General features: G+C 35.3%; 6 protein-coding genes and 1 long non-coding RNA gene across 8 annotated transcripts; 3 read left to right on the top strand and 4 right to left on the bottom strand.

The window, feature by feature from the left end:
• Positions 1-11,592: 11,592 nt before the first annotated feature.
• dsh (Segment polarity protein dishevelled) lies at positions 11,593-23,693 on the bottom strand. The gene is made up of 9 exons (XM_068769791.1): positions 22,723-23,693; positions 19,383-19,554; positions 18,077-18,235; positions 16,564-16,709; positions 15,674-15,825; positions 15,270-15,371; positions 14,353-14,435; positions 13,444-13,597; positions 11,593-12,482 (listed from the first exon to the last, which is right to left on the bottom strand). The coding sequence occupies exons 1-8, from the start codon at positions 23,605-23,607 to the stop codon at positions 13,446-13,448; spliced, it is 1,851 nt and encodes a 616-aa protein (XP_068625892.1). The 5' UTR covers positions 23,608-23,693; the 3' UTR covers positions 11,593-12,482; positions 13,444-13,445.
• A 718-nt stretch (positions 23,694-24,411) lies between these two features.
• Nuf2 lies at positions 24,412-29,718 on the top strand. The gene is made up of 5 exons (XM_068769947.1): positions 24,412-24,544; positions 24,748-24,836; positions 25,570-25,691; positions 26,390-26,466; positions 29,512-29,718. The coding sequence occupies exons 1-5, from the start codon at positions 24,463-24,465 to the stop codon at positions 29,649-29,651; spliced, it is 510 nt and encodes a 169-aa protein (XP_068626048.1). The 5' UTR covers positions 24,412-24,462; the 3' UTR covers positions 29,652-29,718.
• A 992-nt stretch (positions 29,719-30,710) lies between these two features.
• Positions 30,711-38,177, top strand: LOC137926295 (WD repeat-containing protein 74-like). Its single transcript, XM_068769894.1, has 8 exons — positions 30,711-30,837; positions 32,603-32,757; positions 33,997-34,222; positions 34,912-35,092; positions 35,657-35,752; positions 35,997-36,195; positions 36,808-36,968; positions 37,914-38,177. Exons 1-8 carry the CDS (start codon positions 30,780-30,782, stop codon positions 38,158-38,160), a joined length of 1,323 nt encoding a protein of 440 aa, XP_068625995.1. The 5' UTR covers positions 30,711-30,779; the 3' UTR covers positions 38,161-38,177.
• A 1,321-nt stretch (positions 38,178-39,498) lies between these two features.
• LOC137926391 (dynein axonemal intermediate chain 1-like) lies at positions 39,499-42,516 on the top strand. Its single transcript, XM_068769994.1, has 3 exons — positions 39,499-40,701; positions 41,583-41,767; positions 42,420-42,516. Exons 1-3 carry the CDS (start codon positions 39,499-39,501, stop codon positions 42,514-42,516), a joined length of 1,485 nt encoding a protein of 494 aa, XP_068626095.1.
• Positions 42,517-52,021: 9,505 nt separating this feature from the next.
• Positions 52,022-94,543, bottom strand: LOC137926352 (transcription elongation regulator 1). Of its 2 annotated transcripts, XM_068769955.1 has the most exons (22): positions 94,248-94,543; positions 85,561-85,894; positions 84,558-84,708; positions 84,017-84,220; positions 83,203-83,295; positions 82,431-82,565; positions 81,769-81,869; positions 80,937-81,072; positions 80,380-80,463; positions 79,261-79,498; positions 78,699-78,837; positions 77,354-77,492; positions 75,675-75,910; positions 74,915-75,033; positions 73,570-73,720; positions 66,911-67,109; positions 65,587-65,699; positions 56,256-56,483; positions 54,742-54,864; positions 53,863-54,027; positions 53,088-53,257; positions 52,022-52,193 (listed from the first exon to the last, which is right to left on the bottom strand). In XM_068769955.1, exons 1-22 carry the CDS (start codon positions 94,424-94,426, stop codon positions 52,067-52,069), a joined length of 3,564 nt encoding a protein of 1,187 aa, XP_068626056.1. In that variant the 5' UTR covers positions 94,427-94,543; the 3' UTR covers positions 52,022-52,066. The 2 variants fall into 2 exon arrangements, with proteins under 2 accessions (XP_068626056.1, XP_068626057.1); XM_068769956.1 differs by lacking the exons at positions 52,022-52,193; positions 53,088-53,257; positions 53,863-54,027; positions 54,742-54,864; positions 56,256-56,483 and adding an exon at positions 60,678-63,198.
• A 952-nt stretch (positions 94,544-95,495) lies between these two features.
• On the bottom strand, positions 95,496-104,060 carry LOC137926324 (serine hydrolase-like protein). The gene is made up of 6 exons (XM_068769926.1): positions 103,887-104,060; positions 102,660-102,821; positions 100,155-100,262; positions 97,811-97,955; positions 96,540-96,674; positions 95,496-96,085 (listed from the first exon to the last, which is right to left on the bottom strand). Exons 1-6 carry the CDS (start codon positions 103,936-103,938, stop codon positions 95,779-95,781), a joined length of 909 nt encoding a protein of 302 aa, XP_068626027.1. The 5' UTR covers positions 103,939-104,060; the 3' UTR covers positions 95,496-95,778.
• A 2,969-nt stretch (positions 104,061-107,029) lies between these two features.
• On the bottom strand, positions 107,030-124,085 carry LOC137926351 (uncharacterized). The gene is made up of 3 exons (XR_011107704.1): positions 123,957-124,085; positions 111,127-111,223; positions 107,030-107,313 (listed from the first exon to the last, which is right to left on the bottom strand). It is a non-coding gene; the product is annotated as an uncharacterized lncRNA (long non-coding RNA).
• Between the last annotated feature and the right edge of the window lie 1,321 nt (positions 124,086-125,406).

Below are 125,406 nucleotides of genomic sequence, written 5' to 3'. Positions count from 1 at the left end.
TAAGGAGTCATCCACTTTGGTTCACCAAGTGGCCACTTCGAGCTCGCCTGGGACACCAAGGATCTACTGGGATTCGCTTGATTGCGGAAACCAGTCTGTTCAGACAAAACATAGAGCAAAATGTAAAAACACGTTCATCGTGACCACGTGGTAGCTTAGCGCAAAAGATCCCAAATGAGCAGTACTAGGCCTTTGTTTCGACCTTTACCATTCCATCTAAGAGCTTCCATGTTTTCTTAAAACCGAAACGTATTACACGCTTTATTTATATTACACGAAGGCGAATATCAACAACTAGATTTTATTGCAGCTTCCATATTTACATTGCATGTTGCAGATAAGATCACACGCACAAATATGAATCTAGACACTATATTTTCGCATTGAAAAAATTCCGTCTTTAGGTAGGCTTGAATTATAATGAATCTATTCTATAATAAAGTTTTAACTAGACTTAGATACTCACCATCGTTTCAGCAGTAAGACATCCACTGCTATTATAATGAATCTATTCTATGATACAGTTTTAACTAGACTTAGATACTTATCATCAGTAGTAAGACATCTACTGCTAGATATTGGCCTCTTCTAGAAATTTCCAATAGGACCGATCCTAACAATGTTGTCAGTTCATCTTGTGGGTCAACGCATTACACTTCATTTGCTGGTCTGTAGTCTTGCGTGTTATCTAATAACTACTTATTTCAATCGCTAAACAATATTCATTCATGTTAAAACTTTTTAGTAAGTTTACCTTTTAATTCTTATGTGTCCCCCTATTTGCTATTTGATGTTGAGCTGCCAGCTGGTCTAGGCTTTGTACAGCTTCATCGAAATAGAGCCCGTGGAAACAGAGGTCCACGGACTAATAATTTTACGCTGGGGATCGTATCTCAGTTACGACGAAGACGTCTACACGTGGAAAACTCTAATCGTGTAGGTGTATAGTGTAATGAGTGGGGTGATTTGTCTCCTCTTTCGTTTTCCTCTGCATGTATGGGGAAAAGACGTTACGACTCGGGTAAAGTATTTTTTTTCGTTCTGTTCTTTAATTTTACTTTCTCCTTCTGTTCTCCACAATCTCTATCTTTGTTCACATTCAAACAGTCTCCTGTGTGTCATCTTCCATCCTTCATTTTCGTTCCTAGACCATAATTTGCTACATTATCGCAGTTGAATTCACCATTACAATTTTAACTATTTTTTTTTATTTTATTTACATTTTACAATTTGTTGTATTTTTATACAATTATAGCCATTTTATTATCATTTTTTAATTACTAAACCTATATTTCTTTTATCAAGACTAGCTTGGTATCTTGCTCGACCCTTTTTGACCTATTTCTGAGTCTTATTCTTTTCTTTTATATATTGTACTAATTTTTTGGACAATTTTAAGAATACAGGGCCTCATTCGTCGGCGCCCATAAGGGAGGCGATGCTACCTTCTTCATTCCTCTTCCCCATCTCGACCTGGGGATCAGAGCGGAGTTCTCCAAGAATAGTAAGTTTACGTCGTATAATTTATTTAACTTAGTTTTTATCTGAAAAAGGATCAAACTGAACGAGTGTTTCATTTTTAAGTTGTCATCAAAAGCAACGATGCTGCAGATGAACTGGCCAGGAGAAGCTCCGGCATGGTCGTTTATGGCCAATCGGTAAGGCAAGGTGTCTTTTCTGGAGCGTATTGGGAGTAACATTGAACAATGGACAGACCGTAATGAACGCCGACAAGCTAAATAGGCAATATCTACCATAAGCTGCCAGCTCGCCGGTACCTTGTTCTGGCTGACGCAAAGCCCACTGCATCTGATGGCAGGGATCTTAAGTAAGAAAAGGACTAATATATAGCTACTTCCACTATGTAGCAGTAGTCGTGCAATAAAGTGCACCGCCCGCCAGCCCGCTGATAAATGCGCATGCGGCAAACATTGCGAACAGATTAGTGCCAAACACCGAGTCATAATCTAATCGGTGTAACATTACTCCTGAGTATGCCCCGTAAAGGGGTGAAACACGTATTGAGTGAATTAACGATGGTAGTTGTGTAATTCGTACTGCTGGCCGCATGCGCATTTATCAGCGGGTTGGCGGGTGGTGCACTTTATTGCACAACTACTGTTACATAACAGAAGTAGCTATATATTAGTCCTTTTCTTACTTAGGGTGGACTTTCGCAAAATAACGCCTGAATCTATAAGTTAGCAGGAATCTTAGCTGGTCATAATTTTTTTTATAACAAACATCTTCAGGTATGACAGACAGTCCTCTGTGCAGGGCATGCTTGTAAAGGGACGAAACTGTTGTTCACGCTCTACCAGTGTACGAAGGTGGTACAAGGTCACCAATTTTAAATCGCCGAAGGTCTACTCCGAGCTCAGCGGAGACTTCAAGAGTCTGTTGAGATTTTTCGAGGAGATAAGTGGACCAGATTTAATTCAACTCCAACACAAAACGATCGCAGTGTCGCTTGGTTGGAAATCCAGCCGGTTTAGATAAGACAAAAATCCAAATGAAAAATACATTATAGATTAAAAGTAAAGTACATTATAAGTAATAAAGATCTTTATTTCATTAAACCATATTAACGATTACTTATTTTCCAACTTGGTAACCTGTCGACGAACGTGTTACGTATTTAATTATATACAAAATGTTTAACGTAACGAAATTATGTTTACATAATATAAACATTATTCATATAATATTATGTTTATTATTGTATCCAATGTGCGATCACCGTTTGTACATTTTTGTCATCATTATTCCAGCCGTAAGACATCGGCTGCTAGACATAGGTCACCTGCCTAGATTTCCAATAGGACTGATTGAAAATTGCCTGCACCCGGCATATTTCAATGATCCTAACTAGATCTTTTATCAATCTTCTATGTCTTACTTGCGCTTGCGAATGCGTGATCTACACTCTAGCATCTTAACATCCCAGCGGACATCTATTTTAAGCGCCATGTGGCTTGCCCAATACATCTTGAACTTGTTTATGTGGTTTAAATGTTTGGACTCTGTCTTTGGCACTAATCGGTGTAACATGGCTCCTGAAGATGCCCCGTGGAGGGGTGAAACACGTGTTGAGTGGTTTGGCGGTGGCGGTTGTGTGATTCGCATTGTTTGACGCATACGCATTTATCAGCGGGCTGGCGGGCGGTGCATTTTATTGCACGTCTGCCGCTGCATGTGAGGAAGTGGCTAAATATTGGTCCTTTTCTTACTTAGGATGGACTTCCGCGAGGTAACGCCTGATTCCATTAAATGTTTAAATGTTTGTTTTAGTAGTAAATCGTCAACGGCTGGGCATAGGAAACGGTCTGCACCCAACCTTTTCCTACGGAAATATCACTTTGTTTGACGGGAGTAGATTTTACGTTATAAAATTTTAAGCTAATATATTCCTATTTGTTACCTGAACGCGCCTTTTCCAAAAAAAAAGAAACAAATGTCATTAGCCAAACGTCATTGGCCAATGACAACATATATTTTTTTTAACTAAACAAAGGCACGTGGATTGTAATCAATCAGTTTATCAAAATTTGCTTGTAAATTTTATCATGCATTAGAAAACGTTTTATATAAATTAGATTGTTTTATTATTGTTCTTGTCAAAAATGTTCAATTTATTTTACACGATAAATTAATTTCTTTCTCTTGTCGAATTTATATTTACAAGGTTCAAAATTCTTTCACCGTAAAATACGCTATTACGTCAATTGTGTTTATTACGCTGTACTTGAAATAAAAAATATTCGCTATCTAATCTGAAATAAAATACTGTCGTGTACAATTAACTCAAGCATCAACGACGAATTTCTTCCCGGACTCCGTATCAGCCGCTCCGGAAAGTCCAGCTGGACGTGTCTGGTCCAAATGTACAAGGGGCAAGGGGGATTCTCTGAGTACCTGTATAGGTTCAAGCTCAAGGAGACTCCCTTGTGCATGTGTGACTGCACCAGACCGTGGTGTACACCATCGCTCTGATTGCGAAGTCGAGATTCGAAGAAGATTTAAGAAGGTAGCATAGCCTTCCTTATGAGCGATGACAAATATCGCGCTATATTCCTAGAATTCTCACGAAGTAGTACAACATACAGTAGAAAAGAATAAGACTTAGAAGTAAATGCAAAAAGGACAAGCAAGACTTCAAGCTAGTCATGAATAAAGCAATATAGGTTTGGCAGATAATAAAATAGCCCTAATTGTATAAAAATAAAGCTAGATATAAAACTTACATCAAACAGTAAAATTTAAGTAAAATCGATTTATTAATCCAAAACTAGGATAATGCAGCAAACTGTGTGTCTAGGAATGAAGGTGAAGTAAAAAAGGTGATGCACGGATGACGATTTAAATATGAAGAGAGATTGTGAAAGATGAAAGTAAAAGAAAAGAATAAACTAAAGAAATTATTTACCGTAGTCACGTCCCTGCTCCACACAGTAAGGGGTGAAAGGACCCCGAAAAAAATATTTACATGATAATTCAGAAACATTACACAGAAGTGTATTGTAGTACCGTATACAGATGCGCACAAAAGTGTTAACAACATTATTAAGCTTAGAGAAAGATATAACAAGCTTATCTTTCTTTCTAGAGCAGTGATTCCCAAAGTGGTTTATATTGATCCCTAGAGATTATGACAACCTGCAAGGGGTCTATATTAGCGAAAAAAAATTTGGGGGTCCATGAAATGAAAATAGGGGTCCACAGACTGGACATATTTGCCGAGGAGATTTAAGATTAACCCTTACAAAATTGACGCCAAATGTTGATAATTTATTATTAAAGCATCAGGTTCATCCTTCTCACTAAAAATATTGACTTATTGTTTATGTTATTTTATTTATAGTTTATTTTATGTTTATTTAATGTTACGTATATTTTACATAACAGATACAAAATTTTATTTTGAGTAGTTTTAATTTAAAATCAATTAATAAATGTATAAATTAACACGTGTTTTTACTTTAAGTTTTTAACACTAAACTTCACACTTTTTAACACTTCTTTTACAGGAAATCAATATCAGGTAAGTAGGGGGTCTACCCAACACGGAAAAACATGGCAAGGGGTCTACGACACAAAAAGGTTTGGGGAACTCTGTTCTAGAGCTAACCTTACTTACATCGATATTTTTGTTATTGCATTCGTATATACCATTGTCATGAATTCATGTCACGTACCGTCATATTTTCTTAACTATACCTTTTAAGAGAATAACTGTGTCGTAGTTAAAGAGATCTCCGACAATAAGCGTTAGAGACATTCGGTTGAGGAAGTTGAATTATCATTTCAGCCGTATAACGTCCACAGCTGGACATGCCTCTGCCATAGATTTTTTTTACATATTCGTTCCTCTTGCTTTGTTTGGGACAGAGACGTTACAACGCAGGTGTAAAAAAATATTTTTTTCATATTTATTTTATTACTTGCTCCTGTTCCAAGCAGTCTGCTACACCAATTCTCTTGAGAACCTTAGAAATGATGGACGAAATTTATCATCGCCCACAAAGGAGGCGACAATTACCAAATCCACTTTCCAACCTCGGAATCAAGGCGGAATTCTCTAAACACAGCCGGCGATGGTGTGTACCACGGTCTGGTCGTCTCCCATAGATTTTCAATAGCACAGCTTGGAAGTAACCTTCATCCAGAGGTTAAAAGTCTGTACATATTATTTGGGTTCCTTCCTTAGATTGCCGAGTCCACGTTACCCTTCAATCCTCACTTCACAACAGCAACACAGACTCGATCAGGAAAGTCGTCTCAAGTGCCTCATCATCCATCAGTGTCTAATGTAGGTTCGGAAACCCGAATGCTTTAGTATAGTTCACGGACTTTTTAGTAAACGCCTATGGCTAACAGCAAAAACATCTCAGTAACAGGGTGTTCTGCGCTGGGCTTACCTGTCTCCACTCCTACTAATGTTGGCTTCAAACTGGCAGAGATTTCGTCTTTCTTAGCGGCACAGTCGTTTGACAAGCGTGTAGCCTGAACTGAAAGTGATTTGTGTAGGTACCTTGTTCGAGGCTTGGTAAATTCTAATTTCAAATTCTCAGAGAACCATTAACACCAGGCGTGAAGGGTACTCGAGTAATGGAAACGATTTTTTACATCGATAATATTATCTAACAGGTCTTTTTTGAACAAGGGCAGTGCCTCCAAAGAACTTTAAAAATATCAAAAAATTAACAAAAAAACATCTTGAGAAAAAATTTAGAATAGTTTTTTAATGTCAATATTAATTCATTCAATTCTATTTCCAATGATAGTATTTCTAAACAATGTAAAAGTAATTTACTTCGATTTTTTTCGTAAAACAACTACTAATCTACTACTTACTAGAATTAATATGCACCCATAAAAGAAGTCACAAAAAAGGCTTAATTTCTTTATATCGTTGTAAGGTAAAATGAAATGACACAATTACAAAATGCTATTCATTTATTAAAAATTACACATTATAATTGCCATCGGGGCAGTTCGTCGGTTTTCAAAATAAATACCATTGTACAAACTTGATACCGAAGGTAGTCTTCATCGAAATTCAACTAGCAGTCGCCGGATATTTGGCGCCAAAGTCTGACAGGTGTTGGAAAAATGCGGCGTAAATGGCGCCAAATTACTTTTTAAAAATGGCAGCAATTTGACAGACGTCAGAATACGGCTGCAGGAAAATCAGTCGAAATCTGACAGGTGTCCGAAAAACGCGCCAAAAATTGACAGTTGTAAAAAAAATGGCGGCCAAGGGTAAAAAATAAATGCGAAAAGAATGTTTAATGAGTATTGTACGTTTAAAACGATCCCATTCTGTTTACAGGCACAAATATCCACTGTCTCCCTAAAATAATTAACATATTACCAAAAAATAGCTGCACGAAAAGTCATTAATATATCAAATCCGATAGTTTTACTCTACTTGTCAGTCTCTAATACAGATATAAGAAATAAATTAAAAAAAATAACAAATACTTTCGTTGATTTGACATCGATTTACAATAAAGCTAGCTTAAGGGGATTATCATAAAATACGTTAAAATATTTCAAAGTGCCTTTTCAAACGCCGCGAATGGCCATGAAATATAATTATACGAGACTAGAACGAATTCTCTATGGGGTAGATAACATTGGGGTATTACATCAACATACACCACATCTAGACCAGAGACCAAATATTATACAGGATGGTTAATTATAGATGTAAGTTTTAAATATGTGAATGTATAGCTTATTTACTGTTCATTTTATAATACACCCTATACAAAACCATGTAATGATAGTAAAAAGTATTTTCAAAATTCGGTTCAATACATATTAAATATTATCTGTTTCCACAGACTTTGTGCTGCCAAACGTTACAGGCCTGTTGCATTCTAATATAATAAAAAAAAATTATAACCTATTTCACAGTGATCACTTTATACAAGGTGATTGAGAATTAAACCGTAGTAATTAAAATAGTTTTTGCATTTCTATATACTCTGTCAAATTATTAACCTTTTGTGTATTACAATAGAGAAAAAAAAAATTGAAACACTTTTTACACGGTGATTTGAAATACATGCAAAAACTTTTTGCTAACAAATAAGCTAGACATTCAACCATTTGAAACTTTTCTTTATTCCTCTATACAGAATATTCAATCTCTGACTATGACATTTGCAATAAACATACTATCAATGCCTTTGATATAATTTCCATTAATTCTGATATGTCCTGTGTAGAATATTGATAAACCAAACCATGTTGTTCACAAACCATTATTTGGTACCTTTAAAGTATATTGACGTTGATTTATGGGACACCGTATTTATACATTTGCCAGTGTATGCCCAAATTTAAAATTACACCTTCATGTTTTTTTTTTTGACCTAAAAACATTAAGATTTCGAAATATATATATATATATAAATCCACTAATATTCATTATACATCCACGACGAATCCCTAGAAACTTTACGAACGACATTTAAACATGTTTCATATTAAAATTTCACATTACCCTCATAAGGTTATCTTTTTTTAAATTTCGAAAACTTTTCTACGTATACATTCATTCATTCGTGTATCCCTTACATGTCTTACAAAAATCTGAAATTATCGACGCAAATTAATTACAAAATTTAAAACAAAATCTGACATGAAATCTGTGAACATGTAGATGCTATATGCAGGCCGCTTTCAACTGGTGCTATTAAAATTTATGGGGAAGGCCAACATGCGAAGTCCATGGACAGAGCACGGGGCTAACAAATCCATTCTTGAAGAACTGGAGATTGATAAAAAACGGAGGTTCTCAAAAATTGGCCTGACCTCCAAAAACTCATTCATGGTAAGAGTGCTCTCTTTGTGGGCGTATTCCTATGGTCAAAATAAATGTTTCTGAGGTCGTACATGAACCGGAACAGATGATGGAACATCGCAAGGATTAACACCAATGTCCGGAACTAGAACTGCTACTGTCGAATTGATGATCATGTACAAAATTCTGTAATTGACAACATTTATACGCCGAGTTTACTACAAGGAGAGATCGAATGTTCAGATAAACATTTACCCAAAATTTAAGTGTTGGCTTAATATGGAAAACGATTTTGTATTAACCGAATTCCGGGATACGATTGTTTGTAATAAATATTTCTGATAATGCATAGGTTGAAATTCCAAAATTAGTCGCTTCGGTTAATTTATTTATTACTAACAAATGAGTTGATAATTAAATAAATGAAATTCCAATTTCCAGAAAGATCTCATCCAGTGTCCATCAGTTCCTTAAGACCAAAGTCGAACCAATGTTTGTTACCAGTGATGACTTTCGGCACAGAAACCTGGTCCCTCACTTCAAGCCTCATTTGCAATCTCAGACTCAACGAGCCATTGAGAGAGCAATGTTCGTGATTTATTTATATAAGAGATCAAAGTAGAAATGAGGAGATTCGTACACGAAAGTATCATAGCCCCGCGCAGCTGCAGGTTGAAATGGCAGTGCGCATAGCGGTTAGAACAGATTGCCGGTAGGGTCTTAAGGGTTCTGGAGTGAAGACCACAGACCGGCAAGCGCAGCGTTGGGCTTCCACCCTCAAAGTCAACAGATGACTTCGTTAGTCTTCCGGAGACACAGAATACATGCCGCATCTTGCCGGTCCTATTGGAGATATACGGGAGTGACCAATGTCCCATATGAAAATAAAGCGGAAGCCGTCTCCATAATATCTTAGCTCATAACTTTTGGTAATTATTCATCCGAATCTCTCCAAATATCTCTGATTAAATATAACTATAATATAGTTTAAAATAATTCTTTATTTCTACACATCACCTATCATTGTCCATCTGTCACTGAAAAACAAGTGACAGGTCAGAAGAGCAGATTTTGTAGTAAACTCCACAAAACAATCAAAACAATAATTTCGTATACGCCTCAAAACATTTATGCCTTCTAATCACATAAGGTTAGAACAATAGCGGCCATAATATGAAGCCTTGGAGTACTCCCTGAAGAAAACGTCTAAAAATATATCAAATTTTCTTTCCCAATTAACTCATTCACCCTGGACAAAACAATTGTACCATAAATAAATAAGCAATACAAAGCAATAATAAAAACAAATAATTTTAAAAATAAATCATACCGATGTTGTGAAACACCAAAGTCAAATCACAATTAAAAAATCTTAAAAAGGAAACTGTCCTTAACGGAAGACGCTCTGTTTTCAAATCAAAAAAATATTGGAAAGAAAGAACAATATTCTTCCAATTTTTTTCTTTACTCCTCATACATTAGCTATGCTCTATACTGGGTTATCATATAAAATAGACTCAGTGATATGAAATACATATATATCTCTTTAATATGTTTAATTTTCATAGTATAATAAAACAAATCGATGTTTTGATATAGACCAATGAGGGAAGAATCAAGAATGTTCTGGAACTTATATTATTAATAGAACCACCATCTATTCGCCTGACCGAGTTATCAGAAAATGAATGACCATCTAATTGCTTAGTGATAAAGAGGTAAAGATGAGTTTACACGAGGACAAAATTTCATTCCACTTCGATCGTTTGCTCGATGCGGACGTGTTCTTATTTTTTACTGATTCTTGTTTATAACTTGATGTGGTATTAGACTTATTTCTATTTAACCTGATATTTGTAATTTTCCTGTAAATATTTCAATTTAATCTGTGACTTATGTCGTTTTAAAAATTAAGTTAATAGGGTCATAATAAAATAAATATCTTATTAAGGTAGTTTGGCAAAAAATGCCATTGACACTTAATGCGGATGCGAATCAAATAATTACAAAATTTTGTTTTATACTTCAACGTAATAAAGTAGCTTAAATATGAAAACATACGCTATAAAAAATTGCCGTGTGTAAACACATCTTTACATTAAAGTTTATCGATGGCAATCTTCTGTCCCTTTCACTTAAGAGCGGTTATAGTGCTGTCTCTGTCCAGCGAATATGGTTGTAGTTTCTTCTCCCGTTCACTAGTTTTAAAATCCAAAATTCCTCGGCAACGTTCGTGTGCATTAGATTATTATATTTCACACCACTGGGCCCGTGTAAACTAAACGAATACACAATAACTTACAGCACCTATAACATACACCTAAAATAAACCTAAAATGTTTATATCTTTCAAGTTATATTTACATCTACATTACAGACTCGCATGTTATATGGCGTCACTAAAGTTACCAGCTGGGGTCTCGTCGAGCGTGCGCTCGGGGATGGTGGACGGTCGGTGGTGACCGTCAGGTGATAATGGCAATTACGAGGCGGTCAGAACTTCTCATACGCTACTAAAATCTAAGTGAAACATACACATATTCCATATATATCAACCATCGCAAATTCCATGCCCAAAAATTAAGTGTAGCGTTAGCAAAAAAAAATTAAGGCGGATTAAATAAAAAAATATATATTATTTTATTAATAATAGTTATTAATAAAAAATATAAAAATTAAATTGATTATTGATTATTTCTCACGGTTGCATTTAACAACTGTGATATTTCAATTTTAAAATAGGCCGATATTATTATAATATAAAATAACAATTTTTTTTGCTAACGGTACATATTAAGATTTAAAAGTGTTATATCATTATCAAGATGGTCTTTAACATATAAAATACTGTTCATTTACATCAACCATTTTCTTCATAAACCATTTTGATCTCATCACACAAGTATCACCACCACACTTGTCTTAGAGGGAAAAACCTTCATTTCTAATCTCACTTCAACTACCAGACCTGATTTTCTTGTAAGCCCAATATTTCAATCCCCCCTACCTTGAACGGAGAATCCCATTTTAATATCAATAACTACTTGTCTCAATCCACCTAACTTCAAATCGCCAGTCCTGACCTTGGCTCTCATAAACGATCGGATCCAACTCCTCTGCAAAATGTATTTTTAAACCCTTGCCCTACCATATCCCATTCTCGCGAAATAACTGTCCCAATCAAAGAGGGATTCGCGTGGACCTTGTACCATTTTCCACCAACCACCAGGTTCTCATATCTCACTCACATATGTCCTGTTTGATATCCCCCCCCCCCCACCAAGAGTCACCTGTCCTATTACCCCCAAGCCACGCCCTCGAGTCCGCCAACTCTTGCCTACACCTAGAGCTACTCTAGACCCTATTTACACGACCTGTAGTATTTCCAAATTACATATCTACTCCAATGCGGGTAAATACAGTCGGAAGAGATCGATACACCTTCCATACCAACTGCAAAATTTTTAATTTCTATACAGGATGTTCCATCTTCACGCTCACCATTATAAATAATTATAGAATCATTTAAACAAATAAATATAAATGCAAATATGGCACCGACGATTTTCGAATGGAAATTGTTTTGTATATAACCAGCACAGGAATTTTTATCTTTTTAAAAACGACAAGTGTGGCGACTTATCTACAAAAACTTGATCCAGAATTTTGAAATACAAAATCGACTGCAAACCATTGTGTTCCTCTTTAAGGAAGACACAAAAGTCATAAGCAATGTAAATTGAATATAAAACACCCTGTATAGTACAAAATAAATACAGTCCACAGATAATAATTTAAATATAAAAATTATACAAAAACTAAATACTATGACATCCAATCGATCACCGAATTAGCTAATGTCACTGGAGGAGGAAATGATAAAAAGTTAGGAGGGGTTTGGGGACCCCGCGGGAAGGTTTGGGTTACTTTGGCATGAAACCCCCTTTTTGGTTTTAAAATATGAATCAGACCTTCCTGATCCGCCGGAGCGTAATTCTTACAAGTTTTCACCGATTTCTGCTGCAGCTAGATCAGGTCTACTCCTCGATGATTCTTCTTCCCCCTTCTTCCTCTCCATTTATCTCTTCCTCCGTAGTAAAGAGTACACTAGCAGGCTAGATGCCTCTACAAGTATTTGGCAGTATCAGACGATAGATGTAGCTCGGTCCTGGAGAAGAAAATGAATAGTCACGGCGAATGAAGCTTGAATTACCTAAGGATACTTATGAATATTATATATTAATATCATAGTGTGGTGTCTCACTATGGGCTTGATTGTCAAGATCACAGTCACTGTTGAACCATTGAGAAGGCTTTACTTGATATTTCTCTACAAGATTGAATCAGGATATACATAGACCCACATAGCTTACTGGATTGGCAAAATAAAGTGGCAGTGATCAGACCACTTAGAGGACATATGGTAGTTGAGAGGCCTTAAGACTCTGGTTGTATAAGACGTGGACCAGCAAGCTTAACAAAGGACATCCCACCACAAGGTGGTCTCCGGAAAACGCTGGTTACAGGCTGCTTACAACCGGTTCTATTGGAAATCTATGGGGAAGGCCTTTGCCCAGCAGTTGACTTCCGATGGCTGAAATGATGATGAATATGACAGCGTTTTTGGTCTTAAGGGCTATCCATTTCTTTAATATATCTTTCACAATTTGTGAACGGAGGCAATGCCATTTCAAACTTGAACCTTTGACCAATTTTAAAACTCAATTCTTTAACATAGCCTACCTTCTTCATTACTACTACTATAGTATATTCACTTAACTAAAATAATAACTCCTATTTTTATGGCTCCCATTTTTGGGGACGTTTTGTTCAGCTCTACATGTGGATTAGGAATATGGTTTAAACAGATATAATAATATTTCAGGTTTAGTTTTTCAATGTTATTCATTTTCAGCTTGGGAAATATAAGAAGGCATAAACCTGGCTGGCTATTGGACATCAATGGAGACAGAGTTCTTACTACACTAGACATAAGTCCAGAGGTGATCATCGCACTATTGCTGGAATAATAATGAACTATATCAAAACCGAAGAACCTGTATCAAAATGAATATACAGCATACATTATAAACTGGTTGTCACAAGTGACCATTTGGACAGTAACTCACCGTTATAGGAACAGCACAGGGCGGTCGGCAGCGCGATCGCTACCGCTAGAGTGCGAGCGCCTGGTGCCTCCGCCTCCACCACCGCCGCCGCCGCCGTCTGCCGCCACGGAAGCTCCCGACCCGCTCGACGTGGACTTCACCTCACCCTCGCGACCTACACCAACAATCAAAAAATTACTAACTATTATGTGGGAAACTAGACGGTATAACAACAGTCACATAATATGTCTGAATAGTCAATAAATAAATATAAATCATGACCTATGACATATCCAATATAAGAACAAGTTAATCTTTCTATGTGTAATATGTTCACTCTTACCGCAGGCTCCCAGATAATATACAGAAACCTTTCATTGCCAGATTTAAAAAAAGACAGTGCTTATATACTACGGTCATATTTTTGACACATTGCGTAATGGCAGACTTAATACGTTATAGACATTCCAGTCAACTCGAGGTTGTGCACAGATTATTAGCAGGCAAGTAAATATTATAGAAAAAAAAAATGATTACATGATATGTTACATATACATTATACGTACATATATAGTATAGTATAGGAAGATATATTTATTATACACATTATAAGCACACAAACATATATATAAATATATATACATAGGCCTCAAGCCTTCTTTTTAAACATGTAAAGGTTTGCTGACGCTTTAATTCAGAAGGGAAGTTTTTTTCAAAGAAGACTGCATAGAACAGGAAAAGAAGAATGAATTTAGACAGACTTGTGAAAAGAACATAGCCGTGAAAGGAATTGCAAGTATATTATAAATAGAATGTAATGGATTACATTGCCTATGTCCCCCCCTGTCAATAAGTTAACTATAAAATCTCCAAAACGCTTCTGTTAGCTTATGCCCAGCGGTGGGACACGTGAAAGCTGTATCAAGTCACCTGTATGCTCCTTGGCGGTGAGGTGGTCGGAGCCCGCGCTGGAGCCACCGCTGCCTGACAGCACGCTTTCTTCGCGATTATATCTGTGGAAGAAAGATATTGAGTATGTCTTTTAGCATACTACTATGGGATAATGCTGGTGCAATATTTAAGGTGGAGATTGCTGTCTTTAAGAAAAAAAATTGAAATTAAAATATTGTCTACAGAAATTAAAATTTTGTATATCTTCGTTCATACGAGTTAGCAAATTTTCGTGAGGGCAATGTATACACACTTATACAATAGGATCCTAGATAATGTTACGGAAGCTTCCATTGTCAAGTCAAAAAAAAGCGAATCCTAAGGTAATCTCCCTGAATATATACATACGAAACGCTCTGTAAAGGAAAAATGGCGAGAGAGTGTAGGAATGGATTTGCAATAATCATAATACACGACCATAATTGTTCTGCTAAGAGCTAAGATCCAATATAACTGGAGTTTAGCATTTCAACTATAGAACACCTCCTCTGCTGGATACAGATCTTTCATAGATTTTCAAAAAGGCCTATAGAAAGCGACCTGCATTCAACATCTTCCTACCTCAACAATGTTGTTTCTCCACTTTCTGAATGGACTTTCTATGCTATGCTTGCCACGATCTCTATCCCAGAACCGTAAAGCTTCAGAGGACATCTGCTACTTCAATTTTCCCATCCATTGGGCTATGTCATAACTTTCATTCGTCTACGGATTCCAACCTTATAGAGAAATTCCGAGCATAGTCCTCTGTACAGCTCGTTGAGCGGAAGTGAAAGACATTGTCTTCATCATCCGATAGACACCCACTGCAAGGCATAGGCCACCCCCAAAAATCACCTTGTGACCTGGACTAAGTCAGCTCATCGGGCGTGCTGTGGGAAGAATGATGCACTCACCCATAGATGGTGTGTTCACTTGTAACGCACGAAGTGTACTTGAATGGTATGGGCTGGTATCCATACGAGCCCGCATAGGGCATGTAGCCTGGACCCATCATGCTGAAAAATCAAATAAATTAATGTAAACCAACATTTTCAGATTTTTCATTTCTTTATTAATTCTATATAATTTTTAAAGCGAGAAGAGAGAACGGAGAAGAAAGAATCGAGTAGACGATGAGAAGAGAGGGATGAATAAAGGCAATTGAATGTGGTGATTGATCGAAATGAGGGAAGGTGGATGCTGAGATGGCTTTCTGACGTAGAAGGAAGGGAGACTCGGATAAGGTGGTAAGGAATCAAAGGGAAAGAATAATTTTCAGTTGTGGTCGAGGGTAGGAGGAGAGAGGGACGTAACTAACTTGGGGTTGGGTAGCGGCGCGAGCGTGTCCCCGGCAACGCTGTCGCCGTCGCGCAGGCGCAGGGCGGCCATGTCGGCGCACAGCTCGCCCGCCACGTAGTAGCACTGCTCCGAGAACGTGATCTTGTTCACCGTGTGCCGGATGAAGCCAGCCTGTGTCACAATTAAAAAATTCTAATTGCAAATAATATTACATTTACACAAGACAAAAACATCACTAATAACAAATACACATTGTAAAAAAAGAGGAATAAATGTAAACATTCCTCAGCAGTCTCCTGTCCTGTGTGTTCCTCAGTAGTTCGTGTCTGTTTCGTGTGTGTGTGTGTGTACCATGTCAGCGTAGAACCACGGACGAGCCGCGGTGCGCTGTTCTTCCGTAAGTCCGATGTATCGAGTGCTCAGCTTACAGGGACTTGTGAAATATACGTGTATATATATACGTATGGGTATAAAGTTTTATTTTCACTTTGTAATTTTAGAGTTTGGTTTCATTACATAGTGTGTTGTTTTTTTTTAAAGAGAATAATATTTTAAACAATTTTTACATGTATCTGGTAACAAAAAAGATGAATATGTTAGTTTTGTAAACTTTTACTTTGTTATATTTTTTATTTTAAAAAGTTACATTTTTGTACTTATTGTCCAGACAATGAAAGAAATTCACACTTATCAAATTTTTAATTACTTGTTTGTATATTATATATTATTGTTATTGTATATTTGTATATTAATTATTATTGTATATTATTTTTATTGTATATGATTATTATTTGTATATTATATATTTGTACATTAATTGATTTTTAATTACTAGCAATAAAATCTACAGATAACATTAAAAACAGCCTATTCAAAAGAATAAATGTTTTTTTCATAGTATCAATGTACCTTCAGCATGTGGGAGGCATACTTCCTGGCATCCCGGCGGTCGACAATCCCTGCTACATGCTGCAGTATCCAGTCCACCACGTCCGCTCCAATGAAGGCGTTGGGGATTGTGATTTTCAACCACATCCTGTCTCTTATCTCCAGACCTTGAAATAAATTTTTCAAAGGATCAAAATATATATTGTTATTTATTCAATAAACTGACAAGACATGTAACATTAAAGACAAGTTTTCAAATATTTATCTAATGTCAACAATAATAAATTGCTTAAAAGTGATTACAAATATGTTCACCATAACAGTTGTCCCACAATAACTAATTTGCAATAATAAAGTGATTTTACAATACAGTCACACAGTTTTCTCTTTAAATTACTATATAATATACAGTGTAATCAAATAGTAAAGTGATTTTGTTAGTGCAATGCAAAATCTTTATTTATTCATCTGAATCAATTTCATCCCCTTCAAAGTAATCCTCGTCTGATAAAACACACTGTCAATCCTTTTTCCAGTCCTTAAAACAGTCATAATAGTCTTTTTCTGGTATACTCTACAAGACCTTAGGTTCTGTTTTTATCTTCTCATGTCAAAAAGGCCGTTCCTGGATTAGTCTTTTGAGTTTGCTGAATAGCCAGAAGCCAAGTCATGCGAATACAGTGGTGGCTGAATAATATGAGTCGAATTGTGGACGCTTTTATTTTCAAAATTTGAGCAACTTTGGTACCAATCGAGACTTGACATGTTTGAAACACAAAATATCTTTCATAGTTTAGGCTGAACCAAATGGTATTCCAAATTTAGACAAACAGGCGCTTAGCAAATGTTATAGACAGTCCTACCAACAAAGGAAAAAATATTGCCTTCCTATTGCCTAGAAGTTTTATGTGACAATTTTATCAAGTAGTATACAGGGTGTTTGGCTATAGGTGTAATAGATTTAAAGAGGTGAACGTTTAGTTAATTTGTATTCAATGAATGTATGACACATTATCCAAAAATCAATGTTGTCAGAAGTAATAATAACATAGTAAGAAAAAGCTTTTTCGAAATTCCAATTACTACATATCAAATTGAATTAGTTTAAATTACAAAGTTTGAGTCCACCGACGCATGGAGACCTAGAGACAACATAATACAGGAAAACCCTTAAGACGGTTGTCTGACTTGACCTGAGACAGGGGCATATGGAAGCAATTGGAGTAGGCCTACTATGAATATGGCCTAATATGAAACTCGACAATGTAAAAGTCATGTGCAGCAAAATAAGTAAAATAAATAAAAAATCTGATCTAGCAGACTTTGTATTGCTAAAGTAACCGACCTGTTGCATTCCATTACTTTCAAAGTGATCATTTCATACAGAATGATTAGGAATAGGTGGAAAAACTTTTAAGTTTCTGCTGACAGATGAGATATATACATTTACCCCTATAAAGCTTTTGTATATAACCACTCACTCAATACAGGATGACAACGACATGTAAGATATGTATTTTAAGACTTGTCTTACCACTATCAGGACGTAGCATGGCTCTAACCACCAACGCCATGTCCATGCTGACTGACAACGGAGGCTCTGGTGGCATCGAGCCGGCATCGGAGCCCGGAGCTCCGTCGGGCGGCGGAGGGTACGCCTCTCGCAGTGCCGCTGTATGAGCCACCCATGCACCTGAAAACATCACACCTTCTTCTTAATTGACGATCTTTTATGAAATACCTTGCAGAAATAAAATATTTTTCATAAATTAAGTTTTTCTTCAATTTACCAGAACTCACTACTACACATGAAAAGCACCAGTTCTAGCAAGATAATACATTTAACTTTGACCAACTACAGCGATCACTTGTGGACATCAGAAGAGTCTAATCTTATAAAAACTAGAATCAAATTTACTCTCCTTATATTGACATCACACCACCATCACACACATAAATGTATGAGGATATGATTATGCATTGCACACAATAATTTTGTCCAATTTTTACTTCTGTAAACATTTTGAAGTTAGTGGAATTCATCCTGTAGCTAGAGCAATTCATTACCAAACTGTAATATTACTACACCGACCAGACTCTTCCCCTTCTTCTTTTCGAAGACGATGGCTGCAAGCCATAGGTCTCCCCCAAAGATCGCTACGATTATCGGTCCTGCACTGCCCACATTCAGCGACTTCCCACGAATTTAACTACATGGTCGGTCCACCTAGTGGGGGGCCTGCACACGCCACGTTTACCGGCTCGTGGTCGCCACACAAGAACCTTTTGGCCACAACCGCCATCAGTTGCACGAGCGACGTGTCACTGCTTGTCTGATTCGATTTCGCAGCGAAACTTCGAGCATAGCCCTCCATTGGTCTCTGGGTGACCTTGAGCATTCTTATGAGGCCCGTCGCAAGTGAACACGTCTCGGATCCGTATATCATGTCACTGGTCAAAGACCTTCATCTTCAAACATTGCGGTATTTTGGCCTGGAAGAAGTTTCAGAGCTCCTACCCCTAACTAATCAATTTTTAATTGATCCTACTGATGCTGCTTTAGAAGCTACTATCAGAAGTTAGCTGATGTTCACTCTTGACTGACCTAAATCACTCTATAACCTGCTGTTAAAGAGAGATTTCCCTACCTCTCGCTCTTACCTCCATTGTGTACAATATTGCTTCAACCTATAAAATTAGCTTGTAAGTAGATGTAAGAAAATGTCTTTTATGAATCTATCTTGTTTAAATTTTCATGACATCTCTTCCTATCAAGTGATTCTCTCTTATTTGTTTTTAAAATAACAAAAATTTCAACTCGATAATTTAATCCCACTCACCAGGGTCAATAGGCCTGACAGGTTCAGTTCTTGGTATAGTAAAGTAGCCCTTTGGATTAGGATCCCAGCACTTTGCAACAACCAATTTAATGGGACCCGGTTTCTGGACCACTTCACGGAGGACCCTTACAGCTTCATCGTTGGTCATATCTTCGAAGTTGACGTCATTTACCTGGAAAAAGAGTTTTTATTTTTCAATAGACTATTAATAACAAAGTAGAGTTAGAGATATTATTATAGGGTCGGCGGAGTACAGATCCCGATCGGACACGACGCTTTCAAAGCAGAGCCACGCCTTGTCAAGTCTTTTTGGAGGATAACGTTATCCTACTAGAAACTGTGCCTTCAGAGACGCGGTTGTTTATGGTGAGGACCCTAAACTCCTACTAGCCCCACGCTTCAATATAATCTCGAAACACTCTGATAGCATCACCAACATGTATATCCTAAATCCACAACAATGTAATAAATAGCATGAGAGATTGAGGGTTTCATAATAGAGTTTCTATTGGAGATAGCATAGTCTCTCACCCAGTGTGAGAATGACTTTTAAATTGATTTTAGAGGACAGGAATCCCACATAACTCTTATCTTTACTCTAGAAGTCAAGGTTGCTTTTGCATACTGATTAGATTCCCCTGATACCAAAAAACAAATTGAAATACATCATCAACATCTTGAACACTATGAAAGATGGAGTATTTGAATATATTCCATGTGGTTCAACAATGAGTTATTTATCACCTAACCATTCAAACCATTGGGCTCACCTGTAAGGGTATTATCGGAAATGTCTTCCACAAGACACATGGCAACTATCAAACAAAATCCACATAGAAGTGAGCCATGTGATACTGTCGTCCAACTGCATAGCATGGATTTCAAATATAATAAAAACTAATATAACTAAAACTAAATGGTAAAAAGCAATAATTTTTAATGTACGTATGAATAATCATATTTATATATGAGCCGCTCAGAAGACATTGTGAATAAGTCCACCTTTTATCAATATTTTTTTTTACATAAATTTCTGATCTTTTTCAGCTGCCTAAAGCTATAAGTCCTAAAATTTTTACACTCTCATTACTTAAAAAACACGTTTTTATTTACACACCTGTACATATCTGTTTTTTTTTTGCAGAGTTTACACCTTGAAAAAACACTTATACAATTTTCTAATTAAATTAATATACGCCAAGAATTGTAAAAACTAATGTATCAAAATACATTAATTTTTCAATTGTTGTGTCTTGGACTTATCCCCATTGGCTTATGAGCGGCTCATATTTTATAAACTTAAGAATGTAAATCTGAATTAATAAAAATAACTGATTTCCTGTCTGACTTTGCCCCCTCACCAGGTTGTAAACCATACAATAGTGAGATTGATAAGATGTCTTCATAGTTTATATATAAGCCTTATACAACAATGGTTCAAAAGCTTAAACCAATTGTGCCCTTAATACATATACATATAATAATACACATAAATATATTTTTTTTAAATAAAATCAATAATTAAGGAAACTATTATTTAAAAAAAATGTCTAATATAATGATCTTATGCCCTTTTAGAAAAAACACAAAATCATTAACTGTTTGTAAGTCTGTACAAATGTTACATGCTTGAATATATTAATTTAAACTGTTTCCTGCATGTGTTACATATTGTATTAGCTTGGCTTTATCATGTATTTATTCAAAACATTGCACCCTTCACATGCTGAGATTGTTTCTAAAATAAACCTAAACTTTAATTTTAGGTAAATAAGCATCCAATTCAGTATTTTTAACTTCTTATTTGCCAGGGGGGGGGGGGCCCTTAGCCTTCCTAAAATTTTTACACCTATGTTACAAATAAATTTTTATATTAAACTGAAAAAGTCAAAGTCATCTGGAGTCCACTTATGAATTGCCTCTAGTGACAATCAAATAGGGGGGGGAACCCTATGGGGCATGGGCCCCATGTTGTGAAATACTACTAATGTCTATCCTCTCTCAAATTAATATTTGACTCCCAGCAATGGGCTTACGTGGCTGAAAAGCTATACTTTTACAATAAATTTTATTTACAAAATGGTCATTTATAAGTTAAAAAATTCATGAAAAAAAGATAATTAAAAAATTCTGCTACAACAGTAAAATATTTTTAAATAATTATACAGTTTACAGTAAACATGTGCAGACTCCGGTAAGGACATGCCTGTACTAATATAAAATTGATGTACACCATAGTCCTGTTTTTAAATGCAGACCAACAAGGGTATAAAACTTTTAAAATGTCTCAATAGACTGCTTTACACTACAACTACTTATTTCAACCTATAGGTGTTATCAAACAGGAATTTTTTTCTCTTCTTTCCCTCTTTTAATACGCACATAGAAGTCAATATGATATTGGCAGATAAATAGCTATTCTAGCAATGTGATAAAATGGAATATCTCCAAATAATTTTTTTTTAGTAAATATTTCTTTATTGCAACATTGATATATCATGAAAATTATTAGAATAGTTATTCTTAAATAAAGTTACTTGGAAGTCATCATAAATCATCATCAAATAGTAATGATATCAAGTATTATTTTCTCGAATTTATCTATTAATTAATTAATATTATCAAATAATTTATGTCTTGCATTAAATCAAGCATTGACATAATTAGAACATGATAATAGAATATTTATTAGATACTGTAATTCTGTATTATATTAATTTTGTTCTTTACTCAAAGTTAAAATAAAAGCCCTGTCGCAGGAACAATCATCATCATCATTTTAGCCATAACACTTAATAACCTAGAGTTTCAATTTTGATACCAATCTTTTAAACCAAATGTTCACATTACTATTAGTTTTTTTTTTATAGGTTGGCTGTATGTATTTTACTGTTGTATAATAATCTTTCCAATGAAATTAAAAAAAAAAATCTATTTTTCCCTTCATCTAGACCCTCAAGCAAACATATTAATATTAAAAAAAATCACTTTCATTAATCAGACTACTAAGGGTTAAGGCATTCACAGTTGAACATAGGCCTCCCCAGCATCTAGTGCTTTCGGTTCATAAGATTTTTTTACCTTATTCACACAAACTTTCAAATTACTACATATTTAAAAGTTTTTAAAAAGAGAGAAGTCCAGTACAGTCATATCCACCCATACCCTTGTGAATAAGATGGTAAAGCTTTCTGGACATTAACATTCAAATTAGTCTGAATACTTAGATTATTTACTAAGACTAGTTGCCTAGCTAAAGCTTAAACACTAATCACTTAAAATTCATTGCCAATAAGAAAGAATCATTATATTAGATAGGTAATAATGGATGTAAACATACCTGTAAAATCATATCCCCAGGCTCTATCCTACCGTCCAATGCCACAGCACCTCCTTTCATAATGCTCCCTACGTAAATCCCACCATCACCACCTTTATTTGACTGTCCAACGATTGATATCCCAAGGAAATTAACCGTATCCATGTTCAAAGTTACTGTTATGATGTGCATAGACATTGTGGAATCAGTGATGGAGGAATACGAAGATGTTCTCGACATGACCTGAGGCCGTTTCCGCCTTCTCTGTGGTCGCTTCCGGGAGCTCACTTGGAGATGAGAGACGCTGCTGCATTCAGTAAGGGCACGATCGACGGACGCATTCGTGTGCCGGCCCGTGGTCGTAGTGATCTCCGACTGGCTGTCGAAGAGGCTCGTGGAGTCCAGGTCGGAACTGAGAACAGAAGCCGTCTCGTACTCCAGCCCATGGTTTCCGTACTTCGAGTGGCCGTTGATCCGTAACCCACGGTACTTGTATTTGTCGCATGAGGCGCGGTGGCCTGGCCGCGAGCTGATGGTGCTATCCGTGTCAGTACAGGTGTCTCGAGTTAGCGGAACAGTAGGGGCTCCGTGCGGATTCGGTTTGCCCTTGCCAGCGTTACTGTCCGTACATTGAGAAGCACCGTCTGAAGGGTTGGAGCCCTCTGCCGATACCAGCCAAGATACCACACGTCCGTTGAAGCACGGCAGATGAGCACCGTCATCGACAATCTCTTCCTTCACTACACCAAAATCATCGTCCATCGATTTAAAAAAGAACTTGTAGTTCGGTCTGTTCAATTGGTTTTTAAAGTCCAACAGAGTCACTTTCTCGGGCGATATTGGTATCTTAACTAAATACGGCGTCTCCTCATCGTCTATATAGTAAATAACTTTCGTTTCCTCCATTTTAAAACATTTATTATGGAAAACTAACAACACCCTTAAGATCTATAAATATCGGCCGCCATCACAAAAATGGCGATAAAAGTGACACCTTTATCTCTCGATACGCGGCGCTACTGTCGAGATATGTCTAGAAGTTTTCATAACAGATATTATTACAAGTTGAAAGTAAATTTTTTCTCAGTAAACTTAAGCTACTATTTTTATAACAAGGTCAATCAGCTGCAAAAGTTGAGGAAAGAGATGTTTATACCAATTTTATTTTACATCAAAATATTGGGTCTTATGTTTTTATTATTAAAATAGCTTTCATATTAACAAAATTCTTAATGCATATGGAATACTATAATATTTGTTCATTTTTAATTTTAGCCACATATTTTGTTAACAGTTTCATGTTTCAGTTCATAATGTATTTTATACAAATTTAATGCAGAAAGCAGGACGGTCCAATCCGGTCTTAATAGAAATCTATGGCAGCCTTTGGCTGAAAAGACGATAATGATAAACCTAATAGATACCTTTTTGTTACAAAAAATGTCATATAATAATAATACAACATAATTTTTTTTTAGTCTTAATTTTAAAAAATTGCCAAGGTGTATTAATTTTGTAATTTAATACATTAATTTATTGATGTTATATTTACCAGTTAAAATGCATTAAGTGTCTCTATTTGATGTAATGTTTATAATCCTTTACACAAAAATGTAATTTCTTAATTACCTATTTGAAATAATGAATAATATATGGCAACAAAATCCATACTGGTTTATCTGAGTTTGAATTATAAATTGTTCCCAAGTTTCTCATTAGTTTCGTCTGAGTTAGGTAATCCATTATAAATACGATAAAAATATGGATTTCTTGCTAAATGTAGATTCTAAATTGGATTCGTTAATAACTGAAGAAATAAAATCATTGAGTCGTAAAATTGATGGTACGGTTTTATAATATTATGTGATATAAGGCAGTAAACAATTTTTACAAGTTTTGGTATATTAATCTTAGAATAATAAATAGACTTTATAAATAATGTGTGTGAAATATGTTACAAGCCATATGAGAATGTTAATTGAGTTACTGTTCCCGATTATATTATGATAGAATAAATTACTGTGGCTACTTTATATACGTTTTCAGAGAAAATCCATAAAGAAAAACAACAAATCCAGGCTTACAAAATGAAAAATGAGCTGGAATCCAAATTAGCACTAGAGGCCAAGATAAACGTGAGTTACCTTTCATAACTAGATGTCTATTTATTTAAAATTCTGATGTAATTTTAGGACATCGTAGTTTGTTTTACTAGTTATAAACTGTGTTACAGCCGACGTTTTACTTAAATAATACATTGAAATATGTCATAATTACGAAAACATTTAAACTAGTTAAAAATTGTATTATGTGTGTATGTATGAAGTTTGTATTTAAAAGTAAAAGGGGTTGTATTTGCTATGTCATAATTTTTCTCTTAGAGCCAACTTACAATTTTTTGCAAATTGTAAATATATGACTGACATATGAAAGGTATTTGGAAAAAGAAAAAATAAAAATGTAAATAAAAGTTATGTGAAAAAGAAATAAAAATACCAGTCATCTCATGATAGTGGTGTAAAACAGACCCTTTAACAGTGCCGAAATAAAAGATTACTTCGACCAGGAGATTAGGAAAAAAAGGTTCAGCAGTTTTAAGAGCAGCTTTTTACTTTATAAATCAAAATCGGGTAATTAATTTATTAATGTAGATAAAGTACTTGACATAGTCTAGCAGATTGATAGTGGTAGTGTTGGTGCAGAAAGCTTTCCAGGGTGATGACCACAAGCCCACATTTAGGTAGACAAGGTTGCAGGATTGGACTATGGAGGACAGGCTGGTTATCAGGACAATTTTTGGGGTAGACCTAAGCCTTGCAAAAGGTATCTTTCTGCTGATATGATGATACTTGTATGTACCATCACCAGGCCGAGCTAACAAAGCAGTTGGCTGATCTTGAGCGGCATGCATCTGAACTGGAGAGGGTGTGTAATGGATTTGCAGAGCTGACCATTGCGGAAAGTGATAAAAAACGCCTGGAGATTGCCAAGTGAGTGCCCAATAAATTTAAAAATAATAGGTGTGCATAAATCAAGTCAGCCCCCTGTCTAATTTCATTACAAGCAGAACATTATTATTTATTGTGGGTGTGTTAAAGATGTAAAAACTTTAGGGGTGTAAATGTACAGCTTATTTGTTGTAAATCAATGTATAGTGCAACAACTACATAAAAATTAACATTTCCGCAAATAGTAAATAATATAATGCTAATATAGTAAGAAAAATTTATTTCAAAATTCAGATTACTACATATTAAAATTAATTGTTCCTGCTAAGTTTGTACTGCCTAAAGTTATGGGCCTGTTACATTCCTATAGAAATAATAAGTAAATGTAACATATTTCAGAGTAATAGCTTTATCTGCATAGATTGGAAAAAAATAAAAAAGACATCACAAATGAGCTATATTTTCACACTTTTAAAGCTTTTTTACACATATAACAAATTAAAAAGATTACATATATACAAACTTATCATGATATCTTTAGAACTTTATTCTTAATGGATTTATAACTGTCAATTATTGCTTATTCACCAAGTAGAGGTCACCTAAATTTGATTTTATGACATTCAACTTGCAAGAATGTTGACAGTGTTCGCAAAGCGGATGGGGTACAGCTAGTCATATATAATAAAAAAGATTGACAATATGTTATTAACCATTTACCACCATAAAAATATTTCCAGAGACATGTACCAGGTAGCGAAAGAACTGACTGGTGTGCGTCCAGACTTCTCTGCACCACCGAATGTTGCCAAGGGCTGTATCCTTTTGAAATTCCATCATATATTCAAAATATCTATTGGAGTGGGCATTTACATGTAATTTTGATTAATTATTTTAACATTATAAGTAGCAAGTGGTACAAAAGTAATGTTGAAAGAACAGCATAATGTTAAAATAATAAAAATAAAAAAAAAATAAAAAAAACGTATTCTATTGTTGAAAAAGTTTATTTAAATATATGTGTATATATATATATATATATATCTATATATATATATATATATCTATATATATATAGTATATATATATATCTATATATATATATATATGTCTATATATATATATATATATCTATATATATATAGTATATATATATATCTATATATATATATATATGTCTATATATATATATATATATAACAACGCAAAACATCTGGCACTACAGTGTCAATATATCCTTTAATGTTAGTTTTCAAAGCTTGTAAGCAGTGTGGTTTATTGCAGTAAACATGAGATCTAGTGGACCCACTTTGCACAAGGCCAAATGCTTGGTTGTTTGTTCCAAAATCTTAAAATCTTGAAAATATTGATGCATCTCGTTTATTGCTACTATGACCGAAAAAATAAAAGATCGAATTGATTTATTCAACATTAGAACTGTTAACAAATCTCTTGTTATTCCTCTTAACTTATTAATAATTTGTTTTATTTTTGACTCTGCTGCGCAAGGTGTTATAGTTGTAGAGAAGAAGCAGGAACGAACTCCACAACAACACAGATGTGTACTATCTCTGTCCCACACTACCTATGTGACATTTTGTCAGTCGTTGTATTTCGTGCGACAGAGATAACGCTCTACGAAGCCGAAATTAGCCGATTGTCTGTTTTCAAAGGCCGGTGTGCAATATTTACCGCCGGGTTACTGTATTATCGCTTGCATTTATCTCTTTATAACTACCTAAGTAAGAAAACACCATCGGCGAATGAAGAGTCACGGGTATGTAATATGTATATAACAAAAGTTTTAAAAACTAAATAGCCGATCTATCCTCCTAATTTCTTTAGTGACATCTGTTATAGCGTTTATATTCCAATTTTAACCGTTTTTTCTTTATAAACCGCTTTTAAAAAAATCGCACAAAATCCTGTTTTTTTGTATGTTTAGTATGTTGAAATTTTGGCAAAAATAAAAACCACATTTTTAAGACTATAGCTATATAGCTAAATATATAAATATACACATACATACATACACATATACATATATATATATATATGTTTCGTGTATTTCTGGACTCCCGGTGGGAACCCAGCGGGCCATTCAGACAGAGAGTCGGACGTTTTCCAGTCGTGCCCAGTTAAATTACCACTATTATTGTCATTATTATTATTAAAATTACAATTATTATACAAACAATGTAGTCTGTACTGGCAGTGCGCGTGTCATATCGCTCTCGATGGATCCTCGTGTGGCAACAACAAGCCTATAGATACATCGTCGGTAGACCACACACTGAGTAGACTAATGACATAGTTAAGATTGCGGGTAGCCCTAAACCGTCATTTACGTTCTATGGGGGTGGCCTATGCCTTCCAGTGGATGCTTATAGACTTGTGGGATTCTTCCTACCGCTGGTAGGTTGAGAAGATAATTATAGGAATTCCGAAGTAGAAGTGTGTTTATTCATTCGTTCTTCGCCCATATTTATACGGATGTAAATGAACAGTTTTATTTCTGTGGAATTCCCCATCTCGTGACGTAATATTGTTCTTACAGCCTGAAGTAGAAGAAGAACACAAAGACTGTTGTGGGCAACAGTGTACAGTATTATAATACACTCCCATGTAATATCTATAAATTACACCAATACCTCACTTTGCGTCGTGGTTACGTTCCAAAAAAACACGACGCAAATTGATACACCGCAAAGTGAATTAACATTTTCTATAACAAACCATGTAAAGATAAAAGATAGGTTCCAGGGTCACGAAAATACTACTTTTTAAAAAGAATATTGAACAAAGTAAACATTTAAAAATCAAAAATAATAAAACTCTGCCAATAAATAAATTGGAATAATATTTATCTTTTTTGTAACCAGAAACAACACGTTAAAAATTTATATAAATTTATTAATCTCTTTTAAAAAATGCACAACACACTACGTAATTGAAACTGAACTCTAAAATTAGCAAAACAAAGTGAAAATAAAACTGTATTCAAATTTCGTTGATTTTTAGTTAGAAAGGGAATCCCCGAGTTTTGATGGCATGGCGCAATTAGAAATATAAGTGTTGCCATCTTTTAGAAAATTTCAAAAAAAATTAAAGACTCGAACCCAAAACAACGCAACCTCGAAAATCTAACGACGCACAGTGAAAAATAGTACTAATTAAGCAGCGAAGCTACTTCGAAAAAAACGCAAAACGAAACGACGCAAAGCGAGGTATTGGTGTACCTTGTAATAACCACAACACTCTAACTTCTTAGAGCCGCGAACAGAGTAGGTGAACAGAGTTGGATCCGGATCCATCCTTGGCTCGCCTGTGGTCCACGCTGCCGTCCCAAGCCGCATACACAACATCAACACTACACAGCTCTACTCGGGTAGAGCGGTTTACTACGTGCGAACGTCATCGTACAACTGGAACGCGTCTGTCCAGCTTCTGTTTTATTTTTAAGTTCAGACCCTACCTCTCTGTGAACTCAGTTCTGATGAAGCTGTAAAAGCCCGGGCTAACAGCATGAACTTCAACCGAAAGCTTGTTATAAATTTAAATTCATTGCACTAAAACTTGGAAAAAATCTCATGGTAATTATTATTAAGTATTATATTTTTATTTACATTACAACAGTATATGTATATATTGTAAATGTGTTCATAAAAAAAACCCGACTAAGTTTGTTGTGGTCTCTTCTCAGGTGAGTGCGCGTTTGAAAACCTCGTTAGCTTTAAGTAGAAAGATGCTTTATAGTTCATCTGACACACACTTGATCACTATAAATCATCTTATATGTATAATATTATGACTAAAGATATGCACCAAGACCTAAGATGAGAATCTCCTTAGCGTAATACAGATGTGAAGAACGAAGCTCGTCGACTTCTTCAGTCCTTCGAACATGATGCGACGGATACCGAAGCCTTGTGGACGCTGATCAGGAGTACAGCCACTCAGGACTGGCCGATCCTGGACAAGGAAAATACGGACCCCAATTAAATATCTTCACCAACATTATTTCAGCCTGAGCACGTCCTCTGACTTCCTCCAAAGATTTCCAATAAGAAGCCCTACGTAGCTTCCTATATCCAGAATCATGCTTGAACGAGGTCATCTGATCACCTTTTTTCACATTACAATTAATGTACAGGGTGATTGTTTATAGTCGTAAAAGCTTTAAAGTAGTGAATACATAGTTCTTTTGCAGTCAATTAAAGTATGGTGCACCCTATTGAAAAATCAAGTTTTAGTAATAAATAATGTAATGATTATATACTAAGAAAAAGTTCTATACAGTATGCCCACTATTTGAAATGCTTGTTAAAATCTCTTCATAATGCAATTTTTTTTTCTTCATTTGTGTAATTTTTATCTATATTTTAGCTTAAATTATTATTCCTCTTAAGATTTAAAATAATTATATACATAGACATAACAATAATGTAATTTATGAATATTTTAGGATTAAATAATTTTTTTTACATTTTCTGCGTTTTTTTTTATGTATTGCACCATCAAGTAATTTTATCGAAGTAGTTACAACACTAGCTAGTGTTGCTATACCAATAAGGTGCAAAAATTGAGCACATTTTTATAAATTTGGTAAATATATTTAGTCTTATACAATATAGCTGTTAATTCCTAATTTTTTAATTAAATAGAATGCCCCAAGACTAGTCCGTTTTAAAATGACAACTTTAATAAAATGGAGCATTACAGCATTAACTGATATTTCTTATTAATAACAACATAAAATGAATTAAATAGTCATACGTTTCATTCATTTAATTTTATAAAGAAGGGTTACAATTTTTCGATATCACAAGAGAGCACCAATATTTTTATTTGTGCCATTAAAGTTGTCATTCAATAAAAAAAATAAACAAAATAGAATAATTTGAAACAGAATTATCAATGAGAATAGGTTAAAAAATACGGGCTTTTGTAGAGTTAAAAATTATTGCACAATAGACATTTCTGTTAAAATCAAGAATTTCAGGAAGATTCTTTAACGGTAAACACTCGATATGACATTGTCAAATTACATTTGACGTAAATATTCACGTGTTGTGATTCGAAAACTGGTTGTTTTCGTTGAAAAGAAATTTAAATGTAAACTCTATTAAGATGGTAGACGATAAACAGTTCGATATATTCGTCGCTAGCAGTATTGGATCTTTTAAACGTAAGTCGTGTCAAATATATTTTATCTTTACTTTGGCATACCGGCTTAAAAACACTAAACGGTTTAAAAATAATCGTACAAGAGTGATTATATCATTGGTTGATGAATTAATATGAATTATGCGCTTTGTTATTAACATGTACGTGTAAGAAGGTTAATGTTACTGGTGTTTTTAACCTATTGGTCGACAAACCACGATTTTGAAGCCACATGCGACTTCTTGCATGAAATGTTGTTTGCAGATGCAGAATATTGTTTACTATTTTACCTTGAAAACAGATAGTGTAATAATGTTGAAGAAAAAAAACGATGCTTTTTAAAAAAAACTTTTCTGTTAAAAAAATATCTGGTAACCTGTACAATATGTTATATGTGTACACTATAATATCTTAAAGAGTGGTCATGTATTAAAGCGCTATAATACAAAATTATCTAGTGTTGGTTCTATCAATAATCAGGCTTTTCTACATACATCAATTATACTTTCCAAATATTTCTACTAATTTTAAGTATTTTTTTGTCACTTTTTTTTTAGTGTAGCTATTAGTCTTCAGTATATTTTTTTATGTTTACATGAATATGTTGTAAAATCAAAAAGTACCACATGTTATTTAAGTCATTATTCCATGTATATAGAAAAATTGTACCATCATTTATGAGACCTTGTTTCTACTTTAAATCATAGGTCTCCGTCAAAAGTTGCAGTCTTGCGATGCCTGCATCTAATGACTTAATGTAACTATCTTGTGGGCTCCACCTTAAGGGTGGCCTCACCATTCTGCATCTACCAGAGCACTGCCACTCAAGAACTATTGGTTGTATTAATGATGATGTTCAAGAATAGACATTGAACATAATGAGGATCATAGAAATACCACATATGATATACACTCATTTTGCATCAGGGTTTGCCTTACTCAAGCCAACCCAACTCCTCTAGAAATCCCAGCAGGCTCTTGATGTCACCAATATTCTCGCAGAGGCACCTCAGTGCAATGAGATGGGCCTTGCAGGGTGCTCCCCCTGTACACATATGAAGTAGTGCTGGCACATGGGCAGCAGTATTGTCCTCTTCCAGGCATATTCTGCACAGAGTCTGTTCATAACACCTTTTGTAAACAGATGTTTGTTAAAAAGACCATGACTGGTCAAGATCTCTGGCACCAGGCACAGTAGGAGTTGAAACGAAAACACTATTCAATATGCAATAAAATAATCTTTACATAAAAAATTATTGTTTATAGGTATACAAGCTTTAAATGTATGAACGTACAGGCTGGTTCTGTATATTAAAGTACATCCTATCCAAATATCAATGGTCTCAGGAATAATAAATAATGTAATGATCATATACTAATAGAAAGTGTTTTCAAACTGTGGACTACTACATATGAATATTAATTATTGTAACCTAACTCTGCCTGCAGACTGAGCACTGCAAAAACTTATTAGCCTTTAACATTCCAATAGAAAATATAAGTCAATGTAACATATTTCCGAGTGATCACTTCATCTAAGAAGATGTCAAGTAAATATAAAAGCTATAAAGCTATCTGTTGATTAATGAGCTATATTTTCACACTTTTAATTTTTCATTTCATTCTTTATTTCCATTATTTCAGAGTTATCACTTTATTTAGGGTGATTGGAAGTAGGTACAAAACTTATAAAGCTTTTTACTGACAAATAAGCCAATTACCCTGTTTACCTTTAATAGAAATATGACCAGTAATTTTTTAATTGTAATAAAAAATATACATTTCAGATGTAAAATATCATACGGATCAAACAAAAAATAACAAGAAATGTTTGGAGAACCTTGTGGATGTGAAGTGCTTACAGAAAGATGACTCTATCACCACAATGACATGGGGCAACAAGGATCAGACAGAGATACTTTTAGCGAGGAAAAATCGACAGGTTTGAATTTAAGACTTTTATTAATTTACAAAGTATATTGTTATGTGTCATAGGGGCTAAAAGGTGTTCCAGTGATAACCACAAACTGAATCCACTGATCTGGTGACATATTTAAGGTTGCATGGCAATCTTTTGGAGGAGGCTTATGCCTTGCACAGCGTCTATTGATTAACATGATGACTGGCATAAGCTTGTGGGTTAAATAATTTTTCTATCTACCAGACATTTGCACATATGTACTTATCACTGTATGTCTGAAACCATAAGAATTATAGATTTGAAATTGTACAGGAATATTCCTTTTGCTGTGTATACATCAGCCAAGAATGGATTTTACGAAATTCTTTTTTGAAAGGAGTTAATGGTTCATAAAAAAATGAATAGTTTTAAAGTAGAACTAACTTATACACTAGGTTAACACATTCCATGTCATGTGGGGCCTATACGACCTCCGCCGCACTTTCGGTTTAAGTCATTTGCAGTTCTCATTGAAAAACAAAGGATTCTTAAACAAATTAATTGCAGTGTTGAATATAGATCACATCATGCATGCGTGTACGTAATTCATATTAAAATTTATAACTTTTTCCTGCTAATTATAGCTTTGCAGTATTGAAGAAGTGTAAAGCATACGTTTTAAGCGACTTTTCTCAATTTTTAAAGTTTGGGTATTATATGCTCCACGCGGCCTGGATGGAAAGTCTTAGAAAAATGCCGAGGCAAGGAAAGTGTTAAATATTTTTTTGATGCGTAAAAAATTATCATGAATTGTACATGTAATCCACACCAGGGTTTAGTAACATGTGGCAGTCTGTCAACTAAAATTGAATTTATTTTATTGATTTTATTCCATCAATATATTATTATAAAATTTATTATAATTAAATGGTTATACATACTAACAAAAAAACAACTTGTTTGTGTAGAGTTATTGACACAGCTACTAATTCAAACTAGCAATACAAATGGTAGGCGATTTTTTTGTATTGAATTTATATATGAAAAGTTTTCTTTTTTAGTTCAAGGTTTTTAATTCTAATTATTATTATAATACAAAGTTTAGTAGGTTTTTAAAGTGTTACTTTATTATTTGCGGCCCAATTTTAAATTTTAAATTGGCCCCTTGATTAAAAAGGTTGCGCACCCCTCGATTACACGAAGCGAGCAGCAGATATCTAGCTATACTATATTATTTTTAATAATTAGCAGAAATGATTATTTCATCTAATTTATTCCCAGATTCAATGCTATAACACACAAAGTGCAAATGTGACAAAAGTATACACAGCTGACTTTGGGGACGGAGATGTGGTGGGGCTGGGAATCCATGAGAGAAAACTCATAGCCGGAGTCAGAAGTGGAGTGGTGAAGGTTTGGAAGAAGAAGGAAGAGATCACGGTCTCGGTTGGTGGTAAAATTGATAGAATGAAAGTTTGCAGTGATGACACCACTTTATTTGGAACAGGTAAGTTTATGTTTTAATTTGTTTATGTTAAGCGTAAGTACTCACCCACTAAGTGGACTGATGACATAGTAAAAGCCATAGAAACCGCTGAATACATGCAGCACAAGACCTTTGGGAAATGCCTGTCTTACAGTCGGTGTCTATCGTTTGATATGATGATGATATTGTTTTTTTTTAACTTTGGATCATCCACAGCATAGGTTCTTAATCTTTAATAGCCTATAATTTTTTACATTTTCTTTATTTTCATTTTTTCTTTTAAATTTTTCTCTCTTTTTTATTCCCAATCATCAATACTCTCTAATGGTGTGTGCCAGTGTATAAGTATAACCTATATAAATAAAGAAAATTGGACTGTTTGTTTGTAACACTAAAATAACTACAAGCATATGAATATATATATGGTATATATACCAAAACTAATTTTTTAAATTATTCATTTGTCTGTCTGTTTGTTCCGGCTAATCTTTAAAATGGCTGGACCAAATTTTAGCGAGACTTGTAAGTAGCTGATATAACAATGAGTAATTTAAGCTACTTATATTTTAGAGAATTTTTTGAACAGAAAAAAAGGGACGAAAGACAAGCTGCGTTTGGTACAGTGTTTTTTTTTTAAGAATTGGACTCTAATGTTAAGGAAATTAAAAATTATTATTATTTCTTTTTCAAATGAGTTAATTACTGATCAGGAGGAGAGGAAAATGACTTGAAAGTTTGGCGAATTGGCGAAAGCACCCCAATATTTACCGCCAAAAACCCACCACACGACTGGTTGCAGCTGAGAAGACCAATATGGGTTTCTGACCTCACATTCCTCCCGGACCAAGGTGGTCATTTGTTGGCTGTTTGCTCCAGGTTCGGATACACCAGGTAAGATGGTTTTAATTTCCTTAAACTTTGTAAATAAGTGTTTATAAACGTGTGCCCTATCCCACAGGTGGGCAATTTGATTGTTAAAGAGGGCAATTCAAAAAAGGAGAATGCACAAAGCTCTGAAGCCATTTAAATGCAATACTATATTTCGGTACTAAAATTAGGGAAAAAAGCGAATTATTTAAGTTTTAGAATTATTAGTTGCGATAAATAATTATTAGATTAAAATCTTTATTAAAATCATTTATAACATGAATTTTTATTTATTTTATGAAATTTAACTTACTGTGATTTCTTTTTTAAACCTGTCATTTAAGTTTCTTAAGTGAATGGTTTAATTTCTTAATATTATATTTTATGTATGTTACATTGATGGCTATGAATACTTTTATTATATCCGTCTGGAACACCCTTTAGGTCTTCACAAAACTGGTTTTACTTCAGCTAGGGTAGAAAAAATTTTCAACTTTTAATCGTCGCTTGACAGCATAAAATTTTCCAATTCAAACATTAAAACGTACTAAAAATATGAATTTACTTTTGGGACATCCTGTATTTCAGATTATACGATACAAGGGCGCAGAGAAGGCCGGTTTGTACTGTAGAGTTCCCCAACGGCATGGCGGCCACTTGTATAGAATCCAGTTTTGATTCAAGGTTAGTTTTTTGTACTAAACACACCAGAACTCCAATTTATCTATATGAAACACAGCTGAAACACACCACTGTCTGATGTCACAACCTCAACGATTTACTGTGAAATTTTTGAGCAATATAGACATTATGAACACTCCAAAACACACTTGTCTGAATATTTATTATTACTGAAACCATTGATTTTTGTATAGTGTGTATTCTTAAAAGCTTTTATGCCTAACCAATCACCCTGTATACACTCCAGGCAGGTGCTCGTGGGTTTCGGCCGAGGCCAGTTGCACCAAGTGGACCTGAGGAAAGGCAAACCGGACAAAGGTTACAAGGGGTGCGTGGGCTGTGTGACCGACATCGCTGTCCACCGGCCTCTGAGGCTTGTGGTGTCCACCAGCCTCGACCGCCACCTCCGCGTCCACAGCTACGACACCAAGGAACTGCTTTATAAGGTAATCTTAAATCATTAGTATTAATTGTATATCAAAATAATATGTAGCTCATATAAATTACTTTTAGCGCCATCTAGTATTATGAATATTTCAATTTGATAAATATTTTAACTTATAATAAAAATCAGATAATAATAAACACAATTTTCAATTTAAATTATGTTCCATAAATGAATTTATTATGCATGCGCTAATATTTAAAGTAATTTTGATGTAATTTTTTTAATGTAACATGTGTGATGAAAAGTTTCAGGCATTTCTAAGAAAACATGGTTTTTTTGTCTAAATATGACGAATGAATCGTCGACGTGATTTTATTAGCATGTCAGTACCATTTTAAATATTTACTTATCTAATATCGTTTATCTTTTGCTTCAAAATAGTGAAATTCATGAAAAATTCACTTTTTTAATGCGAAAAAAGACCAGCCAGTATTTCAATTCATATTGCTTTGTTTAAATTGACATATGAGATGGTATATTGCCTTGGTAAAAAAAAAATACTTCACCACATGCGAAGGTTTCTTTACAATTTCAGTCTCCAAACTCTCCAATAACGCTGAATAAAATTCATAGTTTCTTATAACTTATGACTTTTACTATATATACATAGATATACCTAACATCGAAGCCAACAAGTGTGTTAGTGCAAACAGAGACGTCAACGCCGCTGCAGAATCCACCAGAAGTCCAGGAGAAGCAAGAGAAGGACGTGATCAAGGTCAATGAAGATGATGACATGGATGATCTATTCAATGAAATGGAACCTATTCGGTAATTCGGTTTTTTGTCATATTTTATTATACAGGTTGATTACACATTAAAATTTTATTAGAGTTTTTTGTCATATTTTATTATACAGGTTGATTACACATTTTATTTTACAGGTTGATTAGTTATATGTGTAAAAGCGTTAAAATAGTCCGTGTGTCGTGCAATTTCACTATTATTTATGATATAAGCATGGCAAAAATCGTCGGGATTTGGGTTTGTAGGGCACCGTCTTTATTGCACAGCTCTTTCTAACACCTTTCTATGTCCAAACCGTAGTTAAAAATCACATCATGTGCCAAATCATACGCCGGTGCTATAAATCAAATTATTTATTTATACACGAATATAATACAAAGTACAACTATAAATTTAACACCGAAGGTTTTTTCTGTTAGTTAATCTTATCTCCTGTGCAAAGATAAAATAACCCTCCTGCGTCGGCGAGTGCTAATTCACGCCCGAGAATAAAAACCGTTGCGGCCCGCTGGTATGAATTCACGCCGAGTGCCTATTTTCTTTTTTTTCCTTTTTTAATAATAAAATGAAGCCTATATTTCTAACTGGATAACGATTGCAAGATTCTTATAGTAAAAATTATCTAGAATCTATTTTTATCAGTATTTTAATTTTATCTATTATAAGCATGTGTCCGATGCCTACTATAGCGCGCGGCCTTTTTTTATAGGAAGACGTTAAGTGTTAATGAAGGAAGATCGAATAAGTACAAATGAAGAAAGAGTAAAAAAGTCATATACTATGATATCGTCATCATTATGATATTTTTAGAACGCCCTCAGCTGGACATAGGCCTCCCATATAGACTTCTAATAGAACAGGCAATAAGGGTCTTGCATCAAGTGTTTTCAGATCAGGTCGTCATATTGTGGGTAGTCGTTCTAGAATAAAGTATAGCTACATTTTAACATTCGTTTTTGTTATTCCCAGTGAGAAACGCAGGAAGAAGGATATCTCAGAAAAATCTGAGATAGAAGTCCCAGATTCCATAGCAACAGAAGACGTTGAAGAAGTCAAACCTTCGACCGAGGGCACCACGGACTTCGCAATAGAGGACAGCGTAGAAGACAAAGAAGCGAAGATCATGCAGTTATTGAAGAGCACGGAGAGGCAAAAACGGAGATTGGAAAAGAGAAAGAAAGAGAAGAAAGCGCGAAGCGTGTTTCATAATGCTTAATAAATATTTTAAATACACCCTGTATTCTTTCATTGCTTCCTAGTTAAAATATACTTGCGGGTCACTATTAGGGTTGTTTAAATAAACGCCAATACGTAAATAGCACAAAACCATCGACTGCCAGCGCCATCAATCGTCCTCTTGTATGAAGTTATAGATATTTTTCATATATAACACTACTAGACAGTCCTATTTCTACAGCTCAATTGTTTATAAACAGGCGTTATTCATTATCCATATAAGACCTTGAGTTTCAAGGAAACTTATTTTAAAAATTTTATTAATACATTTTTGTTAATAAAATTTTTCTTCATTTTTAGAATATAAAACAAGTTTTGATATTATTTGTACGCAGTTTTAAAAAACCACACGATAACTTGAACATTTCAGGAATTATTGATTTTAAGCCGTAAACCTTTTTTTTTTAATTTGTCAGTGAGATTTCGGAAAAATTTACATAATTAAAATTAAATATTTCAGACATGTGGAAGGGAAGGACAAGGGAATTGAAATAAGCAAATGCTAAAAATAAAATGATAGTAATGTATATTGAACTTCAATAATAAATTAATGAATGAAAAATTCATCAAACGAATTCCTTTTTGTACGTATTAAAAATTAAAAGTTATAATGAAAATGGCGCCATCTTTGATGAAAAAATACTAATGAAATATGACAGATATTTAGTAATAGTAAAAAGTAAAATTAATGTCAGAATTAATTGGTGTATATTTATAAAATTAATTAAACATGGAAACCCTTTTATTCTCTTGTTATCTGACAGAAATATTCCATTTCTTAATCTCCAACGCCATCTAGTTTTATAAAAATAAAGTTGGTATTGGTTTTAAAATTAAAAAAATTCTTAATCTCATTAAAAGTTTTTCATTTATATTAAAATGAACACAATAGCTGATGTTTCATTGTTATTAAAAAGAAAGAGATTCATTGTTACCATCTTCTATCAACTGCTCACTAACAAGTTTTCAGGGGATGGACAACGTCTCCTGTGTATCATAATATACCACACTGCGATCAGCAACCCGCGTGCCAAGCAAGACGATTAGGTATGTCCCCCAATAGATATTTTTGAGTTGAATTTATGTCTAACTATTACAAAAAAATGTAGTAATCTTGTAATTAAATGTTAAAATAATTATAATTTTACACCTACAGTTGTAAGTCTTTTATACTATTAAATAAATAGAGAGAACCGGCAAAAAGTTTGTATTATACTATTTATGAAAATATGTCGTCGCCATGGCAACTGTCAAACAGAAAACAAAAACAAAACATCGTCGCGGCCTTAACTTAGCTGAATAAGTTTGGGGAGGCATAATGTCGGCCCTCAGCGGATACGACTCCGAGGCGGTTGGTTTCGAAAGCATCGCTCCGGAACGGAAACCAGGCAGTGAAACTTCTACACAGACCTGCGAATTCGGAGAGAGCGGCGTCGGCTCACAAACTGTTCTCTCCAAGGACATCGGCTGCACCGCCGACCCAGAGGACCTTGAAGACGATATCTTCAAGGAATACCCTCCACCCGGACTCAATGACTTCCTTCGCAAAGTCGTCCCAACGATGATGGAACAGCTCGACCAGAACGACAAAGAAATGCTTTACAACTCTTCAGATTCGGAAGACGAAGAAGCCATCATAGCAAAAGTGTCCCAGGAGCTAAAGTTGGAAGGTCACGGTCTGGGCGCCGGCGACCATCGCTCATCCATCCTCAGTTGCACTTGGAGCAGTGCCGGTAATTCCTTGGCTATCTCCATCGGTGAAACTCAGCATGAGACCTGGTGCCAGAACCCAGGCCTGATAAAAGTGTACACACTAAAGCGATCTGAAGGCGACAAGTTAGTCCACACCTTGGATATTTCTGAAAAGAACTGCGTGACTGTTCTGAAATTCCACCCGGCGGTAGCAGCGTTGCTTGCATATGGTACTGTGACTGGAGAGGTGGTGCTTTATAGTCTGATGACGAACAGACCTTGCCATGATGAAGGTCTGACGTCTCCATCAGGTTGCCACGGGTCACGGCGAGTGTCAGCTCTCCTCTGGGCGGACGCACACTTGGCGAATACCTTCCTCACGATGCAGATCAATAGTAAGGGAAAGCGACGTGGTGCTTCAGACCAGATTCTTGTTTCCGCTGGCAGTGATGGCACTCTCAACGTCTGGCAAGTAAACGCCAACTTGAAGATATTTGAAAACGTAATCTGCTATACGCTCAACGCCAACCGCAAACCGGCGCCTGACATCACCTGCTTCGACTTCATTAAGAGGTACTGCTTAAGGAGCTTCGACGAGAAGGTAGCTGAGGATATCTTTGTGGTCGGAACTAAGTCGGGGAAGCTTTTCTTGTGCAAAATAAGAGGCTGCGAGGAGGGTGTCCTGGACCCGGTGCACGAAGAGCTGGAAGGCCACTCCACGTGCGTGTTGGACGTGGCGTTCTGCTTCCAGAAGCCAGGTGTATTCGTCTCCGTGTCTATGGATTCGGAGTTAAGGCTCTATAACGTGGCTCAGACCTGTCCTTTAAAGGTATGCCTGGAAGTATACTTCCATTTCAAATAATCCATATTTAAGTCTCGAATAGAGTTAGAAGGACTTTATTTTGAGTCTTTCAAGATTCTAATTTTTAGGGCGCTGAACTCTGAACTCTGTCGGTGGATACAGCGGCCACTAGGTGGACTCATGGATGCTGGCAGCGAAAGATTGGCCGTCGTGGCGATCTTTGTGGGAGATTTATGCTTTGCAATGGGTGTCTGACATAATAACGATGATATTAATGATTTCTGACAGCGTTTTAGGTGTAAAGATGTTTTCGGATTTATCTGCATAGCTGTTCCATACGGAATGCTTATATTGACAAAACAACATGGTTGTTATACACCCGCGGGTGTAGTGCCGAGAAGTGTTTTGTTAGTCGAACGGCGTATTGAGTCAGTCAATTATTTGTGTCTTTTCTCAAATTAGAGTTCTGTAGCGGCGGCATTGTTGAAGGCATTTCAAAAAGTTATTCTTCGCTTAACGTGCCGTCGCATAGAATTTGGGGGAAAATAACCTGTGATATTATGAATCACGTAGACCTCTTTACATTAACCAATCTCCCTTGGAGGCATCTGCGCTGGAAATATTGACCAACTTGTACAACCTTTCTCTAGGCTCCACCAAATTAATTATTCCTTTGTAGACAAGTGGATGTTCATGTTGAAGTAACAATAGCCAGGCCACTTCGAGGCCTTAAGGTTATGGAGTAAAGACCATAGACTACAGTGTAGGACGTTTACCCATAAATAGCTGATCTTCTTGAGGTCGTCTCAAAATTATTTAGACTTGGGTCCTATTGGAAATCTATAGAGAAGGCATATGTACAGCTGTGGATGTCTTATATTGGAAACTAAACTAAAGAATTATTCCAGGTGTTCTGTCTGGATGTGGCTGTAAGCTGCATGGCATGGCTGGGTAGCAGCGCGTGCGTGGTGTTGGGACTGGCAGCTGGTAAGGAGGCTGTGCGGGTGTACAACGCTGCAAACGGGAGAGCGGTTCCCATCGAAGGTTTCCATGGAGAGTCCAGCGTAACCTGTGTGGCTGTCACTCAAAGCGGGTTAGTATTTTACTAGAATTTTGGAGCTGGAATCCAATGGCACTGAAAGGTTCTCGAGTGGCGAACACGTGGCTTTGGTAGGGCTCCACTAAAAACCGATGACATGGTTAGGGTTGCCGGAATTTGCGGAAAGTGTTTGGAGGTGGCTTATGTCTTGCTGTAGGCGTCTATCGAGTGATATGATGATGATGAAGACTTATATGTAGACCTTGTACGCAGTGATATAAAGTTTGAAGTAAAAATAACTATACACTAATAATATGTTCCCGTCTCTAGGAATGTTTATTGTATAGATCAGAGCATACATACCATAAAATGAATCGCCTGCATCCTCTATACATAAAGGCGGGGATATTTCAATTTGTATGTAGTTTAATTGGCCATATTTTAATGATTATTTAATGTTTTGCTCTTTATTTTTATTTCGATTTTTAGTTTTTTAATTCATTGTTTACAATCCGTTCTATTTAGTGCCTAACTAAATTGAAGTAAAGTATCTTTTTTTAATTATTAGTGTCTTGTTGGTTTATCACAACGCCCTAACAATGTCCAGTTTTTAACATTACGGTTCGTACGACCACTTCTTACCCCATATTGCCATATGTCTTCAAGAGTCCCTGAACTTATTATTCATGTTTTTGTGTGTCAGCAGGAGCTACAGGGTGGTCGTGGGGCACGAGGATGGCAAGCTTCAAGTCTGGGAGATACCCGCTCGTCGCGCCCGCTTCACAGCCGACGAAGATTTCTGAACAGCCTGCATACTCCAATGTATTAAGACGCCAGTTGATTCTAGATTTACACCAGCTTAAGATGCGAAAAAATTGTCTTGGATTTCAAATAGATTTTATTTTACTTAACATCGGGGACTCCCTTGATCGCCTATTATTTTTTAAATTAACCATCCTAAAGCCAATATTCTAAGTGATATTTTTTTTACTTTTTAGATGTTTTAATGACAATAGAATTGCTACAAGTTTAAATAATTTAGAGAATGAATTCCTTTTACTAGTTCTTTGGGAGTTTGTAATCTTAGGAGTCGAGGGAGGTTCTCTATCCTGAATGAAATAAAAGACTCTTGTATGTAGTAAACCGCGCTGTTCCACACGAAACTCTTCTATGAGATGCTAGTATTACCTATTGTTTTTGTTGATAGCGCTGTTGCCTGGATTCTTACATCTTCATCTAAATTGAGTTCATGGAACGAAATGGTTGGTGAACTAATAAAAAAATTACTAAACAGACGAATACTTGTTGCACCATGACGTTAACGGGAAGGTAGCTACTCTAAACGTGTAAGTGTATAGTGTAATGTATGTGGGGCATGGGATGGCAGCGTGGACCACTCGGCAGTCTAAGGAAAGATACGGATCCTACCTCGTATTGCTTACGTTGATCGCGGCTTAAGGAGTGTGAGGCTGCCTTCGGGAACGGATCTTGCTGATTGTATTTTTCTCTATTGTCTCATGTGGAGTTTTTGCTGTTAGCCTTGCGGCTTTTAAAGCTTCATCGGAAACGAGTTCACGGAACGGAGGGGTCAGTGACTTATATAAAATTAAAGGATTCGAGTTTCCGAACCCGTATCAGCACTTGACGAGGAAGTCACACAGGTAGTGGCCGCGAGATAGTAGCGAGGCTCGCCCAGCCAGCCCTCGAGGACACAAACCCAGCGCGACCGGTCGGCCGGCAGAGCTTACGGCTAGCGCGCCTAAGTTAGTATGTCTAGTCATTGTTACTGAAAGTGTACTGAATGAGGAGTTAAGTGTGGAGGGCATCGTGGACCACTCGGTAATCTAAGGAAGGATACTGATCCTACCTCGGATCGCCCACGCTGTTCGCCGTTTACGTAACGGACGGTAGGAAGTGTGGTGAATGATTTTTGAACATCGAACGCGTTTTTCGTGCGGTAAACGGTCGCCAGTGGAGTCGTTGCTGTAGTTGGTATTTGTATTTTTAAAGATAAATTGCTATTTATATTCGCGGGCATAACATCATGAATGTTTTCCACCGCGCTGTGTATTAGCTATTATATATATAGCCGCAAAACGGTTGTCTTTTAATCTCTAGATAATTATTTTTTCCACAAATTTTATTTACATGTTATGAATCTATTTTCCTGTTATTATTCTGATACCGTTACCTTGATATGTTATAATTTTTATCCTAACTTATCAAATCTTAGCATTTATTTTGTACAGTCAACGTCTCATTATTTTCCTAGTTTTTGGTACTGACTCCCCATTCCTGGAAGGAGAGCCTAACTGTACATTATTTTCGTATTTTACAATCTTGATTCTAACTTTGAAACCAAAGCATATTATATATGTACTTTTATTCATGCTATTTATTAAAGTATATGCCGCTTAGTATTCTGTTATTTCTTTTTTTGTTGACTTCTAGTTTACTTCATATGTTTAATCTATCTTGTGCTCTTGCTAATTTTGCACCAGACCTATCGCAGCCTGCGCGGAAACCTGTATATGATAATCTATCCACTACTTTGTCCCGGGTGTAGGGAAATGCCGTTCTTGGCAATTCTTCTTGTATTATTAGTTTATGAGGGCGAGGAGATGCAGTTTAAGCACCTCCACGAAGAGGTCTTACCTACCCGACCTTATTGCTCTTCAGTCGTTCCTTGAACTCCGTCGTTTGTGCAACAAAACGACTATTCTCTTTGCCTAAAGTGTGGCATGACAAGACACTCTGGTAAGAACTTAGGCGATAAAATATGAAGATATAATGAAATACTGGTCTCGGCGTGGTGCATCATTTGCTCGGTATAATGAAACACTAGTCTCGGCATGGTTTATCGTTTGCTCGCTATAGTGAAACTATAGTCTCTGTGTGGTGTATCATTTGCTCGGTATAATGAAACTATAGTCTCGGCGTGGTGCATCATTTGCTCGGTATAATGAAACACTAGTCTCGGCGTGGTGCATCATTTGCTCGGTATAATGAAACACTAGTCTCGGCGTGGTGCATCATTTGCTCGGTATAATGAAACACTAGTCTCGGCGTGGTGCATCATTTGCTCGGTATAATGAAACACTAGTCTCGGCGTGGTGCATCATTTGCTCGGTATAATGAAACACTAGTCTCGGCGTGGTGCATCATTTGCTCGGTATAATGAAACACTAGTCTCGGCGTGGTGCATCATTTGCTCGGTATAATGAAACACTAGTCTCGGCGTGGTGCATCATTTGCTCGGTATAATGAAACACTAGTCTCGGCGTGGTGCATCATTTGCTCGGTATAATGAATCACTAGTCTCGGCGTGGTGCATCATTTGCTCGGTATAATGAAACACTAGTCTCGGCGTGGTGCATCATTTGCTCGGTATAATGAAACACTAGTCTCGGCATGGTTTATCGTTTGCTCGCTATAGTGAAACTATAGTCTCTGTGTGGTGTATCATTTGCTCGGTATAATGAAACACTAGTCTCGGCGTGGTGCATCATTTGCTCGGTATAATGAAACACTAGTCTCGGCGTGGTGCATCATTTGCTCGGTATAATAAAACCGTAGTCTCGGCGTGGTGTATCATTTGCTCGGTATAATGAAACACTAGTCTCGGCGTGGTGCATCATTTGCTCGGTATAATGAAACACTAGTCTCGGCGTGGTGCATCATTTGCTCGGTATAATGAAACACTAGTCTCGGCATGGTGTATCATTTGCTCGGTATAATGAAACACTAGTCTCGGCGTGGTGCATCATTTGCTCGGTATAATGAAACACTAGTCTCGGCGTGGTGCATCATTTGCTCGGTATAATAAAACCGTAGTCTCGGCGTGGTGTATCATTTGCTCGGTATAATGAAACACTAGTCTCGGCATGGTGTATCATTTGCTCGGTATAATGAAACACTAGTCTCGGCATGGTGTATCGTTTGCTCGGTATAATGAAACACTAGTCTCGGCATGGTGTATCATTTGCTCGGTATAATGAAACACTAGTCTCGGCGTGGTGCATCATTTGCTCGGTATAATGAAACACTAGTCTCGGCGTGGTGCATCATTTGCTCGGTATAATGAAACACTAGTCTCGGCGTGGTGCATCATTTGCTCGGTATAATGAAACACTAGTCTCGGCGTGGTGCATCATTTGCTCGGTATAATGAAACACTAGTCTCGGCGTGGTGCATCATTTGCTCGGTATAATGAAACACTAGTCTCGGCGTGGTGCATCATTTGCTCGGTATAATGAAACACTAGTCTCGGCGTGGTGCATCATTTGCTCGGTATAATGAATCACTAGTCTCGGCGTGGTGCATCATTTGCTCGGTATAATGAAACACTAGTCTCGGCGTGGTGCATCATTTGCTCGGTATAATGAAACACTAGTCTCGGCATGGTTTATCGTTTGCTCGCTATAGTGAAACTATAGTCTCTGTGTGGTGTATCATTTGCTCGGTATAATGAAACACTAGTCTCGGCGTGGTGCATCATTTGCTCGGTATAATGAAACACTAGTCTCGGCGTGGTGCATCATTTGCTCGGTATAATAAAACCGTAGTCTCGGCGTGGTGTATCATTTGCTCGGTATAATGAAACACTAGTCTCGGCGTGGTGCATCATTTGCTCGGTATAATGAAACACTAGTCTCGGCGTGGTGCATCATTTGCTCGGTATAATGAAACACTAGTCTCGGCGTGGTGCATCATTTGCTCGGTATAATAAAACCGTAGTCTCGGCGTGGTGTATCATTTGCTCGGTATAATGAAACACTAGTCTCGGCGTGGTGCATCATTTGCTCGGTATAATGAAACACTAGTCTCGGCGTGGTGCATCATTTGCTCGGTATAATAAAACCGTAGTCTCGGCGTGGTGTATCATTTGCTCGGTATAATGAAACACTAGTCTCGGCATGGTGTATCATTTGCTCGGTATAATGAAACACTAGTCTCGGCATGGTGTATCGTTTGCTCGGTATAATGAAACACTAGTCTCGGCATGGTGTATCATTTGCTCGGTATAAGGAAACACTAGTCTCGGCATGGTGTATCATTTGCTCGGTATAATGAAACACTAGTCTCGGCGTGGTGCATCATTTGCTCGGTATAATGAAACACTAGTCTCGGCGTGGTGCATCATTTGCTCGGTATAATGAAACACTAGTCTCGGCGTGGTGCATCATTTGCTCGGTATAATGAAACACTAGTCTCGGCGTGGTGCATCATTTACTCGGTATAATGAATCACTAGTCTCGGCGTGGTGCATCATTTGCTCGGTATAATGAATCACTAGTCTCGGCGTGGTGTATCATTTGCTCGGTATAATGAAACACTAGTCTCGGCGTGGTGCATCATTTGCTCGGTATAATGAAACACTAGTCTCGGCGTGGTGCATCATTTGCTCGGTATAATGAAACACTAGTCTCGGCGTGGTGCATCATTTGCTCGGTATAATGAAACACTAGTCTCGGCGTGGTGCATCATTTGCTCGGTATAATGAAACACTAGTCTCGGCGTGGTGCATCATTTGCTCGGTATAATGAAACACTAGTCTCGGCGTGGTGCATCATTTACTCGGTATAATGAATCACTAGTCTCGGCGTGGTGCATCATTTGCTCGGTATAATGAAACTTTAGTCTCGGCGTGGTGCATCATTTGCTCGGTATAATGAATCACTAGTCTCGGCGTGGTGTATCATTTGCTCGGTATAATGAAACACTAGTCTCGGCGTGGTGCATCATTTGCTCGGTATAATGAAACACTAGTCTCGGCGTGGTGCATCATTTGCTCGGTATAATGAAACACTAGTCTCGGCGTGGTGCATCATTTGCTCGGTATAATGAAACACTAGTCTCGGCGTGGTGCATCATTTGCTCGGTATAATGAAACACTAGTCTCGGCGTGGTGCATCATTTGCTCGGTATAATAAAACCGTAGTCTCGGCGTGGTGTATCATTTGCTCGGTATAATGAAACACTAGTCTCGGCATGGTGTATCGTTTGCTCGGTATAATGAAACACTAGTCTCGGCATGGTGTATCATTTGCTCGGTATAATGAAACACTAGTCTCGGCGTGGTGCATCATTTGCTCGGTATAATGAAACACTAGTCTCGGCATGGTGTATCGTTTGCTCGGTATAATGAAACACTAGTCTCGGCATGGTGTATTATTTGCTCGGTATAATGAAACACTAGTCTCGGCGTGGTGCATCATTTGCTCGGTATAATGAAACACTAGTCTCGGCGTGGTGCATCATTTGCTCGGTATAATGAAACACTAGTCTCGGCGTGGTGCATCATTTGCTCGGTATAATGAAACACTAGTCTCGGCGTGGTGCATCATTTGCTCGGTATAATGAATCACTAGTCTCGGCGTGGTGCATCATTTGCTCGGTATAATGAAACACTAGTCTCGGCGTGGTGCATCATTTGCTCGGTATAATGAATCACTAGTCTCGGCGTGGTGTATCATTTGCTCGGTATAATGAAACACTAGTCTCGGCGTGGTGCATCATTTGCTCGGTATAATAAAACCGTAGTCTCGGCGTGGTGTATCATTTGCTCGGTATAATGAAACACTAGTCTCGGCGTGGTGCATCATTTGCTCGGTATAATGAAACACTAGTCTCGGCGTGGTGCATCATTTGCTCGGTATAATAAAACACTAGTCTCGGCGTGGTGCATCATTTGCTCGGTATAATAAAACCGTAGTCTCGGCGTGGTGTATCATTTGCTCGGTATAATGAATCACTAGTCTCGGCGTGGTGCATCATTTGCTCGGTATAATGAAACACTAGTCTCGGCGTGGTGCATCATTTGCTCGGTATAATGAAACACTAGTCTCGGCGTGGTGCATCATTTGCTCGGTATAATAAAACCGTAGTCTCGGCGTGGTGCATCATTTGCTCGGTATAATGAAACACTAGTCTCGGCGTGGTGCATCATTTGCTCGGTGTAATGAAACACTAGTCTCGGCGTGGTGCATCATTTGCTCGGTATAATGAAACACTAGTCTCGGCGTGGTGCATCATTTGCTCGGTATAATGAAACACTAGTCTCGGCGTGGTGCATCATTTGCTCGGTATAATGAAACACTAGTCTCGGCGTGGTGCATCATTTGCTCGGTATAATAAAACCGTAGTCTCGGCGTGGTGTATCATTTGCTCGCTATAATGAAACACTAGTCTCGGCGTGGTGCATCGTTTGCTCGGTATAATGAAACACCAGTCTCGGCGTGGTGCATTGTTTGCTCGGTATAATGAAACACTATTCTCGGCATGGTGTATCATTTGCTCGGTATAATAAAACTCTAGTCTCGCCATAGTTGCATTATTTGCTAGATTTAATGAAACACTAGTCTTGGTCAAGTGTTACCTTGTGCTAGCTATAGTGAAGCCAGATTTAAACCTGATATACTAATTTATATTTTATAAAGAATAATTGTGATAAAACATAGCAATGTTAAGGCTGTTAGGTCGGAAGACGTATGATGAAAGCTGCTTCTAACCGGTCCTATTGAAAATCTATATCCAGCAGTGGACGTCACAATTCTTCTCCATGTCACACGGCTGGTAAACTGGACCCTGTCGTGCCAGGTTTTGTATAATTTTGACGACTAGAACCTAGTAAATACGTACTTCATTTGTTGCTTGTTAATAATATGTTTTTTTAATAAAATTTATTAAAGTTTAATTTGTTTTGTTTCAATTAACCTACTGGACACGAAACATTTGATGCTAGGATACGTTTCTTTTAATATTAAATTACTACGTATTCGTTTAATTTAACTTAGATCTGCAGAAAAAACAGTTATCGACATAGACCGAAGAAGCGGGTGAAGTCAAGGTTGTGAGAAGTCAGCGTAAGATGACAAGTGGCAATCTTTTGAGGAGACGGAGACCTATGTCTTGCAGTGGCGTCTATCGGTTCACATGATGATAGGACTGCCGAGGAAATAAATGATGATAAAACACCCTATTAATGATAAAAGCATGTCTACTGTTTCCACGAAACGTCTTAACTGTACGAGGTAAAAGTGGTACGATGAAAAACGTGCAGGTTTAGACATGGCAGTGTAAACTGTTTGGTCCACCCATTGCCACATTTTGCCATTCCCTTGGTTAATGCACAAACTGTTTGGCCTGCTCACTCCTCACATTTTGCCATTCCGTTGGTTAACATTGGTCATTTTCGTTAGCCTATGAATCTGATTCGATATCGTTAAGGAACCCCATGGCCATGGCCTGTTGTACCATTGAGCTTGCCAATGGGTTCATCGATGGTAACACACATTTTGGTAACGGACTGACTGCTACGCGAAAGGATTTTGCAAATTCTGTGGATTCAAGGGGGCAGAGTGAGAAGGCACATAGCCTAGGATCTCTTTAACCTTTTTAGTGCCGGGTGCCGATATATCAGCTCCTGTTACACTGGCGAGAAGTTCGAGAGCCGATAAATCGGGCCGCGCCTGCTAGCGCTTTACTATTCGCATTTCGGGTGAATTTTATTTCATAATAAGGGAGAATTAAAAAATTTTCATTTTAACTATGTTAAAGACGATCGAGTATGCGGGTACTGAAATCTAACATAAACAAGATGGCGGCCGTTCCAGCGACATACAAGCTGCGGCGTTATTAACTGTGACTTCGCACACTTATCGAACGTTTTCTAGATATACTTTATAATAATTAATCCGTATTAAATTATGTTAAAAAGATGACTTTCTGTATATGCAAATATGTTGTGTAAGAGAGAACTCAACTTTAACTATTTTTATGATTTATTATCTTTTTTATTTAAATAACTTTAAATGAGTATAGAAAAACTAGTTAATATTTTGTTTTCTACTTCATCTAGAGTACATTGCTTTTTGAATCATATAAATATTGCTCGCCCTTGGGTTTTTGTGCGCATTTTCCCAGACCCTAGTAAAACTGTGAAATTCGGCCGGTTATTCTCGCGTAGGCACATCTTTTTCGCCCGCCACTAAAAGGTTTAAGGCCTTGAAGCTATAGGGCTTCCACGAGGCCTCAGTTTAGGCCACTGCATACTGCAATTTCCAGATTGGTCAGCCAAGCTTACTTAGATTACTTGGGATAGTCAATGAAGTCAACTAGGCATACGGGCACCCACGAAGGCACCTAGACTTGGGCAGTCATTGTTGATAATACTAGCTTAGCACTTCGGCTCAAGGACGCCACGGAGATCAGAACCTCGACGTGGTCGGTTGCTGTTACCTGGTTAACATTACAATTAATTTGGAAAGTCTTAGCGCTAAGAGTGGGTAAAGAAACTCCAGCAATGCTTATATTTAGAATGATCCTGGGTTGGCGACTGTTCTAAAGAAACCGAACTGGACAACCTTATTATATTGTACCGTTTCTTGCTGTGGGTGGTAAGGTGAAATGAAACAGCGTACTTGGCTACAGAAGAGAAGAAAAATATATTTATATTAAATGGGTAGTGGTTAGGTCTGGTCTGATTTAATACAGCAGGTCGGTACTCTCCTGATCGTGGTGGTAAGCAGCCGCACGATGTTCCAGGACTGGTCTGGTGGCAGCAGGTAGAAACGAGGAGCGCCGATAGTAGACAGGATTTGTTCGTTGCCGGTGCGAGGTACGAATAGACTTAATCTCAATGACCGAAGGTTATTTTAATTATAAAACTTCACCCCTTTGGAGTGCGAGGCGATGTAGATTGTGGCGTGAATTTAAAGATGCTCCGAGAGTGAAGTTGAAGAACCAAAAAGAGAATTTATAAAGTAAATTCACCTAGCTTGTGAACGCAACTGACACGAAGAGAGTGCGTCGGTGCGTGAGACATCACCTAGCTAGTGAACGCGACCGAAGCCAGGGTTCTTCTCCCGGGCAAATTGATCTAAACTCCTGTGGGTGGTGCGCGGGCGCATTGAAATAACTGTTATAAAAACAAAAGCCCGCTGACCCGACAGCACGCTTCCACGATCCCTCGCCACTGGAGATGTACCGTGCCCCACCAAGTGTTTAAATATTTTTTTACTGTATTGCAATTTGTGACATATTTTTTTGTTAAAATTTTAATTTAGACATATGGAACGCTAACATACAACGTTACAAGTGATCGCTTTATATAGGTGATTGAAAAATATGTTTAAAAAACTTTAAAGTTTTTTGCTGAAAGTAGATATTAATCCGATTAAAACTTTTACACTTATACCCAATCAACCTATATATGAGTTTTCGACATATCCTGGTAGTTTGTTTTGATGATCTTTGGGGGCGGCATACTCCTTGCAGAGGTATCCATCGGCTGATATGATGGTTATGTAAATGAAACTACAGCGTGCGGTACACAGGGTTTATTTTGCGCGATCACTTGGCGCGACGTGATGGCTCGCTGGCGGTGGGCGGTGGCGGAGGTCCCTTCTTGTGGAGCTCCTCCAGGTGAGCCATGATGCTGGCCAGCCTCTCCTCCGGCGCGTGATCCAGCGCTGTGTACCTGTGGAACATATTCATTGACCACATCACCACTGAAACTACTATAGTGTTATCCAGACTTGAAGCATTATTATATATAGGATGGATATTATATACAGGCATGATTGGTTATAGGTGTAAATAAATACGTGAATGTATAACTCCTTTGATTAAATAATCAATTGTAATGATAATATAATAAGAAAAAGCATTTTTAAAATTCGGATTACTAAATATAAATTATGGTTTACTATCTGGCCCTACAGACTATACTGCCAGAAGTTTTGGGCCATCGCACTCCATTAAAATAAATTATTGTAACATTCTTCAGTTATCACTATATACCTATTTCAAATCACCTGTATCATATTTATGAGCTTATTTTCGTTAAGAAAGTATGGAGGCGGACTATTTGAAAGTCATGCAGGACACAAACTCGTAGAAGTTGTAGTTTTGTATAAATTGATATATGTGTGTATCTTAAGGATGTAGAAAGTGCTGTGACAGGAGGGATAGGTCTGGAGTCTAGAGCCTTGGTTCCCAGAGTATTCCGAGTGGTACCCCTAGTGTCTGCGGAAGACACGAGATCCACGTTGGCTTGTAAGAAAATGGGGTGTTTAAAATTCGTAATCGAATCTCCACAAAAATATTTATTTTCTTTCGATAGTGACGAACTATTTGGCTTCACTTTATATATATATATATAGCTATAGCTAAAAGCAACTTCAAGAAGATCGGTGACAATTTCCCACATATTCTATATTCACGTAACGCAATTTCCATAGGTCCATAGGATCTAGCAAAACATGAAAAATGGTCAAAAAAGACTACGAACCTCTGATCCAGGATAGAAAGTATTGTGCGTTTAGGTCTAGGTTCAGAAGACTTATCTTCTTAAACCCTTAGGTTTACCCACCTGGCGTCATGTTGCAGCGAGTCCTGTATGGCCTGTAGGGCGGCCGGGTTGTCCTTGACGGCTGCGAAGGTGCGGTGTGTGATGGTGCGTGACTCCAGGAGCAGCTGCCGGAGCGCCGTCTTCGCAGCGCTCTGCTTGTCGCGCTGGTAATCGCGGAACTCGCGTTCCATCTGTCCAACACAATCAGATGTTCATTAATTGTCATTTAAACATACAATTCTCACGGAATTAGAATAAGACATTTTAAAAGATGGTCCATAGACTTTTAAAAGAACCGGCTGATCATCATCTTCAGATGTCCAGAAATAAGGAGATCAGTAGATGAATGAAAGCAATTGTAATAGCCTACCAGTTTGGCAAATAGGCACTGGCATATTGCGCACAGAACAGATGGCTGTTGGGGCTTTTATGTTCTGGAGAGGGGGGGGGGGGCTATAAAACAGTAAGCTTCAGCACAGATACATCCTCCGCTATCGTTTTGCAGTACTCGAGGAACGTATGTCTGTCTCCATTGTATTAAGGTCGTTTTTTTAATGGCCACCGCTATGGGGACCCCTCGTACCCCTATCTACTTTGTATATTATTATTTTCGCGCTCATATTAATATTAAGGTCGTTGGAAGACTTTGGGTCAGATCCAACCGGACTTATTAGAAATCTATGATGACGTTCTTTGTCTGAACTGATGACGATGATGAGGCTAATGAGGCTTATATACCTCTTTCATACAGTACACTCTTGCGTGTGTACATGTCGACAGATGTCGCTAGTCTCACCTGGGCGGCGCTAGTGTAGACGGGAGCTGTAGGCTGCTGTTGCAGCTGTTCGCGCACGTCCCTCCAGCGCGCTGTGCACGACACGCCCAGCTCTGCAAGCAGCGCACGCAGCTTGTCGCGCCGCCGTCCGGCCAGCGCGCTCGTGTGCTGCGAGAATAGCCGCTCCTGGCAAACACCGACGATCCCATTCAATAATATTACGCTTTTATACCTATAACCAACAACTCTATATATTAATAGTACCTTTATATAGTTCTTATTACCAACAACCACTGCGCCTGCGACAATCCGCACAAGACATCGTGTAATTTGTAACAGAATAAAACGCTACTCACTACACCACAACACCAGTTTTTAGGGGGGCTGACGCTTGTTCCCTAACAGCGATAAACGTGGGCGAACCAAGGTTGGATCCGGATTCATCCTTGGCTTGCCTGTGGTTCACGCTGCTGTCGCAAACCGCATATGCACAACATCAACACTACACAGCTCTACTCGGGTAAAGTTTTTTACTGCTTTCGAACGACTTCGTACAACTGGAACGTGTCCATCAGGTCCCTTCCGCTCCGTGAATTCATTTGCGAAGACGCTGTAAAAGTACTCGGGCTAACAGCATCAACTTCAACCGAGAATAAGTAATACTTGTAGTAAGTAAATTAAGTGTATCGTGATTTTTATATATTTAGGCTTTATGTTAATAAAGCCTTAGTTACCAAGATGATGCTGGTGGAGAACAAGGAGTTCACAAATCGTAGGCAGTGGTCTACCAAAATTTATCTGCTTTCGATAGTAAGGAACTGTAATATGTCTTGACACCTACCAATATAGAAAAATAATATTAAAAACAAATCCTTATAACAACATTGAACGTATAGTCACCTTGTCATCTTTGGAGAGTAGCTCTGCGAGTTTGTACCGGTGATCCTTCTTCAGCTGTTTCTTTGCCTCCCGCCAGATGAGATCCGGGTTTCGCACCAGGTCCGCGAGAAGGGCGTTGAAGTGCTAAAAAAAGAAAATTACTTCGTATACAGTAATACCCCGCTTTACGCGACCCCGTTATACGCGGTTTCACTATAACGCGAATTGCAAATTTCGCGCTCAAATGCCTCGAATTACGCGAAAGAGTGCATATAAATATAATGTAGTCATCAACTTCTCTATGGTGTCTTGACCATCTGTCAAACAATTAAAAACAGTGTTGGGTGTTATGAACGTATTTTACAAGAACGTAAACAAAACGTTACCCAAAAGACAATAGATGTATTTTTCCGTAAAAAATAAGAGTATGTATTGCATAAAGTGTTCCTAGAATTAAAGTGATTGATCAAAATGATTTGTATTTTTTCGTAATAATTTTTGACTAAGTTAATAAACCTCGTTATACGCGAATTTCAGTTAACGCGATTTTTTTTGGAACGTATCCCTCGCGTAAAGCGGGGTATTACTGTAGTTGAAACATTTTGGAGGATTCCACGTGACGTTTCAAATACTTAAGACAAGACTTTTGATAGGGACAATGACTATCTACTGTCTTAGTGGGAGTGAGATAGTAGTATTGTGTTTTAAGTAGGTGTATGTACGGGTGCTCTGGGACGGATAGCCGAAATAAAAGAGTTTGATGATGCAATGCGAAAAGGAGATATTTCTAAATTTCGACAAATAAATTTTGAAATTAGAACTATTACAAATTCATTGTCCATTAGTAGCTGGTAATAGCTTGTTGTTGAACTAATTTCCTAGATGGCGCTAATACGCGCTTTTTTTGATACGCTACCGTTGACAGTAACAAATGTATGATTGGCTTATTGATATTTAGATAATTCTTTTTTCGTGTGAGTTCTTTTTGAAATTAGACAGATCCGCAAATACAGTTCACTTGTACCGCCAAAAAAATATTATTAATCCGCAAGCGACTAATAATAAATACAAAAAACCAAACCAACTTAAATCACACTTGCCTTATAAAGAATAAAGAAATAATGTATTGTTCGGTTATTTAGGTGGACGCTCTAAGGCACGGTTGCACAGACTTATTAAGACAAGGAGCCACTCGGGCAAATCATGAACTGATGGCGGGCCGGCCGCCAGAAGTATAGGTAATTAAATTTTTTGGTTGTTTTCTGGAATAGAATTCAATATTTTTCGAATGTACGAGAGTATTATTTTTGCTGTCGGCGGGCCACCAGTATTCGACCGGGGGGCCGCGGTCTGTGCATCCATGATCTAAGGGATGGATGCAAAGTCGGAAAAAAGACGAAATGGGATTTCGGCTTAAATTGTAACGAAAGTGATTTTACCATAAGAATTATATCGCGAATTATTTATGTGAGATTTTTAATGCGATCCCTTCGCACAAAGTTTGAGAGTGTTAGTTGAAAGTTTTCGTACTGTACCTGTACCGCTTCGTCTCTCTTATGGTACTCCCTCTCCTTGTCGCGGTCACGAAGGCTGGTGGCTAAAGCCCGTTGAACTTCTCGCTCTCGTTCCTTGATAGAAGCCTGCGCGCGAAGCTCCCTCTCTCGCGCCGCCGCCCCGGGGCTCCCGGCGCCCTCCGCCGCCTCCACGCCCTCTGCGCCATCTGTCTCCGCCTCCTCCTCCTGAACGGATGCGTCAGCTACTTGCTGGATTCAACAAAACAAGCACAAATGAGTATATAGGCCTCCGTATTCTATATGCGGCCTCCTTTGTATCTCGAATTAATATTTTCACTTGGACGAGATTTTTTCATAGTTTCGTCTATTTTGGACAAAGTATTTAAAAATATACAGGATGATTGGTTATAGGTGTGTAAAAGCTTTAAAGGTGTGAACGAATAAATCATTCGCTGTCAATGATACACCGTATATAAAAAATATGGTTTTGAAAATAATATATATCACAACATATATATAGTATATATATATATATAACATAGTATGAAAAATTATTTTCAAAATTCAAATTACAATCTGTTCCTGAAGACTTTGTGCTGGCACAAGTTATTGGCCGATCGCATTACAATTAAAAAAACAATACATATTTCAGAGTGATAACTTGGTATCATGTAGTGATTATAACTATATGTTTAACTTTAAAGTTTTTTGCTGACAAATAAACTATACATTAACTTGTTTAACACGTTGACTGCCAGGGTCATTTTTAAAAATTTCTCGTTCAGGCCAACGTCACCCACTTATTATAAAAATTCAAAAATGAAAAATAACCAATTATTTAAAAAAAAAAAGAAAATACGACGATTTGTCATAATAAACATAATTTAATTTTTTTATTTCATTATTTATGTTTTTTTGTTATTACACGTTAAATTTGAATCTTTAAAGTTTATTCTTTAATAATATAGTTTTTAGCATAAAAAAATAATATTACCTATCGACTTTCTTTAAAAATCTTTTTTCTTCCTATATATAATAAAAACATACCCATGCAAAGTGAGTGACGGTGGCCTGAACAGAAAATTTTCCGTCACCTATATACGGGTGACATGGCAGTCACCGTGTTAAAATTTTTACACCTGTAAACAATCACCCCATAGATAGACTCCGCTTTTAATCAAAGAGTCTTATTAACAGGTTAATATTTGGACTGTCATAGTTTAAGACTCAAGTTCTCAATGTGGTTCAGGTGGACATTCTAAGAGTCTATAAGAGACTCGACGAGGGTCTATGTTGGCGTGACAAAAATTTCTTGCTCGGTTTCGGTTGAAGTTCATGCTGTTAGCCCGGAGGCTTTTACAGCTTCATCGGAACTGAGTTCACGGAGCGGAGGGGTCCGTGAACTTAAAAATAAAACAGAAGCTGGACAGTCGCAATCCAGTTGTACGATGACGTTCGCACGTAGTAAACCGCTCTACCCGAGTAGAGCTGTGTAGTGTTGATGTTGTGTATGCGGCTTGGGACGGCAGCGTGGACCACAGGCGAGCCGAGGATGGATCCGGATCTAACCTCGGTTCGCCCACGCTGTTCACGGTAAGAGAGCGGGCGGCCGCCCCCTGAGAATGAGTGTTGTAATAAAAAATGGGAGTTTACAATTGATAAGCAAATGTCTTTGATAATTAATCATTCATGTAAAAAATATAGGCAAATCATACTCGAAAAGCTAGGCGTCTGTTGCTTGTAATAACTTGTTTATTCAATATTCAGTACGTGTCGATACTTGAAAAGCATCGCCCGTTCGTAAAGCTGGTTAAGAGTTGCAAAAATACGACTTGTAGTGTATATTGTATTTTTATATATATATAATATTGAAGATTTTCCATTCAGGCCGCGTGGGGCGTATACGACCCACACATTAAAAAAAAGTCGTTTAAGACATATACTTTACACTTTTTCAATACTGCAAAACTATAATTAGCGGGAAAAAGTTATAAATTAAAAATGCATTACGTACACGCATGCGTGATATGAAGTTATCTATATTCGACCCTACGAGTCATTTGTTTAGGAATCTTTTGTTTTTCAATGAGAACTGCAAATGGCCTGAACGGAAAGTGCAGCGGGGGTCGTACGCTCCACGTGAGGAATGTTCGAACTCCTCAAAAAGAATGACTATTTTGTGATTTTTAAATTATATTACGACTATTATCGTTATTAATAATGTAATCATTCACCAAGAATATAGCATGAAATAAGTGATAATTGATTGGTTTCTTGTATTTGTACTTGTTGTAGCCAACAAGATGTCAAAAAATTAAAAGAAATCAATGTTGATTGATCGATTTTAATTTTTTTTTGCATCCAATCATAGCACAATAAACTTATTAATTAACCAATCAATTCTCACAATCTTTTCGAAACTAATTCGAAATTGGAACTCGGCCGCATCGCAAATTTCCATAGATTAAATCTTTACATTTTTGTCCAGTTTTGGAAACATGGAAGAAATGTAAATACAGAAGTCCACCTGAACCAGCTAAATTTTAAAAACGGTCTAATAGAAAAAATAGTCTGGAAATCTCTTATTTAGACGATTAAATATTTTCCCGTAAATGTAAAAAATCTTTTATTATGCAGAAATAATTTTTGATGAGCCAAAGACACGAAAAACTTTTGGAAATTTATTTAGTCTGAAAGACTTCAAAGAAATTTCCTTCGCTCAAATAAAATTGCTAATCTCGTAGTTGGGAAATAATTTACTGTACATGTCATTAACATGCACATCTATAGACGATGAAAACTTTTAAAACTAATTTAAGGGTGAAATACTAAATAAAGGTTTTTCTGTACAGGGCATGCTTGGGCCTCAAGAGCCTTCCGGGATTTCTCGAGTTGGGCTGGTCAGGCTAAAGCCAACATTGACGCAAAGTCCTTTGGTTGCGGAAACTAATCCCTTGAGACAAGTTAAGACGAAAAGGCTTTTTCTAAAAACAACAAGCCTAGGTCAAAATATCCATTTGGCACCTCCCCAATATCGTTTTAGTATTTGATCAAAAACTTGTTTTAATAAAGGTTATTTTCATCATCGGAGATCGGATACTTGGGTGGACATATATAATTTTTAATGAAATCAGGCGTTATTTTGCGGAAGTCCACCCTAAGTAAGAAAAGGACCAATATATATCCACTTCCGCACATGCAGTCGTAGTTGTGCAATAAAGTGCACTGCCCGTCAGCCCGCTGATATATAATTTTACAGGACATATATAATTTTATTATGAAACACACTTTTATATCGAACAAATCCTGCGATGTGAATAGCCGATTGAAACAGCGTTTATTTATAAATGCACTAGTCAGACTTCCTAAACAATTCCTATATTATTATGAGGCATACAGTCAAAACTAGGTAAGCCCAAATTTGAGAAAGAACTCTATCGTAGAATCCTGGCTGGGCAGCATTCGAGAAATTACGAAACCATTTCCCGTCCAATACACCTCACTCCATAAGCTGCCGGCTCTAACGCTTTGTTCCGGCTGTCGCAACCCTGACTGCGCTTAATGACAGCAATTTTAACAATTCATAGTCTTTTTAACAGACATTTACATTAGTCGTTACGGACAATCTTTTGTGCAGAGCGTGTCTGGAAGAGGACAAAACTGCTCACATACTACTTGTATGTACGGGAGTAGCATCTTACAGGGCTACCCATCTCGGATCACCGAGGTGCCTTCCGCGATAACATCAGGAGTCTACTGGGATTTCTCGAGGAGTTGGGTTGGATTGATTAACATCAATCCGTCGCAAAATGAGCGCAATGCCACTTAGTTGCGGAAACCAATCCGCTGAAACAAGTCAATACACCTTGCTACATAAACACACATTAGTCGACTTGTGTGTTTCACCAGTGATGACATCTGGCACAAAAAACGTGATCTCTCATTAGCAATAGTCGAACAACCATGGAGCGGGTTATGCTCGGAGAAGAAATGAGAAGATTCGAAGAATACAATAAAGAACAGACTGGAGAATTGACAAGTTGAAGTGATAGATGGTAGACCATACAACGCGACCACCACCAAGGTGGACAAACGACTTTGAAACAAATAAATGTTAGTAGATGGTAGACCATATAACGCGACCACCACCAAGGTGGACAAACGACTTTGTAATAAATGTTAGAATACACTAGATGTAGGTCGCTTCCAACCGACGCTAATCGGAAGTTTCTAAGGAGTCCTATGTTCTGTTAACGGTTAAAATAATGTTGTAAGTGATTGTAGGGTAAATTAATGTTATTTATTAGTCTCTCATTACAGCCGCTTACATAATATTATAAACATATAACTTTAAATACGTATCTAACCGACTATTCGATCCGTTATATCACTATAAATAAAACTTCTTCTCAAAATAAAACATATTTTTATTCACATACCCTCAAATCTGTTGCGGGTAGAACACTATTTACATTTCTTTTATTATTTTAAAAAATTAAACATATATATATATATATATGGTGTACATATATCATATAACGTACTGCGCTGTACTTAAAACAAATGTCACATTAATACACAACTTATAATTAATTTTATACAGGATGTTAATATTTACTTGTCATCATTAAAAAGAAAAATAAAGCGATGACTAAGGGGAAATGTGCTACGCGGTGGCTTTGTAACGTGAGGATAGAAAAAGGTATATCCAAATCTTTATAAGATCAAAAATAACCTCTTTTGTAATAAAAAAAAAAACGCCAATTCGGTATGAATATTTAGATATCCACATGGTTCAAGTGACATGCTCTAACCAGAGCTAATTGATACTCAAAGTCGAAACGACGCTCGGGTACTAGTTCCTGAAAATATAAGTCATAAATCCAAAGCTAATGTAATATGTAAATAAAAAAATAAAACGGTGGTTTCCAAGTTTAGACAACTAAGGAATAGTATTTACGTAGTCAATTAGGTATATCTTCATTTAAATTAACACTAAAATAAACAGCGAAAAAACTACCCTCTCGTATTGCAGGTAGTAATAAAAATTAACTATTTTAGTTATAATTACTAAAATCAAATCAATGTCAAAACACGTAGAATATAGTTTGTGACAAATTTTAACATCCTGTATACAAAAGAATAACGTTAAAAACTTAAAATACGCTATTGCAAATTTTGAGAACGGACTCAACAGACACCAACTAATTGATAACAACATTTGAATCCTTTTTTACTTTAAAACGACACATTGGGTCTCTTACCGTGGGTAGTTGACGATTAACACAGATGGCGCATTTCGCACGATACGCGGGGTTTCCCCACTGTGCGAATTCTGTGAATTTTACTTAACGGATATATATTTGAGCTTATTCGTGTCCATATGTACATGTTGATGTATTTTTACACATGACGGGATGAGAGCTTCGCACAACCGGGGTCTGTAAGAAGTGATTTGACGGCCGAGAGGGAAGGGTAATCACATATAACAAAAGATAAAAAAATCTATCATCTATTTTGTTGCGTAAGTTATATACTCTTTATATTACTTCTCTGAATCAGAACATTCAACAATAATTCGACTGGTTTAAATCATTCCCTTCCCCCTGCCTAAGACACTTTTATCTACGAAAAGTTTCTCACAGGTTACACGATATTGAGACGATACACTGTACGCCGAATTCTCTTTTTTCTCTTCTTGATATATTTACACAGGTTATGATATATTTTGATGCGATGCGAAGAGTGAAATTGCATAAGAGCGACAAAATTTGAAAATACGCCCATTGAACACGAGGTTTAAGAAACAGAACATGGGGGTGACATTGACAGTTTACTTTGCATTTCAAACTACCCGCTCTAAGTTCATATATTTATTTTTCAGATTACATACTCAAAAGTTCAGAGTATATACTCTAGGTGATCCAAGAAGCGACACTAAAAAATTTCATTAAATGTCGTCCCACTTCTCAATAAGTTTTTCATTAAATCAAGCACCTTCAGTAATGACTTTTAACTAAAACCATTTCATTATATATTATATGCAATAGCACTATATTTTGGTCAAATATAATTATCTATATACCCGCCAAAAACATATAAATCGATATAAAATATAATACTAAACAAGAATAGTTTAAAACTTCACACATTTGTGTGGGTATGTAAAAAATGGAGGGTAGTCGAGTAATTAAAACCAGTTTTTTTTTTTATTAGTACGTACCGAACGTTGGCACAGAATCAAATTTTCTCACTCCAATGCGTAATTTATAAAATTAGTCATCCATCGTACAAATCATATAAAACATGTCTCACGTTTTGCTTTTTAATGCGGGTAGTTTGGTTTTTCAGTTACAGCATAGTTTCTATATGAACACAGGCGATGCACAATCCGGCTTGAAGGATGTACGAACAATATCATTTTGGCAGGCCGGTAGTGTTTTTGCAAAGCACATACCCGCATTAAAGGCGAGGGATATAAAAGTAACGTATGTTTTCCCTAATTGTCCAAAGCGCGATCGAGGCGCTTTTCAAGAGATCAGTGTTTGAAAAACACGTAAAGTAAACACTAATCTTTTTCCGACTTCTTCCGTTTTTTCTTCTCCGTCTTAGTCACCTTCTCGTTTTTCTTTGTCTTCTTGGCCGCTTCATCTGGCTCTGGGGATTTGAATTCCGTTTTCCTTTTCTTCGGTGGAGACTTTATCGGGGACTTTTTCTCCGGCGTTGGAAGCTCCTTTTTGGACGATCTCAGTTGCTTGGGGGAGAGGACCTCCTCCTTCTCTGGTGTCGTGGACTTGGATTCTATGGATTCCGCCGACGACTCGCTACGCTTATCCTTTGAGGACTTTGTTGATTTGGACTCTTTAGAGTCCTCCTCGCCCGGTATGCCTAGGATTTCCGCCCACTGGTCAGGTGGGGGCGTGGGCTGTTTTTTCTCCTCCTCCGTGGATTGGTCAGATTGTTTCTGTGGACGGAAAAACGTAATTTAACGAATGCATCATAAAGTTTTGTTAGTAATTTTTGGGGCGTTAGGCGAACCTACATCGGACGATCCTACAACGCTATTCTTAATGGTTATGTTATATGAAACTTTTAATATCAAATCTTACATACTTTTCTCTTAATGATGTAACATTAAAATATTACTCTGTTATAGCTATAAATATATATCTATTTCTATAGCTATTATTTCAACTATGTACAGTTGACACAAAGTATTTTATTTATTTATTTGATGTCTATTGTTAAATAGCTATAGGAGAGTATTTAAGAACGCCAGCAGGTTATACAATCAATACAATGGTATTACAATAGCAGTAAGAACTGAGTTGTCGCGTAAGACTTGCCAAGTATATAGCAAATTTATTCTGAATGAATCGTAAGCCATCAGGGGGCATGCACGGCGGGCGATTCGAAGAAAGTTGATGCATTTTTAAGTATTGAATAACCAGGTCCAAAAGAAACCTTATGCCAGTGTAATAAGGTCGTAACGTAACCGAACGCCCGTCCGCAAGCACCCTAAGGCCTGTCATATTCTGCGGGTAGGTCAAGCCGCGTCCGATATAGGTTCGCCGCGCCCCTAGCCAATATGTCTCACCGCGTCACCGCAGACCCGTCTCTCAGCGCCATCACTGCAACACCGCACAAGTCCCACGAAACTAACGGCACCGGAATCACTCATTTTCGAAATATTATTTTTTTTTTAATTAAAAACGCGTGGGGTAGCAACGACCCCCGCAGATTATGACAGTCGGCTTGACAATCGAATATCGTTTAAAATAAGTCAACGAATAACTGTTTGGGTGGAGTCGCCAAAACTCGCAACGTGTAGTCATTTAGGGGACGGTAGGATTTGTGGATGGGACTTAAACTTCGCTTCGCTGTGCTCCTCTTTATCTTTTGACGGTACCAATTCAAAAACCAAAATAAGACCTTCTAACCAACAGCCATTCCAACTAAGTATGTGAATTTTCATATGTATTACATTGAAGACTTCGCAAATAGATATGATACGGCTAGGTTCCCAGTCTCCCTGCCTCCCCCCCACCCCCCACGTCTGCAATCCCTCTGGTAACTCGGTGCTCATAGGTCACCAATAATAGGGAGATGCATTAAGGAACTAGGTTTAATTTGTAATATTGCAAAACACATCTTACTGTTTGGCAGCGTATTTAGGCAGCGGTGGTTAATGAATATTTTTTTTCTATGACTGAGATAAATTCCTATTTCCAGTTGTTATTAACAGTTTCAATAAGTATGAAAAGAGAGAGCGCTGAAGACGCTTACCCTAAAATGTCTGCCCCAAGGGCCTCGACTTGGACTAGTATAATACTTACAGGTGTGAAACTATTTTTGGCATGGCTTACACAGCTGCACAATTGGCATTGGCAGATTCCGAGGGTAAGGGGGGGACAGGGAACAGAGGGCGCTTATTCTTAACCCGGTAAGGTAGCGGAACCCTGAGGAGCCTTCGAGCCGCTACATAAAAGAAGTTCATCGGATGAAGTTCAAAAGTTCCAAAGCTTTTAACCTATTTTCTAAGTCATCACTCTGAAACTATTGAAATGCAACAGTTTATTAACTTCTTGCAGTACAAAATCTGCAAGTTTAGATAGTAAAAAAAAACAAATAATTTTAATATGTAGTAATCAGAATCTTGAAAACGACTTTCCTTATTATATTATTTCTAAAACGGTTGACTTTTTGATAGGATGTATTACTCATTACTTCACAAATGAACTTTGCAAAGTGGGGGGGGGGGACCTTATATCCAAGCTCTGAGTTCACTGAAGCGAATGCTTCATTAAAGTGACATGGTAAAAAGAGTCACAAAACGTCGTTGTCAAAAAAATGTTTTCCATGTCAAACAAGTTATTTTGAGCGTTGTGCATGTTCTTCATCCTACCACAGCGAAAAATTCGCGAAAACTTGGTAATAGTGCAACGGAAACCTTAGAGAAGCGCGGCGAGGGGGGCACCGAGGGAAAAATCAAAGCGACCGATACTCCCCCACCCCGTCTCGCCGCGCGCATACCTAAGGCGCGGTACAGCGGTTTCGGTATATTGTAAACAATTCGTAACAATTAACTGACAGAGAAATTATTTTAACGGCAACGATACGAACTGTTATCTTTTTTATTGATACATTCCACAGGTTGTACCAGATATATTGAAAATTGTAGGTTGTTGTATACACGAATAATTGAAAATGCAAATAAGGATTTCAGGATTAGGTGTTCACATTCGTTACGCATTAATCAGCATTTAGCCAAATCATTTGAACATGTTAATAAATAGGATTAAAGAAAGCCTTTATATAATCTAAAAGCAAAACATTCTGCATCTCTACTCACGTCCGCCTTCTCTTTCTTCTTATCCTTTTTGCCGTCCTTTTCCTTTTCTTTCTCCTTGTCCTTGTCTCTGTCTTTGTCCTTCTTCTCTTTTTTACTACTGCTTCGGTCCCGCTCTGAAGATTTAACAGTTATTTATCACATTAGCAAAGTAATAGACATGTCAACTTTTGGCTTTTGCAAAGTGTCTGATGTGAGGGTTTAAGCGTTGTTTCCCACGGCTGGGACATAAGGCTTCTGGAGATAAATATATAGTACCCTAACTGTAAAATATTATCAATTATTAAGGTTTTAATAGAGAGGCTATCTGGGCGAAGATCAGACATCTCATACAAAATTTCCATAATTAGATTTTTTTTTTAAATATTTGAACATCATTTGAAAAATTCTCGAAATAGCTACTAATTGGACACTGCTCACATATGAGAAACAGTATAGAATACCCGAGGATATGGCGGTGGCGTATTCCAGGCCAGATTTATTTCTATTACGATTAATATTTTAATGTGTAGCATTAACAAATCTTTATCTTTCTTTGTTTTTTGAATACACAGTAAATTTATATGAGGTGGCGATACAAGCGAGTGGTATAACAATGAAATTATTCTATAATCTGTTGAAGGATTTAGACCCGTCAAGGGCGAATATTAGGATATTTCTAGAATATGCTTTTAAAGCATTGGTACGGTTGTTTATAATTTGATATAGATATTCCAGTAACATTAACCACTTCGGTGCTTGTAGGCCAAAAAAGCATACACAGTCGAGTGTAGACTTTAGTCGTAAAACAAAAAATTTTAACCTATTTCTGCTACTACTGTACATTATAATTACATTGGGTGAATGTAATGCGTATCTGTATGACGGACGCTAATGTCTGTGGAATATAGATAATAATGAATAAATAATCAAAATATAGTTATATAAACAGTAGAGGGCTTATTGCAAAATAATGTGCAAAGTGGGCAAAAAGTTATATCAATTTCCTAGACTGCAAAACATTATAAACATCCAACGTCCCTTCCAAGAAACTCAAGAACGTGGGGGACATCGGATCAGACTCCGGAGGAACCGCTGTTCACCAGAGCACTAGCTCAGACTCACGGAGTCCCCAAAACGACTCTTATATAAGTTAATAGAACAAGACTATAACTTTTTAATAAATAAATCTGGTTTTATGAAACTTGGCTATATCTTATATTTCATAACTAATCGCTTGGTAAACCAGCTGTACTTATTTATTAATTGTTTATGTAGTTTCGTCTATTTACTTGTTGTATCGGTTTTAAGACATATTCATTTCACATTAGAAGGAGAAACAACTCACCCTTCTCTTTCCCGTCCTTGTCTTTCTTCCTCTCGTCCTTCACAAGTTTGCAGTACTCCCGGAAGTAATCCTCTCTTAACGTGCTGCTCTCCACGGCCTTGTACCGCGGGTCCAGGTCAACCTTCTTCTTCACTTCGGCCCACCGCGAATGTCGGCCGACGGACTTCTCTTTCAGAAGTGCTATGAATTCGTTTTTCACCTAGAAGGAGATTAGAGACAATTAGAGATAGTTCGAGATTATTGCCTCATGGGTAGGGGTAGGTTAGTGGCCGGAGGGGGGATCTGGCATACAATTGCACGTCAGGTGCACAAACATGAAGATCGCAGAGCATTTTCACACCGTCCGACCACCCAACCATCCCCAGTGGCAAATACGCTAAGGCGCTGAAAGAAAATACAACATTAATATCTGAAAACGTGATTAAAACATTAGAGGCTGTGGATAGAAAAAGGCATTAGTTGCTGAAAATAAAAAATTATTAGTTTTGCTAAGTGGAATCAAAGGTATCAGTAGCCATTTTCGCACAGCTGGGACACTATAGGCAACATTATTTTTTTGTAACTTCTATTACTTTTGATTATGGGTGTCGTATCGTATAAGCGGACTCATTTGCACGATATTATAATGCATAAATAAAGATTATTAAATTTCGGCCGGGCTGTCCTCAGATCAGCACTTCGAGCCAGTCCCTAGCTTACTATCGCACAGGCTACACTGACCTTTTTATAATAAAAATAATTAACTATTCATAACTGCGTGTAAATTTCTAGTTATACAGACATTTCGAATTTGATTCCGAAACCAAATCAAACCATTTCATTTCCCATTCCTTTCAAATATTTACTCTCAAAACAACATTTGAAATATTCACTATAAAATCATTTATTGCACATTTTAACCATTTCTTCAATGTTAAAAAAAATAAGAATAAAATGTTTTCTGTAATATTATTAATTAAAGTTATTGTCATGTGGGTGATCTTTGTGGAGTTCTTCCTTTTAACTAATAATCATGTTGACTTAATGTCAAATACTGTTCACAGTTGTAACAGAGAGGGTTTTACCCACCCGCATATCTTTTTTAAATATCGTGTAAAATGGTAATTATTTTTACAAACAGGTATATTCGAGGTGCCACCCCTCTGTTATTATTTATTAATAGAACTTTTGCGACTACCCACGTCAAACGATAGAGTGAACTAATCGACTACTAGCGCCATCTATCGGCATCCGAATTTACAGCGTTCCGATAGCCAAAACTTGGAACCATTAACTAATTGTGACTGGATAAGTACGAAAGTTAGTTCTATCAGTTGGTCAAAGTAAATGCGCTCGACATTTGACAGATATATTCATGCTACTACAATGCCAAAGGTAGGTACATGGGGCACTGCTTATGAAGATAAACATTACTCTGTGTCCTGAGGATCATGACCTTCTACAATGAGGACGAATGGGAGGAAAATACAGAAATATAAATAAACCTAATATTATTTAACTGAATTTAAATTAAAAAATGGTGGCCAAATGTCCAAGAACACCCAATGTCAGTAGGTCGTGGATTCGATTTTTTTCAGGCTTTATCTATGGCATTGTACAATATTTAAATTATCAAAAATTGTTGAATATCATTTAAAAAGAGCAACTTTAACGTTTCTGACCGGCTTTACAGTATTTCGAGGTAGCGGTAACTAACAAACTGACTACAAAGACCCATTCATAATGTCAAAATGCCCGCTTGATTAAAGATATTTTCAACTTAAACATTATATAAAGAACCTTTACTTATTAGACTATCTAACCTTTGCTTCCACTTATACTTAAATCTAAGTCTCTAACTGTTTCCAAAAATTGATATCCGGGTAAAACTAGCCTTTATGTTGTACTAAATTAGCCTAAACTTTTATTTAAATTTTTTTTAACTGAATCCGGCCCTGATTCGGCTGGATTTGTTCATTTTGACTCTAATATTGTCTACATGAAATTATTATCAATGGTAAAGTGTTATGTAATTGTCAAAAACTGATTTTTTTTTAATTTATTTCAAATATCAATCACAGACATTCCATTCTGCCGCTATGTACTATATTGAATAAGTTATTTTGAATCTTGAACTGTTTACATTTTAAATATCAAATGATTATATATATTCGGTAGTGGTACCTACTTAAAAAAGGGGGTTGGCAGGACTTATAAAGATGAAAGCCTATCCCAATAGTGTCTCAGGGTTTAAGATGAATTGTATTGAATCGTTGGAAAATAGCAAATGTTACTGAATAGACTGTGTTACCCGTTATAACATGAATTTATATTTCAATTACATTTAATACTCTGAATATTAAATCAAAATCTTTTAAAACATTTCAACACATGTTTGATTGTTTGACTCATAATTCTACAACACTGATTTCTTTCAAATGTAAATCTCAAGTTTTCAAAGTCAAAACTATATTTAAATGTAAACTTTTTAACTATGAAACGCATCAAAAATATAAAATAATAACCTGAAAGAAAAAATATTGATTAGCTATAACTAAGTTTGATTTAGATATCGGGCAACATTAATAGTAAAAAGCCCATAAGCTATGATTTGAGTTGGACTGGCTTTAAAATACATGCAATATTGCTTTGATAGTGAGGGGGGGGAACGATATATCTGTTTATACAACGGCAAACGATGTCGCCATCCAATCAACGGACGGTAAGCGGTGGCGAAAATGCCCGGTGCCGTCCTAATAAGCTAGGTTCGAATTAGGTTTCAATTTAAAAACTAAGTCTAACCTTAGAAAAGATCCGAGCGGGACGGGGTGTACCGCCGGCTCTAATATTGTTACTGGTAACACTACTCCATTTACATTAAAGAATATTAATATTATTTCTGATTGTTGCCTTTGCCCTGAAGAAAGGCAGGCTGCTTTTTAGTTGCAAAAATTACAATAATTAATATCTGTAACTTGATTATATCAACTATTGATTAATATTTACTGGTACCATCGCCTTATAATCACTTGTGTGTTCATGTATTTGTCTGTTTGTGCGTGTGTGAATGAAACAAGTAATAAGAAATGAAATTCTAAAAATTTTCAAATTTAAAATGTAGATTTCTTCAGTGCCTATATTTTATCTGCAACGGCGAGTGTTTTTTTTTTGATGGCTCATAGAGAACCACAGTTCATTCGCACGCGCTGATCTGAGTGTATATATGCATGTGTACTGTCTGTGAATACGCTATGTGTATGTATACGCGTGTGTAGTGTATTTACATACATGTGTATGTGTATTTGTATATGCTAGTAGATGAATGTGTAATGTATATATGCGTAGTAAGTGTGGGTATTTGAATATACATGTTTATAGCTGCAGTCGTAGTGTGCGTGAATATTGAAGATGCATATATATTGTTATACGCGAGTGTAGTGTGTGTATAGAATTTATATGTGTGTAAATTATGTGTTTTATAAGAATGAATTGCGTACATGCATTTGTATTGTATATACGTATGCAAGTGATTTAGTTTATAAAATTGTGTACAGTTTATAGGTATATGTGTAAGTGTATAAGGATATATATATATGTATATATAAATATATATATGCAAATGTAATGTATTTTTAAGCGTTTATAGTTTGTCAAATGAATGTGTAGTGTATATGTGTTTAAGGGAAGTGAATATATACAAGTTGTATGTATGTAAATATGTAGTGTGTGTGTCTGTCTGTGTGTCTCTCTCTCCCTATCTGTGTGTGTAAGTGTCGAGCGTACGTGCACCAGGTGCGGGTGTACCTATCGCGCGTCCACCCCGTCCCGTGCGGCGCAGGGCGTCGCCCGGCGCCTCTACGCCTGTCCCGGCGCCCGGCGCAGGCGATGGCTCTCTGGCGGCTGCGTTCCGTCGCAAGCGAGCTACATTTCACAGCGTACTTGTACATTACAAGCCGTCATAGCTCGACAGCAAACTGTTCCCGCCGGCGACCAATCAGCCATAGAACAGTTTACTTTATGACAGATTTATTAACAAAACCGATGCCATGAACAGGATACTCGCCCGAAGTTCAGTGAACATCACGTGGAAACGATTTCCTCGTTTATTTCCGGTGACAGTATACAAAATTATACAACAAAAGTAAAGGCGAATCCTTTATGTAACAAATACGGGGGTAAATTTATATCATTACACCAAACTTCAACGGGAAGCAATCAAAATTATTTCCCTTTTATGTAGCCTTAAATACAATATTTATCAATAAAAAGATACCATAGGTAAGGGAAGAATATCTTTAATAAAATTTAACATGAGGCAATAAATAATTACGGTCATCGCATTGCAATCTACAAAAATCCATATTCCGGTAAACGCAGGATTCGAACCTGCAATATGTACTATTAATTTTCATGGAAGTATGATGAGAAGTCAACAAATTACACCTGAAAATAATATGAAGACATTTCCGAACAGCCTGTATCTAAAAGAAGTTTAGAGTTAAGTATCAATAAGTAATATAAGTTATATTAACATTTCTTTTAATATACCAATATTAAAATAAATTGCAAACATCACAAACATATACACCAATACCACACTTTGCGTCGTGGTTACGTTCCAAAAAAACACGACGCAAATTGAAACGCCGCAAAGTGAATTAAGATTTTCTATAGCAAACCATGTAAAGATCGAAAGCAGGTTCCAGGGTTACGAAAATACTACTTTTTAAAAAGAAAATTGAACAAAGAAAACATTTAAAAATCAAAAATGATATAACTCTGCCAAAAAATAAATTGGAAAAATATATACCTTTTTGTAACCAGAAACAACATGTTAAAATTGATACAAATTTATTATTCTCTTTTAAAAAAAGCACAACACTACGTAATTGAAACTGAACTCCAAAATTAGCAAAACAGAGTGAAAATTAAGCTAATAAAATTGCGTTGATTTTTAGTTAGAAAGGGAATCCCCGAGTTTTGATGGCATAGTGCAATTAGAAATAAAAGTGTTGCCATCTTTTGAAAAAAAAAAAATGAAGACTCGAACCCAAAAAAACGCAACCTGGAAAATCTAACAAAGCACAGTGAAAATTAGTACTGATTAAGCAGCGCCGCAACTTCGATAAAAACGCAAAACGAAACGACGCAAAGCGAGGTATTGGTGTATATGACATTCAGATTCCGTCGATTGGTTCAATCAAAGGGGTTACATTTAATAATAAAAACATCCCCTGATTCTTTGATCACCAGATATGTGATGGTGAATAATATGCCCATGGTGGTGACATCTCTGAAGTTATATATGTCTTATTAGAAAATAGTTATCTAAAGGAAAAGGTAGAAATTTTTAGAAATTTACTTGTATTATCTATATTATTACACATTGCTATATTAAACAAAAGGTAAAAAAGTAATATTTATTACCAAAAAGTTAAAATTAATAAATCTATAGGTCTAGGTTTATGTACATAAAAAATAGTTCCGCTAGATATCTTAGACCTTGTATTTCTGAGTTTTAATTTTAAAATTAAATGTATATAATTAAATAATTCTTTTTTTAGCATTCAGGAGTTTTCAGTATACTCAATTGCAAGTATATTATAATGTGTACATAAAACTTATTGTTAAATTTAATTTATAAACAGCAATTATGTCTGATCTGTGGTAATGGTAGAATGTTAAACTGACTTTCTTGTAATGATAAAAACTATTGACGATTTGAAAGCTTATAAAAATATTTTAAATATGAAAAATGTCTTTCATTTGTGAATTCTTATAAACAGAAAATCAACAATCAACTTGCATTTTTACATAAATTTGCAGCGTTGGATTATTTTAGAAAGTGAAGTAAGAAGACAAATGTTTAAGTCCCAGGTTCATTTCTAAGATAAGCATATGATTTTAGTGTAAATTAAAAATATATAATTGCACTATTTGTGACCCGCACCATTGACATTATAATCTGCTCAACATAAATAATTTGTTTATTTACAAAAATGGTTGTTCTCTAACTTAGGAGGTAAGTCCAACAGTGGGCATAATAAAGGCAACATCGAGGCCTATCAAAATTGAAAATAAATAGTGTTTAGCAGTGCTCTGCAAATTCAATCAATAAAATTATTTTAAGAAACATATGTGCACATAACATAATACAGGAGTCTTTAGTTGCCAGAAATAAAAAAACATATATATGTATATATTTAGTTTCTTTCTACATAAACAAATGATTTTTTATTAAAATTCAAATTAAGTTGTATATGTATGTTAACTACATAGCAAAAAAAAACCGCGGCTAAACCAAATCTTATGGAATCCTTTTTTAGTAGTAATTGTCAATCCAAATGCCATGACGCTGCACTTTTTTGAAAAGAATGCCACAACAGCACAGTATGACAGAATAAGATTGACCTCCTATAAAGACATCATTTAATTTAAGGCTCCAATCTGGGAAATTTACTCTATATATAATATAATTACTACCCACACTAGTACTTAGTTAGAGCAATTCATGCCCAAGTTCCATTATCAATTAAAAACGATATAACTAATCCAGACTTTTTTTTAAATTTCCGATTAAAAAAATACTGTTACTGGCAACTATAGGCTCCGCACACAGCTATATCAGATTATAACAACTTGCTATTCGCTGTAGCAACATTCATCATCCAAGCACTCACCTGTTCCTTCTTCCTGTCCTTATCTTCCTTCTCTTTTTTCCGCACCTCCAGGATGTACTCATTGAAGAATTTCTCCCGGTCGCGGACCTTCTCAATGCCCTTGAAGCGTTCGTCGCGCCCGTGCTTCGACGAGAAGTCTGTGAATGAGGACCTGGAGAAACGTAGAAGATTTAATATGGTATTTCATTATTGGATGTAAAAATCTCTGCGGCTGTTTGGAGGGGCAGGGCTTTAAAGAGTAAAGTGGAAACAGAACTGGCAAGCATATTGTAGAATTGCCACCAACAAGGATGCTGCATGTGCGGAATTGGCTAAATATTGTTCCTTTTCTTACTTAGGATGGACTTCTGCAAAATAACGCCTGATTCCATTAAATACCAATAAGGTTGACAGATCTTTTTAAGGTCTTCGGAAAACGCTGGACACAGAGCTGTCAACGGGACCTAATGGAAATCTATGTCCAGCAGTGGAGTCTTACAACTGAAATGATGATAAACTGATTTATTCATGGTTTGATTCCATGGCGCATTAAAGTGCTAAGCGAGTTTTCAGTGGCAGATAAACCATACTCTTTAATCACTTTATACATGGTGATATGAAGGTTCTTGCGGACAAATAGCTGGTCATTCACACCTTTTAAGTTTTTGCACTGAAGCCAATCTCACTCTATACAACTGTAAGGTTGTTTCTGTTGTTTTAAAACCATAATCCAAAAATAATTAACACTTTTGTTTGTGAGTAGAATTAAAAACTTAATTTGAGTGTAGAAAAACATGTTGAACACCTTTTTTTGGTAAAAACCGGCGAGAGAAAAAAAGAGTCTTTCCTGTGCACTAATTCTTAAAAATTACGGTTTGTGCACCGAAAATAAAGAACTTGGTAGTCCCACTTTTTACCAAAATAAGCTACAATCCTACCACATCTATTTTCTTGTCCCTGGTTAGTCATTCTCCTATTTGATAGATTACCAAAATGCAGAAGGTAGCAATTCAAAGACAAAACAAATGATTTACTCATTTTGTCTTATAAAATACATATATTTCTTAGAAGAAACAATTTATTTCTCCATCTTAACAGTAACATCATCATGTCAGCTGATAGACGTCCACTTCAAGGCATAGGCCTCCCCCCCCTTGTGCTGCCGTCATCCAGTGACTTACTCAGCAACTTTTACTTATTAAGACTTACCTTTTTGCCCCAACAACCATCGATTGCTCGACCGAGGTTCCTCGCCTACGGTCACTTCAAAACAAGCAATTCTTCTAGTTAAGCCAGTAACCTTATAACGAATGCTAGTCTAAATAAGGTAGAAAATCATGTGCTACTATAACAGTGGAATACTTACTTTGAATGGAGCTTGGCTTCTTCCATGAGCGCTCTGAAGGCGTTCTTTTTCTGCTGGAGTCTGTTCTTCTTCTCTTTCCTCTCCTCCTCGGCGCGCTCGCGTACGTACTTGTCGAACACCTGTCAATGATATTAGCTCATCAGTTATAGGTAACTAGGTCCCCTCCGCTTTGTGAACTTAATTACTGAACCACCTCAATCCCCCTCTCTGGTTCAAATTTCATTAAATCTGTTTTTAGCTGACCTCGGCAAAATTTTGATGTCTTTTAGCCTCTTAGTTACAGGGCTTTTGTGACTTGATATAGAATTTCTTGTTCTTGTGCACATAAATCCACACAATTTTTTTAAATTAACCATAGTTAATAACTACAAAAATATAAAATATTCATATAGAGGTACAAGAGGAGATCATATCGTTTGAGGTGATCTCTACCAGACAACCATTGGATGGAGATAAGAGACATAAAAGAGGGGGTAGTTTAGGGTGTACAAACACACATATTCGTATCTATATATATATAAATGTGGAAATGGTATTACTTAAATAACAAATATAATGTATGTCCTATTATATATTACATTATATAATTATTAAGTATTTAAAAGCTTAATTATTGACATATACAACATGCTCAGATAGGGATTCAATTTGGTTCTACTCTCTGTAAAATTTGGCTCTTCTGATGCCGTCTTTCCTCAAGTAATTGTTTATTAAATAGAATTGGCCCCGTAACAAAAATAAAAGTATAGCATGGTAGTACCTGTTTCCTCTCCTTTGACGTGAGCAGCAGGTAGCGGCTGTCGAAGACGATCTTATGCAGCTCTTTCTCCCAGGGGCTGAAGGCGGACACCTCGCTCTCGTGCAGCATCTGCAGGAAGCTGCGCACACGTTGCTCGAAGGGCAGAAGAGCTCGCTCCCGCGCCGCTCTGATCTCCGCCTCCACGGCTGCCTCCTTGCCCGCGTCGATCACACCGCTACTCGCCGCTTTCTTCACCGCTGCAGCCATACACAAACATTGCATTATAAGGATCAACATTGCTCGACAGAGGTATCCCCTATAGGGTTACGTAAGAACTGGTTGGAAGCAGACTGTATCCAGGCCTTTCAGACAACCTCAACAAGGTTGTCTGTCCACCATTCTTAAAATTACTAGCTGATCCCGCAAACGTTGTTTTGCAAAAAAAATTAAAGTTTTTAATTAACAAATAAAAAATAAGGGTTAATCGTAGAGGGATGAAAATTTAGGGTTGTATGTATTTTGGTATGCTGTATCATAATAAAATAAAAACCAAAAAATTTGTTTAAAAAAAATTTGGGGTGGACCACCCTTATCACTTAGGAGTATGGAAAATAGATAGTAGCCGATTCTCATACCTACTGAATACGCATACAAAATTTGGTAAAAATCGGTTGAGCCGTTTCAGAGGAGTTCAAGTTCGAACACCGTGACACGAGAATTTTATATATCAGATTACTTTTTCGTTTTTGGACAATAATAAATACATAATTTTTGGTTAAAAACATACATAGCCCAATACAGCTCTAATAGTAAATGATCCACTTATTGGTCTTATGCAACTATTTATTTATTTGAAGACTTATAACCAAATTAACTTATTTATTTGAAGACTTATAACCAATCACCTTGTATGAATGAGTGACTTGTTCTTCCTTATCAGATGATGATATATCGCCTGGGATTTTTTTTTATTAACTAAGTCCATCCAAAAATTGTCGGAAAGATATTGTTTGATCCGTTTGCGATAAGACCACACTTTATAATTAATTAATTACATATATATATATAAATTAATCTTTTTTTGCCTCTTTATCACGATGTCAGTCAATCAGTTTGCAAGGCATAGGTCTTCCTCAAAGACCGCCACGATGACCGGTTTTGCGCTGCCCGCATCCAGCGACTTCCCGCAAACTCGACTATGTTGTGAGTCAACTAAGTGCGGGCCTACACATGCATCATTTACCGGCTCCTGGTCGCCAAGTAACTAAATACAGTAATACCCCGCTTTACGCGACCCCGTTATACGCGGTTTCACTATAACGCGAATTTCGCGCTCAAATGCCTCGAATTACGCGAAAGAGTGCGTATAAATATAATGTAGTCATCAACTTCTCTATGGTGTCTTGACCATCTGTCAAACAATTAAAACAGAGTTGCGTTGCGTATTTTACAAGAATGTAAACAAAACGTTACCCAAAGGACAATAGATGTATTTTTCCGTAAAAAATAAGAGTATGTATTGCATAAAGTGTTCCTAGAATTAAAGTGATTGATTAAAATGATTTGTATTTTTTTGTAATAATTTTTGACTATGTTTAATCATAAACCTCGCTATACGCGAATTTCAGTTAACGCGATTTTTTTTTGGAACGTATTCCTCGCGTAAAGCGGGGTATTACTGTATAGATTTTCATGCTCACCCTCGTCAGGTTTGGCTTTCTTGACTGGCTCGTGGTCAGAGTCGTCGCTGTCGGAGTCAGCGCTTCGCTTCAGCTCGCCGTTGCCCGCTGCGGTTGTCGCCGCTGCATTGCTAGCTGCGGCAGCTGGGTTCTCTTTACGCTGATTGGACAGTGGTAGAAAGAATAAAAGTGGAGAAAAAACATTTAACACCATTCTTAGTATTTTCATAGTTGGAAGACAAATCTCTTAGAGAGAGATTCAAACAATTTAATAATTAATATCATTTCAGCCATAAGGCGTCTTTTGCTGTACATAGGTGTTCCAATGTAGATTGACAATATGACCTGAAGTTATGCGACCGCATCCAGCCTCTTTCGACCCTAAATAGGTTGTCTGTTCATCTTCTGGGCCGAACTCCGCCATATATATTCAAGGTTAAGAAAACGTGCCGTGGTTAAGAGCTTAACACGGTAACTGCGGCACTGTTTCCACGCGAGTTTTAGCAGGTACGTTGTAAGGTCTTACAGACCCTAAGAAAACTTTTTTTCATTGTGACGTGAGGTCATATTTGGCTACAGACATTGTTGGTTTAAATTAACTGTCAGTCAATAACACATTGAAATATCATAACATATATAAACAAAGTTGAATATTGGATGTAATTATATATAACTGCATTTCTAAACTGAAGGAAAAGTATAGTTATAAAAAAATAAACAATTTGCGTGCACAATTTAACTGAGATATTGCTGCCGCAGAGAAGGTGCAAACGCTAATTTTCACTACATACAGGTGCATAGGTCAATATGACACCGTGCAGCAGTAACCGTGTTAAGATGCCAATGTCAATCTGTTTTGCGCATTATGTAGCCTGCTTCCTGGTCTGGAAACGTCGGATACTATAATTCGACTACATATCTACTCATTCCTGATAAGATATCTTAGAGGATTCCTGAGCATGGCATATACAAGAACAAGAACAAAAAAGTATAATACCAATTTATTGCCTTATTACGACACACTAGGCGGACTGAGGACATAGTCAAAGTCACTGAATGTGGGCAGTGCAAGACCAGTCAACATGATGATCTTGAGAAAGGAAGCGGCCGTTTATCGGCTGACATAATGATGATGAATAAAACGTGCCGTGGACAAGTGGTCCAAGGCACCTGCTGCTTTCTGGTCTACTATGTGGCCAGTTCACTACCACTTCGACTTTTAAATTCGCTGGAATATATCGAGATTTCTCTATGAAAAGAAAACCGTACTTTCGTCCGTCTAGGGATTCTCCAAAAGAACGAGTAATAAATTTGACAGGTACAGAATAACAGAAATGTGCCAAAAAATAAATGGTAGTGGTGTTACCTGAAGCTCGACGGGCGGTTGGCTGACGGCTTTGTCGACATCCGCGCGTCCCACGAGTTGCGGCGGTCGCTCCCACACCGACGAGTTGGCGGTGGGATTGTAGAAGAACACACGCCCATCGCCTGTCCATACCACGCACCTGTAACAAGACATAACAACAAGCTTCGTCAAAATACAACATTCAATTATGTTTTTTGTTGTTATAACTTGGAACCTGTCATATAACATTATAATGTTATGTACATTATAATGTCTATCCTGCTATAGCAGGAACGGTAAGACCATGCTTACCAAATCAATTTTATGAAAACTACTGATCCAATAGATGGCGCTCAGATTGTCTTTTGACATTTTGTTTTGGATTTGTCTTATATCTGTAGTTTATAATTTTTAAAGTTTAATTTTATACACATGTGTAATTACTATATAGATAATACATAATTATGTTCTTCTCAATGTCCTTTATTTATTAATCTGTAAGTTTTCTTAATTAAAAATAAATTAAATACAGTCGGAGTTACTATACATTGCATAGATGAGATTATTTAATTATGTTACTCACCACGGTGTACCCGATATGGGGGTGCTGGATATGGGTCGGCTGCGGTCCTGCTTTGCCTTCTCCCGTTCTGCCTTTTCCCGCTCAGCCTTCTCGCGTTCAGCCTGCTCGCGTTCGGCCTGCTCGCGCTCGGCCTGCTCCCGCTCGGCCTGCTCCCGTTCACGCTCGGCCGCGCGCCGAGAGGCCTCCGCTGCAGCAGCCGCCGCTGCCTGGGCCTCCGCATGCGCCTCCACGTCTATCACTGCCACAACAAATTATTTTGGTAAGAAAACAGGCACATATTAATGATACTTTTTCATTCAACACGTTGAACGCTATGCCAATAATTGAGTATTTCCATGTAGGCCACGCCGCTCACCGGTAAGCCATCTTTCACAACCGTTTAAACCCTTGCGTTCATAGCGTTCATTTCCCTCATATTACAACTACAAAATAAAATGCACATAGAAGTGCCGCGAGGCTTTGCTACCCAACTGAACGGAAGGATTTTCAACTGTAGTGTAAACTTTATATGGGTTTAAATGCACTACATTAATAAATACTCTTACATATTGCTGAAATTAACACAGTAAAAGTAATAAACTTATTTTATGCATTGATAATCGCATTTTGAATACATTTATAATGTAAATCTTAATAAAAATAACTGATTTTCTTATTTTGGCTTACCCCAGAAAGAGTAGGGCTCATAGGGCAGTTTTTAAACTTACAATGCCTTAAGTATAAAATTGTATAAAAGTAAATAATACGTATTTTTGCACAATTTATATAGTCATTTTGTGCAGTAATGTAGTATCTAATATCTGAAATATAAAGTAGTAATGTAATATCTGAAATATAAGTATGATCACAAAACAAAACCCATCTGAGTTGGTTGTGGTCTATTCGCTGATCAAGGCAGGTTTGGAACCTTCTTAGATTTAGTTAGGATGCCACTTTAGAAGAGTTTAATCTGATTTTAGTTTCTACCAAATTAGGCTCTTTTGACATTTTTTTCATGACATACACATGTTGTCAATATAAACGATCATATGTTAATTTTCTATATACTATCTTTGATAATGTCGGAATCAAATTGCGTTCGTATTACATTAACTATTAAAATAGAAATAAACTCTTTACCTTCTACTTTATCATCCAAGTCCACAGTTTCAATCTTTTTCTCTGGCACCTCACCCTTCTCCGCTGCAATCTTTGCTTGCAATTCTAAGAAAACAAAAACAAATATTTATTCATTTATCCTAAGGTCCTTTAACTAGTAACTATTATTGTCATTTACAATTAAATTACAATTGTAGACTTAAAAAAGGACAAAAAACAGGATAGCATATTATAACAGTATAAACGAAGTAGGAGTGTGTTCAGTATGAGTTTGATTTGTATCATTCTGTACGTCAGTCGACGAGAGAAAGAGAGAGAGAGAGACATATAGCGAAATAATGCTAGAGCCAAACCGAGAGAGACTGCAAGAAAAAGTAAGTGAAAGAAAAGGCGTGAGAGAGAGGTAGAGAAATAATGACGGAGAGAGATATAGTGAAAGAAAGAACAAGATAGAAATTTAGAAAGAAAGCGAAAACAAAAACAAAAAAACCCTATCGAGAGAGAATGACAGAGCGGTTGATAGGCTCTTTCAAAAGAGTTACATGAAATTATAGACCTTTTATAAGATATAAACTCACCCTCTAATTCCTTCATGGGAGCCGGCTTCTCCCACACGGATTCCTGCTTGCCGGCATTGTAGTAGTACGGCCTGCCGTCGGGCGCGCGGTGGCTGGTCCACTCGGCAGCCTGTGCGGCGAGCTCTGGAGGTATCACCTGTGATAAATAATTCATGTTTATTCAAAATACTATATATTTTATTGGTTATATATGTAAAAACGATAATGGGATGAAAGTGTAGCTCCTTTGCTATGCTATGAATGAAAAACATTGTCAAAATAAGGATTATTACATGTTAAAATTTATCTACCCCTGCAAACTGTACTGGTTGAAGTTAGTGGCCTAACTCAATCAAATAAAAAAAATATATTTTATCGAAGTTGATCGGTTATAAGTGTTAAAAGCCTTGAAGCTTTTTGCTACCAAATGAGCTGTACATTCACCCCTGGAAGGCTTTTCCGCCTATTTCTAATCGCTGTATATGTCCACAAACACTAGAAACCCGGGTAAACTTATTTTAATGCATCCAACAAAGTGGATTGCCTATTGGTAGATGCTCTTTGGCTCCTTAACAGGGTTGTCAGTCCACCTTGTGGGCGGACTTCTACATTTCCCAATGTACAGTCTCCACTCTAGAACCTTATGACCCGAGATGCCATCTGATTTTTAACTTTATCTTGCCAATCTACTCACATTGCATGCTAATTCAGACAAATTACACTAGTTTATTGGAAAGATGTACAAAAGAGTTTCTTTAAAGCTGTAGTCTAAGTATGTTATTTCAATGCGCCGTTGTGAATTGGACTGGACCAATAACACCCAAATGACTAACTAATGGCAACTAATACTCACCGTTTCCTCCTTCTTTGGGGCTGGTGCTGGTACAGTTTCTAACACAGGAGAATCCATCACTGTCACTGGTGCACTTATTTGTGGCAACTGGGTAGCAGCTCCTATATAAGTGGTATTAACTAATTAGAATCTTAAGATATAATGTCTTCTACAAATGTCAACTGTTGGATATGGGCCTCTTTCATACATTTCCAATAAGGCCGATTGTAAGAGGACTGTATACAGAATTGATAGACAGTATACAAAATTAAAACACATATAAATTACATTGTTAAAAAAGTGTACAATATTCTTGGCTATGTTACTAGAAAGAATATGAAATGTAAATAAACAAACTTACATTACAGAAAAAAAGAGGATGGGATATTATGAGTGTGAAGTGTAAATGTAGACATTGTATAATGTTATTTCTTTAGCGTAATGAATTTTGAGTTTTAAGAATTAATTGGCTCCATCTGAGTGACCATAGATCATAGTAAATAAACGTCATTACCTTCTAAAGGTCTGACTTTAACTGGTTAATGTTGATACAGATTTCTAATTTACTGATTAATTAAGGGTAGTGAGTAAGCTGAAAAATATTAGCACTACTTGCTTCTGATCAGGAGAAAGTTATACCGACAATGAAAATGGGTGTAAAAGATACGATAATATATGTATACCTTTGTCAGGAATAGCAGCCGGTGCCATGGTGCTAGCAGCACTGGCTGCGCTCGGACCAGTGTTGGGCGGCATTTGCTGGCCCACGCCCGGCGGCGGCCAGCCCCAGTTGCCCCACGGACCCGAAAATCCACCGCCTGCAAAATTCATGTCTAATTATCGGTTATTATAAGGAATAAAAAAAACCAAGTATCATAACATAAATAGAAATACACAAGAAAATTAAGTGAAAAAAAGCAGTTTCAGAATGTCTGATTTATTTATGATCTTCCAATGATTATTCCCGTCATCTTATGGAGAACGTCTTACACACTACGCTTGCCTATATCGTCTCCACTTTAGAACCTTAATACCCTAGCCGTCTTTTATTTTTGGCGCTACAAGGTCTGACCAATGCCATTTCAACCTGCCAATCCGCTGTGATATGTTGGTTAATTTGGTTTATCTACAGATTCCCTCTTTTCTGATTCAATAGTGAGGAAACAAGAGCATAGCCTTTTCCATGATCTATAGACCAGCCGTGAGCACGCCAATGAAGCGAGTGTGTGACCATGTTACAGTGTCATAATCCATCACTAGTATCATTAGACATATACTTTTGTATTAAGGTACTGATTTATATGATATATGAAGGACTGTATATATATATTTCTTCATCTTTTGACAGCATTAAGCCTGTCAGAGTAGTTATAAATATATCTAAAACTGTATTGCAAACGTTTCCTCTTCATTATAAATAATTGCCCACAGCTGGAATGCAGTGGCTGGACTCACCATTGGGCTGTGTCATCGGGGCCACATCCCCTGGAGGTGCTTCATCACTATCCACGGGGCTCGCCGTATCCTGTTTGTCTTTGTTATTGCCAACTGAAAACATTAAACATAATTATACTATATACAATAGACAGAGGTAATATAGCATATTTCACCTCCAATGGAACAGATGATTGCTATGTGACAGGATTTGTTAAGAAATATAAAGATGCGTTCACACTACCAATTTACTTTATAAGTGTTCAATTAACGATTTTTTAATATTCTATCAGAGACTACTATGATAGCCATATTTAAGCAAGAAATGTATTAAGTTACAGAAAAAAAAACAGGAATTAATGCAAGAAAATGTTTAATAGAAACGAGTCCTGAAAAACACCCAGTAATAGGTTACATGGGATAAATTAACATGAGAGCAGGAGAACACGCTACAATACAAAATAGAGATGCATGTAAATACATCCTCTTACCACATTATAAATATTCATTGTGATAAATTATGTACCTCATGTTTTGATTCCTGTCCGACTAATAGTGTGGAACATAATAAATTATTAGAAGAGATATATATCGCAAATTTTTGAAACACTGTGCTATAAAGACAATGCTTAAATTGAAATCGTTAACATAAAATCAGATTCAAATTTTTGGAACCGGATGTGCTAAATGAAACACAGTACATACACATGTACTTTAGATTCCTAATCCAATAATTGCTTTATAACTTATATTTGTGTAGATTTTCAGTGTAGATTCCAATATGTGATTATTAAGTCATAACTTACAAGCGCAGAAAATATATAGGATAACTTACCATCTTTTATCCATGGTGGCGGCTGTGTCATGAAGGGTGGAACCGAACCCTGGGCGGGACCAGGGGCAACGCCGGGAGGAAGCATCATACCATTCATCATACCCATAGGAGGTCCTCCCATTGGTGGTCCACCCATTGGAGGGCCTCCCATTGGGGGACCGCTCATCATTGACTGTGGTCCATTCATTGCTGGCATTTGTGGACCTGTACAAACAAGAACTAGTTGATTTTAAAAGTCCTGTTAAAAATGTCAAAATTAACTGACAAAGCTGTAAAATATTTGACATCAGTCAAAAGTTGTGATAGAATTACCCTAAGTCAATTACTATTATTATTATTATTTAAATTGTATAGTGTACAAAAGATAAAAAAATGTTTTTATTAGTGACCATTCTTAAACATTATAATAAAATAAATAAAGTGCTTTGAAATCAGTTTCGGTTATTAATTATTTTCTATTTGATTGTGCCAGATCTATATTTTATCTGATTATTTGGTCGTCTGTCCACCTTATGAGCAGCGAGTAATAAAAATAAATCACCTGAGGCCATAGCTTCCATCTCGGCTTGTGTGATAACTTTACACGTGGGACCTTCCATGGGTCTCGTCCATGTAGTTTCTCTCGTCCTCGAATGGTAGTAGTAAGGTTTGCCTTCATCCGACTTGGTCTCAACCCATAGCTCTGGTGCAGGCTAAAATTATAAATGCATATATTTAAAAACACACCCTTTTATAATTTCTATAAATAAAAATGGATTACAATGTTTGTTACTTAGTGCATAACTTTAGCAAATTGCTCTTGCAATATTTAATATATAAGGTTCAATGGATAAATTGCAAGGTGATGCATTAAAACTAGAAATAAATCATTCCATAATGTACATAAAGTGATTATCAAGAAACTTATTACACTAAATTACTTTTTCTAGTGTAATGAAACAAGTCAGTAATTTTGGCAGGGTGTACTATACATGAACTGGCTGGAAATGAGTTTTTAATTAAGGTACATGAGAATTAACCCCATTAAACCTTATAAATCTATATTGAATAGCTATGTACAAACTACATTTATTAAATCAGTGGTAAATGTAACATGTTCAGATTTATTTTATGTAGCAAAGCACTTAATTAAAACTTATGGGTTTACCACAATAATAAACACTTTAATAGCAACTTCTCACAAAAGGAGACAGAAGAAAAGTTAAGATAATTCTAGGAGAAAAAAGATTAGATATATTAGGAAACTTAGATGATGTGTAGAGAATAGTGTTGATTAGTGCATATACTCAAATAGAAATAATAATTAAGCCTATCAAACTTATCAGTCTTCAGGTTTTGCTAGGGTTTAAAACAAGGGTTAGTTAAAACTAACAAATTTAACATCAACTTAACTCATTGTTTTATCATTATGTCAGTTATACTTCTTTTCTCTCTATGTTTTCACTGGTTGGCAGCTTAGATCTGCATAGCTGGACTGATTTAGCTAAATACAATAGGACCATAGGTAGTATGCACATAAGTTAGAAAAAAAAAGTATGACTCACCATATTAGGAGGGGGCATTCCAGGGGGTCCAGCGAATGGGGGTGGCTGTCCCATCATATTTGGAGGAGGTCCCATAGGGCCACCAGGCGGCATCATACCCGGTGGCGGGCCGTATGGTGGTGGACCTCCCATCATTCCTGGCGGAGGTCCCATCGGACCCCAGTTAGCGTCAAACCCGGGTCCATTATTTGGTCCGAAACGTGGACCTCCTCGTCCACGGAAGAAACCTCTACCCCTCATTGGAGGACCTCCTGGACCGTAGCCCCGGCCGCGGAAACGCATCGGAGGTGGGGGGCCGTTCATCCAGCCTGGTGGTGGACCCCTGCCGCGGCCTCTGTGTAGACATTAAAATAATTAATACAAGCATCAACAATCACACAAACTAATATTATATTATTTTTGACAAATTAGTACCATTTTCCTATTGGATTTTAAACCTTTATCAAGGTTTTTAATGTTATTCCGTAAACAATACCATTTTATAACTCATAAATTATTATTTAAAGACATTAACATGTAATCAAACTAGAAAAGGTTTCTATATAAATGTTTGTAGTACCATATTTTGGTATGTGCATGATAAATGATAAGTACAGAAAATGTTTTAGTGGAAATTATTCTAATGAGAATACTATAAAACCAAACCAAAGAGAAATGAATGCAATGACAATGATGATATAATGGATTCATATATATGCTTAGTGTGGACATTTAGTTTGGGTAGGGTTGGAAACTCATATAGACTTATTGGGAGTTAAATTGACATGAAGTTTCATTAAGAAAACTCTAATGTTAAAATAATAATTAATTCTTCTCAGAAAATTTTGAGGTATTACCAGTTTGATTTAGAAGGATGAAGTTTCAAGCTTAAACCTTTTTAAAGCGAATAATCTCAATATAGGCCTATGATTTGCAGTTATTAGCTGTTAAGATGATGATGAAGCTCAATGTCTCCGTAAGCCCCAGCTTGATATTAAACCATTTATAAAACAAAAATTTGTAAATTAAATAAAGGATGTAACTTCTTTAGATTGCATCATTTATCTTTATACACCAGACTATTGTACTTGCCTAAGCAAATTTTAAATGATCCTAAAAATGTTGGTTTTTAGGCCTATTCCAGAAATTAGCTGATATTAGTTCTTGACAGACCTAAATATGAAGGATAAAAAAAGTTATAGATTTTTCTTTGGAATCTGTATTTTTGCATTTTGCTGCTACATCACTAAGTGACCTGATAGATATTGTACTGCTTTAGCTATAAGTAACCAATGTGAATCATAGGAAAAAAGGTACATAAAAAACAATCTTATTCAAACAATTTTATTTTCATCATTTCTTAACCTTATTTAAATAATTTTATAACTCAACATAAACTTATGTATTCAGTTTGTAAAAGCCTTCAATGATAGCAAGCATTAATGCCAATGTCAAATATATTCACATGGATCTAACACAATAGGAAAGATAATAATTTCCCAAACATGTTTCACAATTTGTTAGTCTACAAAAAACCATTCATAGGGGCATAAGAAAAATATTCATTGTCTCACATGAAAATTTTTGTATAACTGTAACTAAATCATTCCAAGCATGTAGTTTTTACCATAAGTGATTTAAGCCTATGTGCACTATTTAATTTTTTTTGTTATGATAAGTGATGTATAATCTATAGCTCTCAATTAATGTACAAGTCTCACTATTCCAAAAATAAATGGCTTCAGAAATAATATAGATAATTACAGTCAGCCAATATTTTTAAAATTCATGTACATATTAAAATAAATCATTGTTTACAATTGGTCCCTAGACTTTGAACTGTCACAAGTAATTGCTTACTGATAGACATTTTACTGATAACTAATGCTTGATGATCACTTAAAAAAAAATCTTATAGATAGGCATATTAAAAGAGCTATATATTTACAACTTTGAATCTTTTACAGCTATAACCAATATCACCGAGTTCATCTGTTAACTGTTTCCTTCTGAATATAGCACATAACCAACTAATTTAGACAACCAGGAACTCTTTAGCAGTGTAAAGCCTATCACATCCATTAGAAGTATGCACACCGGCTATTGCAGACTAATCAATGTTCCAAGCTGCCAGTTTATTGCTCCAACAGCTTCCCTCTAAAAGTTCTACATTTATTTTCTTTACTTTATTTTGAAAAGTAACAAATATACATAGAAATGTCACATCCAACATTTTTGCTGATTATTTTTAAAAAAATCATAGCATAATATGGGACAAGAGAGAAAAATTACATTATTGGTTTTGGATCATCATTAATTCACTTATAATTTGTTTATTATAAAGTTTAGATTTATAATTAATTTTTAATATTTAGTGACTTTAAACTGCAGTAAGAACATCAATTAGTTTTGCATTATTACAGAGACATTAAAAATTATTTAAATTTTTTATACTAAGCACTAAAGGTTTTCTGTTGTGTGTATATAACACTACTATTTATACTACAGGAATCATTATTATTTTTATTAAAAAAAAAAAAAAGTTTCACTGAGTTTCTTTCACTTGTTCTTCTCAGGTCCGAGGCATTTCCTCTGAACAGATGGTATACTCAACAATAGATGTAACCGATTATTCTATGTTGAATAAAGTATTTTTAAATTAGTTTCTCTTTATGCAAAAACTCATACAAATAATTTTATAATTATATATTTATCAAGTTTCTAAAAATATCATAGTATAGGTATAAGTGTAAATAATAATAAAAATAATACATTCGCACAGCTACCACTTAAAGAAAAAAAATTCTGGTTACTTCCAAAAATGTTTAAAAAGGCTTTCAATGATATTTTTATCAATACTTTTAGTGTTTTCCATTTATAATTATAAAACAGCCTTTTTTGGGGCCTAATTCTCCAAATATAGTACATATTTTTTGTACTATCCCCAACTTTCAAAAAATGAAAGTAAAATTTAATTACTTAAAAACAATGTCTTTGTTTATAAAATTGAATGAAATATTTTGAACTTATTAAAAAATAAAAACAAAATAATGCACAGTTAGAATACTAAGGAATTGTAATTTTAACATGTACACTATGAAGTTAATATGAACACACAATTTTTGCATATACTTCAATCTATTTAAAATTATTATATTGAACATAAAGAAAAATACCACATACTATACAAGGGGATATATGAATAAAATATTTTTCAGTTTCTACACCAATTTCAATTACCAATTTTTAATCATTTTTGGCATACAACAAACCAAAAGCAATATGAACAAAAAAAAAAAAAACAAATACAGGAAATTTTGTAACATGTAATATATGTATGTAGGCATTAATAATTAGTATAATTTACTCGACAAATACCTGTAATATTTAAACATTAAGTTTTTTTGAAATTTGTAATTTAAGGGTTATGTATATTAAACAGGTGATTAGTTATAGAAGTTTAATTTACATTATAATATAGTAAAAAAAATGATTTCAAAATTTGTGTTGTAAATTTTGAAATCAATTTTACATAAAAAAATTAATTATTGTTTACTATCTGTCACTGCATAATTTGCACTGCTATAAGTTATTGGCCACTTTATACAGGATGTTTGGAAATAGATGTAAAAGCTTTTAGCTTATATTAAGTAAGTAAGTGCAATATATTTATCCCTTTTTCCATCCATTACAAATCAGCCTGTATATATAACACAAAGCATAAATGTATGAAGTTTAGGTAAAAATAAATGTTAGAAACACATTTGTTTAATTATTACACAACCAGGATTCTAAATCACGAACGCAACTTATGAACATTTATATCTTGGCAATAAAATGTGTAACAAATATTGATAATTACTTTTATGTTCAACATGTAATTTCGCATAGCTTTATAATTTGATAAAATCAACACACAATACTTATATACACAAGATTGAATTAACAATGATAAAATCTCTACAATTTCAAAAATTCAACATAATGTACATGGCATGGATTTATTGTTTGATGTCATGTTAAATCTACTCGTTGTTCCAATGATATACACAGACAAATGATATGCATCTCAGACCTAAGAGAAACAGGCGACAGAAACTCAGTGGGACTATATATTTTAGTATTTAAATAATCTATAATATGTAAATATGTAATATATTTAATAAAAATTAGGAGTTGTGTCATTTAATATAAATTCTTTTATAGTATAGTAAACCTTTGCACAAAAACATTCTTTATCATTTTTTTCAATGCAGCAATTATATGGAAAGCTATTGGAACAGTGTACAGCTTATATAAAGATTTGCTAACTCAATGTTAGCATTATATATAAATTGCAGTCACATATAATAGGAAATTGATTTTAAGTAGATAGACACTATCTATAACACAACATATATGATGATAAGAAATAGTTAAAGAAAACACTAAAATGTTAATGTTTGGATGTAAAATCAAATACCACACTTCAAACTTGTTATGCATGTGTTAGGAGCTTAGGTTCCCAATGAGGTGGTATGTCCCACTAGTAGGCATTATTTGCCTATGGAAGGCACGAAAGCAAATAATACTACTATTTTTTTTAATTATTATATACAAACATAACAGAATTTTTTAGGAAGTGTTCTGATATAGCAATCTCAAACTGGTAGTATAGCGCCCCTTAGGACATTTACCTATAGGATGGATAGACTACTTGTTAAGTTAAGATTACTAAAAGATACTGATTATCAGCCTCTTCCAAATGGAAATTTATCAGGAAGTCCTTTGTTCAGCATTGCTTGTTGTGTATGCATGTATGCTTGTTGTATGAAATAATGATTATGGTAAAAGGGATGACTGGTCTATAAATGGTTGAAAATTTGGGATTTAGAACACAAAATCTCCATAAAGTCAATATTGACACCACTTGGAGTCAAAATCTGTTTTCGAATGAAAACTGTCCTGGAGGTTTACAAGGTCTAATAATCAACCCCAAAATAATTATCACCAGTTTCTATGTAACTTTCAAGATTTTTGTACTTGAAAAAGTTAGAGTTTTGTTAGTTTCATGAGAAATTAATCATTACACTACTGTATTAAAGACATTCTAAAGGTTATCATAAAAAAAACCTCTTCGCTTATTTTGGATTCTTCTCAGATTAGAGCATGTTTGGAACCTAAGCAGTTTGATGTTGAAGGATACCTTTATAGGGAAGTTCAATGCTGGATACAGATTTCCCTAATAGATATCTAATTGGTTCAGTAGGGGCCTCCACTAAGTTTTTCCTGACAAATTTAACAAAGTTGTCTCTCCACCTTATGGGTGGTTGTTCTACACTGAACTTGCGAATACATCCATAGTTTTCAAGGCCTGTACAACATTCATTTGTGAGTACAATAAGGCCTACCCCCTGCCACTACATATATAGATTTTGAGGATGCATATAATCATCAATCAATATTAAGAGTACACTTTAAAAACCACCTCTATGGACATTGTTTTCAGCTAGTATAAATGTTAATAAAATTCCCTTTTTGTATTACATCACAGCCAACATGTATTATTTAAGACTTGTATGAAAGCAAATATTGATTATCTGTATTTAATGTAGAATTATTTCATGATTTGAAATCATACAAAAAGAAATAATTATTAAATGCTTTAAAAATAAAAATATCTACAAATGGCTTTTTAATAATTAACTCTTTCCATATGATTGCAAATATATATACATATATAAAGCAACTGATGTTGATTATTAACCTTCTGCTATTTTAATTTCATACCTGACTTGAAAAGGTTGTTCAGTCAACTTGTATATATATTGTTTTAAACTAAAACGTGTATTATAATTATTGTATTTATTTCATATTATTTATTATTAATTTTTGTATAACTTAAGTGTACAATGCAACAAACAAACCTTAACAATAATATATTTGTTAATTTATTCAAGCTCCAGTACAGAAATGCATTGATTATTATTAACAGAAACTATGGTTCCCTTGGAAACTAATAGTTCCAAACACATAACTTTTGTTGTGAACAAATCCACAACTTTGTTATACAAATAAGCTAAAAATTCACAGTTTGTATATGGTGAAGGAGCAGCATGAGATATAATAGGGATACCTGCTGAAAGATTCAGGCCTGTCAAGAAATAAAAACTGCTGTACCAGAAGCAGCTGAGAGCTGTTGTAATCTTAAGGTTTTCGATTTCTGACCATGAGGCAGTAGACACAGTGTTGGTAGGCGGTTCACTGGGTGAACCAAAAACATAATTAAGATAGTAGGAAGTCGTTTGATATAGGCACTGCAAGACCATTGTGGTAATCTTTGGAGGAGGCCTATGTTATCCAGTGCGCACATAAAGGCTGATAATAATTAGGTATGGAAAGGAGCCTGGTCAATGAAGGTGAACTACTACACAGACCCTAAGCACCATATCCACTCTACCTGCAATGCGAGGGATGCAACACCTATCCAGGGAATTCTTTAAGTAGTTTGTTCTCTCTGTTCCTTAAGAAGTTTGAAATGTAAAAATAAATCTATTATGACCCAGTCTTCTGGTTCTAACACTGCTCTTAGTTAAAACATAGCTTATTTATACTAAATTATTTGACATAATCTTATCTTAATGATGATGCAACCAATGATTATCACAATATTGTCATCGGTAGTCAACTTATATCAGCTAGACTGGACTGTCTTACCTCAAGACATGATATCCAATATCCAGTGTACATGATTAACACATTCAATACTATGAGGGACATGTACTCCCACTGCACTTTCTGTTCAGGCTATTTACAGTTCTCATTGAAAAACAAAAGATTCTTAAAGAATGAATTGTAATGTTAAACAAAGATCACATCATGTTTGCGCATAAGTCATGAATATTAAAATTTATAACTTTTCCCTGCTAATTATAGCTTTAGAGTATTGAAAAAGTGTAAAACATGTGTCTTACACCTTTTTAAATTTTTAAATTATGAGTCGTATACACCCCACAGAGGTCAATGGAAATTCTTTAATAATTGCTGTGGTATGGATCGTGTTAACTCATGTCAGATTAAGAACTTTTTTTTATGAGTTAAGGCCAATGTTGTATTGAGACACCGCACATTGTTTTTTTTTTTACAACTTTTAGCTTGTAGTTCTAGAATCCAGAATGCAGAGTCCTTTAAAGTTGTAAAAACCAGATTGTTTATAACAAGTTTACAATCAAGTTCACCATATACAGAAGTCACATAGTAGTGTTTTCAAATGTAAATCTCAAATATAATGCCCTCCACCATTTGACTTCACATAACACAAATATTGCCATAGCCATCAAGTTCGAACTGAGCCCGAAACCGCAATCTGGTTCATAGCTGCTTACTAATTTCAGATAAAAGCCAAATGTGCATTTGAAGGAATATCATTTTACACTTTCGCAAAGTGGTGGGCGACAGTCATCTATCGAGTTCAGGCAGACTCGGTGTTTAGCACTAATCGGTGTAACAACTCCTGAAGATGCCCCGTGGAGGGGTAAAACACGTGTTGAGTGAATTTACGGTGGCGGTTGTGTAGTTGGCATTGTCTGTCGCATGCGCATTTACAAGCGGGCTGGCGGGCGGTGCACTTTCATGCAAGACAACCACTGCATGTGCGGAAGTGGCTAAATATTGGTCCTTTCTTATTCAGGCATCAAGCGGCATTGTGAGTGAGACTTACCTCTCAAGTGCAAAGTATAGAGTATATGTATACATTGGAATACTATTTTAGTTTAGTTTATATTAGAAGAACAACTCATGTAAAATTAATTATATATTATTGTTTGTTCAGTAGGATTTCCAATTGTATTTTGGCATTTAGAAGCAACCTGCATCATATTTAATAAGGTCATCTAACAACCATGTGGGTATATATTTTATGCAATGTTTATTTATGGTCTCCACTCCAGAATTTAAAAACCCTAAGCAGCATCTGTTCTATATATAATGTGCCAATGCTACTTCAATTTACCAATCCGCTGGGCAATGTCAATTACGTTCATTCATCTATGGATTTCCGAATGATCTGATCTCATAGATAAATCCCGAACATGACACTCTCCATAATTTATTACAATTAAATATTCTTTTATCTAATTAACCGTTGTGTACGGTTTACAAAATAAAATGTATTTTTTCAGAAATCTACTTGACTATCTTATAAAAGATGATTATATTAATGTTAAAATAGCCTATATATTTGTATTTAGAATTATTCATGTTATATTACTTGTAATACAGGAGTTAGCTGTATAAATTCTTAACATTATTTTGACCATGCATAAAAAATCGTAGTAACATGAAGTAACATAGACGATAATTGAGATTTTCTTTAAAAGTACGTACCATAATACTATGTTAAAATTTCTAAGTTACTATGTTCGTATAAAATCTCTTAACAAATCGATATTTGTAAATAAATTAAGATAACAAATCTCCTAAATGCCCTACTTCGAAGATAACCTAATATTGTATAGTTTTGTTATGGAATATGTAATATGTATAATATAATGGTCGATGCCAAGATTAAAGTGTTAATAGACATATTATTTTCTATTTAACAATGATTTTAGTATTGATAAAAATGTAAATAGTGAATGGCGTTTAGTAGGGCAAAATACCGCGTAGATACAGTATGCCCAAAATTGAACGGAGTTTGTCATAAAGGCTATTGGGGCGAAACACAATACCTGAAATTGCCTCGTCCACGGCCGCGGAAACCGCCTCCGTCGTCCTCCTCATAGCTTTCGTCGAAGCCGAGACTCTCGGCGATATCTTTCGGCGCGTCGGTAAGATTGTCGCTCCCGTCGCCTCGATTGCTCACCTCGTTCATGCCACTCTCTTGGGAATCCATGTATTCTTCGTCCATCTTATAATTTGTCACTCACGTACGCGACGCTACGTCCACATGCCGGACCGATTTATTTTTGGCGAACAAGCACACTTTATATCGCAATGGCGGAAAAACATATCTCACCTCAAAATGGCCGCCAATCACTTTTGACTTTGAACTAGGCAACACGGCATTCTGCCAAATATATTAAATTGCAAATAAATTTTGTTTTATGGTTGATAATAGTTTAATTTTATAATAATAGAAATATCTAAGATGCTTGAAACCATTACAATATATTAATTCAAAAATAGTTACATTTGCATGTATTTTAATATGGACAGGTAAATTTTTTTGGCCATATTAAAGTATTCACAGTAATAAATGGATTTATTTAATAAATTATTTAGTATCAAGTATAAATTTAATATTATAACTACCAAGTAACTTTAAATTATTTGGTATATTTAATTATTTTTTTCAGTTACAAAAAATAGGGCAATCTACTGTAATATGGACTTTGATTTAAAATTACATAATTATTTTCAAAATATAATTATGGTAAGATTTATCTGAAATGAGAACCGTAATTCTTAATTACCATCGTAAGGTGGGATTAAGGGTTGTTGAAGTGAAAAATGGATTGTCGTGCGGACCGCTCATATAGCTTTGGATGGTACACTTAGTTCAGTCGCTAGATTTAGCAAAATTAAGCTATACAAAGACGTTCAAACTATACTTGTTTATTTTGTCAATTTTCAGGGTCATTTATATATTATTTATATTTATTACTATATTTCATAGTGCTATTTCCTGATTTAAAGTAAAATAATTCAAGATAACTAACATAACTGTAAGGTATTTTAAGGCGAAAATAAAACGACAATGTTATTTCAAATATATATTTATTTATTATATAAAATTCTTTATCGTATACGCTACATAATATATAAATAATTACAAACACCACCAAATGGCAATCCCGCAATGCACCTTTCCCGCCAAAATTTGACATAAATACAGACTGTCGCTTAGACCATAAACCACCATGTTCTTAGATTTTTATTTCAAATTTACATGGTTTCAATGTATCACGAAGTAATTGCTTTCGGAAAAAATGAAGAACTGGTTATTTATTGATTGATTAGATTGAATCACTTTTATTTTCTCGGCACCTAATAGCACAAAGAACCAATATATTTTCTCTTATTTAATTTAGAAAACTCCTTATAAAGCATATATATTTCTGTGAACCCTTCCCTACGAATTGTGGAGCACCAAATTTTTGTCACACCAACGTAGACTTTGACGAGTCTTCCGAGAACCCTCGGGTATCCACCTAGACCGTTTTGGGAACAAAAAGTATAGACTATATCCATATTTGACAGTTAAAGTTTCGATTTAGTTTTATTAGAATCCTCGTCCAAAAAGTTTTTAATGTGCTCGATAACTCTTTCTGGATTAGTGAAGTGCACATCATGAGCTCCTTCAACGTTTATTATTTTAATATTTTTAAGGGTTGACAAATTCGATATAAGCTTAGAGGTTTCTTCTTTTCCTTTTACATATCCGCTGTCGAAGTCTTGGGCGCAAATAAATAATGACGGTACGGGATTCGACGAGAATAGCTCGTAATAATGCTCCGGAGAACTCACCATCGGTGCCAATATCTTCTCTCTCTTGTCCCATGATAACCTTAAATTAAAGATTGACATCAGTAAAAGTTCGGTATATATAGCCCAGCGGATTGGCCAATTCAAGTGACAGTAGCCAGGACACATCAGAACAGATGGTCTCTCTGGCCCTAAGGTTCTGAATTGAAGACCAAGGAACGCCGCGTAAGACAAGAACAACTAACAAGACAGATCCTGTTAAAATCCTCGAAAGATACTAGAAGTAGGCCGTACTTTTCAGACCATATTGGAAATGTAGAGCCATGTCCAGTGGTGGACATCCTATGGCTGAAAAGTTCAGTGAACATTTATCATAAATAATTAAAATCATCACCACGTCACCTGATAAGACTTCCCCTACATGGTACAGGCTTTCCAAAAAGTCCAGTGACTTTCTGTGACCTTGACTATATTATCAGTCCACTTAGTGGGGGACCTACCCATGCCACGTGAACTGTCTTCTTAAAAATACTCACTTGTATTGGTCCGGACCAACTTTCTTCAAATTCCTTGATAGAATTATCTCCGCCTGGTCTCTTGTCATCCCTCTTGCTTTCATGACGGCATTCAAAGCATCCTCTTTGCTGAATATACGCTGATCGTTATTTATACTGAAACAAGCAGACAATTGCTTTGCCGGTGCCTCTAAAGTAATTTGCAACAGTAAATATATGTAGCCCTTATACAGGGTGATTGATTATAGGTGTAAAACCTTTAAAGGGGTGAGTATAACTCATTTGTCACTAAGAGCTATAAAACTTTTACATCTAATTTCAAGCACTCTATATATATATATATATATATATATATACATATATATATATATATATTTACATTAATTTCGTTTTTGTATTGAAATGCGACAGTCCGTTAAAGACAGTACAAAGTCTGCAGGTACAGATAGTAAACAATAATTAATTTTAACATGTAGAATAAGAATTTAAAAACACTTTTTTACTAAATTATAATTCAGTTAATTATTATAGGTAGGGTATAACATATAATGAGCAATACATTCACCTTTAAAAGGTTTCATATCTATGTCCAATCACCTGTATACAGTACCCGGCGATAAATTTTGTACATCGACCCTTGGAAAGAGACAATCCCGTTATCTCTGTCCCACACTACCTATGTGACGTTTTGTCAGTCGTATTTCGTGCGACAGAGATAACGCTCTACAAAGCCGAATTTAGCCGATTGTCTCTTTCCAAGGGTCGATGTGTAATATTTATCGCCGGGTACTGTACAACAGATGATTTTTAATTAAAATTGTATGTCTCGGTTCTTTGTAGCATTTTACATATCATAAGTTGTATGTATATATCATATGTAGTTTCAATACTAAATACCCCATACTAAATACTCTACAATAAAAATAGGTTGTTTACCTTTAGGCTTTAAAAAATTAACAATAATACTAAATAATATGACCTAATATACAACTTCAAAGGAAATCAGATTTTGCAAAAAATACCCCTATTAAATTAAAAATGAATTGACAAAAACTATATATTATCCAATAAATGAAATATTTGGCAATGATTTTGTTTGATTATTTATGTTTTTATTTAAACAATTTCTGACAGAAAGTGTGTATATATATATATATATATATATATATAAAATCGATGTTATCAACTTTTTTAAAAAGATTTATTGTAGTGGAGTTTCTACCAGCTCCTTCTTCACAGGTATAATACCATGCGAAGGAAAGTAGAGCTAAAACATATATCTGCATATATACCTGTGGTAATTATCATAATAGTATATGTAATGTGTCATGTAGAAATCGGAGAAGTCAGTTAACATCAGACGCTGCAGTGCTGGAATCGTGTCCAAGTAAATGCACCTCTTGCATCTGTCCGGGAAGATCGCGTTGTAGAATAGACCTGTAAAAAATTATTTTAATCTGTGATTGCAAACCTTTTTTTCTCATGGTGTCAAAATTTTAAAAAAATCTACAGATATTTTTTACATGTCACACATCACAAAAATGAAAAAATGTATATAAATATTTATAACTTATGTAATTTAAGAGTTTTGAATACCATTATAAATACAGAAACCTAAATTATTATACCTGTTATAATATATGTCATAGGAAATATAGAAAATCCATCGATATATATTTTTTGATTGACTTAAGATAGCGAAGCTAGAAGGCTCACTGGAGAAACATCGGCTTTGGCCTGTCACACCTCGATAACACACTTAGCAGTCCAGCTCAAGGGCACCTGTGAGAGCTGAACCTTGGCTTGGTTGCTGTTAGTTGGTTAAGGTTACTACTTCAGAAAGCGTTAGAGCTGAGAGAAATAGTTGCGGAAGACACTCCATCAAAGCTACTATCTTGAATGATCAGTGGTAACCCCTATGTTACTCGAAACCAAAAATGTGAATGGGCATGAGGAGTGTTAGTCACGCTAGAGGACTGTGGCTTGAGATCGCAGGTCGCGAATTCGATTCCCGTAATACAATTTTATATAATTCAACCTTGGTGCTATCTAATATATAAAATTCTCGTGTCACGGTGTTCGAACTTGAACTCCTCTGAAACGGCTTAACCGATTTTTACCAAATTTTATATGCGTATTTAGTAGGTCTGAGAATCGGCTACTATCTATTTTTCATACCCCTAAGTGATAAGGGTTGTTCACCCTTAAATTTTTTTTTTATTTTTTTGACGAAATTTTATGTTTTTATTTTTTTATGATACAACATACAAAAATACATACAACCCTAAATTTTCACCCCTCTACGATCAACCCTTATTTTTAAATTGAAAATTGCAAAACTTTTTTTTTTTTTGCGAAACAACGTTTGCGGGATCAGCTAGTAATTATATAGGATTGCCACTGCCAACCAAAATTTATTTATGATGGTTAGTAGCGTCTTCTGCATACCGTAATACTACACTGTGATCACCATCCTGCCAGCAAAGAGTGGAAATAATGATTTATCTATCCCTTAGATATTTCTTTGGAGGGGGAGGGGGGAGCCTTAAGAGTCGGCGCCATTACGCTTAAATAAAAACTATTAAACGTCGTATGGTTTCTAGAGATGGGCAAAACGTATCCCTGACAAGAAAACAGTGATTTATATGTCGATCTCGGGATATATAACTCTTTTATATCTTTAACTCATTTAGTTTGATACGGCTCAGAGAGAGAATAAGTCAGCTAACACTAAAAATATATCGTTTGTATCTTCGGCTCTTTTAGCTCAGACTTAGAACGGAATAAAGCGTGTGAAATATTCCTATTTAGCATTTTATGTCTTTGTTATAAAGCACAAAAATGCTAAACGCTCGCGCGCGCGGTATCGTTCCGAAAATCAGTAGTTTACATTTTTAATACAAACATGCAATAGCTTTCCGTCTCTCTCTTTTACGTGTATATTGCTATATAAGCCGATCTCTTTCTCTCTAACTCTGAACGAGCTGTAACTTATAACGCAAATTGAGTCTTACGTATAAAGATATAGAGATACAATTGAAACGCGCGAGTTGGAGAGTGATAATATCTTTTGCAAAGATATATATCTTTCTTATCTTTGGCTCGCGAGCTACCCGTCTCTAATATTTTCAGATTTAAATTATTAATTATTTTTATTATTGCATTCGTTTAACATCTACTCATATATTTCTTTTCCTTAGATTTCCAATAGGAACAGTAGAAAGCTGTTTGCATCCAGCGTCTTCCAACCTTTGAAGCCACATCCCCAAAATTTAGTCAAAATTTGCCAGCATTGACATGTCTTATAGTTTCAGCACCACTTATCTAGGTCATTGTATTATATTCCTGGATCTAGACCGAAGGTTCCCAGACTTTGTTTCTCAAAGACCACTTTCAAAATTTAGCTGGTTCCAGTGGACTCTCTGTGATGATGAAATCTAACTAAAAAAGATTTGCAAACAACGACCGTCAACGACATTGAAAGATCAATTCATGTCAACATTTAAGTTCGTGACAAATTGTGACCCCACATTCTGTTCTCCCAACAACGTCGACCACCTGCACAGTGGTCCAACGAGACCACTTTGAGAACCTTTGCTCCAGACGTCATACTTGTAAAAAGTAGTAAAAATTTACCTATTTCACCACCCATGGAATGTGCGATCAAGGTGAATTTGTTCCAATTCAAATGATCCACAACCATCTGAATCACCGCCACCGGAAACAATCTTTGAAGGACGACACCTGAAACAATATTTTTACATAAAATACACGTAGGATGTACACCTTAACAAGGTCTTATGGAAGGCACTAGAATATATCTAATAAAGACAGACAGTGCTGTGAATGACAACGAAATATAAAAATAATAAAATTCTAAACATTTTTTTTAATATAAGTATCTCTTTAAAATTCTATATACCAGAGGTGGCCAAGCTCCTTGATGGTTCGAGCCATTGTTCGAAATTTGAAATTTTTCGAGCCGCAATTTAATACCCATTTAAACACGCAAAGAAAAATTTTTTTTTACAAAAATTACATTTTTTGAAATTATACAACTAAAGTACAAAATATGTATATTGAAGTTAGATATAACGGCATACGTATATGACAGCACTTCTAATAACACTTAAGACGCCGGTTAGTTAATTACGATCGCTGTTTGGATTTCACTAATTTTATGGTGGAATAATAATAATTATTATTCACACCAGTGATTTGTTTCGATTTGCCAGCAGCTGACATGGGTTATATAAATTTAAATAATGAAATAATTCAACAATCAATCGGAGCCATAAAAAATTGTTCAAAGAAAAGCATGTTGCTTGCGGGCCGCAGTTTGGCCACACCTGATTTATATCATTCATTACAACAATAAAACTAAAAAAAATATCAATCCTATAATGCCATAGTTTTTGCGTGGTAAGTGATCAATTATCGACTGCTAAGAATAGAATATGATTCAATTAAAATTACTATTAAATAATAAAGATTCCTAGTTGAAGTGTAAAAGTTAGAGGAATCTCGAGCATAGACCTGTCCATGGCTCCTTGAGTTACTGCAAGCTTGACAATGAGGCCGGTGGAAACCTCTTTTCAAAGCCATAAGCCAACACTGGTAACTGATCCATCACCTTCATCGAAAAACAGAGACAGACACTGTTTTATTACAAAGAATTAAAATATGCTGTATACTCCTAGTTTTCGTCATCAAAAATTAAATAAATCCTTTATGGCACAAGGTATATGTATAATAAAATTCCGCAATCAATTTCATCTGTCACTGGAGAGATTTAAAATTAATAATAAATAAATATTATCGAAAAAAGTATATTATACCATCCAATAATACTATATTGATGTTAATGTGTAGAATTAAATGTGTTTGATGCTCACTCCGGAAGCTAATTATTGTAAATAAATCTTTATAAAACCATATTTGTAAAGAGCAACTGTTGAGTTTCTCGCTGACTCAGAGAAGTGCCTTCTAGGCCGCTGGTAGCTTCCTATAGGAACAACGAGTCTGACACTTATGTAGATTGACGATTCGAAAGTGCTTGTAACAGCCTATTCGAAAAAAGAATAATTTGATTATTGAAGATCTTTTAAGGTACCAGATACTGGAAAAGATATTTTGGTAGTTTCCCAAATGCTGTCCAGCCATGTTATAACAACAATAAATAACAAGTTTGAAGTGTATGGAGTTAGCTAGTGTTGGAAAATTATTTTTATTTTTTTAACAATAATATATACAGATGTATATGATTGGACTTTGTACTATGCATATAATCTAGCATACAAACTTGAGCATTGCAGAGATAGGATTGTGAGGTGAAAACTATATAATAATTATATATTAAACATATTTTTAAACATATGATTGACCATCAATGATAAAATAAAACTTTCTTTTTCTTTTTTTCTTTCTTATCTGTACAGCATAATATGTGTAGTTTGTGTAATTGACTAGTCAGATGGAAGAAAAGAAGCAAGGAATAACTGCATATTCAAAATCTACAATTATTTTAATTGCAATTCACCAGACAGAAATAAAACACTTAATAAGGTGCAACCAATACCGCTGTACCGCGCCTTAGGAAAGCCTGGTGAGGTGTGGGGCGAGAATAAAGGAGCATGTGTGCCTTTGTGAGTGTTGGCGGACTGATGGGCTGGAATGGCTGATAGTCTACCCATATTCGCCTGTCTCGCTGCGCTCATACCTAAGACGTGGTACAGCAGTATCATTAGCTCTACAAAACGTTATTAAACCTTAATTAATAATGATAGTACATATAATGCTATAACCATATGCATGTATATATATATAAATAAATATATTTATATATAGGTGTGAATAAATATTTGTGTACTAATGATTTAAATGTGACAATACCCTATAACATAAGGTCTAAAGACGCTTTTGGAGAAAAGTTTCATAATGTAATGATAAAAACATTTATAAGGAAATTGGTTCTTCAGAATAGATTCAATGTTCCGAACCTAGCAGTAGTATATGGAGAAGATTGGAAATAATACTATCTATAAATAAATTAAATGAAAAATGTATCTTCAGACACTATTCTTGGTTATGTACTCATGTATGTAATTGTTCAATTAACCCCTCAATATAATATGTACTTACTTTTTGGTATTGGATCAGAAAGTCCATTACCAGGCAAATCAACTGCTACATAATGATATCTGTCAGGTAACATCTCTAGAAGTGGAATGAACGTTGACGAGCTGTCTTGTCTTCCATGTACAAGCAATATTGGTTCTCCGTTTGGATCTCCCCATGATATTACTGCAATAATTAATATATGTTGATTATTGCAGTAATAGTATAGCTTCATATAGTAAGATATATAGACAATATAGTAAGAAAAAGTGTTTTCGAAATTTAAATCTTCATATTAAAGTTAATTATGGTTCATAATATGTCCATACAGATTTGTACTGCCAGAAGTTATTAGCTCGTTGTATACCAATGGAAAAACAATAAACATATTTTAGAGTGATCACTTTATATATGGTGATTAGAAATAGGTGTAAATAGCTTTAAAGCTTTTTGGTAAACACCTGTAACTAATCACCATGTATAAGTTTAATTATTTGAAACAAAAACCGTTAAAACTATCTCTAGAGAGCTAATTCCTATCCATCTATGTTGTCAAATGTTCGGTAATGGCTGTATTTCAGTACATGTTCACCATTTCGAAAGACAGACAAGGTGGTGCTGAACCTTGATTTGGTCAGATGCTATTGTCAGACTGACATTAGGAACCTTCCTAAAGATATACCAGAGTTGAAGAATTATTCTTGCCACCTAGATCAATATACAACTAACTAATAATTAGGGCATTGAAAAACTTGGTTTTGCCCAAATGTAGCAAATATAAAAATATTGAACAGCTTGCATATTCTGGATGAACAAGCCATGAATTCTATGAAGCTGTAAAAGCTGTTATGGACAACAAAATAAGGCACGAAACCTAGATGTGACGAACATGAAAAACTGTAGTTAACAAGGCATAATTTATTTTTGTATTTATTATTACGCATAATATTTACAAAGTATCCGATAACTTTGGTATATCTTGAAGAAGATAATTAATTGCTGTAGATGAAGGCCAGACACAACTACCTTAATTAATTTAGATTAATATATTTTTAATAGTAATAATTAAAGTACTTCTTTGTTATTTCTGTGTGACATCTGTTGGTATCAAGTTGATTTAAGAATATATTTGAAAATGATACCATACCAGCTTTCTTTTGTCCTTTATTGGTGCTAGGATATCATTCTGAAATTAAATTATAATAAGACTAATATAAATTATTGATATAATATATAAATTATTTTACTTACGAGCTATCTTTCCCCATTTGGCTTCCAAAAACCACTCCTTACAAACTTTCATTATAAATATCTAATAATTAATTAATATCACTGGTTAACTAAAATTCATAAAAACATAAATTTTAATAAAATCCGATAAATCGATATAAACATATTTCTTATCGGAACTGCACAGATGTTTTAAAATTGTGTTCACTTTCTGCATTATGATTCTGATTTGTATTGCCATATGAATCCTAAACAATTTGCCGATGGAAATGTTTAACTTACATGTTCTAAAATTTTAAGTTTGATTATAATTTTCCTTTAAATAAAAGTAGAGTAAATATTTGGATTCAAAACCATTGTATAATTTAGTGTATATAAAACTGATACCTAATTTATTTTAAATTATAATTAGCATAATCGTTCACTTAAAAATAACGTAAAAACTAACACTTAAAACATAATACGCATAAACCTTTATACGTAAGCAATTCAAATGAAAATTAGAATAAAATTTAGAAAATTTTGATTAAATGCACGAAAAGAAAAAAATTCTCAAAATTGTGGAAAATATAGCGATATGGAAATACTAGCCAGTACAGACAAACTGACATATCAGAACTTATCAGCATTCAATAGATGCTTCTTGCAAAAAGTTTATGAAGTGTTTAATCACGGAAGGTGTTTTTACACAAGTATCAATCGATGTGTTCAAAGTCCAAATTTTCTTTAAAGCGATCGATACTGCGCTAGGCTATCAGATGATGATTAAATTGACAGTTTTAGGATCATTAACTAGGGCACTATTTGAACTTTTATCAGTTTCACTTTCATATGTTTTATGCAAAATAATTTATGACCTTAGAGGTTTCTTTTACAAAATTCCGTCTTATACCATAAATTACGATACATTTAGATGAAACGAAGTAATATTATAATAAATAATTTTTTCCACGGAAGAGACGTTAAGTGATAACTCATTATGTAAATTTTAAAAAATCAACATAAATCATGTTGTGTTAAGGAAACTAAGAGACATCTCACCGATACAATATGAATATTAAACAATTCCTTTGACTATATATGTAGATATTTATGAATTTACATTCTTCTGGAATTGCACAACATTCCTTATAAAGTTATAAACAGTCCTTCAAATACAGGTGCAGTTGAGAGGTTTTATATTCCAAGACATAAAACAATTATATTGGCAAAAACGAGGACTCATATTTTATTAGTGATTGGATTATTCGGAGCGTTTTTCTGTAATTGCGTCTTGAAGTTTTAATTTATACCTTTTAATTATGATTGTTCATTAAATAACAATAATCAATATGCAAATTTTAATAAAGCGCCACCTCTTAGGGATTTAATAAACTAAATATTTTTTATTTTTACAGTAGATGTGTAATTTAAACCATAAAATGAACTATTTAATTTATATACCATTACGATCCACTTACATTAAGTATTTCCAAGATTTTCATATAATTTATAGATAAACAAGCGAAATAGTACTTATACGAAATTCACTTAAAATCATATTAGTTCATATTTTTGTAAGAAGATGGCGCTTGTTACAAATAAAAGATTGGTGCTTGCTTTTGTACTAGATTAAGCAATATTTTGCTTTCTGAAATGGTAGTAATAGCAACCTATTAAGTTTAATGGTCAGGTTGGGTCCTTTTGGGCGCCTTTGAGTCGGAATGCTAGAGGTATTATTGTTACAGGTCAAGTCGTCTAAATAATTTTTGAGTTTAATGCCTTCGTAACTCGATGAAACTGTAGTATGTAGTGGTTTCAAAATTAAAATGCAACTATATAACTTTGAAATTCCTTACTCTATATTGATATATTATTATTATTTAATCTCTCTGAAGGTTTTTCGAAAACATTAAATTAAAAAAAATGGTTCTCTTATTAAAAATTTTAATAAATGTAATAAAATGTTTTATAATATTTTTTTTTAATTTTTTTTAATAAAATTTAATAATTAAAGCGCGCATTTATACAGTTTCTTAAGAATTATAATTGTTAAGAAAAAAACTTTATTACTTCCGTTTCAAATGGCCTTGGTTTTTCAATTAATATATATATATATATATATATGTATATATATATATATATATATATATTATATATATATATATATATATATATATATATATATATATATATATGTATGTATCCGTTTGCAAAAACAAAAAATAAATTTCAAAGTTAAAATCATTGCCTTTTGTAATTCTTTTTTTCAAAGTAGTCAGATAATAGAATGAAGAATATATAAGAAAAATATATAACATATATATTTATTAGAAATGTTTTTCATTTCTTATATTTTTATTATGTATCCTTACCTGCCACAGTGTGAGCTACACATATCGCACTCATGTTACCCCGAACTCGACTCCCTTTGAACATGTTCTTAGGCTAGGCGTTTTTCTTACAACAACGGTTCTTCAGGGCAAAATAAACCTCGAAATTCTTACATTTCACTGCATGATACATCAAGAAGCGCTTTGAGTCCAAACATTTTCGGCCGAATTAGTTGAGGTAATGATTTTAGTTATCAAGCTTGTTAACAGCATCTTGTCAAATGCATCGTCAGTTTATAGAATTCAGAAACCAAATAGAGACTTAGTATTCCGATCATTATCACAAAAAAGTGACATGGCTTTCTAAAGAGGTGTTGAAACGTTTTGCTTTTTGCTTGAATGAAGTAAATACATTACTCAATGATAAAAACATAATCCCCTTGATTTATAGGTTGCAAAAATTTTACTTCATGGTAGATATCACAGCGAAATTAAATGAGCTGGATTTAAATCTTCAAGAGAAGAAAAACCCAGTATATGTTTTAGCAGAAGAATTGATTTGTTAGTAAAAATATATATATTTTTGCAGATAATATTAAATATTAAAGCGGTAAATTACTACATTTAAAATTTTTAAAGCAATATCAGAAACAAAAGAATAAAAATAAGAAATGAAAAATTGAACTCATTTTGGTAACTGTTTTTTTAATAAGACATTATATCATTAAACAATTAAAAACGATTTATAACGATTTTTTAAAAAAAAATTATGAATGCTAGGGAAGGGATATAAAAATATTGATGTGTTAAAAAATAAGGTATATAGTAAAATAAAAACAAAAATGTTTTACAACTTACATTTAATATATCTACACATCACATCATTATTTACAATATAATTAATATTATTATAATCATTAAAGATGGCGCCCATAGATCGATTTCGACATCGTACATTGGTCGGATTATATCTGTCATCTTTGCTACACGTTAATCTATTTGCTAGAATTCCGTTAACAAATACATTTTCCAATGTTAACTGAATGCCTTTAAGACCAGATTCATTTGGACTTAACCTTGATATCTGCAGACCAAATGGTTCAAATGCTTCAAACTCTTGCAAATTTGTCGAATACCTGGAATGAAACAAAATATAACATTTTTATAGCTTTTATTTCTATTTACATTTATGAATAATGTTGATGCTGGGAAGCTATACAGCATCATAAGATTAAAATCTCCAGTAGAACCCCCATCTCTAAACACACGCAGGCAAACTCAGTTCGTCATCTTTGTAATTAAAAGTATAAAACGAATAACGGACATTCATATGACTCGCTTCGTATATTTTAGTTATTTTCATCTTACGCTACGCGTTGTTTTTTTTAAAAAGATAGTTTTCTAACATTTGCTTCCCGATACATATATTTAATCATTTTATTTACGCACTAAAAATTTAATTACTTCGTCATGCAGTAGTAAAAAGATAAAATGGAAAGTTTTTTTCAAGCTGCAATCCTTTCAACTTTAGAAGCTACTGCAGCAAGTTATTTACGGCTTTGGACCGGAAATATCCTTGAGAGGTTTAAAGAGTTCAATATTCTTACAGTGGCCCCACGATATATTTTTGATTATATGTTTTTTTTGTATACAATAATTATAATAAATTTAAAAAAGAAACATAGGAGACGTCCAAAGTGTATTTACAATGCACCGTGAATAACTGGTTGTACCAAAGTTTCGACTGCAGAAAGTTTTTTGTAATAATAAACAAAATCGGAATTTTTGATAACAAAATTAATTAACAATTTACAAAATTCGGAACTGATAATAAAAGTAAATTGATGAAAAAGGCTTATTATTCAATAAACGAATATTTAAATGACAAGAATGCTTCTTATCTTGATTTCATTTAGGCTATATCTGGTAAAGTGTATATGTATAAATCTGTATTATTATCTAATGTGTTTTGCGGAAGTCCATCCTAAGTAAGAAAAGGACCAATATATAGTTACTTCCGCACATGCAGTCGTAGTCGTGCTATAAAGTGCAACGCCCGCCAGCCCGCTGATAAATGCGCATGCGGCAAACAATACGACCACCAAACCCTGATACGAGTTCCGACACTCAAACTTTGTTAAGTTTTAAGTTCACGGACCCCTCCGTTCCGTGAACTCATACAGATGAAGCTGTAAAAGCCGCAAGGCTAACAGCAACAACTTCTACAGAAACAGTACAGTACAAACAATACGAATTACACAACTGCCACCGTTAAATCATTCAACACGTGTTTTGCCAAACACAGAGTCTTATACTTAGATCCTAGAGTCTTATACTAATATAAAACCACTGTATGTGCGGAAGTGGCCAAATATTGGTCCTTTTCTTACTTAGGATGGACTTCCGCAAAATAACGATTGAATCCATTAAATAATAATACAGATTTATACACATACACTTTACCAGATATAGCCTAAATGTAATCAAGATAATAAGCACAGCAAGGCTAACAGCGCGCATCAACATTCGAATATAGCCAATACGAATTACACAACCACCACCGTTAAATCACTCAACACGTGTTTCACCCCTCCACGGGGCATCTTCAGGAGTAGTGTTACACCGATTGGTATTATTAAACTAGTATTATAAGTATTACTAGTATTATAAAACGATTCTGTATTATTAAACTTTATTGAAAGACGTCTTGTTGTGGAGTTTCTTTCTGCTTCTTCTCCACAACTGTAAAACTTTGCGAAGCAGAGACAAAAATAAAATAAGTTGACGATCAATAAGGATTCTGTAAAATGTTCCAATTTTGGAAATTAATTTCATCTTTTATCTTTATTTTATCTTATCAGGACTCCTCCATGGATTTCTGATAACGCCGGTAGGAAGAGGCTTTTATCCAGATCTTTGAAATACCTTAATATGTGGTCTGACCACTGTCATTTCAATCCGCTGGGCAATGTCGGTTACTTATCGTTTATTAATATATATTTATATACACATATATTATACTTATTAATTTTATTTGTTAGATTCTCATTTTAAAGGAGTTTCTTTTAATAATATGATTATATTTAATGACAACAAAAACACGAATGACATGTCAATGATAAAACATAATCACGTAATTAATGTAGTTTTCTTACTAATTACAATACAATGAGATAAAAAATTAACTCATGACATTTCGAAATGGATTAAAATGGTTGTGTAAATATTATAAATAATAATAGAATTTAAACAACATAATTTTGAATAATAAAATCCGAATATTTTTTGTTACCAATATAAAAAAATATATATTTAATTGTGATAATTTTTTTTAAATTTAATTTTAAAAATCAAATTCTGCCACCGAACGTTTTTCATATGTTTCATTGGATCACAGCGCAGTTATAAATGCTTTTTATTGCGTTGATTTTCTTTTGTTTTGCGCGGGAAAATGTTTTTTGCGTTCTATCCTTTACATTTTATAACCTAATTGCCAACCTGTCTTGACCGACTACACATTGCAAGTAAAAAAAGAATAATTATCTTCTTGACAGAAGTTCGACTTTAAGTATGATTATTATTTACTACGCAACTGTGGTAATTTTCCACGATATTTCTATAGGAGTATATATAGCCAAATAAATTATATATAACAAATACATGCACTTTGTAATGGTGTTCCGTATGGAATCGTAAGAACTTCACACAACGATTTTTTAATCCAACTAGGATAGAGAACCTATGTTTACTCCTAAATCATTTTGTTAAAGTGATTTTCTTTTGTTTTACGACCCACAAGATGGACAAACGTCCTTGAAGAAGCTGGATCCAGGCCGCTTCCATCCGTTTTTATTGGAGATCCATAGAGGAATCTTTTATCTAACAGCGGACGCCTAAAGATTATAGTGATGACGATGATAGCTTTTAAAAATATTGTTCTATACCAGAGTTTCCCAAACTTTTTTGTGTCGTAGACCCCTTGCCATGTTTTTGCGTGTTGGGTAGACCTCCTACTTACCTGATATTGATTTCGTGTAAATTTCAAACTGTAGTAAAGTTAAGTGTTAAAAACTTAAAGTAAAAACACATGGTAATTTATACATTTATTAATTGAATTTAAATTAAAACTACTCAAAATAAAATTTTGTATCCGTTATGTAAAAGATACGTAACATTAAATAAACATATAATAATCTTTAAATAAAATAACATAAGCTTATTGCTTCTATCATCAATATTTTTAGTGAGATGGATGAACCTGATGCTTTAATAATAAATTACTTAGAAATAATAAATAAATAATGTAAATGTTTTGATATTATAAGATAGTATGATGTAAGTAAATAGGTACTATCAGTTTATGTGTTGAGATCCAGTATCGTAGACCCCCATTTTCATTTCATGGACCCCAAATTTTTTTCGCTGACGTACACCCCTTGCAGGTTGTCATAGACCCCTAGGGGTCGATATAGACCACTTTGGGTATCACTACTATAGAAACTTATTTGTGTGCATTGGCAATCCTATATAATTAATGCACATAGTGTAAATTATATAACTACGATCGCAAGTCAGTACTTTACTGCTCATAAAAAATAAATTTTTAAATTCTCTTAATTTAAAATGGCGCCATATATAAAAACGTCGATATATCGACCCCTAGGGGGCGGGCGGTGCATTCCATTGCACGACTGCCACTGCATGTGCGGAAGTGGCTAGATATTGGTCCTTTTCTTACTTTGGATTGTCACTTGTCTAAAATACTCAAGGCAGCACGAAAGGGCAAAACCTCAACAAAGTCGGTAAGCTATTGATGCCTTGCTACATGCACTGAAGACAATGATGACACAAGACCTGACAGACTTCCACATATCTCGATCCGCCCCCAGAAAGTGTCATAAATTATTTAAACAGATATAAGTTATTCAATTAAGTTATAAATAAATAACCTCGACTCCACGTGTCTTTTGAATCTGCACACCCATCCGTCGAAGTCTGTATACATGTGCTGAAACCCGCTGAGGTTTCTCCTCCCGTCATCTGATGCTGAAATGTAAATATAACATATATAAATATAACTTTAATATTAATAAACGTAATATTTTTTAAATTAATTGCTTTAATTATAAATATAAACATTTTTCTTCAAAACATTTATGATTTGGAACAATATGTATCTATAAAATACAACTAGGTGACATTAGTTCATTTGTTCTAAATAAATAAATGGTACACCATGTTCAAAAATCAATGCTAACAGAAATAAAAAATAATTTATAATTATGTAGTAAGAAATAGCATAAATTAAAATTAATTATTATTTATTATCTGTCCCTGTACACTTTGTACTGCCAAAAGTTACTGGCCTGTTACATTAGAATATAATACGCAATAGAAAAAAAAACAAATTGTTCTCATATATTTCAGAACAATCACTATATTTACGTTGATTGAAAATAGTTATAAAAGCTATAAAACATTTTGCTGACAAATGATCGTGTAGTTTCGTTCATCTCTTTAATTTATTTTATTTTAACTTTTATCATCCTTTATGATTACGTTATATTGTTATAATTGAAACAGTTTTTTTGGGTTAAATAACAAGCTGCGCATTCGGGAATCACATTGATGCTAAGGTACTCCACATTGCTCGCAAGCCTGGAATGAACAGAGGCAGAAGTGTGAAGAAGATTGATAATGAAAGGTCCAAGAAGTCAACAAGAAGAGTGTTGAAAGTCGAACATGATTTGACTATACACGGTGATAGGTTATAATTGTAAAAAAATTTAATGGTTTGGTGTAAATACTTTACCCAACAATCAAAGATTTCAGAAATAACAAATGACGTAATACTAATTTTATTATAAACAGCGTTTTTTTAATTAAAATGACTTATAGTGTAATCTGTCCTTCCAGATTGTGCACTGAAAAAACTTAATGGCATGAAGCGTTTTAATAGAAAAAATAAATTAATGTAACATACTTCAGTGTTATTACTTTATACAGGTTGATTGGAAATAGATGTACTATTTACAATCACTCTGTATATCGCAGTGTGTGATGGACACGTAGGTTTCATGTGCTAATAAAGAAGTCAGAAGCGTTTTTATATATGGCGCCATTTTAAATTAAGAGAATTTAAAAATTTATTTTTTATGAGCAGTAGAGTACTGACACTTGCGATCGTAGTTATATAATTTACACTTTGTGCATTAATTATATAGGATTGCCAATGCACACAAATAAGTTTCTATAGCAGTGATACCCAAAGTGGTCTATATCGATCCCTAGGGGTCTATGGCAACCTGCAAGGGGTCTACGTTAGCGAAAAAAAAAAGTTGGGGGTCCATGAAATGAAAATGGGGGTCCACGACAGTGGATCTCAACACATACACTGATAGTACCTATTTACTTACATCATACTATCTTATAATATGAAAACATTTACATTATTTATAAAAGTACCTATGAAGTGAACAAATTTATGTTATTTATAATACTTATGTTATTTTATTTATAGTTTATTTTATGTTTATTTAATGTTACATATATTTTACATAACAGATACAAAATTTTATTTTGAGTAGTTTTAATTTAAATTCAATTAATAAATGTATAAATTAACACATGTTTTTACTTTAAGTTTTTAACACTGAACTTCACTACAGTTAGAAATTTACAGGAAATCAATATCAGGTAAGTAGGGGGTCTACCCAACAAGGAAAAACATGGCAAGGGTTCTACGACACAAAAAAGTTTGGGGAACTCTGTTCTATAGGATGGGCAGCAGCGTACACTAAGTACCATAATACCACACTGCGATCACTAACACCACCTGTCAATAGTGGCAATTATGGTAAATCCCCTAATAGGTATTTCTGGGAAAAGCCTTCGATCACCTTAGATCGAGTTCGTAGTTAGCCACGAAATTGCCTCATTCAAATAAAATCACAATGTTTCGCGGAAATAATCTACGATGGTCGGTAGATGGAGGTCACTGTATATATAAATATTTCTCCGGGACTACTAGGCACCAGTCGCTATACGAGTGAATTTATTTTGAATAATCTGTAGTTTATTCAACTGGCATTCATTACGCTTTGCAAAGCGCGCGGCGCCTATGGGCTGGAACGATGACGAAGAAGGAAAATATTTATCCTCCTCAGTCCCGAGTATATTTTTGTTCGTATTTTTTGTAAAAAGTGGTAACCATGGACAATATATATATTTCTAGGTTTGTTAAGACCCAAGGAAAATAAAAATTATGCGGAAAATGCTCTTCCAATATGTCGCCATACGGCGACATCAGGTCTCAATGCTTTAAAAAGTTGAAAAAACTCCGTATATTTTCCGAAATCTTTTATTCAAAAAGTAATTACAGTAAGCAACTGAAATAAAAAACAATGTTATTGGTTGGGACAAAGAATCGTTACTTTCATTTGTGGTAGTTTTTATAGCAGTTTCTCCCCGAAACCATGCATAATATCACATTTCAAGTAGGACATTGATGTCTCGCTTTGTTAGACTTACATTTTGGCATCCTGCAGCGGTTTGGTGTCACTAATATGACAGGAATGTGATCTACGTTTCTCATTCTGATGTAATCAGATGGATGACTTGTTTTAGCACGTTTACTTTGTTTTGCAATGGTAACATCATCGTCAACAGGACCATCTTCATCATTTTCAGTGTCAAAGTTCAGTAAATAGTCGACAATTTTTTCTCTGAATCCCAAATAGTCTAGAATGTTACGTTTTTGTGTTCCAAGGTTTTCTTGTTCCAATTTATATTCTATCCATGCAGCGGCAATACCAAAGTCAAATAGGTGGAATATTAACCTTACAGTCCATTTTCGAGTTCTGGCAGAAATTCGATAGTAACTGATCATACGATCTAAATAGTCAACTCCGCCCATTTTCTCATTATACTGTTTGACTATATGTGGGCGTTGAATGCAGATATATTTCTTCTGCTTTTTATCCCATCGGCGGCACTCATCTGTTGGCTCCGCACCATGGACTGATGACGCCATATGAACAGGCTTGTTGTCAAACCATTTTACCATGGCTACTTGTCCTGTGGATAAAATTTGTTGAGAGTGGTTGCCCCGGCCCTCTTTACGAAGCTGTGCATCTGTTTTGAAATTACAATTAGATGGTATTCTATTTTTCTGCAAGGTGCCTGTCCCAGTGCATTCAGCTTCAGAATGTAGCAACTCTAGCAAATGGATTGAGGTAAAGTATCTGTCCATAAAAATGGAACAACCTGGAGGTAATCGGGCGGACAGGCGCATTATTACTTTACCACCAATATCTAAAGATTGGAATCTATCATCTTCAATTACGCTGTCACCTTTACCTTCGTAAAGAAAAAAATCAAGTGGCAATCCTTTAGGACAGACTAAGACAAAATTTTTCAACCCCACTGGATTGGGTTTTCCTTTTATCATCTGCCTTGCCTGATGTTTCCCATAAAAAGGTATCATCTGCTCGTCAATGCAAACATCTGCCGACGGGGAATTCAGAAGACACCCATTGCGAACACAAGAAATCAAGGGCTGGACCTTCCAGAACTTGGTGCTACTTTTTATTTCCTCCGGAACTTCGGAATCATTTAGAAGTTTCAATGAGGCCCTCAGTTTGAAGTACCGATCTCTAGTTATTCTGTCTGCAATTGCTGGAATTCTGGACTTCTGATCCCAATACATCCTGATCCTAGGAAATCGAAGGTATGACATCATGATAGTTACACCAAAGAATGTTCTGATTTCTTTATCAGAACATTCTAAATAAATAAAAATCTCGTGGAAATATAACCAAAATATCTAAATAAGGGGGAAAAAAGGAGGTACGAAATTATATGGCAAAAATGTACTTTTTTACAGGTTAAAACCCAGAGTCTCCAAAAGGCGACATACACGTTTCTATGTGTGCGTGTGACAGGGATGAACAAGTTCGTTTGATTTTTTTCGCGTAATACTTAGTCTAACTATTGAGAAATATGATAACTACTTTGATTTCAATATGAAACATAAAATAATGTACACAGTTTGCACTTACCTTGGCCGGAATCGCCAATTATGAATTTTTTTCGCGCACTCATTTTCAATCACTTGCATAAAATTAGCGGTGCAATTTTATGACAAAACTTATAAATGAGCGGTAGCGGCAACTATCGAGGAGCAAGAAACTACTACAACGTACTGCCGCTGCTTCAAAATACAAGGCTTTTACCTACCTTTCCTAGAAGGCGTTGTATGTCGCCTTATGGCGACGTTTGGACTGAGGAGGTTATTGTACTTAACAGTGTTTCCAAAGTTGTTCATTCAAAGTACTGCAAATTGTTTTGAATTTTAATGAAACATCTTTATTGTTTCTTCTGTATTTATGGTTTACTTTACTATTTAGGTATAGATACGTATGAGGCGGCTCTTTAATTTTTTTTTTTAATTATTTTAATATGGCGATCAACGTAAAAACGTTTAAAGTTCAACCACAGATTAATATTAACTAAGCAGCACCTGAAAAAATATATTTATTTTTAAATAATTATCAAGAGAATAAAAATAAAAGTGTTTAATATTAAATTTTAATACAATTATTTATTTGTTGTAAATAAATGTATTTTTTGTGAAAAAATTATTAACTTTTTTCATATCTTTTAATTAATTAATTGCGACTCACGATAAATTTAAAATTTTGAATAACGATTCGAACTATTAAGGAGGTTGGCCAAAAAAAGGTTGTTAATCTTTTATGCAACTTTTTTGGCCAACCTCAAGAAAGCGAAGAAAAGATTGAAAAACAAAAGTTAAAAATCTTACGAAAAAATTAATTGAAAACATTTTATTTAGTTTTGATTATTGAGATATAATTTACTCACGCTGTGTCTATCTGTAAAGAAATGTGCAATGAATCTGTAACGACTTTTTGGTCCATTTAAATTATGTGATTTTGAGGTTATACTTTTTTAGGCGCGTTATGGAAAAATGGCGCAAATGAAATTTTAAGATTAGCGCGCGCAACGCTGCATCACAAAAGTATTCAGTGATAATTTAAATTGAATATATTTATTAAAATTACTACTGTTATTACTACTACAATTACTACTATTCGTAAATATTAGTGAAACAAATTGTGCTCATATAGTTTGTTAAGTGCTCCAACATAATTGAGGTTAACAATCCGGATGTATTGTTTATTGATATAAATTAGATAATATTATTTAATAAACTTAAAAAATATGATTAAATTATTAATGGTAAATATTTATTAATGGTTATATAACTGTTACAAAATAAAGAAATAAATATGGTAAATTAATAAATAAAAAATTTGTAATAAAAATTTAAATCGAACATGAAATTAAAATACTAATTTTTAATATTAGTTACTAAGTTGAATAAAAATAAATATTTAAAATGATTAATGAACGTATTTAATCAGTACTTCAAGAAAAATATCAAATTAGAAAAATAATAATTACTTAAAAAATTAAACTAATTTTTTCAATTTTTTATTTAATAGATTTATATAGTTTTAAGTATTAAATAATCAATAATAAATATTTAAAATCATCAAAAAACCTATTTTTAAATAAGCTACTCTTTCCTATTCATTCATTATCGTTAGAGTATACTCGGTGTTTGACACTAATCGGTGTAACATTGCTCCTGAAGATGCCCCGTGGAGGGGTGAAACACGTGTTGAGTGATTTAACGGTGGTAGTTGTGTAATTAGCATTGTTTGCCGCATGCGCATTTATCAGTGAGCTGGCGTGCGGTGCACTTTATTGCACGACTGCTGCTACATAGCGGAAGTAGCTATATATTAGTCCTTTTCTTACTTAGGATGGACTTCCGCAAAGTAACGCCTGAATCTATTATAATTTATATTACAGGTGTTTGTCCTTTCTCCATGGCGAAGAAGATGAAAGCCAAAGATAATTGAGATGGTATTATTCACATTTACACAGGGACTACAATTTAAAATTTCCACCCTAATGCGATGGCAGCGACCATATTGTGCGAGTCAAAAAACATTTATGCAATACATAATAAAGTATGTAATTAAAAATATTGAGATAAAACCAAGTTTTAAAAAAATGTTGCAACAACACGGATACAATTAAAAAAAAATCTTTATGTAAATAATAATACGACAATAACAGTGTTGCGTCATTTACTACATTATTTATACTATTCTGCGTGGTCTTGCAACTGCGCATTTCGTATTGACAGGTTATCAAACTAGTTATTCCCTAGACCAGAGGTCAACAACCTTTTTAATCAATAGGTCAAATTAAATTTAATTTTTTTTGACGGGCTGCACATAACGTAACGCTTATTAATAATTTACAAAACATTAGAATAATAAAATATACAAATTTTTATGCAAAATAAAAATAAACAAGATAAGAACGTAAAAATGAATATACTTGAAAATTTTAATGAGAAAAGTGACATTGTTTTTTTAATACAAGCGTATAACATGCAGCTTTCTAATAATGCACCATACAGTTTTGTTTGGTGGTTAATTATTTGGGTTTAGCATGTACTATTATTTTATTATAATTAATTTTATAAAAATATATTGATGAGAGAATGTTATTACAATAAATTTAATTTTAAAAATGTTTGGCGGGCCGCATCTATTATTTTTAACGCGCCGAATGTTGCACATCCCTGCTCTAGACGATTGAAGTGTTGTTGGAGTTACTTTTACCACATCTTAATGTCGTACCCTTTAGAATTTATCCTTGTTGCCCGATTTTTCAAAATCGATTAACAAAATTGATAATATGATATTTTTATCATCATCTACTACAGTAAGTCGACTGCAGGAAATGAAACTATCCTATAGATTTCTAATCTTCTATCTGTCGGAAGCGGCCTACATACAGTCTTCCGACAACATTAACAAGGACATCTGTCCACCTTGTAGTCGGAAATTCTACGACGCGCTTGCCGGTCAGTGTTCCATTCTCATTTATTTTTTTCTTTTTAAATTTTTGCGAATAACGCTATTTCATAAAATCTGTTTATGTTCTTTACATTTTAAATATTGATATAAGAATGAGGAATTCTAAATTTGAATATATTATTATGCTTTTTTATTGTAACATTCCGTGAAGGTGGACATTCGGCATTTGATGATCCGTGTTCATCACTCCAGAATGTCAAGGCAGCTGCGGCTATCCATTCTGCACGATATGTAGTCTGCCCATTATCCCTTCAACTGGTCATGTTTGTTATTTTAGTTTATCTACGAATTCAACATTCTCCTTTTATAAACTACATGATGTGCGTACAACTTGCGCATAACACATATAATATATTTTTACACATCATTATAATTATCTAGTTGGAGTTCGACATTTTGCACATTGAAACTAAAAGCGGTTCTAATAACAGTTCAAGAGTCCTCTATTTCTATCCCGTTTGGTCAAACTAAGACCTATAAGCCTGATAATCTAGCTTTGGGTCGCCCATAATATGTAAAAGAAATATGATTTAAGACGTTCGTTTAACAAAAACTTTTAAAATCTTTAGTAAGAAAAGGACCAATATTTAGCCACTTCCGCACATGCAGTGGTAGTCGTGCAATGAAATGCACCGCCCGCCAGCCCGCTGATAAATGCGTATGCGGCAAACAATGCGAATCACACAACCGCCACCACCAAATTACTCAACACGTGTTTCACCCCTCCACGGGGCATCTTCAGGAGTTAGGTTACACCGATTAGTGCCAAACACAGAGTCAACTCTGAGAAAGAGACTGGGTACGCGTTTATCAGCGGGCTGGCGGGCGGTGCACTTTATTGTACGACTACCACTGCATGTGTGGAAGTGGCTAAATATTGGTCCTTTTCTTACTTAGGATGGACTTCCGCGAGGTAACACCTGATTCCATTAAATTTTTAAAATCTTGTTATAGTGCGAAGTGTTCCGAGTTCAAGCGAGGGCGGTCCGGAACGTACACTACACCTTACTCATTACACTATATACCTACACGGTTATAGACCTTCTGCGTGCGTGCAACTTCGTTGTGACCTGGGATCACCCAGCGTAAATTTTTTCGTCTCAATTTCGATGAAGCTGCAAAAAGACGAAATTATAAAACTATCTAAGTTTGTTGTGCTTTCTTCTCAAAACAGAACGACGAATAAATAGGATCATGGGTTAAAAAGTTTTATAAGAGTGAATGTATAGCTAATTTGTATTTGTATAGCTAACTAGCTCTGTGTTTGGCACTAATCGGTGTAACATAACTCCTGAAGATGCCGCGTGGAGGGGTGAAACACGTGTTGAGTGATTTGACGGTGGCGGTTGTGTGATTCGCATTGTTTGCCGCATACGCATCTATCAGCGGGCACTACTACCACTGCATGTGCGGAAGTTGCTAAATATTGGTCTATTTATTACTTATAGCTAATTATTAAAACATATATTTCAAATCCTCTTATATAAATCAATCAATCTAAAATATGTTATAATATTTTTTTCTACTGAAATACTACAGACCAATAAAGTCTGCCGGAAGAGATAGTAAATATTTTGTTAAAATAATTGTTTTAATATTTAATGCGCCGAATTTTGTAAATGTTTACGCATTATGCTATTTATTAAGTCTGAAACTATTAATTTTTGAATATAGTGTAGATTATTTTCTAGAATATGAGTTATCTATATATGAACCTTTCAAGCCCATTTAAATCTTATATACCTAAAACCATTCACCTGTATGTGGCAACGGCGCAAAAATACCGTAATGAGAACGTACCTAAACAGCCTTTAAATGACCCCACGGCGAGATATTGAGTTTATTTTCCTTCTAGAAGCTTAACAAAAACAAGGTCCATGTAAGTCAATGACCTTATCGACCTCTTTTTATATACGCATAAACTCAATTATAATATTCACATATTTATTGCGCAGGCATTTTAAATGTGTAATAAAACATTACACACAAAAAAGCGAGTATATTTTTTTGTATAAAATTGCACATGAAACTTGAAAAAAAAAATATATTTCTTAATAACAGGTGGCGCAAAAGTAATGTCATAATGTGAACTTGTATTAATTTTTACAAATGGCGACAAATGTCACTGCTTTGATATATATCATGTAGTAGTATATTTTCTATAAATATACTAGCTGATCCAGCAAACTTTGTTTTGCAAAAAAAATTAAAGTTTTTAATTAACAAATGTAAGATAAGAGTTGATCGTAGAAGGGTGAAAATTTAGGTTTATATGTATTTTTGTATGCTGTTTCATAATAAAATAAAAACCAAAAAAATTGTCTAAAAAATTAAAAATAAAATTTAGGGGTGGACCACCCTTATCACTTAGGGCTATGAAAAATAGATAGTAGCCAATTCTCAGACATACTGAATACGCATGTAAAATTTGGTAAAAATCGGTTAAGCCGTTTCGGAGGAGTTCAAGTTCGAACACCGTGACACGAGAATTTTATATATTAGATATGATATAAACATATGCTTAGGTACTAGAATGTATAAACTGATAAAAAAAAATAAAAAAAATTATGTACAAATAAATTTATAACAGGCATTTTATATAATTTATTGTTACTTTTACGTCTTGGTTTTTATACTCTTTTATGTTATTTACTTATTTCATTTATATTTCACTACAATTAATACATTTCTGAAGGTTCCGAATGGTTAACTGGCAGAAAATGCCCGGTATTAAGTACGCTGTTATACATAGTATAAAAAGTGTTATGTCTTCGTCGTTACAGCCCATAGACATTTACTGCAAGGCATAGATCTTTCCAGAATATATCTGTATAACATAATCGCCACGCTTGGCAAGCGGATTGGCGATCGCATTGTCGTATTATGTTACACAGAGGACGCTGCTGTCCATCCTCTGGAAACTTCTCTGTGAATAGTGGCTATCTCATATAAATGATGCACAAAGTGTGAATTATATAAGATTGTATTCTAGGAATCGAATCCGCGACCTATGATCGCAAGTCTCAGTTCTATACCGCTGGACTACTAATGCTCTTAGGAAGTATTTGCAAAACATTGGATCACAAAATAATATTTGGATATGCATTATTAAACAATATTTACATTCTGATCTTTTTATACTGCTTTATTAAGGTTGTAATTTTACTATTTTATTATAGGAATTTAATAGAAATTAGTATTAAAAACGTATGTTTTTTATGTATGTTTTGCCGCATGCGCATTTGTCAGCCGGCTGGCGGGCAGTGCACTTTGTTGCACGACTACCACTGCGTGTGCGGAAGTGGCTAAATATTGGTCCTTTTCTTACTTAGGATGGACTTCCGCAGAATAACACCTGATTCCATTAAATAACGTATGTTTTGACTCCACGTCCATCGAGCGCGTATGAAGCGAAACCAAATGACCGTGAGGACTAAATCCCTTTAATAATTTGAACCAGAAAGACGTGGTTACTCGCCTGCATTACTGTCTTTACAAGAAATTCCCTCACTACACTCATGGGAGGTCACGACTCTTAAAATTAAGGAGAACGATATATGTATTATTAAATAGAGGTCACCTATATTCTTGGAATAAAGCAACAAGGGTTCGAAACGTATTTGAAACTTTTGATCTGAGTAGAGTCCACAACAAATTTAGACAGACCTATTTATGTGATCACCTTTTTTAAATCATCATCATTTCAGCAGTAGGATGTCAGAGATTGATCTAAGTCCCTAGGAGCCCCATAGGACCGGTAGAAAGCCGCCAGCATTCATCTTTTAACGACTTCAATGTCGTCTTTACATCTTCTGGATTGAGGCTACGCTGTTGCCGGTCTGTGTTCTCTACTGCAGAACCTTATGTCCTCAGCAGCCATCTACTATACACGCTATGTGCAATTTCAATTAGCCAATCCGGACTATTTCAATTACTTTTGTTCGTCCAAATAATAAATCACATTTAATAAGGTTCTTTAGAAAGAAGTTAGTTTTATTTACTATAAAAAATATTTTTTTATTTTTTTTTTCATTCTGTCAAACCTTCAGATTACTTAAGCAAGAATCTTACTTCGTTGTAACAAAGTAACATATGGTGATATAATTTTATTATACGTTTATTCATTTTATTCTCCATTTATAATCCTTCATAGTGACTACCTGCCTGTCATAAGAAGAATACGAGAAAGTCCTGATTTGATGGAAATTACAATCAGATTGAACTTCCCCCTATTGATATCCTTCAACTTAAAGCTACGAAGATTCGAAAAGCAATTTGCAAACTTTTAGATCACAAGCCTTATTCCACTAACACATAGTTCATATCAGAACTTATTATTGCAATTGTATCGGTCAGCTTCCAAAGCGGTGTTTGTGTATAAATCTACAGATGCAGGTGTTAGGATAAGCGAAGTTGATGTGAGATGGAGTTGATGAGAACTGCAGAAGGAAGTGGAGGAAGAACGCCGTTCTGAGGCACGCTGGCAGCATTGGAGCAGTAGGAAGAATATTTATCCTCAATACAAATACGCAGCCGGCGTTCGGGAACTGTGATACCATTCAGATGCTATTGGAGATATGTGAAGGAAATAGAGAGTGTAGAAAGAGTGAATCAAAGTCAAGCGTTGCTATCAAGTAAATCCACCGCAGATCTGATGTCTTCTTAGCTGCTACAGCGCGTCGAGTCTTGGATACTGCCACAGACTTTGTCACAGCTGCGGGTATTGCAGCGTCCACAGAGATCTGATAGATGACAGACAACGACGCAACTAGACGATGACCTGGTTTGTCCAACATTTGGTGACGTCGAATTTTTCGCGTACCGCCAGAAAGATGCCATGCCATGCCTTAGCGGGAAACTTTTACAATGTATGCCAGAGTCCTTGAGCTTGGTCTTTTTGCGCCAGAGATTATCACGCTCTAAGATGTCTTGTAACTTTATCGAGATTGGGTGTACATTTCCGCGGAGAAGGATGACCCAACTGGCATCGTTCTATTTTGTCAATACTGAAGCCCTTAATCTCTAGCTCCTGAACCACTAAGTCTGTAGTAGCTTCGTCAGCACCATGAATGAGCAGATCTTTCTACGTCTCTGCGTCTCTATGGTGTCCACGCTACGTGACGTCGATTTGTTGCAGCAGCAAGTTGAGAGTTTGAGTAATAAACGAGCAGAATAAGTCAAACTCCACTGCTGTCTTCTAAGTGTCACCTGGCGTATTTGGTGCCTTTTGAATGTCACTTTCAAAATAGTTCATTCTATTTTTAAAATTTTGTTTCATTTCTTCAATAGTAGCACATAATCCAGATTCCATTTTATTTCAACAGAGAAGGCAGGTGAATAAAAGGACACTTTAACCGAGTACACATAAAAGTACCCAGCTTGGACTATATATATAAATTTAAAATAATGACAGAGCAAAAACGAATCCGACTGTTCTGTACAACTAACCACCATTCGTAATTATCGCTAAAAATCCTTCACACTATCATAGAATATTTCTTAGTTTTTGTTTAATGAACTTTTTAATAATTATAAGATAATATAGAAACAATATACGGAAGTTTATTTTAATACACATAATACACAAACCGCATACAGCTGCTGATGAATGTTACTAATTTTATGAAGCACAGAGAAAGATATATTTTATTATACCGTAAAAAATATAACAAAAATTGTAAAATGTATTTAAATCTATAAACTATTGTACATTATATTTAATTCAATTAGTATAAAAATCGTAAAGATATGCTGTTTTTAATTATTGTTAAATATAAATGGTTATAAAAAAAACTCACCGTAAATATTGGAAGACATCTTAAGCGGTAATAAAAACACTTAAAATCCTAACGGTAGCCATAATAGATGCAGTTACCTTCAATTATTATGTTAAATGCGATAAAACATCACGATGTTGTTGTCTCGGTTTGTATATAAACACTGGTACGATAGCGCAACGCTGTGTTCAACTGCTGATAACTAGTGATGTGCGCATTAAAAGATAATATGTCGATATTTTTAAAATCAGATTTCTTATCTCCAAAACTTTTCTTAAAACTTCGATTACAAAAAAAATATATTTTCTTTACTACGTACAGTACCCGGCGATAAATATTGTACATCGATTTTTGAAAAGAAACAATCGGCTAATTACGGCTTCGTAGAGCACTATCTCTGTCCCACACTACCTATATGACGTTTTGTCAGTCGTTGTATTTTGTGCGATAGAGATAACGCTCTACGAAGCCGAAATTAGCCGATTGTCTCTATCCAAAGGTCCAAGTGCAATATTTATCGCTTGGTACTATACAATGATTTACCGGCCAGCACGACCGTGACCGACTGTGTCTTCGAGGGGCCGACCAGGTTGTTCCTAGGTTGTTCCTGTGTTCCTGAGCATCATCTTCGTCGCTCTCCATAAGTCTCACCACCGTCCCTGATACGACTTCCGTAACTCAAACTTGTTAAGTTTTAAAGTTCACGGACCCCTCCGTTCCGTGAACTCATACCGATGAAGCTGTAAAAGCCGCAAGGTTAACAGCAATCACTTCAACAGAAACAGTACAGTACAGTATACAATGATTTGCAAGATTCATATAAGAACATATTGCAATATTTTCATTTTAATTCTTTATGTTAAGCAATGTGCATCGTCATTATCATGTCCACCGTGGTACGTCTGGTTCTGGACAAATGCCTCCTCCATAGATTTATAATAAGACCGCTTGGAAGCTGCTTGCACCAAGCATCTTCCGGTTGGCTGTCCACCTCTTTGGCGGGAATCCTACTCTTCGTTTGTCGCTCCGTGGTTACTTGCTTATATTTTTTTCACATAATGCTTTTACAAAAATTCTGTTCTGTTTATGTTCATTACATTTAGAATGGCGCGAAAATATAAAAACCTATTATATATACATAAAAGAATAAGAAATTCTAAATTTGAATATATTATTATGCTTTTGTTATTGTAGCTTCTTGTTCTTAACTCTAGAATGTTAAGGGTCATGCAGCCATCCGTTCTCTGCTTTATGTGGCCTGCCCACTCTAGTTCAACTTGCCATGTAGGTTACATTCGTTTGTCTGTCAACTTAAGACATGCTTACGCTGTACTTTCGGTTCGTGGTCACCATGAAAACTTGGTTAAAAAGATAAAACAGCTGGCGATCATAAAGCGATAAAAATGTTTGGTAATAGAAGTACGTACGTACTGATTTGTGACAAATGACCTTTTAAAGATCGACGGAAAAC

Source organism: Battus philenor, unplaced genomic scaffold, assembly GCF_028537555.1.
Source record: "Battus philenor isolate CCGP_79_NKW_IND1 unplaced genomic scaffold, ilBatPhil1.0.hap1 SCAF_29, whole genome shotgun sequence".
Lineage (NCBI taxonomy): Eukaryota > Metazoa > Arthropoda > Insecta > Lepidoptera > Papilionidae > Battus > Battus philenor.
This window is presented reverse-complemented; position numbering and strand designations above follow the sequence as displayed.

What these genes read in the sequence shown, in the direction of transcription:
- dsh (XM_068769791.1), bottom strand. Translation starts at nt 23,607, where the DNA reads ATGGAGGAAACGAAAGTTATTTACTATATAGACGATGAGGAGACGCCG. An exon ending in CTGGGGATATGATTTTACAG is followed by an intron (nt 19,555 to 22,722) that starts GTATGTTTACAT and finishes CTCTTTTTCCAG; the next exon opens with GTAAATGACGTCAACTTCGA. An exon ending in GCGCCGCTACCCAACCCCAA is followed by an intron (nt 15,372 to 15,673) that starts GTTAGTTACGTC and finishes TTGATTTTTCAG; the next exon opens with CATGATGGGTCCAGGCTACA.
- Nuf2 (XM_068769947.1), top strand. Translation starts at nt 24,463, where the DNA reads ATGGATTTCTTGCTAAATGTAGATTCTAAATTGGATTCGTTAATAACT. An exon ending in ATTGAGTCGTAAAATTGATG is followed by an intron (nt 24,545 to 24,747) that starts GTACGGTTTTAT and finishes ATACGTTTTCAG; the next exon opens with AGAAAATCCATAAAGAAAAA. An exon ending in AAACGCCTGGAGATTGCCAA is followed by an intron (nt 25,692 to 26,389) that starts GTGAGTGCCCAA and finishes AAATATTTCCAG; the next exon opens with AGACATGTACCAGGTAGCGA.
- LOC137926295 (XM_068769894.1), top strand. Translation starts at nt 30,780, where the DNA reads ATGGTAGACGATAAACAGTTCGATATATTCGTCGCTAGCAGTATTGGA. An exon ending in CACCACTTTATTTGGAACAG is followed by an intron (nt 34,223 to 34,911) that starts GTAAGTTTATGT and finishes ATTACTGATCAG; the next exon opens with GAGGAGAGGAAAATGACTTG. An exon ending in CCAAGGAACTGCTTTATAAG is followed by an intron (nt 36,196 to 36,807) that starts GTAATCTTAAAT and finishes ATATATACATAG; the next exon opens with ATATACCTAACATCGAAGCC.
- LOC137926391 (XM_068769994.1), top strand. Translation starts at nt 39,499, where the DNA reads ATGTCGGCCCTCAGCGGATACGACTCCGAGGCGGTTGGTTTCGAAAGC. An exon ending in CTCAGACCTGTCCTTTAAAG is followed by an intron (nt 40,702 to 41,582) that starts GTATGCCTGGAA and finishes GAATTATTCCAG; the next exon opens with GTGTTCTGTCTGGATGTGGC. An exon ending in GTGGCTGTCACTCAAAGCGG is followed by an intron (nt 41,768 to 42,419) that starts GTTAGTATTTTA and finishes GTGTGTCAGCAG; the next exon opens with GAGCTACAGGGTGGTCGTGG.
- LOC137926352 (XM_068769955.1), bottom strand. Translation starts at nt 94,426, where the DNA reads ATGGACGAAGAATACATGGATTCCCAAGAGAGTGGCATGAACGAGGTG. An exon ending in GAAGCCAAGCTCCATTCAAA is followed by an intron (nt 73,721 to 74,914) that starts GTAAGTATTCCA and finishes ACGTTTCTCCAG; the next exon opens with GTCCTCATTCACAGACTTCT. An exon ending in TCGCTGCAACATGACGCCAG is followed by an intron (nt 52,194 to 53,087) that starts GTGGGTAAACCT and finishes TATGTTCCACAG; the next exon opens with GTACACAGCGCTGGATCACG.
- LOC137926324 (XM_068769926.1), bottom strand. Translation starts at nt 103,938, where the DNA reads ATGAAAGTTTGTAAGGAGTGGTTTTTGGAAGCCAAATGGGGAAAGATA. An exon ending in TATTATGATAATTACCACAG is followed by an intron (nt 96,675 to 97,810) that starts GTATATATGCAG and finishes TGCTTGTTTCAG; the next exon opens with TATAAATAACGATCAGCGTA. An exon ending in GTTGGTCCGGACCAATACAA is followed by an intron (nt 96,086 to 96,539) that starts GTGAGTATTTTT and finishes CTTTAATTTAAG; the next exon opens with GTTATCATGGGACAAGAGAG.